Raw genomic sequence first — 144,179 nt, 5'->3', positions numbered from 1 at the left:
CATGAAAGTAGCTATGGCTTAGACTTCTGTCTCTCCTAAATTTTATATGTATTTTTTAGATTTAGTTTGATAGAAGTCATAGTAGTAATAATAATAGAAGTATGTAAATGGATAACTTCTATGTACAAAAGGAAATGCACAAGACAACTTTCTGAAAGAAACATTCTGTACTTCTCAATCTTATTTTTAAAAAGGCCATTTTCTATGTATTCTTGGGTTTTTTGTATGTATCCTATAATTACTTAAAAGTATTTTTAATGAAGCTAATACAGAAAAGGCAAAGCTGGCAACTTTATATATGAAGAAATGTTATGGACTAGGATTTATGTACTAGAATCTTAGTTTAGTGTGATATTTAGTAAAAAGTCCCTGTTTTGGGACTTTTTAGAATAACACTATATGGTGTTGTTTTAGAGCTTCTAAAGATAGATTTTTTTAAATTTTATTTTTCATTTTAAGACAAGCAGTAGCCCCACTCCATTATAAATGAGATATTTAGCCTCATTTAATATGAAAAATTAGATTAATTTTACACAGGTTGCACTTTACATTTCTAACCAAACCAAAATACTGCCAGTTCCCTGGCTTCTAAAATACAGTTAAGCATACAGACTCAAGCCCTCCATTTGTAAGAACAAGCAGGCATAAGGTCAGTAATCAAGCATAAATACTGAGATTCCAAAAAAAAACTCTGACAAGATACCTCTAAATGCCTGTGCTGGAGGAGTGGGGGTGCAGGAAGTGGGGAAATCAAGGCATGGATGTGAGGGAAAGGTGCATTTTAGTGTTCAAATAACTTTGAATGTTCTGTTGAGTAATGCAGAGAAGTTTCTTTATACATTTTTCTTTAGAAAGCAAGTGTTATTAATACTACAATTAACAGTGAACGATCTTGAGGCAAATGTGTTTTCTCAAACATTAACTCTTCAGTACAGAAGTTAAGATAAAAAGCGTAAAACCCCCAAACCTCTTCAAACAGGGCCTTTATGCCCATTATGTATTCTACCATTGATTTCCATGTGTAGAGTCATCTGCCAATTTCCATCCTGGCAGTTTATTGTTGCTGCTTCAGTCCAGCTGCTTGTGACTTATACAGCACTTGCATTAGGAATGTGCTACACAGAAGAATTGAGGCAGCAAAAGATAATAGTAACGTCAGTAAAACTGTCATTGTGAATGATCAAGACAAGAACAGCTAACTGCTGGAAAAAATGAGGATGCTGCATGTTACTACAGGGTAAAGTGCACTTGGGAAAAGAAATCCAGTATGACCATTTAGGAAGGATAGGAAAGACTAGAAAACAAATTCAACTGTATCTCTCACACACTAGAAAAAGTTAAAAAAAAAAAGAGAGGGAAACTTTGATAAAAAAACTTCTATATGAGGAACGCAAGCAGAAGCAGCTTAGCTAACTCTTATCCTGCCTTCTGAGCTTCGAAGACAATTATCAGTAACACAGAGCGAATTCCAAGTGAATTTTACATCTCTTGCAGTCAATAAGAGTAAAAAATAACTTTCTAGTAAAAGCTCATTTGTACAAAAGTAGTAGCAAAACACTCCAGATAATCTCACAGAATCATACAGGTTGGAAAAGACCTCTAGGATCATCAAGTCCAAACATCAACCCAACACTACGATGACCACTAAACCATGTTCTGAAGTGTCATGTTGACACATTTTTTAAACACCTCCAGGGACAGTGACTCCTCCACCTTCCTGGATATTTTATTCCAATGCCTGACCACTCTTTTACTAATGAAATTTTTACTTACATCCAATCTAAACTTCCCCTGGTCAATTCCAAGTCATTTCCTCTCATACTGCCACTTGATACTAGGGAGAAGAGACTGACCCCTACCTCATTACAACTTCCTTTCAGGTAGTTGTAGAGAGCAATAAGGTCCCACTTTAGCCTCCCTGCTCCACACTAAACAATCACAGCTCTCTCACCTGCTCTTCTCCAGACCTCTCACCAGCTTTGTTGCCCATATCTGAACACAGTCCTGCACTTCAATGTTTCTCTTAGGCTGCAGCGCCCAGAACTGAACACAGTTACAAATCTATGGGACTAGATGGCATAGACCTAAGGGACTGAAGGAGCTGCTGGAAGTGCTCACCAAGCCACTTTACTTTCCATCATTTACCACCAGTCCTGGCTGAGTGGTAAGGTCCCAGCTGACTGCAGACTGGGAAATGTAACACCCATCTACAAGAACAGTTGGAAGGAGGGCCCTGGGAATTACAGACCTGTCAGTCTGACCTCAGTGTCAGGAAATTTCATAGAGCAGATAATCTTGAGTGCCATATTGCAACATGTGCAGGGCAATCAGATGATCAGGCTTAGTTAGCATTGGTTCATGAATAGCACATCCTGAATGACAAACCTGATGTCCTATGACAACATGAGTATTGATCTGCTCAGAGGTGAGAAGGCTCTGCACAGGGGTCTGGACATGCTGGATCACTGGGCTGAGGTCAATTGTATAAGATTTAACAAAGCCAAGTGCCAGGTCCTTCACTTGAGTCACACCAAGCCCATGCAGCCCTACTGGTTTGAGACAGAGTGGCTGGAAAGTTGCCCAGCAGCAAAAGACTTGGGGCTGCTGGTTGACAGCCATCTGAACATGAGACAGCAATGTGCTCAGGTGGCCAAGAAGACCAACAGCATCCTGGCCTGCATCAGGAATAGTGTAACCAGTAGGACCAGGCAAGTGTTCATCATAGAATGGCTTAGGTTGGAAGGGACCTCAGAGATCATCCACACCACCCCCTTTGCCATGGGCAGGGATGCCTCTCAACTAGATTTGGTTGCCCAAGGCCTCATCCAAGCTGGTCTTAAACACCTCCAGGGAGTGGGCATCCACAACCACTCTCTGAGCAACCTATTCCAGAGTCTCACCACCCTTGTACTGAAGAACTTCTTCCTAAGACCTAGTCTAAACTTACTCAGCCTCAGCTTAAAACCATTCCTCCCAGTTCTGTCCATAGACACCTTTATGAAATGTCCCTCTATAGTTTTCCTGTAGGCTTGCCTCACATGTTGGAAGGCAGCTATAAGGTCTTCCCAAGGTCTTTTCCAGGCTGAACAACTCCCTCAGCCTACCCTCATAGCAGAGGTTCTCCAGTCCTTCAGCCATCATTGTGGCCCTTCTCTGGACTCATTCCAACAGTTCTATGTCGTTCTTATAATAGGGACACCAGAACTGGATGCAGTATTTGAGGTGGGGTCTCACAAGATCAGAGTAAAGGAGGAGAATCACCTCTCGACATGCTGGTCACACTCCTCCTGAGGAAGCCTAGGGTATGGGTTTCCTTCTGGGCTGCATGAGTGCACTGCCAGCCCATGTTAAGCTTCTCATCAATCAACACTATTAAGTCATTTTCTTCAGGGCTACTCTCAATGAACTCTGCACTCAGCCTGTATTTGCGCCTGGGGCTGGCCCAACCCAGTTGGAGAACCTTGCACTTTGATGTGTTGTACTCAGCACTGGTGAGGCCACACCTCAAATACTGTGGTCAGGTTTGGGTCCTTCATTACAAGAAGGACACTGAGTTGCTGGAGTGCATCCAGAGAAGGGCAACAAAGCTGATGAAGGGTCTAGAGAACAAGTCTTATGATTAGCAGCTGAGGGAGCTGGGATTGTGTGGAGAACAGGAGGGTGAGGTAAGACCTCAGGATGAGGACATTTCTTGAAATTGGACTGGGAAGGTTTAAGTTGGATATTAGGAAAAATTTCTTTTCTGAAAGAGATATCAGGCTTCTCAAGGAGGTGGTGAAGTGCCTCTGGAGCTGTTCAAGAAACATGTGGACATGACACTTTGGGATATGGTTTAATGGCCATGGTGGTCTTAGGCTGACAGTTGGACTTGATGATCTTAGAGGTGTTTTCCAACCAAAACAATTCCATGATTCTATCAGCGTTTAGCCCAACATTTTATGTGGTTTGTCTAGGATAAAAAAAGGCAAAGACAGTCTATTCTTTGCAGTCTTCTAGGCTGTGGATTGTGTGTTAAAGAGTTCTTACAATGCTGTGCATTGCCTGGTGGGAAAGGATATGTGCGGTTTAGGTAATAATTTTGACTTCGTTGTGTGCAGGAAAAGAGCTTGACTCATCAATATAAGATGAACACAACATGCTTGTTTTACTAGATACTGTCCCTGCATTCACAAGAAATGATGAGTTTCTCATAGATTTCTATCCATTTTTTCTTCTCCATATAGGAATTGCTCAAGATAGATAACAGACCAAGATGGACAGCAGACTGAGATAGATAACAGACTTACTGACAATTTTTAATCTTTGTCTAGGAGGAACAAAGGCTAATTAAATGCTACTACAAGACAATGCCAGATTTCAGCTAACTATCCATTCAAAAAATTGGATAGAAGGCTGCCAAACAAACCACACAAATTTAGCACCCAAGAAATTAAGAGGTCCTCCAGATTAACAATGCAGCATACCCATTCTTTTGATAGTTTCTCAAAGGAGTAGGGTAGAGGAAGCAAGGATGATCCTGCTGGCGTTTTACCTGTAATAGGAAAAAGCAGGATCATAACCAAAACTCTAATCAGTTTTTAGTTTCTGTGATACACATTGAGGCTCCTGCAAGTCTTCAAGCTCATTTCATATCCCAGCAAAACAAAACCAGAGCCTGGAAACAGGAACTACAATCCAGGGCTTCTCACAATCAGTATTAGACAACAGTCGTGATCCTCCTTGTGCTTTCTTTCAGCAATAAAACAAATTTTCCCCTTTCTTGGTGGCAGCATGGGTGGAAGAAGAGCACTCTTCATTCAGCTCATCCTGTTTATTTCAATCTTCCGGGAGCTGCGGAAATGGATCTGGTTCCAAATGGCTTACTCCCTGATAATAGTTCTAACCAAGACCTGATTCTAGTAGGGATAAGCAGCATTAGCAACCCATAGCTGCTGCTTCTTGACTTGGTATAATTCTCTTCCCCACTAACAGCTACGGTGTACGCCCTGGTTTGGTGTATACTTCAGGGTGTGTTACTGTGCTGTGCTTCATGTATTTGCCCTGTGTGCTTAGTACAGCAAATACATAAGGCTGGGAAGATTATTTTTTACAGTTATAGATTTCTGTGGTGCAGAGTGGAGCTCACTATCAACAAGATAGAAGCCACTCCTGCTTTCAGCTGAAGTTTGCCATAAACCCTCAATGCTACACATTAAATAATCTTGAGGCGGGTGTATCACACCAGACTTTTCAGTTCACTTCAGTGTGCTACCTGAGCCATTGGGACTGGTATATTTCTTGAATGGATGTTCTGGTTTTAAAGTGTTCAACTGTGAAAGCATCCAAAAGAGGTCACCTTTTCACTTACACATAATTCAGCTGGAATTGGTTCTGGATTTCAGCGATAATTATGTTTAAGTCTTATTTTAAATGCAATACAACATGCAGCCATGGATTCATGGATTCAAAACTAAAACTGTTCATTTCTCTGGTTCAAGTAAGGTCAATGTTAAAAGAATAAAGACATTTCCATTTTGTGCCAGGTTTCTGTAAATTAGTCATGACCAGAAAACATTCTCCAGAATTGTGTGGGAACTTGCTCTTCCTCTAAGGGCTCTTCAGGAACAAGTGACTAAGGCAAGACAAAGCAGAATTGGCCTTGTGACGTGTGGAGAAGTGTCTAGAAGAAGAAGGAAAATAAAAATCTTAAGACTTCTAAAATTACGAGTGAACCCAGTAGGCAGAAAGACTGTTTTTATTTCATGTAATTACTCTTTTACTGCTCATTAAGAAATCTAATACATTTTTTCAAAAGCACCATTATACAACACTAAATACTGTAAATCATAGAATCATAGAACGGTCTGGATTGGAAGGCACCTCCAAAGGTCATCTAGACCAACCCCCTCTACAGCAAGCAGGAGCATTCTCAACTAGATCAGGTTGTCCAGAGCACTGTCAAGCCTCATCTTGAGTATCTCCAGGGATGCAGCCTCAACCACCTCCCTCGGCAACCTGCTCCAGTGTTCCACCACCCTCATAGTAAAGAACTTGTTCCTAATGTCTAATCCAAATATACTCTTCCCATAGTTTGAAGCCATTGACCCTCATCCTATCACTACAGGCCCTTGTACACAGTCTCTCTCCATCCTCCTTGTAGGCCCCCTTCAAGTACTGCAAGGTCTTATTAGGTCTCCCCAGAGCCTTCCCTTCTCCAGGCTGAACAACCCCAGCTCCCTCAGCCTGTCTTCGTAGCAGAGGTGTTCCTGCCCACTGACCATTTTCATGGCTCTCCTCTAGACCCTCTCCATCAGGTCCATGCCCTTCCTGTATTGAGGGCTCCAGACCTGGACGCAATACTTCAGGTGAGGTCTCACCAGCGCAGATTAAAGTGGCAGAATTGCCTCTCTAAAATCATGTGTGTTTCAGTGATAAAAAGAACAGAGAGGTTATACAGACAAATTAAGCTGGAATTGTTCGAAAGGAGGTTCACAGTGCTTTTTAAGTATCTTAGAGGCTCAAAAATAGTCCTTCCATTGGCTTCCAAGGAAAAAGACCACGACATCTGAGAAATTCATTAGCTCAACACAAAGTACCAAATACCTTCAATACTATGCGGTTGTTTAAGTACAGAACAAAACAATGACCTAGATTCTATTTCCACCAAAAAAACCCTGTGTAAGTTTAAGGTCACATAAGCCTGTATGTGGTGAAGCAAATGAAAGAGTACTAGGAATGTGACTGCTGGTAATGGCAGATAACACTACTTAGCTTAGCTGAAATTGTCCTGGGATGGAAATATTTTATAAACATTACCTAGAAATCCTGCTGTTAATCTTTGAAAAACTGTAAAAAGATACTTGTATTTTAGATAAACAACACTACAATTTTCTTTTTGCATGCTATTGAACACTAAGAAAGTTTGCAGAAAAGATACCATCTGTGAGGATTTTTCTTCTTACACTTAATATAGCAGGATTATTTCAATGTATTTAAACATGCATGAGGTAAAGAGAGGATAATGATCTTTCCTCTGCTAGCTCTTCTGTGCAGAAATTTAAAGTGTGCTGTCAGTGTTAAATATCTTTGCTGCTTCTTTAGCAAGTGAGTTCCTTAAAGTCATATGATGTATCTCCCTAGAGAAGTAAAATAATCTGCACTTCTCTGAGAGGGAAATGAGACTGAGACACTTGCAAGTATGCAGCTGAGAAGCAATATAGTTGCAGTTTGGCATTTTTACTTCCTCAAGAAGTCTTGGTTTTATTTTCTTAATATTAGTTACTGTTTGAATATACTCTTGAAGATGACTACTCCCTGAAGAAAGCTGGGGTAAGAATTTTTAACTGCTGTTATTAGGAGGTGCCTAACATGCTGTTTCACTTTGTGTAACTACATGTGCTAAGACAGAAACATGAAGTCAATGTTACGACATGTTCCTAGAAATTTCTTCAGCATAACAAAAACAGGGATATTAGAAAGAATCAAAAACCCTTCAAAACTGTCCTCACTGGGGCTAGGTCACTGGATGACAGCTCTTGATTAGCATTCACAAGCTCAAAATAGCCTCTACTATTTTCCCACCCCAAATCTCAAAGATTATTCCTTAGAATGAGGTGGAGCTTCTGACTAGTTACAGATCTCTTTTTAAAAAAATCCATGGGTGTCTGTGTCTGAGCTTGTGATTTCCATTCTAAGCCTTGCAGAAAAGGACTTTGGGGTACATGTGGATGAGCAGCTGGACATGAGCAAACGATGTGTTTGAAGACAAGAAAGCCAATTGTATCCTAGGCTGCATCCAAAGAAGTGTGGCCAGCAGATCAAGAGAGGTGATTCTGACACTTTGCTCTGGTGAGATGTCACCTGGAGTACTTCATCCAGGTCTGAAGCCCTCAACATAGGAAGGACATGGACATGATGGAGTGAGTCCAGAGGAGGCCCACAAAAATGATCAGTGGGCTGGAACACCTTTCAAATGAGGATAAGCTGAGAGAGCTGTGGATGTTCAGCTTGGAGAAAAGAAGATTCCAGGGAGTCCTAACAGCAGCCTTCTTGAGAGGGACTGTTTATAAAGGCGTGTAGTGATAGGATGAGGGTCAATGGCTTCAAACTACAGAAGAGTAGATTTAGATTGGATATTAGGAACCAGTTCTTTGCCATGAGGGTGGTGCAATACTGGAACAGGTTGCCCAGGGAGACAGTTCAGGCTGAACAAGGGTCTGAGAAACCTGATCTAGTTGAGGATGTCCCTGCTCACAGCAGGGCATTGGATGCAATGACTTTTGGAGGTGCCTTCCAGCCCATGCCATTCTATGCTTCTTGGGACAAAACCTGCACAGACAGAAGCGGCAAATGGAATAGAAGAAAGGGCAGCAAGGATAACAGCTTGCTTCAAAATTTACTGCATATGCTGTTTCACTTTCCATGAACCACTGTATCTTAATTCTTAGCATCACTCTATGAAACAACCTCCCTATTATGGCTATTAATATTTAATAACTGGTGGAATTATTAATAAAAATTCCAATAAATTTATTAATCAAAAATCCCACAGAAAATATTCATAAAACCTATTTACTGATTCAAAATATTTGGTTGTGGAAAGGTATCTCACAAGCAGCAATATGCAACAATTTAAATATTAGCAAAAACCAAAAACAGCAAACAGTAATTTAAATTGTAAAGACAAAAAAGCTTTGGCAACATGCCGGCTTTGCCCACAAAGGGGAACTCTAGAACTCGCCCAACAGAGCAGCTACAGCAACAGAACCTTTGAACAGATGTCTATAAACATCAGATTTGCTGGGTTACTCACTGCAAATCACTTCAGTCCAGTATACTCAGTTACTGTGCTTATCATCCCAATAACATGAGGTGCATTTGAATTCACATCAACCAGTGGTGGCATCTGCACGTGAATGCTGCTGTGCTGGGGAGAGGCTTCTCTGCAAAGGATGCTTCCCTGGCACGGTGTAGGCAGGCAGATGATGTGGCTGTCTGGGTGGGCTGTGATTTCGGGTGTCTTCAGAGGTTGGGCTTTGAGCAGCTCTCATCCCTGCAGCTCTGGGCTCAGCAGCTTTCGTAGCTTTGCCTGCTATGGAGAGGTTCTTTAGCTGCAACCTCCACAGAGGCCCTTGTTGCTTCTTCCAGTAAAACAAGGCAAATTGCTCACCCTTTGGGCTAGTATTTATAGATTTCCCACAACAATGATGGCCAGTGGCAACAAAAATTAGGAGATAGAAACCTGGTACTTTAACCTATATAAACAGTTTTCTCCAAACGTGGACAAAGGCACACATACCTGGCCCACTTGAACACCAGGACATGTTCAGACAAGCCTGGGCAACATGGGCAATGTCCCAGAAAACCAGACCTCCTGGCTCCTGCTCCCTTGTCTAGTTCCTGGCATATTTGAGGTTTTGCCCCTTTAGGACACTCTTTTCATCCAAATTGTAATTTTTTTAAAATTTTGATTGTAACTATTTAAATAATTTAGGATGACATTGGTATGTCAAATGGTAGAAGATGTATTCCAACTTCTCTCAGTCTTTAAAAAACTGCTGTATTATGTCACCAGAAGTAAAACATAAGGCTTAGCATATTGGTGTTTGCAAAGTCGCAAACACTGGAAAACTCAGCTGGATAGTGTAAGAAAAGAGGAAGTTGTGTTTTGCTTCCTTTTTCTGTTGTAATACAAGAAATCAGAATTTCCTGCTGTGCTGATGGCTGCAAATAGAATTACAATTACAAAACCTCTAAGAGAAGGACAAAACCTCTGTCCTTCTTGGTCTCAGTTTCTGGTGATTAATGTTGAAAGTGAGGAAGAAATGGTAGTATATCAATATGATGCCTACTCAGCACTGTAGACTTGACTGTATTGGTGCACAAACAAAAAGGAATTTTTTAAAGAACCATTTTGACTTACACCAAGCATGCTGTCTACTATTTGTAGAAAGTATTTCAGGGCAACAGTTTTCTGATGGATTGGCTGTGCTTAGGACCAGCCTGATCATCTTTGGCACAACGTTAATGGAAAGTACTGGTCCCTTCTGTTATAGTTGTAGTAAGGACTGTACGCATGGTGAGTAACTCAAGTGATAATGCCTCAACCACACTATCTACTTCCAGCTGAGAGTCCTAATATGGTTAAGTTATACATAATGGGCATAAATTTTGCTGAAGTTTGTTTACTTCCTTCCTTAATGCTTACAATGATATAGTTGCCTCACAAAAACAAGAACCGCAACCACTGGATCTACTGCATGAATTCTGCCAGCAACTGTTGAGAATAGCAGTCCTCCCTTCAGTGAAGCCTAGCTGACATCAGCAAGGGTTATTGTTATGAGAGGCCACAGTTGGTTATAGAATAATCAGATCCCAGACACAGATGGAGAAGTTGCCAGATAAGGAGTGTGAGATAAGCTAGCCTATTTAAAGCTCTCCAGTTGTTTTACAAAGGATATCTAGGGATGCAGTCCATAGGGAATGACAAAGTGGACAGATTGCTTGATGGGTTAGGAAAAAAGCAATTGAAATACCACCTCATTGCACCTCATCTGACAAGAATGAGCTGTAGCTGATGAGCCTTTCTTGCTGCCCTTTTGAAGTGCTAAAAAGAACTGGATCTCACCAGTCTGCTCTGTTACTCACAGGAACAGAGTAACAGAGTGACATAGTAACAGGAAAGCATACAAACCATGATATTTAAACAGTATTGATCTAATGGCTATTTATTGTAGAGCAGCCAACAAACTGTACCTTCCTAGGCAATAGAGAGGTATACTCAGTCTTCTTTTTCTCCAGTAGCAAGTGGATATTCCAAAAGCAAGAATAGTGACAGTATAGTTGGAAATATGGATAGGGTGCAGCAGCACATCAGAGTAATGCATCCAGTTCTGGAGTCCTCAGCACAAGACAGGCATGAACCTGTTGGGAACGGGTCCAGAGGAGGGTCGGAAAAATGATCAGAGGCATGGAGCATCTCTCTTATGAAGAAAGGCTGAGAGGCCTGGGATTGTTCAGCCTGGAAGAGGCTCTGGAAAGACATTATTTCTGCCTTCCAATTTATAAGGGGAGCATATGGGGACAGTCTTTTTATCAGGGGCTGTTGCAACAGAACAAGACTTGATGATTTTAAACTAAAAGAGGGTTGATTTAGGATAGATACAAGGAGAAAATAGCTTACAATAAGGTGGTGAACAGTGGAACAGGTTTTCCAGAGCAGTGGTACATGCCCCATCCCAGGAAACATTCAAGGTCAGGTTGAATAGGGCTCTGGACAATCTGATTTACTTAATAATGTTGCTGCTCACTGCAGGGGGTTTGGAACAGATGACTTTTAAAGGTCCCCTCAAGACCCAGCATTCCATGAGTCTATGGTTTTATCACCACCCCAGAGGCATTTAGAAGATGTGTAGATGTGGTGGTTAGGGACACAGTTTAGTGATGACATAGCAGTGCTAGGCTAATAGTTGGACTTGATCTTAGGTCTTCTTCAACATAAATAATTCTGTGATTCTATGAATATCTGGGTAAACATGAGCTTTTATGGTTGAAGTTTTCTGAGAACATGCATTTGAATGGTTTTTCTAAGTCATATTTTACACAAATTCATGGAATGTCCACGCAGTGACACAGGAGTGCAACATTTCACAGGAATTAGACATAAATTAATATAAGCTGATCAGTTTCTATCAGTTCATGCAACATTTACCAGAGCAATCTACTTAAAACTATGTTATGTTCTTCCCTGAATTTCAGGTTGACATGAAGAAACTTGTAGAGTTTCACTGAAGCCCTTAAACAGGAATTTTAACCATTGTAGTTTCTGAAAGAAGCAATTTCTAATAATCAGGGAAGAGTCTAAACTTCATTTGAGAAGAAGACAGTCATACATTCATATTCCTATAACCAGGTAGTTGCATTAGAACTGGTATCTCTGGTGAGAATGCGCTACACTTTATAGTGAAAATCTGCTCTCTAGTGGCAAAGAGTTGCCACACCAATTTTTCAGAAAAAATGATGTAATGAAGTCAAAATGTTGTTGTTTTGAAAGAGAGGGTAATAAACAAAAGAATGATTAAAGAAGTAAAAAATTGAGTGACTTAACTAAGACTATATAACTCTTTTTAGACCCAATTGTCTAGTTCATTTATCTGGCAGTACCAGACCAATCTTTGGCAATATAGACTTAAAATATATTTAAGGTAGGGTGGAAAATTGAAGATTTGTTAAATAAATAAATAAACAAACAAATAAATATATACATATACGTATATAAAAGAGAAAGAAACAAAGAAAGAAAGTTAATTTACTGCTGGTGTGAACTATGTAGTGTTTTATCAGGTTTGAACCAGCAAGCGTGAAAGCTTGTAAGACTGGAAAGTCAACTCTCAACGCACAGGCACATTACTACTTGTCAGCAGTATTTATTTCCCTTTAAGCTAGGAAGTAACCACAGAAATGGGGGATAGCAGTGTCATTATATAATTTTAATAATTTCTTAGTTATTTTTCCATGCATAAATTTTCAAGAGAGTCTTCAAAAAAGACTAGGAAGAAATATTGCACAGTTTGATTTAGAGTCTACTTATTTAATTTTGGAGACTTGTAAACCTTATTATTAGCTCCTGAAATCATGACTGTTTTTAGATTAGGCTGAAGTAACACAACCCTTTATAGCTTTCCAGAGTTCTTAATATTTGTAATTCACATGCAAATGGGTGTTCACTTATGAACACTAACACATGGAACCACAGTAGACAGCTGAATTTGCCACAGTTCTCACATGTCAGTACTTGGATGAAATACATACCTGGGTTGGGGAATGAAGTGCTAGTTTGCAACTGAGGAGGTAAAAGCTACACAGAACTGACCATTTTAACACAGAGAAGTTCAGCAGCAGCTAGGTGCACGTTTTCAACTGAGGGCACACAGATGAAGGTGATGATCAGTTCTGCTATAGTCTATTAACATACCTGATAACTGAAAGCAAGTTGGCAGAATAAAATTTAGTTCTGTAGAGAATTAAAAGGATTTAAGTGACTTCAGAAATATTGAGAGTTCCCTTTATACCAATGTATCATATGTAGTGGATTTCTCAAATGTTCAGTAAAAGAAAGATTAAGAAGTTAACAAGTAGAAAAAGAGTAGGTTAACAAATAAAATGTAGCTGCACTTCATGTCAAAAAGAGCCTTCTTAGAGTACACTGATTTTCTTAATTGATAGCCATTAAACCTAGGAAGATAGGGCAGACCAACAGCTTTCAAAAACGTCCTTTTTAGTCACTGCAGTGAAAGGTTTATACCAATTGAAGTATCAACTGGATTTTTAAGACAGAAACTCATTCAGATGTGCAAATGCACGCAGCTGCATAACCTCTGCACCTGCTGGTGGAGGACACCTATAAATAGCTAATCCCTTAGAACTTTCCCCTGCTATGTCTTGCACTGCAATAGCTCCTCGTTGTGCATTGGCTCTTCTTATACTGTACCTAGGCAACAACCTTATCTAAAAGACAGCTGATCCTTGACCCAAACAGCTAGCAATCAAAGAGACCAATGTGACAACAGCTGAGTATAATTAAGAGTGTGGGAGACTGACAGACTGTTCTGCATAATAAAACACATCACAGGGTAGCAGCTGCCTAACTAGTGAAAATGCTCTTTGCTGGTGGAGAAGAATGTGCTGGAGGATATACAGGCAACAAGGTTGGTTTATGTTAGTGGGAAGCAAATCGTTGTCTGCCCCTTGCAGATTTCTGTAATGACCAGCCTGCTGTACAAAGTCAGTTGAGGTTCTGTGTGAGGTAGATAAAAATATTTTGGTTTGTGTACAGATTAAAAAACAAACACCCCCCCCCCCCACCCAAAAAAAAAAAAAAAAAAAGTAGTTACGGGAAAATAGTGCCTGGGGAAGGAAGATGTTCAATTCTATAAGTACAGGACACCTTGTTCTGTCCTAGACAAATTTCTGTTGATATTTCTTCCCACAGCATTATTCTAGAGCATGAAAAAAAATATCTGCAGTATAAATTCAAACCTAGCCTGCCTCAAAGTTATTCTATAATGTTCAGGAACACCCACTCAATTTAATTCAACTTAAATCCTGAAATATTGACATCAGGACTGATGTTAAATTCAAAGGCACAAGTTTTTAAGAACATTTGAGACATGATTTTTTTTAAGAAACACTGAAGATTATTTGCTATGGAGTAAATTGAGATAATTTACCTGAATTTGCCAGTTGGGCTACCCAGGACAGTTAAGATGGTAAGGAAACAGACGCATTTGCTGTTCCCTGGCTGATCTGTGTACGTGCACATAAGTGTACAAGGAGATCTCATACTTTGCCCTCACAGAGTCACAGTCTAGCTCAATTCCAAATTACATTCATTTTTCAAATTAAGATTACCACTTCTGCTCACCTGCTGTGATTATGGAATATTACCACTTTACATTGTTCCTTTTGCATGATGTTTAAATCACTGGCATATAAACATAAAAGACTCTCCCTAGCTAAGAGAGTCCAAAGTGAATACATTTTTAAGTCACTGCTTCACATCTGTACTTTCCAGTCATTTTGATATCAGTATTGGTATAATCTGATGCTTTTAGGAAGCACTGGGTCACACATACTTGCACCACTTCTAAAAGACTTGAGAAAACAGAAGCAAAGCAGTGTTGCTCACAGCATGACAGACTGCAGAAATTGCTTAAAACATCCATGGATAACATTTTGCAGGAGGTCAAAGAGGAAAGTAATTAGTGTGCTGGAAGATATATATTTGCAACCTAAGCTTTTATCCAGGGAGCCTGCTGCCATAAGATATTTGTATTACAACTGGGAGGGTGAGAGGTGATCATCAAAAAACAGAAAGACCAAATAGTGGAAAAGGGAGGGAAGGCCTCATGGTTAAAATAACATGCCTCACAGCAGGACAGTCAGGAATTAATTACTAATCACAAGAAGAATGTAGGGCAGTATGTCAGACACAGGAATGTGAAATGGCTTGATCTTCCTTCTTCAATTGCTCTTGACAATATAATGTAATACAGTTTGATGAAGGATAAAAGATGATGGTTTGGGGGCATTCATTGCTTTAGGACATTTACGTTTACTGACTTATAAGAAATTATAAAGCACATTTCATAAGAATGGAAAACTGTGTTGACACTGTAAGGCCAAAACCCGGGCTTGGAATTAGATAATAACTTGGTTTTCAGTCTGTTCCTTGTTCATTACCAAAACTGAAATTTAGTCAACTGCTGTGACTTGAATAACAAAAATTATGCAGATGATATAAAAAATTAGTGGAGATGTTGAAACTCTACAAGGGAGAGCCATCCTGTCTGAATGAGAGAGCTAGCAAGAACCTTATAAAGTTCACTGGGGACAAATGTAGAGTCTTGCACCTGGAAATACATAACCCAGGAGGGCAGCTCAGACTGTGATCCACCCAGCTGAAGAGCAGCCCTGTGGACAGGGACCTGGGGATCTTGGTGGATAACAAGCTCAAAATGAATAAACAGTGTGCTGCAGTGGCAAAGTGGCTTGCATCAACAAGGATTTTCCAGGCCACACTCAGAGTGCTGTGTGTAGTTTTGGTCCCTGCTGTGAAAAAAAAGATGTGAACAGGATGGAAAGCATCCAGAGAAGGGCCACAAGAATGTTCAGGGGACTGGAAGCCCTGCCATGTGAAGAAAGGCTGAGAAAACTGGGTTTGTTCAGGTTTGAGAAGGCTTAGGGAAGACCTTATCACCACACACCAACCGCCTGCCGTAAGTTGTGTATACTCTCATCCTTCCCCCAGGAAGAAAATGTGCCACAAAGAGTTCTATTTTCTAGAGGATTTGCTTTTATTGTTGAGTTTTTTGTAGTACATGTGGAAAATGTGCTACGTTTTCTGTAGCACTTCCTCCCCAAAAATGGAAATTCATTCAGATTCAGCCCGTGTCAGCAAGGTTCCCTTTATGAGTGGCAGAGCACACCTCAAGGGCCTCCTGAAGGCAACTCCAGTATTACAGTTCTTGGGTAGGAGTCTTATCCCTACCCACAAGAGTGGCAGAGATCAGTCTCCAGTTCCCTGAGTTTCATGTGCAAATTAGGAGACTCACAACTACCTCAGTATTACAGATAGTTGGTACAAGGCACCATGCAGTGACATGTTCAATTTCCAAGAAGTAGTAGGATTAAAATCTGTGTATACTGTTTATGGTAGTGTGATATTGTGGTGTATGAAACTTCTTTCTGTCATTAATGATGCTTCCTACTTTAAACAGGAAATACATTTAATGACATCTGCCATCTAACAAGATGAACTCCTAGCAAATAGGGGATGGGGTGGTGCTTTTGTGTTTTTTTGGGATCTTTTTGTTGGTTTTATTTATTTATTTAGTTTGGTTGGTTGGTTGGCTTGGCTTGGCTTGGCTTGGTTTTTCTGTTGTTTGTGGTGTTGGTTGGTGCTGCTTTTTGGTGGCTTTTTTGTTTGGCTGGTTTTGCGTTTGCTTTAAAACAACAACAAAACAGATCCAGACAATATAGTTCAGATCATTTGTATAATTTTCACTTCCACATTTTTTCTTATCCCAGTGATTATTTTGTTTAGCCTTCTCTGACATTGCTTTTTCTAGCTAAGCTCAAACTATCACAATCTTTTCTTCAGTAAGGCACATGAAATGCTATTACAATTGTGACAGTGAATAACACTGGCAATGTGTTACACTGAGAAGTCAAAAGATATCTGAAAACCCTCTAAGGCAGACATGAGCAACAAGATTCTTGTTAATGTCTTCAGTTTTGTCTTTACTGTAACTTGTTTGTCCCTTGACTGTAAGGTTAAATGCTCTTATTAACAGGAATGCACTTACTGATAGGGGATGCACTTTCTTAGCATCCTCAGAGAATAAATATTATGAAACAGAGAATGAACATCATAAAACAGAGAACTGCATGTCTGAAGGAACTTTCAGCAGCTGTCTAAAGATAGACACCATGGTACAAATTTTCCAAATGGAAAACAAGTAGAACTGTGCCACTGGAAACTTTCATAACCACAAACAGAAGAGGTGCCAGGAATAAATGGTACAATTTTTTTCCAGTGAAATGTCAGTGCGCCTTGATCTCAATTCCTCTCTGACAATTACTCTGACAATGCCTTTTCCACACTGAATAAAGACGAGTTTGTCAGTATTACTGCTGCCTTTTACATACTGACATCTCTCACTTACAGGGACTGACTCAAAACCGCTAACCAATCCTGTGCAAGTCACATACACTTTAAAAATAATTTATTTGTGACAGGACCACTGTCAGGTCAGCCTCAAAATGATAAATCCCAGTCCTGTTGCTCACTTACAGCACACAACTATTCCACGTAGATGCCTTCTATGGTTAGGCTAGCACCTTGCTTGGCTGAATTAGAGCTTCGGGATTTTTACAGACTTCAATAAGAACATAACCATCACTTCAAACAGTTGCTGAAGCATCTGGGTGAGCAAACCTTTCTTACAGCTCTGAGGTACATTAACCAAGAAATGAGACCTGGTTTTCCAGCTACCCCATCTTGCTTTCTTGCTGCTTTGCTGCAACACACACCAACACCTACAGATCTTTCCTGGAGTCTGGTATAAATGTGTAAAACAGAGCATAATGACCTCTTCTGTGTTTGTTTTCCTAAAATGCTCTTGCATGAACTCTAGCATCGAGTGGCTTCAGTGCATTGCCTTTCTCTGGCAGCAGATGTCCCCTTGTCCCCATCATTTTGCATTTGTACAAAAGGCTAGAAGTTGCAAAATTACATTAACAGTTTTCATCTGCTGAACAGAATAACTTCGTAACTTCACTTATTTCCACAAAGGCCTGGCAATGTGCAAAACAATGTTGCTTCCAAGTTTTTGTACATGCAAGATTGAAGAATCAAGAGAAAATGTCAACATTCTGTGAATCTCAATTCAGTTTCTACTTTATGCTTTCCAGTACAGAAAATTGGATTGATTATTCTTAGTTAACACTATCAATTTCCCATACAAATCATGGATGAACACATAAAAGACGCTCAACTGGGATTTCTTGGCTGGGATTTAAATATGTTTCTTCTTCTTTTTTTTTTTTTTTTTTTTTTAATTCATTATCCATTCTCAGATCCTGGGTTTGTCAGAATAGATATCTAGATTGGAAAGCAAGTAAAGTAATTGGAAAATTTTGGATTTGATGTCTTATACTTGATCCTGAGGGCATTTCTGAGGGTACCAGAATTAATTTCTGAGTGAATACTAAACAAGCATAAGTTCACAGCTTTGGATGCAGCTCTTCCAAGTTAGTGGAGCGGGCATAATCCTCTTGAGTCAGTTACAGTAGACAGCCACTGTTAGCTCTCTGAGCTACTTCAGTGGAGTCAAAGAAAATTACACCACTCTCCAAGAGTTGCTTTGGTGTCAGTCTCAGGATCGAGTCAATAATGACGTCCACTGGAAATCTGCAATGTACTTTTGCAGTCTTACAGACTGGTGCAAAAGTTTTGCACAAGTTTCCCTATAAGGCAATAGAAGTCTGGTTATGAGGGAAAGAAAGGCCTTGCTTCTGTAGCCAGCCACACATGTCCAATTTTGGTTAAAATATTTAAAAGAAAAATCACTTGGAAAATGTACTGTAATTTTGCAAATGTTTTTTACACATTTGTTTCTCCATATGGAATAAAGAAATGTGTCTGGGAATGCTGGTACCACAACTCCAAATTCTTATTGTCTCGCTCACTTCCTGATGAGATCCATACACAAAAAGCCTTGAAATATGAATTGACTGTAAAAACCTCCTGTTTCATGACAATTTAACAATGTATGATTCTTGTTTCACCATCTGTACTTGGAGCAGAAGGAAATATAGGTAATATTACAGCATCACAAAACTGAATATAGAAATCCAAAGTACACCTGAAGGAAAAAAATGCCACAAAATCTATCTAATGGCATTCTTTTCTTTCTACATAAATACAGATACAGTTCAAAGAAGTAGTCATATGACTTTTTACCTCCCATGTATTCCATAAGGAATTAAGATTTGCTCAAAAGTACCTCTAAATGTTCTTAATGTTCTCTGGCTTTGACGCAAAATAGATAATTAAAACAAAACAAGACAAAACCCAAACCAAAACAACACAACAACAAAACACCACACACACAAAAAAAACCAAACACAAAAAACCCACAAAACCCCAAAAAATCACAAACCTACAAGGATATAAAGTGGTTGGATTAGTTTACTTTCTGGTTTTGACTGCAACTATTAGAGTTGAAAATGCTGATCAGCTTCTTTGCATAGAAATTTGGCAAAATACATTTTTTCAAGTTGAAGAATTCATCAGACATTTCTCCAGATTTTTTTACCCTCCCCTAAAGGGTCAAGTATTTGCGTCAGTCAGTGGTCTCTGTTATTGATACTGTCATCTCACATTTTTCTCTGATAGCTGCCCCGAAAACGAAATTGACCTTTCCTGTCCCCTGGAAAAACAAATCAGAGTCTTTGGAGTTGTTCCACTTCATTATTGTCTTTAACACGAACCAAATTATTTTAAGCTGCTTTATCATGTTACATGTTAATTAACACTAGCATAATCTTTTAAAATAATCACTCAGAATATAATCCAGAAGTACAGAAATAAAAGTTGTAAAGGAGAAATAGCAGCTGAAAATTGTCTTGCTTGTTTTCCAAACCAAAATGGCACAAGCCAGATAAGCTTCAGTACACTGCATTTCTCAGGTGACTGTTCTAAGGTATCAGTTGTACTATTTTTAATACAAATTCTAAAGTGAAACAATGGTATAAATGGGAATTCGTATTTAAAATATCCTACTATTCTAAAGCAAAAATTGCAAATATTTCCTTTAAGAGAAGGGAGAAAAAATATCAGGACAACCAGAAATAATAAGGATAATATTGAGACGGAGCAAAACCTACATTGTGCTATGTTTTTCACTTGAAACTACACCCTAGCTTCAGCAGCTAACATAAATATGTGCAGCACACTTGCCTTCCATTGCAGGCATCTTAGAGAACCAAAAAGGAATGGACTGGGAAATTCTGAAAAACAATTCCAGGAGACTTTTATTTAGATTTTCGGAAGTGTCAGAAACATCAGTATCTGTCTTATAAAGCCACCAACATCAATCCATTAAAAATTACTGCATTGTCTCAGTTCTCTATTCAACCCAACTGTTCAGGTCCTCCTGAAAGATGCATTTAAACAATTACTTTGAGTGAGAAAGTGTGTGGAGGGGTTCTCAGTTACTTTGTTTCCTGACATCACCATTTTATCCAATTTACTTTATCTTTCAGATTTCAGCTTCTTGCTGTTACTTAGTTTGTGAAACATCTAGGGAGATAATGGATGCTTAATAATGGAGAACACAGTTTATATTCCATTAATTGTCTATGATACAACAGTTGAATGGGGAACTATGTACTTACTTAGGTAAAATCACACGGTTTAAAAGCCAGGTAAGAATTTCAGATCTTGAAAGAGCATTGCTCTGTCAATTAAAAAATGTTTTCAGCCACATCTGTTCTGAATTCACAGCAGTTATGTTGCAGCTCTCTGGGTAGCAAACATATGCAAGGTGTTGCCTGTCAGACTTGACTAGCTCTGCCAACACATGAACACACATTTTACCTATAACCACAAAGAATTTTGGCTTGAGTTCTGGTAAGCGTCACGACAGGGCCTTTCTCTGTGTTATAAGACTGGCAAAAACAATGAGTTGGAAAAGGATTACTTTATGTTCTTGGCTGAAGTTTAATTGCTTCTTTTACATGCAATATATCTTCAAGGGAGCAAGCTGCATGGTGAAAACCATGTATTAAAATGCTGAAGTTACCACAACTTTTCAAATTTCTCTCTACTCTGACAACACAATCTGAAGTCTCTTTTTGCTTCTAAACCCAAATATGCTAGTAAAAGTTTTAAAATCACAAGATACAGAATACACTGTTAGCATTAAAATGCAGAACCACCAAAACAGCAAGGCAGTTGAACTAAAGGAAAAAACAAAACAAACATAAAAGACCCACCAGCATGTGTAGAAGGTGTCACAAAGCCAGGTAATGCATAGAAAAGCACAGTGGAATTGCTGAAAGCATTGACTATTCTGCAGACCTAGTTAAAGAAACTCAGCCATTAAGGAGAATAAACAAAGATTATGTTCTCACAGACAGCTCAGTCTGCTCTGAAAACTCCTGGAAATGGTTTGTGGAGATTTACAGCTTGCTTAAAACTGGAAATAAACATTCAGCCTGAGGGTGTTAGGACAGCATGGGATATTAAAATACTTTAATGACCTTTGGCATTACATGAATGTAAGAAACTACCATAAATTGAGGCACATGCACCATAATAAAGGTACTATCAAGAGATGCTTTTATTTTCACCAAAATGTGCAACTATTTGCCATCACTCCATTCCTCCTAAGGCCAATAAGAATAGTAACTGCAGAAAGCACAATTTTATCTCTGTTTTGATCTGAGTTCTGCAGTATTGCAGGCCTGAAAATGCTCAGTAGTTCTTTTCTGCTTTTCCATCAGAAATATTGGTTGGCAATTAATTGCAGAAGAATGAGGAGTATAAATCTGTTGTTAATCTTTAAATATAACCTGCTGCCTACCTGGATTTAACACGCATTCGAATTGAAGACTAGGAACTGGATTTGTGGTACTTAATCCAAAGCCAATTCATTAAGGCTGGTGCTGGAAGATAGGTATCTATGGCATTTCTTTGTATCAGGAAGACAAAATTGCCATTTTAATCTTAAAATTGGAGCTTTAAATCCAGAACATTCTGTTCCTATAAGGTTCACTGAATGCAGACCACACTCTAAACCTGAAATTTTGGGAACACAGTCACAGTCTGATGCATGAAAGAGCTTCTCTCTGATATGGACGCAACCTTTCACAGGCTCTGCACAAGATGTCACCTTCCTAAAACATCATGACTCTCTGATGGCCTATTCATCTAACTATTCATTGCAGGCAAATGAAATCCACAGCTCCATTTTCAAAAAATAGACTGAATATCGTACTTCAAAATGTTCCATACTTCAAAATATTCCAATATCTACCTAGAAAAAACAAATTCTCACCTCTATCTAGGACTCAAAGCATACCAGTTCCCTCAGAACTTTAAATGGGCAGTTTCATGTTCATTTACTTTTTTAATGGATCCATTTTTGAGGTTTCTAGGTTCAACTACATGAAGTGAAGGCTGGATATGCCAAACTTTTGTGCTTTTCAGTACTGCTGTGGTTAAAGCTCTGTGCACCAGAATAGCTGCAAATGATGGTTGTTATGTAAGACAACCAGTGGATAACAGTACTGTAAAAGTAGAGGGGTTTGTACCATCAGGGGGATCTTTATATAACCCCAGAGAGGTTAAAAGGCCACTCATGCAGGCTGCACTGGGAGACAGCCTTTTACCTAGTTAGAACATCAGAAGAAGAAGTCCTCCTATAGAACTTCTGCAGCAAAATAGCAATGTAAAACACTTCTAAGAAGTTTCTTAGACTTATTGTTTTAGGCTGGAGTCCAGATCTTCAGGTAGATCAGGTGAACTGACTCAAGGGTAATATTCCGTTCCTTCTCTTCTGTTTTCATTCTCAAGAGAGGAGACCTGCATGACTGTAGTTAAAGAACATGTGGAATGTGAACCTTCAGAACCAAACCTCATGAGCTTCTAGTGGCCATTTTACCAATGGATGGAATTCATGCCAACTGTGTTGATCTTTCTCATCTTGCAGGTCACAAGTTCTGCCTTTCATATGGTGTATGCTATGTGTGCTAACTAAAATTCGTGTCAGATTAGCCCATTAGAAAATAGCATATGAAACTTACTTTTCAGCCTTGAAAAAGTCTGTCTGATGCAGAAACATACCTCTATGGCATATCACTGTGGTGAAGGCACCATATGCCCCCAAATACTGGAAAACTTGTCCCAACATGTTTGGGCAAGTTCCCCTCTTCCACCTTCCTTTCCTGGAGTGGGGAATAAAGGCTCAGGCACCAACATGTCTTCTAAGAGGGTAAACAACTACATGCACCCATTGCATGGCATGCTCATGCTCCTTCCATTTAAGGGCATAATTCTAGCTTCAGGCTTGCTATAAGCTAAAGCTAAATGTTGATAAGCGTGCCCATTGGCCAGATCCAGTCTCGAGAAACTTATAAGTATTACCTCACTTTTTTACAGTTTGATCTCTCCTTTTACTCTTTCCTTGTGCACGAGCTTGTAAGCTCATTGCCCAAGAGCTAAGCCTTTGCTATTACACTCATTGCCTGTAAGTCTTCTCACTCCGACATGCATGCATACTAGTGGCCTCTGAACACGGAGAAGAAGCCAGCACCCCGGAAAGGCCGCTGTGCCTCAGTTTGCCCAAGGAACCAGCAAAGAAGATCCCTTCGCTGAAGCTACGAAAGCCAGCGTCGTAAGCCAAGTTGCATCTTAAGGAGGACTGGACTCCTCAGGGTAAGCTTTAGCCCAGAGGTGGAGGGACTAGCCCAAGACTGGAAATTCAACATCTGCTACAGCTATAAGCAGCAGACTGAACAGCCACAAGTTCATGTGTACTGGTTCGGAGAGCAGGACAGCATTCAGACGCAGCTTGCATGACCCCACTGTTCACGGGAGACAAACGGAGTCCCACCATCACCACTCCGCATTACCCTGTGTCACTAGGGTAATATAACTTCCTGAGAGATGCACCCTCTCCTTTGGAGTTCAAGCAAAGGACTGCATCATAACCTTAAACAGGGAAGCAGTCACTGATTTGAGTCAAGTAAGGGGAAACTGCTGCTCCACATAGCCACATCCCTTCCCCAAAGCCTGTCTTGGGGCCTGGAGACGGCCATTCCCACCTCACAGGACCACTCCCGTAGGATCGGCCCTGCCAGACCCCAGCTGCTGCAGTTGCACCGTGGGACCACCCTGCCAAGGGAAGCCACCCATCGGTGGAAAGTTTCACCCCTCCCGCACAGGTGGGAGGAGAAAGAAAGTCACCATCCGGAGGAAAGCCCACCCACAGCCCTCCAGCAACTCAGCTGCAGCCTCAGTCCTGGGAGCCTTCCCTACCTGCCCAGATCGGGCCAGCCCCGCAGACAGACAGCTAGCAGCCAGCTTTAACCCAGCAACTTGTTTCGCTACAAACAAAGACACAGTGTATCTTTTCACATGTGCAACACTCACTAACATTCAGTTCAAAGCACCGGCGCCTAGCCATGTGATATTCTATCTTGAATTGCCTCTTGATAGCATTGTAAATCTTTCTCTGTACATGGTTAAAGTTGCCAAGCGTCTTATCGAGTCACCATCTTTTAGACAAGAAGCAGAACTGCACCCTTTGTTCCCTTAATTAGAAGTTAATTCTGTAAATATTCTAATTGGGTCAAATTGTACATACTAACCCAGTTATGGGATATGTTTTCACAACTGTGTATTAGAATCTATATATAAAATAGTGATTACTTGGTTATTAATAATTTTAATAATTAACAAAACTATTTTTCATAATTAATATTTCATAATCCATAAATTAATAACCTCTTCATCACAATCATTCTGCACACCCCCTTGAATCTAGTCAGTTTGGACAATTTTCATGTGAAGAAGAACTGACAGTATGTCACAATATACTGCATTATTTATTTTGACTGAATTACTCTTGTGTTGGGTTTGGCTGAGCTGGAGTTAATTCTCCTCAAATATCTGCTAGTGCTTTGCGGTTTTGCAGTACTGTAGCAGTGTTTTGGCTGCTGCTGAACAACCATCCAGGCTGTGGTTTTCCAAAATTTCCCCACACCAAGGGTGCGCTGAGGGGTGGGCAAGATCTTGGGAGGGGACACAGCCAAGCCAGCTGACCCAAATTGGCCAAAGGGGTATTCCATGCCATATGATATCAGCTCAGACATAAGAATGAAGTGAAAGAAGACAGTGGGGGGATGTTCATCCATGGCATCTGTTCTCCAGAGGAACCACTACGCATAAAGAACCCTGCTTCCTGAGACCACACCACCATCTGCTGATGGGAAGTAGAGAATAACTTTGCTTTTGCTTCCACATGCAGTCTATTGCTTGTGCCTATTATTAATATTAAATTGCATCTGTCTTATAATAGCCTTTTGTTATACATTCATCTAAAAAGGGGAGTGATAGAGCATCTTTGGTGGGCGTTTGGCCCCCAGTCAGGGACAAACAACCACAAGTCTCTTTCTGAAGAGATCTTGACTTCATCATGTTTAACCTGCTTTAATGCCATCAGAATGACTTTGGGTACAGGCCTGCCCATTGTGTTTCTAATCCAAATATGCTGGGGAAAGATCAATTAGTTAATTCTTTGTGAGCAAAAAATTTGACAGGAAGTGAAGAACACCTGTTCCAAGCTGTCCAGTTTAATACACTGCTTGTATTTCTCAAAGAAATTGAACAGAGTAATTTAAAGTAAACCACATGCCGTTTGGATTAAGGTTTTGAAGTAAAAGGTGGACATCAATTGAGCAGCATACTGAGGACAGGGAAAGAAACAGGTGAGCCAGTCATGTACTTCCTTCTCCAATATGGGCAACCAGCCCACCAGAAAATTCTAGACTGCAAATTGCCAATCTAAAAATATCTGAAGTCTTGAATCAGAAACATACAGTATTTAATCACATAGGACACAAAATTCAGCTCTGCAACTGCAATATTGCAACACCACATATGAGTAACTGGCTCTCTGCAAAGCAAACATTCCCATTTAAACAGGTCTGCTCTTTTACCAGTCTCAGCAGCCTGGAAGAGCAGCTTTTACAAGTTTCTAATACAAGGTTTGTTTAATCATCACAGAACTGGACCCATCTGTTGTCAATCCCATTTTAAGACAATTGGTTCTGCCACATATTGGAAACGTAGGGGCTTAGCCCAGTGCTACTAACCCCACCTGGGGAACAGACACTGAAAAGAAGCATAAGCAGGAGACAGAGTGCTGTGCCTACACCTACCTCTGTGATTAAGTTAGGTTTTTATTCCAAAGGTCCACCTTTGTCTGAATATGCTTTAGAAAGAGGACTTTAGCCACTCTTATACAGTTACAATAGTCATCATCTCCAAACAGTTAAGGTAAGATTTTGTACCCATTTTATGACAGGAAAATATCATGGCATTTCCACATCATGCTGCTTTGCTACTAACAGGTGTTCAGCCTTCCATGGTACAGTTTGAGACAGACAGAATACACCAGTGCTCTGACCAGTAAGTATCCTTCCTCCTACACCAAGTTTGTGTGTCAAAGACTGTGATCTCCAGATGTTTCCCAAGCACATTTAAGACCTGTTTCTGCTGGTGATGTTAGTCCAGAACTAAGTCAATACAGAACTCAAGTCCCGCACATTTTCAAGAGGCAATGGTGCATGGTTTGACATAACAAGAACTTTATCCTGTTCTCTCCTTGCCTTGTGAACAATTATTCCTCTGCATATCAGGTAAATTACAGAACTTGATATTCATGTTCTTCTTGGTACTTGCACAGTATCCTCTTAATATCTTCCTACTTCCCACTAGGAACTGAAACATGATTTTGGGGCTTAATACTGAGTTTACAACTGACTTTGGACAATTTCTGTGCTTGCTGCCAGCAGCATCTTGGTTGAGCATCAGGTTTCAAGACAATAAAACATGAAATAGGACTAACTAGTGCTATCCTGCTATTATCCTTGCCAGAACAGGATTGCTTTCCCAATGTTTTATTTATTTATTTGATTTTTTTTTGAGGGTAGTGTCGTGGAGAGGGAGAATAGGGATGGAGCATGGTGATTATTAATTATGAATTATGAAAATATGAATTATGAAAATTATTAATTTTTATTATTAGGAATATTTGATTAATAACTTTTATATATTGATTCGGATGCCCAGTTGTAATAATATAGACCATAACTGATTTAGTATTTACAATTATACCCAATTATAATATTTACAGTCAATTTCTAATTAAGGGAACGAAAGGATGCAGTTCTGCTGCTTGCCCACTAGATGGAGACTCAACAAGGCACTTGCGGCTGCTAGCTAGGTATAGAGATATTTATAATGCTATCACGAGGCAGGTTAAGCTGGAAATATCATGCAGCTACGCAGGGCTGCTTTGAATAGAACGTTACTAAATGTTATACATATGAAAGATACATTCTGTCTTTCTGTGCAGCGAGGCAAGTTGCTTGGTTACACTGGCTCAATATTGCTTAACTGTTTTCTGCCCGAGGCTGGCCCCGTTTGGGCAGCGACTTTCTTTCTCCCTCCCAGCTCGGGGGGGGGGGGGGCAGGGAAGGGGGCAAGGTTTGCTTTCTTCTCCTGAGGTCTACGGGAAGGGGCAGTTTGGCTTCTTTGTCCTCCCGTGGTCTGTGGGGAGGGGCTGGCTCCCTGACCGGAGGATCAGCTCAGCAGGGCCGGATCCTTTCGGTGGTTGGCCCTTGCAGCCGCGGGCGGTTCCCATAGGCGGGTTTCGGTGGGGGTGCGGTGACGCGATGCTTCCCCCCTTGGCTCGGCTTGAGGTGAGCTGACTGCTGATTCTCTCGGTGACTGCTTTCCATTTAAATTATAATGGTACAGTCATTGCCTTGACTTCAATGGAGAGGCTATCTTTGCTCTCTCTTTCCCTCGGGGAAATCCTGGGTGCTTCGCCCCAGTATGGACTGCAGAGCGGCTACAGTGGGCAGCTCCCTTTCTCTCACATGGGTGGCGGGGGCTATGCAAGGTGCGTTTCTGCTTACTTGGCTGCTTATTGCTGCAGCCAAGATTTTTGGACCGCCTGGTTCAGGCTAGGTCCTTCCCCCTATGGGTTTTAGCTTACCCACTCTCTCTTGGAGCTTCCCTCAGTCCTTTTTGACCAGGTCTGATTTCACCCTCTCTCAATTCTTTTTGACCAGGTCTGATTTCACCCTCTCTCGAGTGTACGACGCTGATGTCCTGTCAGCGAAGGGATCATCCTATTTGCTGATTCCCCGAAGCAAGGTTGGTGGGCTGGCTCCCATGTTCGCAGAGGCTTCCAGTATGCTTGCGTGAGGAGACTTACAGCGGACGCATCACGAGTTGCATAACGAGTGAGAGCAAAAGGAGAGAGCAACGAAGTAACAAATGGAGCAATACTTACAGATACTCGAGGCTGGAGCTAGCCAATGAGCACACTTGCCAACAACCTGCTTCCACCTATAGAAAAGGTGAAGCTAGAATTATGCCCTTAGATAGACAGAGCATAGGTATCCCATTGAGATGAGTGCCTGCAATTGTTTATTTCCTTAGGAGACAGGCTGGCGCCTGAGCCTTTTGTCCTCCTCTCCTGAAAGGAGGGTGGAAGGGGGGACTTCCCAGAACATGTTGGGACAAGTTAGCTGGTATCTGGGGGCATAATTCTGGGCATGTGATGCCTTCACTACAGGTAGCCACAGAACCAACAATTTACAACTAGGAACACTAAAAACAATAATGTAAGATAATCTTTGACCACTCAGAGTATGTCAGAATGGTTGCAAAGACACCCTTATATCCCCAATCTCTTCAGCCATCATACCCCTTCTGTGTGTGTGCCTGGAGGAGGCAGGGAGAAAGCAAATGACTCTGAGTACCTCTTCCCACCAGTTCCCACTTTTCCCTTTCTAACATCCCCTCCATGCAAATATCTCCAACAAAGCAGTAGAATTAGGATAGCAGCAACTACACCCATCCTCTCAAGCATCATTTCCCACTGCTGTTCTTCTCCCCTCGTAGCTCATAAAGCATCAAGTTGAAAGGAGCTGGGAGAGAGTCCCAAGAGTCCAGAAAGAGGGTGAACATCATTCCTATGTTTCCATTTCCAGCTCCTATTGCCTGTCTCATATGCTGCAGAGTAGGAACAAAGAAGACAAAATTAAGATCTAATAGAGCAAAAAGGATCAAAGACAATTGGCACTGGTTACCTCTGTGATATTTAGAAAAAAATAAGGTTTCTGGTAACCATACCAAGTTCTATTTTTCTGCTCTGAAGTGACCAGAGAACAACTGCAGATGACTGACATGCCAGCACTGACCTAAGGAAAGTCCAGAATAAGAACAGTTTAGGAATACTCTGGAACTGGAAGATATGGAAGGGAAGAGGGGAAAACAAAATCTGACACTTCCAGAGCAAGAATTTCCATAGCATACTATCTCAGGAGCTTTTGTCAGGACTTTAAGATCAGAAGTAGACTCTTTTTCCTTCTCCTCTTTTTTTTTACCAGTCACAAAGTGCCATTGCAAAGGACTTCTTCCTTCACTTCCCCCTCCTTTTGGTGTCAGCAATACAGCAGCCTTAAGCAATTACCAGCAGTTGTCTTGTGTTGGAACAATGAAACCAATGAACAATAAGGATAGACTCATTATGTGAGAGACCTAGCCCTATGATAATCCAGAACAGGAACTTCAAATTCACTGCCAGAAGAATCAATGGTTTGTATATTATTAACTTCACTGCATTTCAAGCTGGAAACAATTCACTCAATGTTCTACAAAATCAATTTTTTAGTCTCCCAGTAACACACACACATATGTCAAACGCTGAAGGGCAGAATCCAATGCTAAGAGCAGGGGTGTATCTTACTCTCCAGCCCACCAAGACAACTGATGTGGCCCACTCTTCTGGGGGCAGTCTGATACTGGGATGAATACCAGACATAGTCTTTGAGGCTGGTAATACCAGCTGTCTCCTAAGAGCCCAAGACTCCTCTCCAGCCAGATGCAATGGCCACAAAAATATTTAACAGTAAATAGAAAAATCTTCCTGCAGCTAAAAAACAAAAGGGACATTTATTCTCTCTGTCTTGACTTTTCAGATAGCCTGAAACCACATTTTTTTCTCTTTATTGTTTAGAGTCTGGGATCTCACAAGTGTATCATTAAGTGCAGGGAAAAGTTTAACTATTATTCATTTCAGTCGTTGTGAAAGTGAATTTAGCCATCCACTGCTGCAATCACTGTAGCTTACAGTTTGCTTGTAGTTAGCCACAGCACTCAAGGTTTTCACAATCATTTCTTTAATCAGCTGCTGCCTCAGCTTCTTCTCCTTTTCTAACCATGGTGAAGAATGAGTGCAGCCCCACAGACTGCAGTTCCACAGTGCTGTCCCAAAAGGCCATCAGAAGTCCTCTACAGCTGTTCAGCTTCAGCTAGCAACTTCCAAACATCTCCTTTAGAAGTAATGTCCTTTGTTTCCTTTCTATCAAATGCTATCTCACTTCTTTTCAGCTCTTCTTCCTCTCCAGTGCTGGTTTAGGCAGTCACTTAAGTCCTGCACAGCAGTGCACAGAGACTGTCAACCATGTTAACTCTTCACCATTCATCTTCCCCCATCCCTCCACCCCCCCATGGGGTTTATCTCTTCCCAGAAATGTTCAGCTTTTATGGCTGCTCACTATGGAAATACTCATAAACCTTTAATTTCTTGGTTTGTTTGAATTTACTCATTATTTCCACTATACCAATCAGCAAGATCTGGATAGACTGGAGAGCTAGCAAAGCACACCTAATGATACTCAACAAGGGTAGAGTCCTGCACGTGGGGAGGAACAACACGTGGGGAGGAACAACACTGTGCAGCAGTACAGGTTAGGGGTTGACCTGCTGGAAAGCAGCTCCCTGGGGAAGGACCTTGAAGTCCTGATGGACAATAAATTATCCATGGGAGAGCAATATATCCATGTGGCCAAGAAGACCAATGGTATTCTGAGGTGCATTAAGAAAATTGTGTCCAGCAGGTCAAGAGAGGTTCTCCTTCCCTCCCATCTACTCTGCCCTAGTGAGACCGTATCTGGAATACTGTGCCCAGTTCTGGCCTCCCCAATACCAGAGAGGCAGGGAAATACTTGAGTGTTCAATGGAGGACTATAAGGATGCTTAAGGGATTGGCACATCTGTATTATGAGGAAAGGCTGGGGCTGTTTAGCCCAGAAAAGAGAAGTCTTAGAGATCTTTTCAACGTTCAAGAAGATGTCAGTCTCTTTTCAGTGGTGTCCTGTGACAGGACAAGGGGCAATGGGTACAAACCGTAACACCAAACCATAACACCAAAAATTCCACTTCAACACGAGGAAAAATTTATTTACTGTAAGGATGATGGAGCATTGGAACAGGCTGTCCAAAGAGGTTGCAAAGTCTCCTTCTCCAGAGACTTCCAAGACCCATATGGATACATTTCTGTATGATCTGCCCTAGGTGATCCTCCTTTCACTGCAGGGTTGGACTCTGTCTCTGGACATCTCTTCCAATCCCTACCATTCTTCACTCTATACTCTGTTTTTGCTTTTGTTGTTCAGTTTAAGTATCTGAACAATTATTTGTTACAGCAGCGAAGGCAGAGCTTACAGGTACAGAGGCAGCATGTATAACTTGTGTACCAAAGACCCTTGACTGGTCCAGAGCGGGACAGCGTGGTGCCGAAGAATCTTATAGGTGCGGAGAAAACAACACCGAGATTACACCAACATGTTCAGCAGCCAGGACCGGGTTTGAAACGTGGCGAGGAAGCGCACACCAGCGCATCCACGTTTGTCTTGCTTGGCAGGTTCCACTTACAGAAGATGTCAGGCACTCGAGCGAGCACAGAAGAGCGCACCTTCCGGGCCCGGCCTCGCTCCAGGGCCGGGGGGACAAGGAACAGCGAGACTGTAACGAGCTGCCAGAAAAGACCTTTCTCGGTAACCCACCACTGCCGAAAGCGTCCCCAGGCCGGCGACTTCTCCCGCGCTCTCCCGAACGCCGCCCGCCCACCCCCAACGCCCCGGACCGCACCACGACCTGCTCCCGCCGGGCCGGAGAGGGCGCTCTCTGCCGCTGCCGTGGGCGGGCCCCTCCGCCTCTGACGCCGGCGTAGGGCTGCAGCGGTGCCCATCTGGGCCTCAAAAGCGGAAGCGGGCGGGCGCGTCGGTGATGGCGGCGGCAGGCGTGGGGCAGCAGTGGGTGCTGGTGGAGATGGTGCAGGCCTTCTATGAGGTGCGGTCTGGGGCGCGGGTGCTGGGTGCTGTCCGACCGCCGGAGCGGGTTCGGTGGCACCTGCTGCCGGTATGGGGCGGGGGGTGGTTGTGCCGAAGTGATCCCACCACTGACCCACTTCAGAGCAGGCGGGACCTTGTCTGCTTTCTGAGCGTGGGTGATGCGTATGCGGGCGGCCTGTCTCTTGACCGCTGGTTTCGGGTGGCGGGAGCGGGAAGGCCTGTCCGGAGTTGGTAACCGGTGAGCCTGGCTCAGTGACTGCGTGGGGGCGGTGTCTCGGGCGGGTGCTGTGTCTTGCCTGCTTGGGAGCTGGGATGGGTCAGTGTGAGACAGCACTCGCGGAATTGCAGATATATGTATGTGCACGGTATTTGTGTATTGAAACATGGGAGCACACACTTAACATTTTTGTCTGTTTAAATTTATAAAGCCACTTCTAATATGTATACAGGGACATTAATCCGTAATAAGATACAGTGTTCTTTGACAATAAAATCAGGGTTTGTAGAAGCAGCAACTTTTAAATGCATATGCTTGAGCTCTCTCCATGGAGGGTACCAGTATAGCGTGTTTGCATCCAGCCTTTGTTTCACAATGTTAAAAAGGATGTCTAATGTTAGGTGGTGGTCTTCTATCAAAGCCTGTTTCCCTCCCTTCCTTTGGCAAAGGCTGTTAACTTTTTAAGCATTTGTACTAGGATTTGCAGTACTTGCTTAGATACTGAAGCTGGTAGCACAGCCTAGTACACTGAATTGAGGATAATTGTAGCCTCTGAAAAACATGGGGATATAGTTTGTGTAGACCTCTGTTTCTACTAGACTTTGTGTTCTTCAGATGTCATGATGTATATTTCCATTAATGTGTTTGGTGACAAGGGTAAATTATTTGCAGTTTGATACGCCATAGAACTCCTTACTGGTTTTAAAAACTTGTGCTCAGTTTCCTTTGCTTTCTCAATGTGGTGCATTCTGCTTCCATTGTTGGCAGACCAGGGTGTGGGAGCTCTTCCTCTCAGTTGAAAAGGGAATACACTAGTGCGTGTGCACGCTGAGGCTTTTAAAAATAGCAGACATCCACAGTGTACACAAAAGCCTTCCTGAAATATAGTAACTAAACCCAGTATTAAAACTAGGTGTTAGGTGCTGGTGTCATAATTCCGCATGTGTTTTGAACCAGATGTGCTGCCAGAAGAAACTTGCATTCCTCCTTCCAAGCACCCAGAGAGGCTAACTTTAACTTGAATCAGCTCTCTGCCCTGCTTTCTTGTATATGTTCTTAAATATTATGACCATACTAGGACAAAACTGCTTTTGGTGACTATGTTTGGTAAAACCTACTCAAAGTGTCTGAGGGTAAGAAAAATGGGCTATAAGGACAGGATTAAGTTCCTTTGTGAATAATACTTGCTGTCACCACTGATTAGAGGAACGTAGGGTTGAAGCGGATGCATATAGATCATGCAGATCTTCAAGCTCACAGACTTCTGCTTGTGAAAGCTTACTACTTTCACGGATATATGTGAAAACTGTGGGTTGTTTTCTCTCAATATTCAATTTATGTGTGGAACTGAAACTGCTTACCAATTTAGAGTGTGCCTGATATGTTAACAAAAGAATAAAGCCATTCAAAATGAAGTTAACAGCAACAAGTAGTAGTTGCAAAGCAATTCACTTTCGTATGACTTTTACTGATTTTAAAACAAATATCAGATGATGATCAGCTTTGGTTTTTCCCCCTCCCCCCAACGTCTAGTGGTAAAGAGACAGAAGTGTTGCACAGTGTCACACTGATTCAAACAGAATTCTGGGTAGACTTATTTTTCTGCTTTTATTTTCAGGCTCCTACTTACCATCTCATTTTAGAAGGAATTCTAATTCTATGGATAATCAGACTTCTTTTCTCCAAGACATACAAGCTTCAAGAGCGATCCGATCTAACACCTAAGGTATGGTGGAAAAATAGTCTTCTTTAGAGAAACAGTTTGTATCTATTGATAAGTTTAGCTGTCAAACCACAGCTTGTACTGTTTTTTCTTGCAGTTTCAAAATGTAAGCTTACTTTGGGCTAATAAACTGCTTTTTGCTTAAACACTTCAATTCTTATTTTTAAAGTAGCAGAGTGTTAGAGTCTGAGAAATATAAAAGAATTGATGTGACTGTAACTACTAAACTGTGCAAAGCTGGTGTTAGCTCCAGTCAGTAGGTGGCTTTGTTTTAAAAATGGAAGCTATGCTGGAAAAAAAAACCACCAAACAAAATTAATTATAAGAGTGTAGGAAAATGATTGGTCGGTACATGTAGTATTTATGAGTAATAATGGAGTGTCTACAGTCTTAAGTGGCAATTTTCTTCTTGTGCAATGTAGTTATCTCAAGAAAAAAAAAAAAGGAAAAAAGAAGCTGTAGTTGTTTGTGAACACTTGAATTTCTCCCTGATTTCTGGAATGAGTAGAGTTTGTTTTGGAGATGACCCTGATGTAGTTTGTCTGAGACATGGTCTCACTGTGCTTGCTGTATAATGCCATTGAATATATTCAAATGAGAATTGGATACACACTCTCAAAATGGTGAGGTGAACAGGGATGAATTATAGGAATGTATTGCAGTGTGACTACCAGTTTGTGTATGTGGGAGTTTGCTTTGAATGAGTTTCCATATAGCAAACAAGCCTAGATTGCTAGAGCTTCAGAGGAACAGTATGCTTTATGTAAACCACTGGAATTACTTCAGGGTACTGAGGAAGATTTGTGAAATGCATTTGTGAGTATTTTACCTTGTTACTCCCTTGTATATGATGTACATCAGCTTGCATGCTTTTTGACCTTATTTTTGCTAAGAATATGTTATGGGTGGGCTTGGTGTAGTGTGTTGGTGAGCAGGATGCAGACACTATAGGCACAAGACTGTAAACGTAAGTAAATCTGCAAGAAGGGTTCGCTTCTGGGAAGTGCCTCCTAATGAGCTTAAAGTGTTCTAGGAAACACTTTAGCCTGTGTTCATTGGAGGCAGGAAGTGAGCTGAGTAGGAATCAAGAAGGGCCAGTTCAGTTTTGTGCTTGAAAGGGTTTGAATTGATCCTAGGATTCTTGATGTTTTCTATCTTTGATAACAATACAAAGGAGGAGTGAACACAAAGGAAGTCCAATGTGGTGAAGTGCTAGGAAAACATGCAGCAGTTTTAAAGTAGCCCCTGATTGTCCATTCAGAAACCGTGGTAGTTCACTTAGTAGAGTTTTCTTTCATCAGATGGATTGAATCTCCTGTCTTTTGGAGAATAACTTTCTCCGTTTGAAAGACAGATTCTCTTTGCAGGAGATGGTGGGAAAAGGCTTTTTGCTACTCTTGCATACCTGGTGACCTGAGAAACCTGGAATCTGTCTCACTCCAATATTTCTGTGTGTATCTTGAATTTTACTGTCCAGTTGTAAGTCATCTCTTTCATTCACTGATAGACCATTTTGATGAAGCTTAGGTATTTAAGGAAGTGCTCAGACAAATCTGGAACAGCAGTATGCAGGGGAGAAAATCACTCTGTCTTATCTGGGGCAGTGAATAAATGGGAGCTGGTCTGCTGCAGCTCAGGGGAAAACAAAGATTAGAAGGGAGTCAGAAGTGGGGAAAACAAAGATTAGAAGGGAGTCAGGAGTGGGGAAAACACATGAAAATGGTTCATGCTTAATAACAGGCTTACTTCTGCAGGATAATAGTAGTAAAGTTCCCTGTGAGGACAGCAGTAACTAAAAAGATCTCCACAGACAGTTGACACACGTCTGTGTTGTGGGTTAACTCCAGTAGGCAGCTAAGCATCGTGCAGCTTCTTGCTCACTTTCTTCCTCACCCGTGATGGGACAGGAGTAGAGGAAAGGAAAGGTGAAAGTAAGAGAATTTGTGAGTGAAGGTAAAATTGCTTAATAAGTCAAGAAGTGGAAGAGGAGACTAACAGCACAAAGTCAGCAAGGCAGTTGCTTACCACCTTCAGTGGATGATGGACCAATACCCAGGCAGTTCCCAGGCAAAATATGGCTAACTTCCCTGAACGACACAGTCTCTGTTATACTGCCAAGCATGATGTTATCTGACATGGAATATCTGTTTGGTTAGTTCAGGTCATCTGCCTGGTTGTGTTCCCTTCCAACCTCTTGTGCACCCCCTAATCTGTTCACTGTGTGGCAGTGAGAAACAGAAGATCTTGATGCTGTGCAAACATTGTTCATTGAGAGCTGCAACATTAGCATGCCATCAGCCTTGTTTTGGTCACAGATCTAAAACACAGTGCTATACAAGCTGCTGTGAAGAAAATTAACACCGTCCACAGTCTGTTTCATACAATAAAGGATCTCACAAACTTCTGCATGTGGTAACATGCCAGCTGTTCAGCAAGGTGACTGCTGATTTGCCTTTTGAGTTTTTTTTTTTTTCTAGTTTGATTCATGCTGTGGTGTCCAGTCTTCACCACACCAGAAAGAAATAATGGGTTGCTCAGGTACAGGTGCTGGAGATAGACCAGCTCAGACAGTGGAGGTCAGGCCATTTTTGTGTCAGCCACTCAGGTAATGATACTTGGAGTTTCTCTGTGAATTACTGTTGGGCATGTTGCCAGAGCAGAGCTGGCTGTGCAATAATGTACATTACTGAGGAATACCACTATTGCACAGGCATCTTGATGTGATCTGTCAGGACCAGTCTGTCCTGGGAAACCAGAGGTAGATGGTGCATTGTGCAACCTATTACACTTAGGGAGTCACACTTCTAAAAGCAGTGAAGAAATCTACCCTGAAGGTGGCTTCTGGGTTTAGTCAAATGTGTTGCAAGAATACTAAGAAATCGAGTGCAGGAATCAGCTTTCAGTTGCCTGTCATGCTTTAATAATAGTGTTTGTAGGTTATCCTGTTGTTCTATTCCAAAATAATGAAACTTCCCAAATCATTAACCAGAAAGGTGGAGTACTTCTGTGACTAGAATTTCCTGATGGTTTGGTTGGTTGTTTTTTTTTTTTTTTTTTTCACTGCTTGTAGCTAAATGATGCCATACAATCTTACCCAGCCCACTCCAGTCTTAAGTGGCACTTTTCCTCTTTTCAATAAATTTTATGTGAAACGCTCACAAGAATATCTATGTCTTACATACATGTCTTATACATACAAGACATACATGTCTTGCTCTGTCTGGCCACAGACTTAATTTGTATTTCCCAGCCAAAAGCCATTTGTGTGGAAGGAAGGTGCCCTCCAGATGTATGCAGTTTCACTCTGCATTAAATGGTAATGAGCTTTTCTCTAAAAATCTCTGAAGCAATGCCAGGAGCCATGTCTTACCATTTGAGAATGGAAGAAATATTTATTTTCCTTGGTTCTAGAATTTTCACTGCAGTAGTAGCATGGGAATAGTTTTATTACAGTGATATTAGTCAGGAGGCTGGAAAGTTTGTGTCAGAGACAGGAGAGTGATCAGATGATCTACAGGGAAGAGCAAATCTAAGTCTGTTCTTGTAAAGACCATCATGTAGGTAAAGTTTCTCCTAAATATTAGCATAGTTTGAAAGAGAAATTTGTAACTGTCATGCCTGGTTGTGCCAATTTATACCGTGTTGATATATGATTCTATAAATACTGTGAAATTAAAGATCTGTTATTTGAGGACTATCGACATTGCTCAACTTTGGACATTGATGCAAATGCATGTATGACACTGTTTCAGAGCACTAGTGCTAGGTACGGACATCTTCATGAACATAATTGCTACACTTTCTTAAAAAACAGGGTCAAGGAGGCAACTTACTTAAATAATTTTGGTTGGATGTGTTTAGACCCAGGTATTTTCCTTACCCAAATTTTCTGGTGTTTAAAAAGTGAAAACCACAATCCACAAAATGCAGCCACCCCAAAGCATTACATATGTGTGTGTATATGTGTGTATATTTAGGTAAGTATGCAAAATATTTCTGTATGTGCACAACTGTGTAATTGTGTATATTGTAATTTATAAAATATAAGTACTTTTTTCGTGTGTATTGTATATTAGTAATAACAATGAAATACACATTTTCCTATTGATGTTTCTAGTTATTTAACATTTTTATAAATTAAAAACAAAAGGGGGAGAGGGAGAACTGGGAGGGGAGTTTACTTACCTTGCAGTCCGGGAAATGGGAAAGTTTTGAGTTTGTTCTTTTCATCAAGTGGGTACTTTCAGTACAGTGAACTAAGGAGAAATAAGTTAATCAACTATATATTGAGAATGTTACATTGTGAATTAAACTCCGATTTATATGTTTGAAAACTAACATTTTTATTCTTGATACTGGTCTGAAATTTGCTTCCTGCTGAGGAGGTAGAAGGTAAAATGTGCAGTTCTGGATGTGGGGTAATTGTATGAATGCTTGCTTCTGTCTTCTTGGTCAGAAGGTCATATTTACTCTGAAAAGTCAGCAAGACAGAACAGTGTACTGAGATACTTGGTGAATGGAAGCAGGAAAGGGTATGGACTGTGCCATCTGCAGTGTGGATGGACATTTTGGATTCACATGAGTATTCATTTTAACAGTATCTCCAGTCCCCAGCCATAACAAAGGAACTTCTGTCATAGAAGCTTTTGGTAAATGGTTGCCTGTGCAAAGTACAAGTGCAGACATAAAACTTGAAGATGCAGCTGTTTGTCATTTATGTTCCTACATCGCATCAAAAAGCAAAATGCATGTAACAGATGAGGAGGGTGAATGTGACCTGAAATTGGTGAAATGGTGTTGTCTGAAATGAGGCAATGCTTCAGTAACTGACAGGCTGCACCACTCTTCTCTGACTTACTCTGCTTCCTAATTAAGACAAAACTCAACAATCACCAAAAACAAACAAAAAACCCCCCAGCTTTGACCCTGTGCTCTAAAACAAGCACAAAACTGCACATGCAGGCTACACAGTACAGCTACAGCATTGGAGCCTTTTGACAGCAACTGTTGTAGGAGCAGAGTGAAGGCTGCACGAACATACATCCTACTTTCTGATTTTTCAGAAAAGGTGCAAATTCTTCTGGGCAACTGTAACTCTGGGTATGGTTTCTCTGTAGTATCATCCAATCTGTTGAGGCTATTTTGTTAGAGGTAGTTCACCTATATATTATCATAGAATTGTTTTGATTGTAAAAGACTTTCAAGATCATGCAGTTCAACTGTTACCTAACTGTCCCATGTCTTTTAGTGCCACATATATGTGTCTTTTAAACTACCTCCCTGGGAAGCCTGTTCCAGTGTTTGATAACCTTTCAGTAAAGAATTTTCTTCTAATATCCAATCTAAACCTCTACTGGTACAACTTGAGGCCATTTCCTCTCATCCCACTGCTTCTTACTAGGAAGAGAGACCAACCTCCACCTTACTACAACCTCCTTTCAGGTAGTTAGAGTGATAAGGACTCCCTTCACCCTCCGTTTTCTCCAGAGTAAACAACTCCAGTTCCCTCAGCCAGTCCTCAGAAGACTTGTTCTCCAGACTCTTCACCAGCTTTGTTGCCTTTCTCTGGATGCACTCCAGGTCCTCAGTGTCTTTCTTGCAGTGAGTGCCCCAAAACTGAACCCAGTACTCAAAGGTGTGGCCTTACCAGTACTGAGCACAGGGGCACGATCACTTCCCTACTCCTGCTGGCCGCACTGTTCCTGATGCAGGCCAGGACGCTTTTGGCCTTCTTGGCCACCTGAGCACGCTGCTGGTTCATGCTCCGATGGCTGTCAGCCAGGACCCTGAGGTCTCTTTGTGCCAGGCATCTCTACAGCTGCTCTGCCCCAAGCCTGAAGAGATGCATGAGGTTGTTGGGATCAAAGTGCAGAACCCAGCACTTGACCATGTTGAATCTCATAAGGTTGGCCTCAACCATTCAACCCAGCCTGTCCAGGTCCCTCTGTAGGGCCTTCCTACCTCAAACAGATCATCGCTCCCTCCCATCTTAGTGTCTGCAATCTTACTGAGGGAGCACACAATCCCTTTATCCAGATAAAAATACTAAAGAGAACAGGTGCCAAGGCTAAGTCCTGGGGAACGCCACTAGTGACCAGTAGCCAGCTGGATTTGACTCCATTCACCACCACTCTTTGGGCCCAGCCACCCAGACAGTTTTTTACCCATCAAAATGTCCACTCATCCAAGCCATGTGCAGCCAGTTTCTCCAGGAGGATGCTGTGGGAGGCAGTGTCCAAGGTTTTGATGAAGTCTAGGTAAACAACATCCACAGTCTTTCCCTCATCCACTGGGCAGGTCATCTTGTTGTAGGAGATCAGGTTTGTCAAGCAGGACCTGCCCTTCATGAACCCATACTAACTGAGCCTGATCATCTGGTTGCTCTGCACATGCTGCATAATGGCACTCAAGATGATCTGCTCCCTGACCTTCCCTGGCACTGAGGTCAGACTGACAGGTCATAGTTTCCTGGGTCCTTCTTCCAACCATTCTTGTAGATGGGCATCACATTTACCAATGTTTAGTTCTGGTTAGTCAGGACTGCTGCTAAATGATGGAAAGCAGCTTGGTGAGCACTTGTGCTTGCTCCCTGGGTTTCATACCCATCTTGCTTTTGCTGAATTAGTTTTCATCAGGGTCCTATTTCTGAACAAGGTTGTCTGATTTACTAACTGTCCATGCCAAGACAAGGAACAGGTGCATGTTGGGCCCAGGAGGGGACTGTACTGTAGCAGCTATTGGCTTGCAGTCCTATGGGGTCAGCACACTTAGTGATAAATTAAGTCACTGATATTTTTTTTTCAAATAGCCGTGTGGCATAGGGATGCACACTAGCACCTGCTCTGCCACGAGGCTGAAAATTCCACTCTGTGTCTTGGATCAATGCGTTAGTGTACAGGTTTGTATGGTTGTGGTTCACGCTGAGATTAACCTGAATTTGGGTACTACTTTTTCACCATTTTGGCACTCAGTTGCATGTTAATCTTTATAGGGTGTGTCATCTGGTGACTTTCTATAGGATTCTTGGGGTATTTGCTGAGTCATATCAAACATGAAGTTTGATAATAGAAAGCAGTAATGAAGAGTATTCAGTAGTGTTTACACAAAGGTTAATTTATTATTTTTCTGTTAGCTGTTTGGATGCTTTGGATTGAAGCATTGCAGTTGTTATTTGATATGCTATGAATGGCACCTAGTACAGGGTAAATTGATAAAGCCCCTACTTTAATCCTTTCCTTGCTGTGTGTAACAGCATTTCAGTACATGCCAACTCCAGCTGGAGTCTGTCCTATGAGGGCTAAAGACACAAAGCACTTTTTTAAACATAAGTATAGCCACCTTGAAATATTGAATACATTTACTTTAGTTGCATATATTAATGGATTTTATTTCCTTTAAATTATATGTCATATGGATTAAATTTCTTTAAGAAATCTAGCAAGACAAAGTTAAATGAAATTAGAGTACATCTGCCAATACTGTAGAAACACAACTGACTATGCTCACGTAGAGAGGGTCTTTTCTGAAATAAGGGAATATTAAAATTTCCATTTGTGCTTTGAAACAGACCATTGTGGAGCTTCTGGAATAATAATTAATACTCTGGAAATAACAAGGAATAAAGTTATTCATTAGCTTATTAAAAGGAAAGTGATGAAAATGCAGGAGACTAATTGTATTGTTGCATGTAATTTCCATTAAGTCATTTCATATCTTAATTCGGTTTTGTAATTTGAAGGCTTTGAAAAGTGTATTTTATTTGGAGAAAATTAAAATGGGAAAAGATATTACTGTAGCATTTTCAAAAATTGCTTGCAAAATTTATATATTGGTATTGGAATAAGTAGCTTCAGATATTCTAGTACTTTTTGAAATAATAGATAAATATAAATCTGCTATAGTCATAACATTCAAAGCTAATAAGCTAACAAATAGATCAGATCAGATGTGTTTTACTGTACTAGTAAATAGTTTCTCTGAGAAAGTTCTGCTTTTGTGGTACAAAGGATAATTTTGGTGATTTGCCGGGTTGGTAATTTAAGTCTAATGCACCTGTTCATTGTCCTTAGGAAAATCATCTCTCTGAGGTTTTCTAATTTAAAGTACTTTGAAAATAAATGTGCATTCAGTATTCCTACATGGGTAGGTGGATAGTACATGTTTAATAGTTGCTTTTAGGGTTTCTTGAGCAGTTTATGGTGTTTTTCCATTGTGTCCTTCTCATGCATGTATTACTTTGCTAAAGATTTTAATGCCACAGTTGTTCAAACAGAACTGTTGAGGACTTGAGAATGCAAAGTGAGGCAATTTATTTTCAGTTATGTAATTTTTGTTCATTTACATAAAATGTAGACAACAATTTTCATAATTAATAGATTGAGTGAAACAGTATTGATTAAAATTTGGCAGACCCACAAGTTAATATTCTTCTCTCAATTATCATAACATGAGATCTTTAATGCACAGGCACAACTGGGCAATCTTTTCTTTACATCTTCCATTTGAATAATTCAGAGCCCCTCAGTGGAAGACACTGAGTTTGTATTAATTCTAAGCTCTCAGAAAGGTGACATATGAGCATACATAATTTCACATACATCTGTTAGCAACTATTCATTAGCACATAATGTCTTTTCTAATGGAAATCTTTGAGCAGTATTTCTTTTCTCCCTGTCAGGAAAAAGAAGAGTTGATTGAAGAATGGCAGCCAGAGCCCCTTGTACCTCCTGTGCCAAAAGATCACCCTGCTCTCAACTACAACATTGTTTCAGGGTAATTGTAACCAAAACATTCTGGTTTTTATTGCAGCTGGGATACTTGATGTCTGTACTTTAAGCATGTTTCTTATTAAGCATTTTCATATCCTGAAAATCTTTCATAAAGGAATTACACTTTTAGATAACAGGGCTGAATTTGCCACTGAAGACAGTCGTGATTTTGCAACATTATCAAGGCTTTCTAATCTTTCTAATTTTAAATGCTGTAATTATTTTTTTGTTTTAATTTCAAGGGTGAGGCAAAGGACCCTTTACAGGTCTGTATTATTTGGTAACAATTAGTTTCATTTTTTTCTGAATATGTAGGTTTAGATTCCCAAAAGTGGTTACTACCTTATGTGTAGAGTTTTAGAGGAAACTGTCATCACAAATCACTTCAGAAGAAACTGATTTTATGGCTAGCCACTCAGCAGCACTTCATGAAAAGCTGTTCCTTTTTTGGATGATAAGAACTGGAGATGCTTGATGGCAAGCTTGTTTTGTGAGGAAAATACAGCTCACCATTGCTTTCTAGCTTGTTACAAGGCTTTTAAAATGCATGCTGACTTAGGCAAGAATTACAGTATTTCAGAAATGGCTTTAAAATTCCTTTCACAAGTTACTGATGTAACTTTTACAATATAAGCATTCTTAATATCCTTCTAGCGACACTAATTTACAATAATTCAGTGACAGTGCACTGTTATTTGCTGTCATAGGGGAGCTCCATTTTGATGTTTCTGCCACTATGGAGCAATCTGCCATAGAAAAGCGATACCTGTTTTAATCAGCTATGATTTGAACAAACCTGTTCAAAATTTTGAAGCAAGCAGTCATGTGGAGTAAAGGAAGTGTTAGATGTCTAGAAAAAGTCTGAACAAATAACATCTTTTAGATTGATTTTAAATATTTAAATTATTTAGAACTTTCCAGTGCTTACAACTAGGAAATGTATGGTGACAGAATCTTAATGTGTTGTGACTGTTAAACTTGATAGTGGCTATTTGGAGAACCTGGTGTTTGCCTTGTAAGATTTTTAAACTGCCAACTTTAGCATAAGTTGCTGAACAGCTGGGAGATTGTAACATGGGCTATAAATTTTACCAACGTTTCAGAATACAGAAATGAAAGTGTCTGTGTCCTAATTCCATCTTAACATTTCTATTCCCTTTCAATAAGTATTCCAGGGACACCCTATTGTTGCTAATGAGGTAGACTTCTTTCAGTGATTCTCATGTGTGCTGTGAATGGTGATTTATGTAAACCTTGATTATCTTAGTATGTGGTGGTTTAATACTGCATATTTGCAGCAATGTGTGGATAGGGCTTATATAGGCTCATAACCACTGTAAGTATTAACAGTAAAAATTTTGGCCTACAGTGTGGAGGAGGCAGACTTCCTCCTTAGTCCATGTGCAAGGCATTTTGTGCTGTATGTTAACTATGCTTCTTCCCACCGAACACTTGTGTAATCCCAATAAAGCTGCCAAATGAGCAAAACCAACAATGCAATCTGAACTAAAAAGTGACCAATCTTGAATCAGTGATGAAGAAGTTACCCATGACAGCTTGGTCACAGCCCAGAAATTATTTACTTCCTGTGGTAACCTCTCTGTGAACTGATCTGTGCAAGATACCTTAGTTGTACAAGATCTCATTCAGAAAGTGTAAACCTACTTCCTAAAATTGTATGTCTGCAAAATTCTCATGATGTTTTGCTTTAAAGTATAAAAAGGCACTAATGGATGGCTTTCAACTTTATCATCTTCAGCAGCTGATTTTGCAAAACATGTAACACTTAAGAAATAATTAGGAGGGCTAAATAAAAATGGGAGTGCTTTCAGTCCATAAAAGAGAATTTCTAGAGGATTTGTTTGCAATTTTTTTCAACATAGCTTGAAATTATATTTATTTACAGTTTCAACTGGATCATTCAGTATCACTGAGTTAGAGGCTGTTGCCTTTAGTCGTGATACCTAATGAACTGTGTTACACTAAGGGAAGGGAGATAAGTGAAACTATAAAGCAATTCAATGTTCACTTCATTTTGAAAAGTCTTGTTGGGTTTGGTATTGGAAGGAAGATTTTATGATACTCTTAGCATCCATGTTTTGGATATGATTGTTCATGGAAGTGGTATGTTGTGGGTTTTTTTTTCCTTCTGTTATTGTTTTCTGCCTAACCATGGGTATTCCTTTAGAAGGTTGGGTAAAATTCTGATAGCAAAGTGGCTGTATTGCAAGAGGCCTGCATCTTTGTCAGGCGCAAGTTGTTGGTGAATGTTATTTTATTTTCTAGGATTGAGTGATGGAGCTGTGTGGGTAAATTGTTGTAATATTACTAAGTTTAATAACATCCTGGGAATATACTGAACCTCATGTTAGTGCCAAAATGCAGAGGTGTAGGTATGTTTTTGTGAACAGCTGCAAAAAGTATTCAACTGCACAGGACTCCCAACATTTCGTACAGCTTGTTGATGAACAAAAGAGAGAGGAACAGAGCGAGGCACATATTTAGGGCAGTCAGTTTGCTCCACATCTGTATAATGATACTAGTGTACAGAAGATGCACAGCAATAATGCAAAACTGTTCTTCTGTGGGGTCAGGTTCAGCTTATGTCAGTGTAGTGTCATGGAATGACAGTAATGAAGATGCATGGCATATGCACTTTGTTAGTAGAAACTTTCTGTTTTGTAAGCTTTGCAGTTGCATGGTTGAAGCAACATGTGCTTAAGTTTTGAAGTGAACAGATTAAAAAAGTCCATGAATTTGTTTTTTTAAAGTGATGTTCAGCCAGTTCAGTGTTTTTCTTAACTTGTGAAGTTTGTTTGCTTTGCACACCAAATGTACCTGTTGATATACTGCCAGCAACCTGATTTGGAGCAGCAGTGCACAGGCATTTGACATTTGAGCAGCACCATTTAATTTTGATCGTGAAAGTTGCTTAATGCTAGTTTCCATGTGGGAAAAGCTTGTTGAAACTATTGTGTTTGAGGAATAGTGTAGGGTCTCAACTGTAATATTTGATGATGCATACAAAATGAGCAGACATAAGGTTTTGTATTTGGCTTTGCTTTGAGACTTCTCAACACTTTAAGTGAGTAATTGAGACTTTTGATTTTGTGGTACTGATGTGTGCAATTGCCATAAAAGGGGTGCCTTTAGAATACAGCACACAGCTGTGATGCTTGTATTTAAATGGGTAATAGCTTTTTTTACTTTGGTTTTCTGGTAGCTGTTTAAATCAACTTCTAAGGTAGAAAATTTCTCTGCCCTTTGTGTCATATGTCATGCTCTTGTTCATTTGTTGATATTGGGTGTTTTCATACTTTGTGTTTCCTGATTACATGAATTACACAAACCTTTAGGGGTTAACAGAGTTGGAAACTTTAGGTTACAGATAATATAATACTATTGTCTGTAGCTAGTACCTATATTTCAGGATCCCTCTTCAGTACCTGATTGGTATTGTGAGTTTGCTTTATGTCAAAAACATTGGTTTTGAATTAATTTTTACCATGGAAGTAAGTAGCAATGAAATTACTTTATTTGTAGCATTCACAGAATGTTAGAGGCTGGAAGGGACCTCAAAAGATACCTAATCCTACCCTGCTGCCAGAGCAGGATCACCTACAGCAGATGACACAGGAACACATCCAGACAGGTTTTGTTTGTCTCCAGAGAGGGAAACTCCATAAATCCCTTGGACAGCCTGTTCCAGTGTTCCGTCACCCTCACACCAAAAACATTTTTCCTCATGTTTAGGTGGAACTTCCTATGCCTGGACTTTCACCCATTGCTTCTTGTCCTGTCATTGGGCATTGCCAAAAAGAGCCTGACTCCATCCTCTTGGCACTCACCCTTTACATATTTATAAACATGAATGAGGTCACCTCTTAGTCTCCTCTTCTCCAAGCTAAAGAGCCCCAGCTCTCTCCGTCTCGCCTCATAAGGGAGATGTTCCACTCCCTGAATTACTCCTGTGAAATAGATACCACTTTTCTTTTAAAGGAAAAGCTTTATTTATCTCTTTAGGACTTATCTTTGTCTGAATTAAATTTTCAATAAGGAATCATTAAATATCCCACGAAGGTATTTATGGTTTTACAGTTTTAGCTGGGTGTGGTAGTGTATTTGTGACATGAAACTGAACATAAATACTGATTGGCAGGTGTAAAGGAAGGAATGGAAAGAGAGAATCTTTAAAAAGCTGTGTGCCTTTTACTGTTGGAAAACAAAACTCCTGTACTGCTTGACTTTTTATGAAAACTGCAACCATTTTGTTAATAACAATAACTCTGTAATTTTTTTCAGTCCTCCCACCCATATAATCACTGTTAATGGCAAGGAATGTATAAACTTTTCATCTTTTAACTTTCTTGGACTTTTGGATAATGAAAAGGTTAAGGTGAGTTCTTACAGTTATTGTATATGTGTGGTTATTCCTCTTTTACTTTAGATGTTATCTTGACATTAATAATGACATAAGAAAGCGCAAACTTTGTCAAGGAAGTGTACTGTTAAAGCAGCAAGGAAGATTTATAAACCCTGTAATTTTGTCCTATTTGTCTTTTTACTGAAGTTTAAATTGCATTCTAGCAGATTGTCAAGTTAAATTAGTATCTGATGTCCTTAATCATTAGAATACAATTATGCTTAAACACTTGTCTAAAGTAGCTTTTCTGTGAAATTAATTCATAGAATTCAGGATGCTATTATACCTTCTGTAAAGCAGGACATGTTACATGATGCAAGAACCGGTGTGTTCATATGTAACTGGCCTTGTATAAAATTGTCAATGTGATGTATATAGAGGAGTTAGAACTAGTGTAGGAAGAAGTATTTCATGTAATTCTATTTTTTTTAAGAGTGCAGCCCAGGCATCTCTGAAGAAATACGGTGTTGGCACTTGTGGACCTCGAGGATTCTATGGTACTTTTGGTGAGTAACTTAGATCTGCCTTTAAAGGTATTCAGAGTACTTTGGTAAATCAGCCAGAACAGTCTTACATATGAGCAGCAATTTACTTCTATCACTGTGAAGAACAGTTTTACTGTAATTGTTAGTCATAGCATTTATTGTTTCTTACTCATTTTACGCATTTTCTTACTCTTTCTAATGCTGATCTTGCTGAAGAGTTGTGAAGATAATCTGGTTTAGTTCTGGCCAACATGGTAGGAAGAGAAAATAAATATATTATAATTTAATCATGCATAGTGAATGTAAATTAACAGTAAACTTCTAAGTAGACCACAAGAGGGCAGTCTGATTTCTAGGATAAAGACAGTGTTAGTTAAATATGTCTAATGCAGAATGAAGTTTTCCCTTACTGATTACTTTAATGTTGTAATTAAGAAATTTTGTGATGCAAGCAGGTGTTATTAAGGATTTTTTCATTCTTTTTAAGAAACAAATCTCAGGTGTTGGTATTTTGAAATACTGACTGCCTGGAAACCAGAACATAATACATAAATTGATGCACAGTTCCAGGCTAAACCCATCTACTCCCAGAGTTGTGAACTTTCCTGCCTCTCTTTAGATGTGATGGAATACACATTGTGTACTCAAATTTTCATAGTTAACTTCCTGGAGGCTTGACCTGAGTTCAAGACTAACATGAACTTTTCTTGGTTAATCAAGGTAGTCCTTTGTGTGATCAACCAGGTGCTGCACCTATTTTGCTTTGTTAGCGGTGTGTATATTGGGATGAAGTTGAGTCTTTGATATCAGTCTTGTAGATTGTTCATTAACCTAGAATTATCTCAAGAACTTGATAGTAATCAATTGATTAATAGAGAGTTTTTAGGAAGTTAGATTCCCACACTGGTCATAGTTCAACAGTGATTTGTTGGAATTCATACAGGTGTGTGACATCACTGATGAAGAACTTGTTGTAGTCACCTGAGACACCATCTCTTATACATAAAATAATGGAAATTGGTTTAAAATTTGAGATAAACACCTGCTGTTCTTGTTGGATCCAGAACTGGCTTCCCCTGACATAAAACATTTGAGTATTGCAGGATTATGAATCTCTGATAAGAAACACTTCTTACGTCAATGATGTTGTGTGCCTCAAACTTCACAGTACTTTTTGTGCTGTGAGTCCAGAACTACGTAGTTTCCTCTTAATGGACGATAGAGGATTTGTCATACAGAATTATCCCCTCTTAAGGAATGATTCTCATATGAGTATTAGGGATATCTTTGTTTATAAATGTAGATATAATGTTATAATTTTGAGTTCTTCATGCCTATTTGAAGGGATTTCCTAGATTTAGTGAATACTTACTAAGACATTTTTGCTTTGTACTGCATTGCTGAAAACTGCATCCATGCCTTTAACCTCTCATAGGCTTGAAATACACACATAACAGAATCTTTATGGTTATTTGCTCCATAATGACAGCTGAGGCATTTGGTGCTAGGTATTTTACAGGCTATTGTTGATTGCCAGGCAGCTACAATATCTCTACTGCTGTGAAGATTAGTATAAGCTACCTGATTAAGATATATAAAAGGGATTTTGTCTCCGTTCTTCTGCTTTTGACATGCATGCAAGCACATGCTAGGCACTGAACAGGCTCTTCATAACAGTTGTTGACAATACTAGCTTTATTAATGTTTCAATGTTTCATAATTATGTTGAAAGCTGTTCTGACATACATTTCTCTGTGCAAAAGTACTGCAGGTAGTGTTTCAAACTTAAGATAGTCCAAGTGATGTAACCAGGCTAAATCAAGTTTCAAAGTTCCACCTCTCCCTAGCTTTCACAGTGGTTTTTAACAAACCGTTGTAGCATTCAGTTTGTCCTGCAGCTGGTGCATAGTAGGGAATGTGGAATATCCACTCGATGCCACGCTCTCTGGCCCAGTTTTTTACAAGATTGTTCTTGAAATGAGTTCCATTGTCTTGATTCAGTTCTCTCCGGAGTTCTGTGTCTCTACAGGATTTGTCTTTCCAGACCAAGAATGATGTTATGTGCAGGTGCATGAGGAACCGGATAAGTTTCCAACCATCCAGTGCTTGCCTCTACCATAGTCAGCATGTGTTTACCAGATCAAGAACGAGGCAGAGTGATGTAATCAGTCTGCCACACTTCACCATACTTGTACTTAGACCGTAAGCCCCACAAGCGCTTAGCCTGCTTACTAGCAGCACAAATGTCACAGTCATTTATGACTTGTGTGATAACACCTATGGAAATGTCAGTTCATCTGTCATGAGCCCATTGGTAGGTTGCATCTCTGCCTTGATGTCCTGATGCATTGTGAGCCCACCAGGGTAAAAACAGCTCACCTCAGTGTTTCTTGTCAAGGTCAAAATCCCAGTTCGTATCTTCTTGAGAAACCTTTGCAGCTAAATCTCCCTGATGGTTGTGTTGATGCTCCTCAGTAGCGTTACTCCTAGGTATGTGAGCAGCAATGTGTCTCACTTTCACTGGAATTTTCTCAGTACAAGTAGCAGTCTTGCAACAGATCAGCAGCCCAAATAGGCTTTTCTTCCCTCTGCCATCCATTCTTTGTCCAGTCCTTTAGCCAACCCCACAAAGCGTTAGCTACCATTGAGTCAGGATAGAGATAAAGCATTGGCCATCTCTCACGTTCAGCTACATTGAGAGCTAGCTGGACAGCTTTTACCTCTGCAAATCGGCTGGATTCACCTTCTTCATCTCTTGCCTCTGCAACCCTGCATGTTGGACTCCACATTGCAGACTTCCATCTCCACTTATTTCCAACAAGATGACAGGAACCATCTGTGAACAAAGTATATCTCTTTTCATCATCAGAAAGATCACTTAGAGAGGAGCTTCCTTAGTACAAGTTCCTTTCTCCTCTGGGGATTTTGTACAGTCAGTGCCTTCTGGCCAATTTGTGATCACTTCCACAAGACCCCAGGTCTTTCAAGATTTCCCATTTGAGCTCTCTGTGTTATCAGAGCCATCCACTTGGACCATGTGGCATTTGTCACATGATGTGGTGAAGAACCTTTACCTTTGACCATCCAATTCAAAACTTGCAATCTGGGAGCTAAAAGAAGTTGTGAATCCATTCCAATCACTTCAGAAGCAGCTTTTACTCCTTCAGGCTCTCTTTCTCTGTTGGAGTATAATTTGCCTCTGAGCCTTTGTAGCCGTGATTCCAGAAACCAAATGGACATCCGTGTGTCTCACCTGGAGCTCTCTGCCATAAGCACCAGGTTGGACCATTGTGACTTGCAGCCATATACAGAATGCTCTTAATGTCTAGACCAGTTCAGACAGGTCCCAAACCCATGGCATGGACTGTTTCTTGCTTTATCTGGTCAAAGGCTGCTTGTTGCTCAGGACCCCACTGGAAACTGTTTCTCTTTTAAGTCACATCATATAGAGGTTTCACAATCTGACTGTATGCAGGAATGTGCAGTCTCCAAAATTCCACCATACCTAAGAAAGGTAGAGTTTCCTTCTTATTTATGGGATTTGCCGTGGTAGAGACTTTGCTGATCACATCCATTGGAATGTGATAGCGACCATCCTGCCACTGCACTCCCAGAAACTGGATTTCTCTGGCAGGTCCTTTCACCTTGTCTTGCTTAATAGTGAAACCGACTTGCAAGGGCATGTCAAAGATTTTGTTACCTTTCTTGAAGACTTCTTCAGCAGTTTTACAAACCCAGATGGTGATGTCATCGATGAACTGAATGTGTTCTGGAGCTCCACCTTTCTCCAAAGCATCATGGATCACTGCATGACAAATGGTTGATCTGTGTTTCCACCCCTGGGGCAAACGATTGAATATGTACTGGATGCCCCTGCAGGTGAAAGTAAACTGAGGCCTGCATTCCTCTGCTATGGGAGTAGAGAAGAAAGCATTGGCAATGTCCATGGTAGCATACCATTTGGCCTGCTTGGATTCCAGTTCATATTGGAGTTCCATCATGTCTGGTACAGCTGCACTCATGGGTGGAGTTACTTCATTCAAGGCACGGAAGTCAACTGTCAGACGCCATTCTCCATTTGGCTTTCACACGTGCCAAATCAGACTGTTGAAAGGTGAATGAGTTTTGCTGTGGCTGGAGAGCAGCCAGGCAGAAAGGGACCTGGGGGTACTGGTTGACAGCCGCCTGAACATGAGCCAGCAGTGTGCCCAGGTGGCCAAGAGAGCCAATGGCATCCTGGCCTGCATCAGGAATAGTGTGGCCAGCAGGAGCAGGGAGGTCATTGTACCGCTGTACACAGCACTGGTTAGGCCACACCTTGAGTACTGTGTCCAGTTCTGGGCCCCTCAGTTTAGGAAAGATGTTGAATTGCTGGAGCATGTCCAGAGAAGGGCAACGAGGCTGGTGAGAGGCCTTGAGCACAAGCCCTATGAGGAGAGGCTGAGGGAGCTGGGACTGTTTAGCCTGGAGAAGAGAAGGCTCAGGGGAGACCTCATTGCTGTCTACAACTACCTGAAGGGAGGTTGTAGCCAGGAGGGGGTTGGTCTCTTCTCCCAAGCAACCAGCACCAGAACAAGAGGACACAGTCTCAAGCTGCGCCAGGGGAGGTTTAGGCTGGAGGTGAGGAGAAAGTTCTTCACAGAGAGAGTGGTTGGCCATTGGAATGGGCTGCCCAGGGAGGTGGAGGAGTCACCATCCCTGGAGGTGTTCAAGAGGGGATTGGACGTGGCACTTGGTGCCATGGTTTAGATAGTCATGAGGTTTAGGGTGACAGGTTGGACTCGATGATCTTTGAGGTCTCTTCCAGCCTTCTTGATTCTATGAGTCTATGATTCTGACCTTCCAATTGACAAATCAAGTTATGAATGGGCACCAAAGAATACGGTTGTTTCTGTATTGCCTGTGATACACAGTTTGAGAAGCAGTTGGCAGCTCATGTTGTCCCACAACTGCAAATTTATCTGAAAGTTCAGGTCTAATAGACAACCTCAGTTTTCTTCCATCAATTTCTACAGCTGCTATTCCAAAAGCTCATTTGTAAGCCTTAGGGTCTTTGAAATGCCCTTCTCTCAGAAAGTCAATTCCCAAAATACAAGGTGCATCAGGTCCTGTTACAATAGTGTGTTTCTTACAGTCTTTTCTAGTTAAACTTATGTCAACCGGCGTCTTAGTCAACTTTTGAGATCCACCAGTGATTCCCAAAATAGTTATAGACTCTGTCCTTTGATAATTTGATGGTGTTATGGTGCACTGAGCTCCTGTGTCAACCAAGTCCCTGTACTTCTGGAATTCTGAAGTCCCAGACTACTGAATGAATACATCCCAGTACATTCTGTTATCTCCATTATCCCTTTCCTCCCCCTGAGAGGAGGCAGGGCACCTCTAGTTACAGGGATTACATCTACATGTACAGTTGACACAGCGCCTAGTGCTAGTGTCAGAATCACTGCTGGAGCAATTAGAGTTGTTCAGGGAAACTGAGGCAGTGAGAGCTACCCTTCTGGTATTGTTACTTCTCGCTCTGCCACTCTGCAGCTCCTGTAATCTCCTGAAAAAGGGCAGAAGTGGGTTGAACCATCCCACCTATTCATGTTTTCACCAAACTGATTGCACAGGGTTATCTAAAGACTCCCGCATGATTGTTGTCTAATTTGGATTGGCCAAGTTTGAACTGGCCTTCTAGGAGGATGTCTGTTTCTAACAGCTGAAACCTGTATCCGTTTGGAAGAGGAAAAAGTGAGTTCATCCCCCTTCGCCAATTTGGATATGGAGGTCTTAAATTCCTCCTTGAGCTCTTTCATGCAATTCTTCATCTCTCCAGTCAGAGTTTCAATGGCTGAGACCAAAGAAACACGTGAGACTACCCTCCAGTTGCCTCATTTGGTCAGTAAAATAACTAACAGTAGGAGGCACTCCACCATAGTTTCTTGCCACAATTCTGCTTGCCAAAATAGTAGCATAATTGGAGGATCAAGTTTAATGAGTTTCTTGGCAAGACGTGTTCCCACAGAAATTTCATCAGGGTTCAGCGCATCATGATTTCCATAAATTGAGAGCAAACTCTCAAACACTTGATTCCCTCATCTATTGTAGTCCACTTCTGTGTGTTCCATGGTAAATCATCTGTGAATGGATACCTCCTCAGGACAGCCAATAGAAGGTGTGCCCACAGAGAAACTTTACCAAGGCAACTGCCTATATGGTTGTCGATCCTAGAGTCTTTTGCCAGGGCTCCAAGCTGTTTTGCTGACTACTACCTACTACTAAAGCAGGAGCACTGGTGTCATAGCATCTTCCCAGCCAGCTCATTAGTGGTTCAGTGTCTCCTCTGAGATATTTTCTTACATGCCTAATTTCCTGTCTGGTTGCATTACCTGACTGTATATCATCCTTATGTCTATTATCATTCTCACCCTCATCTTCCTCATCCTGCTGTTCCCCAGGATTACCTGTTAAAAGCCTCTGTTGGATCACCTTAAGTTCAGAAGCACCTCCCTTAGTTCCTGATCTCCTGGAATCCTTACCCTGTTTTGCATCTCCATGATCTATTTGTGGCTTCACTAATTCAGCTAGATCTCTGTGACAAACTTTCTTTTCTTCCTCATCGTTATCACTATCACCTTTCTTGGCTTGACTACGTGTCTGCATTTGAGGAGGAATATCAAAGGGGTCATCTAAGACTGGTTTGTTTGTCTTTGCCTTTGCTTTACATGGAGGAGAAGTTGGACCTTGATCAGCAGGATCCTTTTCCACAATAGCAGCCAGCTTTACTTATGCACTGGTGCTGCGTGGAGATTCACAGTGGGACTGGCAGAAGCAGAAGGGGCTGGCACAGAAACAGCATTACTGGGTGCTCTTTGGGTCCCTGCTGCCATGGCTGCTGGTCTCGCTTCCATTTCAGCCACTGCAGGCAGAAGTCTCTCTGCCTTCTTAGCCCTGGTAATGGCTGCTGCCTGTGGAGTTGCCGCTGCTGCCGCCATTACTGCCACTGGTGCAGGGTCTGACGGCACCCTTAGACAGTATACCTTGTCCAAATCGCATTTAACACAGTGCAGTTCTTCCGCTACCTTGCTACAAGTGATTTTACTGTATGGATCATTACTCATGGCAGCGCTCACCACTGCCGTTTGTTGCTGGGTAGGGGCTGCTGGCGAAACTCCCAGGACTGCCCTCTTTACAGGTGCAGCCAGGCTTGCCTCTCTTTGCACAGGGGTTCCAGGCACAGCCGGGCTTTCCACTGCTGCCGTGTGAGCTAATAACTCTCCCCCCTTTGCTGTTTTTTTCACTGGCACTGCTGCAGTTTGTCCCTGCCTGCGCCGCTGGTAGTTTATCTTGCTGCCTTGTGTCACGTGCCAGAGGTACCCATATTACCTCTTTATTCCATATTTCTGGATCAGTGGGAAATGGGGGATCTGGGCATTTTCTTTCCCTTTCTAAAGGCATAGCTGCCACGCTTTTTTCGCACACCACTTCTGTCTTCTTCCCCTTCTCCTACTGTGATCTGAACCAGCTTCTTTGTTAACTCTCAGCTCTCTACCACTGTCTGCAGAAAAGGTAAACACTTGCCTAGTTTGACGTTTTTCTCTCCACAAAGCTATCGTCAACCCTAAAGTAGTAATAAAAACCAGCAAATTGAGGCACAGAAGACAACCCACAGTAGAATTCAAATCACTTAAATAACTCACAGTTACGGGGACTGTAAATTCCAAAACCTCAGGTGGAATATGTACTGAAAAGTTACCATATTTCACATGACCTACAAGACTAAGGCAATCACCAGCACCCCCAAATATTGCCTTCACCGAGTTCCACAGCTTCATTTTGGCTTCCTTAATCTGAGCACTAATCAATCAATCGAGCAATGCCCCATGTTTGGATAAGCACCAATTAATTGTAATTCCCCAACATTAAATTGCCAGAGTAGCTCAGTTGGAAGCAAATGAAGCTGTATTTACAAGCAAAATTACAATCTACAATGAAATGCAATGAATATATATGAAGTATACAATATTTACATGTATTTACAGGTATTTACAGTTGATAAACAGCACAAGAACTCTCCTGGACAAAACCAGGGGCTAATAGTATCTTCCCCACTGCCTGCCTCCTTCTCCCTACCTCCCCTGTACACAAGGGACAAGAGAAAGAGCAGAGAGTTGTTTGTTAGTGCTTAGCCACAACAAAGAAGACAGCCAAAGTCAGCAAGGCCAGGAGAAGCACCAACCAGAGTGGAGGAAGTGAAAAGAGAGAAAGATAGTTTACTGATCTAACTTTTTATGTCTGTTTTCTGTCCAATGGGATTATTTTCAACTTAACATTATTTTCCCTTTTACACCCAATGGCAATTTATTTACGTTCTGACACTTTCTGTTCAAGATCTGTGGAAAATTTTTAAGGCACAGCCTGAAACTACCACAGCATGTCATTGCAGTAAAGAACAGAAGAGTCAGATAGTATTAAGATGTTTCAAGATTTTCAGTCTCACCATATTACAAAACATTAATTTTCTTATGAAAAATTTTTGTACGCCATATGCCATCCCAAACTTAATTCTTCTTACCATTGGCAAAATTAGCTAGGCTTGTAAAATTATTTTCGTTAACACAGATCAGATTATATTCATTAGCTCAATATTGCTGACAGTATTTCTTCCACAGAGTTTTCTCCCAGCCCTTCCTTGTAGTGGTGATTGTTGCTGAATAAAGCTCTGTGAGAAGCATGCGAGTTACCATTTTTAACTACTGACAAGTCACATGGAGAAGGCTGAGTTTCTCAAAAACTTATTTACCTCAAGTCTTCACTGCAAAGGCCTCCAGCCGCACTCCTGGAGTCATGGAAGGTAATGGCAGGAACCAGAAGGAAGAACTGCCCATCGTAAGTGAAGACCAGGTTCATGATCACCTGAAGAACCTGAAAGTGTTCAAGTCCATGGGACCCGACGGGATACACCCCCGGGTACTGAGAGAACTGGCAGAAGAGGTTGCTAAACCCCTCTCTATTATATTCCAAAAGTCCTGGCAGTCTGGGGAAGTCCCCACTGACTGGAAAAGGGGAAACATAAAACCCATTTGCAGAAAGGGTAAGAAGGAAGAACCAGGGAACTGCAGGCCAGTCAGTCTCACCTCTGTGCCTGGGAAGATCATGGAGCAGATCCTCCTGGAGGCTCTTCCTAATGGCTTGATGGCCACACAAAAAGAGTGGTTGTCAATGGGTCCATGTCCCAGTGGAGGCCAGTGACAAGTGGAGTCCCTCAGGGATCAGTCGTGGGACCAATCTTGTTTAACATCTTTGTTGGTGACATGGACAGTGGCATTGAGTGCACCCTCAGCAAGTTTGCTGATGGCACCAGCTGATGCGCTGGAGGGAAGAGACAGCCTCCAGAGGGACCTTGACAGGCTGGAGAGGTGGGCACAAGCCATCCTCATGAGGTTCAACAAGACAAAGTGCAAGGTCCTGCATCTGGGTCGAGGCAATCCCAAGCACAATCACAGGCTGGGCAGTGAGTGGATGGAAAGCAGCCCTGAGGAGAGGGACTTGGGGGTAGTGTTGGACGAGAAGCTCAACATGAGCCAGCAGTTGTTCACTTGCAGCCCAGAAAGCCAACCAGATGCTGGGCTGCATCAGAAGTGTGGCCAGCAGGTTGAGGGAAGTGATTGTCCCCCTCTATTCTTCTCTGGTGAGACCCCACCTGGAGTACCGTGTCTTGTTCTGGAGCCCTTATTACAAGAGGGACATGGACATGCCAACAGGAATGCTGGGTAGGGACTTTTTAGGATATCAGCTAGTGACAGGACTAAGGGGAATGGAACAAAGCTGGAAGTGGATGGATTCAGACTGGACGTGAGGAAGAAGTTCTTCACCATGACAGTGGTGAGACCCTAGAATGGGTTGTCCAGGGAGGTGGTTGAGGCTCCGTCCAGGGAGGTGGTTGAGGCTCCATCCCTGGAGGTGTTTAAGGCCAGGCTGGATGAGGCTCTGGCCAGCCTGATGTAGTGTGAGGTGTCCCTGCCCATGGCAGGGGGGTTGGAAGTAGATGATCCTTGTGGTCCCTTCCAACCCTGACTGATTCTATGATTCTATGATAACTATCATGTTCTCATCACCTTTTCCATTTCCTTATTTAAAAGATGTAGATGGTCTTTTACTCAAAATATTTTTGGCTGAATGTTGTGTATAGTGCATGTTTTAAGTGCCGCATGGGCAGCCTTTTCTTTGTTTCGTTTGGGGTTTTTTTGTTTGTTGGTTTGGTTTGTGGGGTTCGTTTGTTTGTTGGTTGGTTTGGTTTTCTGGTGGGTTTGGTTTTGTTTTTTTATGCTTGCTGCCAAAAAATATGTATGAGCTGGTCTGGCAAAGTTAATGCTGGGCGAGAATTTTCAACCCACCACGGATATATCTTGGGGTTTTTGATCAATAATTAATCTGTCTTGTTTTGAAGACTGACTGGAGATTGTTTCATTGGTCCTGAAGTCCCTGTAACAATAATAATAGTAATAAACCCAAATACTTTGAAAAAGGGCTACTTAAAATCTATATCAGAAAGTAGATTGGATAAATGCAATCAGTATCCTTCCTTGCAGAGACTTAGAAGAAAAGCTGTTCTAGGTTTCTCTGAATATTTGTTATATCTAATACAGATGGATCAGTGTCATAGGTAGCAAAAGAAAACTTAAAAATAATAAGTCATTTTTCCCCCCCATCTAAAAGCAGTGGAAAACAAAAGAATTTCTATACATTGATTTTTCTTTTTGATGCTCAAGGGAACATTAGGAAAAGATTGTTGAAGATCTATAGTTTGTAGTCCAGGGATATAATTGCTGTTGACTGTGATGAGAAGGCTGTTTTTTGAAGACATACCTTTTGCTTTTATTGTATAAATACATGAATCAGGTGGATGTGCCCCTCTCAGAAGAGGTTATGCTAAGGTGTTTGTTCAGTATGGCAAAGTTAAGATTTTTACAGACATGTTTTTCCCTACACTGTTTTGCTGGTGGTGACACAGGCTGTTAAAGAATCTGTTTTTAACTGATGTTGCCTCATTTGATTTTCATTTCAATGAGCTTTCTACTATAACTGCAAAAAGATAGCGTTTGGTCAATGGTATCTTTTAAGTCACACAGTAAGGACCTCTGTTGGCGTGGAGATTCAGTTGACTGAAGTGTATTCAGGAGATTGTATGTGATTGCAGCTTTGCAAGCAGTTTTCTGTTACAGTGATAGCTGTGGTATATGCAGTGGACATCAGCTTGGAAGAACTGGCAGTCTGCCAACAGGGCCTCACAATTGCTATAATTAAATAGCTATTTGTTTTCTTGCTGTAGTAGCTCTGCTCCCAAGTCACAGTCCAGGAACACAGCATCATTCACTTGCAGTCTAATCACAAGTCAATTTTAATTCCTTTTGCATAAAAACATGAGAGCTGCATTATATAAATATTTCCAGATCTGTCAATGCTTCTGTTAATATCTGGTTACTTGTCAGTTTGCATGTGGATTGGTTGCAACTAGGTTTTGTTGGAACTGATTTATTGTAACGTTTTTCCTACAAATAGACATTCTATTTGCTTCAATTAGAAGACAAAAGCAACAATAGACTGCTTACTTGTTTTCATGTCATAAGAATTAAATATCTTCAATTTTTCTTTAAAATAGATGTGCATTTGGAATTAGAAGAACGACTAGCAAAATTCATGAGGACAGAGGAAGCTATTATATACTCATATGGATTTGCAACAATTGCTAGTGCTATCCCTGCATATTCGAAAAGAGGGGACATAGTGTTTGTGTGAGTATTGTTTCTTACTTTGGAGATAACAGAGTTTTTCTTGTGAAATTTTTTTTTGTGATTGGTAATGATACTAAGTTAACCATTTAGAAAACAATGCTGGTTTTGATCAAGTGTTTTGCTGTACAGAGCTCAAATGTCTTGTCTTTGCCAGGTACTCCAGAGCAAATCAGTTACTTTTAGCACTCGTGTGAAAAAAAACAAGCAAATAATGCCAAACAACCAACCAAAGTCATTCATGCAAGAACGTAACAGTTGTCAAATACATTGATTTCTTAAGATCACATACAGTCCTATTTGCTTTTTTTCCTGTTTAATGCTGGCTTTTCACCTTTCTTGCAGGACAGTTGTTCTTATGCATATTTGCAATAGATTAGATGAATAAATACTATTACATATTAAAGTAACACAAGAGGACATAGGTAGGGTCAAATTACAGATTCAGCAAGCCCAGCAAGTCCGAGAGTATCCAGTCATAATCTGTCTGAGCCAAAGAGAAGGGTTTGAATTTAGTAGTTTGATGCATTTTTCTCAAGCTTTCCTATTCTTTCGGTACCATTGTAAATCTTTAATATCCTCAATGCTTCTATGGCATGTAATTTCTCAGTTTAACTTGGAACACTGTATGCAAAAATAGGAAGAAATGCCTGTTTTGAAAATAACACCTACTAATTATGATCGATGGATTAGATTTTTTTTTCGTAGACTGAACTGATGCATCTTCTCTACGAGGGAAGTGCATGTGTAGCCATGTGGGGCTTATTGGCCTGCTGAGGTTGAGTTACAACACACTGATAGCTTTGTATGTGCCTGTTAAAATCTTTCTTTGGTAATCTCTTTTCTAAGTGTAGGGCTTGTATTTGACTTCTTTTACAGAAGTGTCCTCATAAATTTGAACATTTTTTTTGGTCATATTTGAATATTTTGCAGATCAGCTTTTTTGTGACAATGACCAGGACTTTGCACACTCTTCAAGATGCCAGAGTGTCCTGGATTTAGCCATCTTGTACAGTTTCTACTCCTCACTGACAAAAGATTTCACCATTTAAAAGCAGCTTGATTGAAATTACCACACTTAGCATGTGCAAAAAGATTCATTTAACTGCCATTCTTAAAAGTATTGTATGACTTAAACAGCTGTAAGGTTGGCTTTTCCAACGGTGGATAGTTCTTTTAACACTGAGAGAATAATTCCCAAAGGATATTGAAGCTGGTTTTGAGTACTTGGAGGACCACTATAAATGTTACGTCCACATCTTGCCACAGTTTTTCTAAGACACAGAGGAAATGGTGTGAGAGATTTCTGGGATGATTACCATGGGATTGTACCTGGTCCATGGAGTCCTGTACTCAGATAAACTGTCACATAATAAAAAAGGTGATGGTGTACGTTTGAAAAACTGTTGTGTTGCTTTCAGTGGCTATAGCAGATAGGAGAGTTGCGAAGCTTTGAAAACAAATTTTCAGAATGTAAATAAAATAATATGGTGCTTTAATAAATCTGGTCTTAACTACAGCTAAATGCAGATATCTTCTCAAAAGAACAGTCCTAATAGTCAGCTTTCTTTGAATATTGTTAAACCAAGTGCAAACCTAGCAGGCCTTGCTGTATTTACAGAGATGAAGCTGCCTGCTTTGCTATTCAGAAGGGATTACAAGCATCTCGTAGCAACATAAAGTTATTTAAGCATAATGATATGGCTGACCTTGAACGACTATTGAAAGAACAAGAAACTGAAGATCAAAAGGTACCATACCTTTGAAGTAATATTTGTACTCTTTTGTTCCACCTCCCCCACATTTTTATACAGGGTTGTGTAATTGAATGTAATGCTTTTAGGCAGTTATTTGCTTTTCATAAATCTCTGGGCAGTTAATATTGCTTATGTCAGTAAGATGATTTTATTTTTAAAGGAATATTTGTTTGCTTTCATTTGTCTACCTAACCACTATAATCAAGCTCACAGGCATTAATACTTGGGCAGAAGACATAAGTGTGAGATTATATTATTTTAAAAAAATATTATTGCAGGGCTTTTTTAAGGCTTCTAGAAATTTGTATAATTGTGTTTGCCTAATAAATTATACCATTTAATTATCCATTCAATTGCCACACCATAAAATCAACATAAGTCCTAAGTATTTAATTTTTGGAATCGACATGATTCTCTTCCCCCCCCCCCTCAGATTCTTTCTCCATTTTGCAGTAAACTCTAAAAATGTTCTCTCTTGAAAAATTTGGGTTAGTGTGATGGCATGTTTATCATACTGCTAGTGTGGTGGTTTGAGCTCTGACTGGAGTTCAGGAGCTCGAATGATAATAGATTGAGATTCCTCCCCCCGCCCCTCTCCCTTTCTCTCGGCAAGGTGGAGAGAGAGAAGAAAGGGAAAAAAAAGGGTAGGGGAGAGGGGAAGTAAATTCGTGAAAGAAATAGTCTGAAGTCGATTCGGAAGTAGGAGAAGTAACTTTTTTTTTTTACAAAAGGGAAAAAGAATAAATTTTTGTGTGTAGATATATATATATATAAATATAGCAGTAACAGGGGGGTTCACAGAGGTGAGGGATTGAGGGTAAGTGGGAAAAGTATACAAAACCAAGCCTGGATGGCCTTGTGTTCCCTTGGATATCAGTGGATTCAGTTAGGAGAAAGGAGGTACCAGTGACGTGGTCAGTGCAGGAGGCAGCAGCAGCAGCAGTGATCTTTTTGAGTGGACGAGGCAGGAAAGAGAGTGAGCAGCGAGATGCCTGCCCTTTTTATAGGCTTGCTGGACAGGAAGGGGGAGTGGAATAGACAACCTTTGAGTCAGGGGACCCCTTCTCCCGGCAGGGGAGGGGCCAAGTCCCCCCCTGGATTAAGTTTCTTTTGACCACCTGGCACAGATAGCAATACAAAAGAGCATCCAAAAGCATCTTCTAAAATCAGTATCAGCAAATACAAATAACTTGGTTAAATTAATTGGCTGAAGAGCTATCACCGTTATGTGGCTCTTTCACAGAATGCTGGATAATTACAGACGATTGGAAAAAAGCTGATTTTTATGATTACACATAGGAAAAGTAAGACAGATAAACTGCTTAATTTTAAGCCAGTCATCTTAACATCAGTCTAAATCAGTAATAGATCTGATTAACAGCAAATTTATAGCAAATAGATTAGTTAATATACCTTCATGGAAAATACATTTTGTCAGATAATCTTCACATGAGTTTTTCGATGCAGTTGAAGGCTAGTGATGCAGTTTGTTTAACATTATGTTGCAGAGTGCTCTCGTTTAGCTACAGGGTTAAAGTTTCTTAATGTAATTAACTGTATGTGACCAAAGTTTCTGGCCAACAGCTTTATATAGACCATGTGTGCATAACTATGGCTACTGACTAGCAAGGGGTAGATCTTAGCACTAGAGTTGGTCCACCTTGTTGAGGGGCTATGCCTAGTTTTGGTGCCTACCACTCAGAAAAGTTAAATTTCTCTAAATTTTTTACAAGAAATAGAAAAGTTAAGAAGCATGACTTAGAATTCTCGATCAAAATATACCGATAAGGTTTAAAGTAAATATTATAGGGATAGCATTTTAAAACAACAAAACTCAAATTATACTGTTGAAGTTTAAACAGAAACCAGTGCAGGATATTCTTATGGTCTGTATTGTCTAAATATCGGACAAGGAGATTGTAACTGGAATGCTACAAATACCTTGGGACTGTATTATATAAGTACAGTACTTGTGAGAAATCTGTGCTGCACTGAGAATCCTAGTCCATAAACCACTTGCTGAAAAGCTGAGATTAATGATGAATATAATAGAGTCCAAGATTCCTAATACTCTTCCTGTAGTTGTGTTGTTTGCATTTTATTCCTGAAGTTCAGATGGATTGGTTATGATTTTTTTGCAAAACAAGGCATCTTAAATCTTCCATAAGAGTTAAAAGCTTTAAAAGCATGACAAAATAAAAGGTAATCCAATGAGACATTTCAGCTTTGTTACAAATGGTAAATACTGTACAAACTCAAGTAAAAGCCTACTTGAAAGAGAGACATTCTCTTCGTCCCCATTAATGTCCTTTCTATAAAAAAAAATCCTTCAGATCTTTGCTTGCTAATAACAATTGATATGAACTGAAACCATATCTTTCTCTGAAGAATCCTCGCAAGGCTCGTGTAACTCGAAGGTTTATTGTAGTGGAAGGATTGTATATGAACACAGGAGATGTTTGCCCTCTTCCAGAACTGGTGAGTGGTTTTTTGTTGTTGTTACATAAATATATATGAAATTTACTCTTACATGATGGAATATTTTTTAGGTTTTTACAATATCTTTCATGACAGAACACAACTCTAGAGCTGACACTGTTGCAGTATTCAGGACACTCTGCTTGTCTGTCCTTACCTTATCAACCCCACTCATTTTGTTACTAAGTTCTGATGGGCTGTTTTTATATAATTTGCTCCATTTTTCTAGATAAAATTGAAGTATAAATACAAAGTTAGAATATTTTTGGAGGAGAGCCTTTCCTTTGGAGTTCTTGGAGCACATGGAAGGGGAATTACTGAACACTTTGGAATAAATGTAAGTGCTTTTTTGGTGAGTTTTGTTGCGAACAAGAGACTTGTGCAGAAAGAAGTCATGCAACTGATTTCTTATACCAGTGGCACTAACAATGTTTATTAGTGTGCAATTGAAGTCTAAACATACTTTTGTTTATCAGTCTTAAAAATGCAGCTTGGGCAACAAACAGGATGAATTAAGGGCCACTGTGCTGCTGGGATGTCATGACATAGTGGCTATTACTGAAACTTGGTGGGATGATTCCCATGACTGGAATGTAGGGATAGAGGGGAACAAGGTCTTTAAGGAAGGATAGGCAGGGAAGGAGAGGAGGAGGTGTTGCCCTCTATGTCAGTGAGCAGCTGGAATCAGTGGAGCTCCACCTAGGGAAGGATGAAGAGCTGTTTGAGAGTGTATGGTTTAAAATTAAAGGCAAGACAGGGGAAGGAGATGTTACTGTAGGGGTCTGCTACAGGCCACCTAACCAGCAGAACCAAGCAGATGAGGCTCTCCACAGGCAAATAGAAGCAGCTTCCAGGTCACAAGCCCTGGTCCTCATGGGAAGGGACAACACAGCAAGGCACCAGCAATCCAGGATGTTCCTGGATTGCATAGATGACAATTTCCTCCTCCAAATGGTAGAGGAACCAACAAGAAAAGGTGCTATGCTGGACCTTGTTCCCACCAAGTGGGGAGATTCAGGCTGGACATGAGGAAGAAGTTCTTCACCATGACAGTGGTGAGACCCTGGAATGGGTTGCCCAGGGAGGTGGTTGAGGCCCCATCCCTGGAGGTGTTTAAGGCCAGGCTGGATGAGGCTCTGGCCAGCCTGATGTAGTGTGAGGTGTCACTGCCCATGGCAGGAGGGTTGGAAGTAGATGATCCTTGTGGTCCCTTCCAATCCTGACTGGTTCTATGATTCTAAATCATTCAGGTCTTGGAGTTTTTCTTTCATGTGCTTAACTTGAAATAATTTTATTTATCTGTAGTGAGGAAGATAACAAAACTTCTACAATGCATAATTTTACCAGTTTTTTTTTTTTTACACTCAAAGCGGTATTTTCCAGCCACATATATTTAAATGTCATGCTTACATGGAAGTATTTTTGAGATATGGCTAAGTTAGAAAAATCTTCATTGCCAGCCTACTTTGCTATAATGTCTTTGACCCCAGTGGGGAAAAATAGTGTAAAACTTTTGATGTGGTGTTTATTCAGCTGAGGAGTATTTTGGAAATGGAAAAATATTATCCTTTGTAACCATGGCCACCTGAGCTGGGAAGGAAGAAGTGCTCTTTTGGTTGCCAATGTCTTAGTGTGGAATGTCTCTAGCTACATCCTGACAGTGTCTGAGTTCAGATTGGAAGTGAATTTCTGAGAATTCATTCTGTCTTCTCCTATCTCCTATTATTTTTTACTTTGTCTTAATAGGAAATGTGCAAAATAGAAGATGAATATTAAGCAACTTTAGAAAAGGAAACAAAGTGCTGCTGTGATGCTTCCCAAGTACACTGTGGTTAATTGGCTTCTATGTTAAATTCAGTTACAAATTTAATCTTTCAGTTTGTCTGCTCAGAATAGAATTAGTGGCAGTAGACAATATGCACTACAGGAGCCTGGCAAAAAGTATTTTTAACTAACAAGTGAAAGAGGACAATTGTCTAAGGTTCAAGCTCTGATTTAAATAGGCTTGTTCTCAGTTTTAATCCCATTCTAACTCCTACTTCAGCGGGACTTCTTACATTCTTAAAGAACACTGTCATATTGTGGTTTGAGGAATTGTCACCAGCATCTATATAATGGTTTTTCTGTTTGTGTTCTTCATGTCACAATGTCTGGAAAAGAATGATCTTATGTAAATTATCTACAGATCTATAAATGACAATTTCAAAGGTCTGGCTTTAAATTGTTATAAAAATGAAGTTACAATTGGAAATATGTGATAAATTCAGTGGGCACTTTCTGATATTCATAATATGAAACAAGATATATTTTTCATAGTTTTATTTTATAAATAGTCTTCAAAAACATCTCTTAACAACTTTTTAATTTAACTGGCAGATTGATGATATAGATCTTATTAGTGCAAACATGGAAAATTCACTGGCTTCTATTGGAGGATTTTGCTGTGGAAGATCTTTTATTATTGACCATCAGGTAAGCCAGGAATCATTTTTATGTGGCATGGTAGAATTTGTTATTTAGAAATTAGAGTTAGTTATTAGTACTAGTTTGCAAGGAATGTTAGGATATAAATAATTATTCTACAGTTGATTCCAAGCGCAAACTGTCTGATTCTGTGAAATATTGTAGATGAATTGGAGACTTTGAAGTCCTTCCATAAACCAGTAAGCGTGGAGAAAAGATTGTTTAAATGTGTGTGAATTAACTTTTAATATTGTCTCTATGTCTATAAACAAATGATGTTTTAATTTTTTTTTAAATTAACCTTTTCTTTTTTCCCTACAGCGATTGTCTGGTCAAGGCTACTGTTTTTCAGCATCCCTACCTCCTTTGTTAGCTGCTGCTGCTATTGAGGCTCTGAATATTATGGAAGATAATCCAGGTACTTAATTCAGGAAAATAATTTTTTCCAGTCTTCCTTCACCCGAAACTAATAACTCACATTTATCCCTCGTTTAATTCCCCACCCCTTTATTCTTTGAGTCCTCTTTCTTTTTCAGCTAGTTTCACGTGGTTTTCACACGTTTTTCTCTTCATATAATTTCCCATCCTGCTTTATTTGTTCAATGTTTCCTCCACTTCCTCCAGCTGAAATGAGTAAATTAGCTGAGGCTAGGAGAGAGTTTTCACTAAGTAAATATTGTGCTTTACAGAATATCGATATGGTTCTTTGAAAGCAAAATCCTTTAGGACAAATGGAGGAAGGAAAAATGAACAAGAAACAAACGGGAATAAATTCCTCAGGAATGCACAACCTATTCCTTTCCACTTGCACTACTGAATTATTTTTTTCTTCTGCAAGTAAGAATCCAGGCAAGAATCTCAGGAATGATCATGATGCAAATACCTGCAATTTTGACAGGATCAAGTACATGGCCTTTAGATAAAGTTGGCAGGCGGGAGTTTCTGCTCTAGGAGTCAGAGAATTGTTCATTTGTCTAGAATCTTAAGATTTTTTTTTTAATGTGGTGGAGGAGGTGTGAGTCGTATGAGAAGAACAAAATTGTCCAAATCTGTGTATATTTGTTTTCAACCTTGATTAGCATCAGCAGATTGGAGGACATCTGCAGAGAGATACCGTATTTATTTTCTCACAAATAAATGTATCCTATAAGGTAGCCCACACCTGGTCCTCTGAAGTTAAACAAATGCAAGAAAAGTTAGGGGACTGTTAGCTGTAGTGGAGGGTCAGCGTTTACTGAGGGTTAAAAAACAAGGTTTGCTGATACAGAGGTCAGAGTTTTAAGATTCTGCAGTGAGTTGGTGAAAGGATTAAGGAGTAGAGTCTGCCTGGCAGTAGGTATTTAACAGACGAGAATTGGACCTGCCGTTTCAATCCTGTTATCAATTGTTTGTGTCATCCTTTCCATATGATCATCAGTCAGTGCAGCTGGAGTAATCAGATAAAGGGAAGTTATGCATTTGTCAGCTCTTAAAAGTGTCATTTCCTGTCAGAAATAGGAATCAGGAACATTATGAAGAGACTTAGTACTTCGGTAGATGGATATATCTTAATTTTCCTTCCAAATGCTTTTTTTTAAGTCTTAAACTTAAAGAAATGTAAAGTAGAAACAGGATATCTAAGCCTTTTCCTTTTTTTCTTGTGTGTGTGTGTGATGTTTGTTGTTTGTTTGTGTTTGGGGGGCTTTTTTTGTTTGTTTTTTTGTTGTTGTGTATGTAGATATTTTTCAGGTTCTCCGGGCTAAATGTGAACGAATTCACAAAGCTTTACAGGGGTGAGTGTTTTTTTTTAAACTGCTGTTGATTTGACCATGCCTTTATAATGACAATTTTAAAGAAAGATCCATGCTGAAATCTGTTTCTGGTTCTACAGTTGCTTAAACTGAGACATGTACACTGTGTTATGTATTGAAAGAAACTCATCCTTTTGTAACTTATGTTATGCTACTAAAAAGAATCCCAAGTTTTAAAAATCCCTTTACAAGTACTGAAATGAGATTATCCCTTAATGCTAGTAAGCATGTTTGCAAGCCCTTACCCATTGAAGTCTCTCTGAGAGTGTGAAGGCTTTCAGTGGGACAAAGCCTTGATAAGCATTTTGGAAAAAACGTCTGCATGAAAGAATTTGGGGCATAGCTTGGCAGATACTTTCAGACAACTCCATGCACCTTCCATCCAAAGCACTTGTAATACAATATTGTTTTTACATATGAGACTTGAATATTTGTGATAGAAGTATTCATTAATCTGGAGGCACACAGAAATTTGCTAGAATTTATCTGAAAAACCAGGATTCTGCTTAAAATTTCCTAGCACTGTCTTGTTCTAAAAGATTACTATACTGAGTAATTGCTGGTTTTCCTGACAGGTTTTAATACTAAAATATAATAGAAATTACTGTGACTAATCAATGACTACTTAATGTGCAGAATACATATGTTAGGTGGTATTTTACAATTCATTTCCTTCAACAAGTTTCTGTTAGCATTTTGCAGAAATAAATAACATCTAAGCGCACACATTCTATAATACATAATTAATTACACTAGCTGATTTTTTTTGGTGGTATCAGTCACTTAATTATTCAATGTTATCTGCTTGTTACTTCAAATAAGGTGTTTCCTGCTCAGCTCATGTTTTATGTTAGAACTTTGGCTACATTCACCTTCTTTGGAATAATCTTACCACAGAATAATCCTTGTCTTCTTCGTCTGTGCTGTATTTTGGCACAGGTTTAAAATGCATAGGCTTCCAGCTTAGAGACACTCAGATGCTTCTACACCTGAAATTAAAATTTGAGAGTAACTTGAAAACTGTTGGCATCAATTCTTTGCTAGTAAAGTGTTACGATTGAGCTAAAAAGTTGTTGAATCTTAATTTGGCAGAGGCTTCAGAAAAAACATAGTTAATACTTCACATGAAAGTTAATTGCTATCAGAAGACCATAAGTTCTTCAAATAGATGGGTAAGATAATTCTGTAGTTCTGTTTACTACCCTGTAAGTAGTTAAGAATATAAACAATTTTAAAACTAAGGAGCAGTCTCCTAGAGTACGTGTATAGCAAATACAAAGCATGTTGTTCAGGCTAAGACTTGGTTTGAATGGAAGTGATACAAAGCTCACTTCCTAGTTAATTACTCTATGGAGGGGAGCAGTTTATGATTATCTGTTTCAATTAAAGAATTATGTCTGTTTTATAACTAGAAGTTAGTAATGTGTCTCTGTAAACAAAATCTAGGTGTTTTAGTAGCTTATCTTAGACTGCTCTCCAGCAGATAAATTTAAATTACAGAGGAACTTTATCTGCCATCTTCTCTCATCTCCTTATCTTTAGGACACCTTTTAGAAGGTCACTCCTAGGGGACATCTACATTATACAGCTGTACTGTGTATTGTCTTTCTACTTTGTAGCTGGACATTGAACTGCTTTTCCTTGTCCTTTGTGACCAGACATCATATTCCTAATACTTACATGTGAATGCAGTATAAGACAAACATAGTGTGTGTGCTTGCTTATTAAAGGAACCATGTTTGGTTAGTTTGCAAGTTTAGGTGGACAACACCTGGATGTTGGCAGTTTTGTGGCTGAAGAATATCAGTGTGATTTGTCTTTCTAGAATGGACTGAGAATCAAAATAGCATTGTAGAAATAATGCAAGATGATTTCCATGATAGAGTATATTTTTGTTTTTACAAGGTTATGATTGATTCAGTGTTTTTGGAGAGCAAATTCTCCGACAGGCTTCAGTTCTGGTGTTTATGAATTTAGCATCTCTTCTGCCCTGACTGTGTCTTGAACTTGGGAAAAATATCAAACTTACTTGAAAATGAGGGTAAAAACCTATAGTATGTGAGGCAAGCTCAATCATCCAATCAAATTCTAGGTGCCTACTAACAACTGTTCCCAAGTACAGACATGGAAGCAATTCTAGTCATATAACTAGCTTGAGAGGGGCTTCCGACTAAGTTACAGATGATGATGTAAAGATTTTCTCTTGACAAAAAAAAAAAACCACTTTGTTTCTTTTTATCACATAAGCAGTTAAAAAGACTGATTTATTTCCTTGATACAGACTCCAAAGTCTTGATTTTAGATAGCTGTGTTTATCAGTAACATACTGGACAAACATTAACATTTCTCCAAAGTCTTACTAAGGATCCTTTCAAAATTTCTGAATCCTTTTGTAGAAAGGATTATTGTTACACAAACTTGCTGAAACTACAGTTTCTAAACTCCTTGGGAAAGATACTCGCTTGATAAGTTTGTTCATGTTTACCCACTGTGAGCTGCAATGTACATGTATTTTGTCTGCGTTAGTATTAGTGAAGTGAAATACCCCTCTATTCTCACTTGCCACCTAGAAAGGGGAAATGCTATTTGGAACTTCTAACGTGTGAAGTAGGATGTGTGTTAAAGGCTTTTTATTCGTTTTAGGATTTCAGGCTTGAAAGTAGTGGGAGAATCTTTTTCTCCAGCATTGCACCTACAGCTGAAAGAGAGCTGTGGATCTCGAGAAGATGATGTGAAGTTACTCAAAAGAGTTGTAGATCATGTAAGTGTGCCCATAACAGTTAAAATACAATGTCTCCTTTGAATGTGAATAGTAGATACTCATATGGGCATACATGTATATATATGGGAACAGAGGGTTGTTGAGAAACTTGTTGGAATAACTTGCAAGAATGATGCAAGAAACTCAGTTTCTTTGACTGTAGGGCTATATTAAAGAATATTTTTTAACAGTTTCTTGCTGCAGTATGTTTAGGTCTGTAGCACTGGGTAAAAGCATAGATCTTTTACTTCAGGAAACAACTACTTTCTGTTATGTATTTCATAACTCAAATTTGCATACAAAATAGTTGGTTAGAAAACTTTTCTATGATGTTCATGAGAATAAAGGCTACCACCATTTGAACAATTCTGGTGGTGTATTTTAAGCATTTGAGGTTTAACTTTCTGTAATTTTGCTTGTTTGAGTCCATGAACTTTTTTATGTGTTCTCATTTTTGTATGTAGTATTTCTTTCTATCTTCAATACACATTGGTCGCTTTCTTCCTCACGAAGGTTGAAGAAGTTTAATATTTCAGGCAGAGGTAAAAAAAGACTACACAATAAGTAGAAACTCTAAAGGTCAATTTCCTTGAAAATATGTTTAAATATGAATTAATATCCTACTTAATACTGAATTTTTTTCTGATTACTTGGAGATGAAAGCCAAAAAAGCTACTCCCTAACCTGTTCTCTGTGTATGCTATATTAACATGACAGATGATTTTGCACCACTTCCATTTGGCAAAGAACAGTTATCCTAACACCAGACTCATAAAGTTATATATATATATATATGATGATCAAAAAGATAGGCCATCAGAAGTTCCCAGATTGACAGCTGCTGTATTTTCTTCATTTGTAGTGCATGAACAGTGGCATTGCATTAACTCAGGCTCGCTATCTGGAGAAAGAAGAAAAATGTCTTCCTCCACCCAGGTTAGTAGAAAGTTAATATGCTACTTGGTTTTTATTGGCTATGGTTCTCTAACCCTTTTCATAGTTCAGTTAATACTGAGTTAATAGGAGTTAATACTTTGTCCTGTAAAAATAGGAAAGACTGAGGGTTTAGGTGTATTTTCAGTGCCTGTTACAGGGTGCTGATTGCTGGAAATAACTGTATCAAAACTACCTAAGTCTCGGTCATCAGCATGTTGCCTGGTACCATGCTCTTTTCCATAAGCTGCAGAGCTGCAGGTCAAAAAGATTATAAATGAATTTCTGTGGTGTGTGTAGTGGGGAGGAAAAAGGTATTCTGAATTTTTTTTTTTTAGTCATATCTTGCTTCTGGTTGAATGGAATTCATAATAATTTCCCTAAGAATAGTGATTTTAAATTATTACAAGAATAGTCTAAAGCTGGAGGCAAGGTGTAAAGTTTACCATGTATGTTCTTGTTTTCTTTTTCTAGTATTCGAGTAGTGATAACAGTGGAACAAACAGAAGAAGAACTGGACAAAGCTGCATCCCTTCTGAAGGAAGCTGCACAGTCTGTATTGAATTAGACTGCTATTTTATGTTTATCTTTCTCCAAATTATCAGGATAAGTGTTTCACACTGTATAGTGACCTCGCTTCAGATATTCAAATTCTTCCAATGATGGCATTTAAACCGAGTGACAAGTTTATTCCAGAATGGTGGAAATGCAGTGAGGGGAAGAATGGTGAATTCTGGAACAGCTTTTAATGACAAGGTGTACTTGCAACTCAGACTCTGCCATTTACTAGAATTCCTTTAAATTGCATACAGAACTCTTTCATAGGTTGCACCTTAAAGTTTTAAATTTATTTCTTCAAATGCTTAAACGTTTTCCAAAACTTACAGGAACATTCTGTTTTCCCTAAAAACATCTAAATGTATAATTTTCTCTGCATATTCTCAGAATATAAGAACTTAAAATTAATTTCAAGGAATTACCCCTCAAATGAAGATAGTGCCAAAAGGGAGAGAGTTACACATTAAGGAAGAATTTTTTGTTATGTTACATTTATTATTGACTTGAAGAAGGAATTTAAATTCTATTTTGTTGTAACTATCTCTAACCATTTTTGGAAGCCAGTTTTTAAGACTGCCTGGCCAGAGAATTCAGTATCTAAGAGGTAAATTCATATTAAATACTATTTGCTTCCTTATGCATGTTTCATATTATGGGTAAGGTTTCTCATATTATTAACTTTAAAACATCTAAATGGAAACCTGAATTGTGAAACTGCTGTGATTACATTACAGTATGTTCAGTCAGGGAGACTTAGCACCAGTCTTGAAGAGGAGTCATAAGCAATGTGAAGAGTGAACCAAAGTTTTTAAACAGCAACTAACTTGACTCAGACTACTCTGAAGCACTGAGATTGTGTGTGCTAAGTTTTCTCTCTAACCTGTGATACATTAGAGTGGCAGATTCAGAGATAGCTCGTAAGAGTTTAGATTATATAAATAATACTGAAATAGTAATCAATATGTGCATATAAAATCCCTATGTAATTGGATATTTGGAGGTTATGCTGCCAGGATTTTCAGTAAGCACAGATGGACATTGCACAGATGAACACATTACACAAATCAGAGGAAACTGGTAAGGAAGGACAAGAGTAAGCTGTACCTTTTTATAAAATAAAAAAAATGTATCTATGTGTTTCAGAATTTTGCTTCAAGAATGTCTTTTTAAAAATGTTATATTCTTCGTGGTATATGTTCTGGGTTGTTTGTACTTATGTGTCATTCGTTTTCAATCCATACATGGACTACAGGACTATTTTTGAGAAACATCATTGTTTAAATAAAAAGATTAATCAGGTTTGATTCAGATTTTTATTTATAATTAGATTTTTTTATAGCATGATCAGTGATGTTCTGTTGAATATTCTGCATCATAGAATCATAGAATTGTTTTAATTGGAAAAGACCATTAGAGTCCAAGTATTATCTGTCTCTACCAGGTCTGGTGCTAAACCATGTACCTTAGCACGATAAGTATTCACCAGATGAGCACAGTCTATATTGCTTCCTTCAGTTCATAGTCACTATCTGCTCTGGCATTCAAAACTCCTCACCTGCATACATTCTGATAAAGTTGTATTGGAGCACTTTTGTAATTGTTGCTTGACTGTTGGAAATAGTCAAATCATTCTGTGCAATATAGAGAAATATTCACCCAAGTGTGAAAAAGTATTCCTGTTTCACTAACATTTATGTTTTTCTCTGTGAGTAAAAAGCTTGTGAGAAGCCAAAAATTGAACAAAAATGGAGGAAGTACACTGATTCCCATTTCAGAGGCTGCAACCAAAGTACAGAACAATCAACCTTCTAAAAACCCGCAGAAATTGGGGGGGGAAAAAAACAACCCAACAACAACAACAAAAAAACAGAAATTAAAACTTATCACTATACTTTGGTCTTGAGAGCTGTTTTAGCTTGTCAATCGAAATATGAATAATCAAGTAAACTCAAACCTGTGAAGAGAAGCTGGGAACAAATGAGGTATTTGAAATCCAATGCAGCACAATTAATAGTTTTTGAGTTCAGGGTAAACTTGTGAAGATAAGCAGATCACCAATTAGTGTTGAAATACTATAGGTTATGTAGAATCTTTGTTTAATTCCTGCATCTTGGTTTAGGTTGTCTGCAAATGGGGGGGAACTTTTTGTTGCACTGAGAGAACTAGCAACAATTTTTAGATATATAGATTATTGTGTTGGGTTTTGGGTTTTAAGAAAAAAGTGGTAACACCTAAGTTAGTAGTAAGCAGATTGGAACCTCTGGCAGTTTCAAGGCTGTGACTAAGTGGTTCTGATGAAGAGAAGTTTAATATATTGCTAAGAGATGCTGTCACTTGATTCGTTTGAGATACGCATACCCAGAATTAAAACTGATAAAACTGCCTTTGTTTTTTTTTTGTTTTTTACAAGTGTATGGAGAAGAAGCATTTAGATCATACCGAAGTGAACATCCTATGGCTGATAGCTGCTGAAGTTGTTAAGTGTTTTACTGACAGGTTATGTACATAGGCTCTGTGAAATGCAGTTGGTGGAGAGAGATATCCCTGGTTGGTTTAAGCATGTCTGGCCCTCTTCAGCTTTTTTGGTAATTGTCTCTGACATGGCAAGCAAATGAAGGGAAGGATAACTCAGGGGAAGAATGTTAGTTGGGGTAGAGGGACAGCAGGTGATTCTAGTTAAACTTTTGACATTAAAAAATCAGAAGCCTGTTAAAATGCTTGAGTTCTCAGTAGTCTAGGCTGATACATATATCAGCCTGTTATATATATTTTTATATATATATATATATATAAAGCAACCCTAGTTTAGTTGCTTTATGGTTGCTTTTGCTTGAGGTGGTACTCTTTCATCCATTCCTTCAGATGTGGAAATATGGCTGGAGTCTTAGCAAATAAATGGAATACTGGGAGGATATATCCTTAGTAGGATAGTGGGAAGTGAATCAAGCATACAAGAGCTTTATCCCAAAGTTCAAAATGTCTATTAAAAATAGATGTTTGGGTTCTTAATTCATCTAACTTATGTATTTTGTCCTGCCAGGTATTTGGAACAGTTTCAGCTAAGTGGAAGCATCAGGATAATAAACTCATCAAAAATCAATGTAAATTTGTTTTTTTTCTACTGAAGACCAATAGCTGGGAGTTGAGAAGGAATGCATTATAATTGTAATAAGGTGGCCATTTATCAAAATTGTCCTGACAAAAGCAATTGCTTGTAGTATGTGGGAACTGGGGTGGGCTGGAAAGAATTTATAGTTGGAAGGTATTTTGGCTTGAAGAAAACATGTCAACATGACATGTATTCTTTTTAAACATATGTATTTTCACTAAATATTCTTTAAAAAATGGTTTTGTTATTTCTGTATGTTCATTGTTTTTGTAGAAAAACCTACAGATGCCTTTTCTGTTTATTACAGTAATAATTATTTTTGGATAGGAGGTGAAATGCATAAGGAGAGTATTAAGAAAGAGAGAGGTATGGCTGAATAACTTTGATTTTTGAAGAAATTTTATTCACTTTTGAAATATGATCCCATTCACTGCACAGAATGGTGTACTGTCTCCTTTCTGTCACTCCATCTGGACTTTATTATTTTAAACAGGGCTGTGGAGTGTTGGCAGACACTGATTCTATGAAGTTGCTACCACAAGTGTCTCTTGTCTTAAGATGACTCAAGAAATGTACATGAGCTGTAAATACTCCTTAAAAGAAATATTTGCAACTGACACAAAGCACTTGTATGTTAAACTGTTTCAGTGTCCTAATAAAAGGAAATGTCTGGATAACATTTCTTCTTGTGTTTTTATGGTGTTTTGGCAGTTTTCCTGCTAATAAGATAACAAATTTACTCTGTCCTGCTGTTAATGGATTTTTCAGATTGTAGTTTCCTACCTAGAGTGTGCTAGGTCACTGCAAAATATAAGTAAAAAAAGTCGCTGTAAGAATCTGTCAGGGAAGGACAATTCTCTGTGTGACCAGTTTCTAATAATTAGGTAGTAGATACTTAAGGAAAACTGCTGTTGGAAACTAAACACTGGGCCAGATACAGTTTTGCTGTGACTCAGTATAGACTATTTCCAATGTATCAGCAAACTTTTGAGTCCAAATGAAACATGCCCAACTTTAAAAGACATTTGCAGAGGAAATACAGTGTAGTGTATGGGTAAGAGTTATCTATATACCCCTGCTATATTTCTCTATTTGCCCCTGTTACCATCTGAGTTTGCATGCCGTTTGGATAACAGCTACATTTTCCACCAGGGGATCCAGTGTTGGCAAAAAACACTAAGTATTGGGGTCAGAAGAAAGACTTTTAAGTAGAACTGGAAATGGTTAATTTACATTTGATGCAGGCCAAAAATTACTAATCGAGATGTGATCATCCACTCCAGTTGACAATTGTCAGACTGTGCTTATAGTACTGTATCCAGTTCTGATCCTCACAATCCCAGAAAGACAAAGACAGACTGGAAGGAGACCAAAAGAGGGCCAAAAAGATGAGCAAAGACCTGAAGAACATGGCCTGTGAGGAAAGACTGAAGCATTCTTGTCTTTTCCCTATGGAATACAAAGTTCAGGGGGACCATATCACAGTTTTCTAGTACTCAAAGGGCATTCTCAAAGAGGACAGAGCTCTCCACAAGGAGCCACTTGGAGAAGGGAAGGGGCAATAGGTACAAGTTGTACTGGGAAACATTTCGTCCTGACATAAAGTAATTTTTTTGTAGTGAGAAGAACAGTGACTGCACAACAACCTCCCCAGGGGTGTAGAGACCTCATCACAGGAGGTTTTCAAGACATCACTGGGACAGGTCAGTGGGTAAATCTCATCTAAGATCACTCTCCCTTGGAAGGTTGGACCAGATGATCTTTCAAGCCCCTTCCAAAGCAGCCTGTTCTAGGATTCTGTAATTCTTTGATTATAACTTAGGAAGTGGCAATAATTTTTGACACTTGCACTTGGTTTCTTTTGGAGAAAGCCATTTGTTGATTACCAAAGAATGTCATAGTAGGTGTTGGGGGGCATCCAAGAGAAAATATATACTTGGTGCATTACAGTAAATATATGTTAGACTGATGCTAGAGAGGATAAAAAGATGATGTAATATGATCACAAGAGGTGGGTTTGACTTCATGCTTTTTCAGTGATTTGGACTTTTTCTGTTCTTTCATGTAAGATGGCTGTAATTGCTGAAAGATCAATTTTTTTGTTTGTTTAAGTTTGTCCAGGATGACTTTTTTTTTTAAATAAGCTAGCCTCAGTTGTGTTTATCATGTTTGTAATTAATAAAGTTTTGCCCTTGGTGTCAGTGGTGAATCTGAAATTCTGTTACAGAATCTAATCAGACTGTGATACCCCATACCTTTGTATGTAGCCTTTAGGTTTAAAATCTTTGAGTGTTTAAGTGGCCTTTAAAGTAGCTAATATTATGGAATACTGGATGGTAACAACTTTCCTTTTTATGATTGGTTAGAATGTTTTATTGATGAAAGACTGTCAATATAATTTTGATCCATTCTTAGATTTTTCTTGGTCTAGCTACACACAAAGGTGTGCTAACAAACAGTGTTTGGTATTTGCAATAATAAATTTCCTGACTTTTTCATGGGTAAAGAAGTAAAGAACTCGTATGGATGAAGTTAAGCCATACACATGACTGGGTGCAGACCGTTTTACTGAAATGTGCTGGTTTTCAAAATCTGTTAATAAGCAAATTTTAAATACTTTGCTTCAAAAGTACATTGCTATCTTGAGAATAAGAATTTTTACATTTTTAAGGATTTAAAAAGACCTGAACTTATAAATAATTTATTTTCCTATTTCTTTAAGTTTTGCTACTTTTTGCACCTTTGTTTTCCAGTCATCTTACTGGTTTGGTGGGATTTCTTTGTTGTTGTTTGTTTTGTGGGTTTGTTTTGTGTTTTGTTGTTGTTGGGTTTTTTTGTTTTTGTTTTGTTTTAATTTTCCAGGGTAGCCACCAAAAACAAATGTATTGTTAATGGCTTAAAAACTAAGTAGTCAAAGTGTTTATAGACCCTGGTTTAGTGATTATGTCCACATCTGCTAAATGTGGAGGCATATTGCCATTGTCTGACTGATGGGAGGCAAGGAGTGTGCTGAAAATTTAATTAAATCGAGGGGTTTGTATGATGGCACAGATGAACTGAATTTACAGGAGATGATGCCAGTGAAAATGTAATGGCTCAATTTCAGTCTAGTTCCAGTGCTCATCTGTTCCTTGGTGCATAGTGAATGCTCTTCATTCCATAATGCATGCATATTTGAGGTTTGAAGCATAAATTGGAAGCATGAATTGTAGAAATGCATGATGCAAGTGTCAATGATCACTTCTAAGTACAGAAGGCTACTTAAGTAACATTTTACTATTTGAAACCATAGAGCTAAGTGGGTAAGATGTCATATCTGCAGTATCAGACATGCTGGAGCTGCAGGTCAAAAATGGAAACCTTTTTTTAATCCTATGGTAGTCAAGATGGTGATGCTTTTACAAAAGTGGAACTTGGAGTATTTGAGGCATCCTCACTTTGAACGTGAAACAAATTGCTTATTAAGTGCTGGTTAGGAGTATCAAGATAAAAGTATGCAAATGCTACAATGGGAAAAATGGACTTGCAAGATACTAGCTGTTGTTAGTAATGTTACAGAATCATTACTAGTACTGTGACTTGCCTCTTGGTCCACCCAAGTCTACAGACTAAGAGTGCACATTGAAGAAGGGTGAGCTTGGTTCTGTGTGGCAATTGATTACAGAATTCAATTTTGCGCAGATCACAGACCTTTATTATTACATTCTTTGTGCTTGTATGCTATTTCTGCTAAGCTACACACTATCAGCACATATCTGATAGGGTAAAGCCTTCAGTTCACATGCTCTACTGCTATCAGTGATTGGTCTGCTGCTACTGCGCACAGTTCTCTTTTAGCTGCTGGAGGTTGACCAACATTCTGTTTCCCACTGGAAATCCCCTCATACAGCATTTGTGCTTATCTCAAAGACATAACTTTGTTTCATCAAGGCTTATCTCCTCTGGGCTGAGGAACCCATTAACCCCCGCTATTTCCCCTTTTTATTTTTGTAACATAGAATGAAAACGTCTTTTGCGCTATAATCCATTTTGACCTTCCCTTTAACCATTTGAGATTATTACTTAACTGTGACAATTTGACGAGTTAACATATGAATCTGTGTGAACAGATTCCCTAATTGCACGACAATCAAGCAATTGTGATAACCAGTCCTAATTCAGCTGTTTTCTGGTGACATCCTTGTGCAATCAGCCTCAGATTGATGCTTTTGATCTCAGTTTATCATGGCAGTCATTGTGATCAGTCTTAGGTCTGCTAATTTTCAGCTTTATGGGCACTGCTGTTTGCCCCATCCTTTGATTCTTGTGCTGTCTTCTGCTGAGATGTTTGCAGCACTGAGTTGCAGAATTGATCTTTCCAGCTCATGACATGGGTTAACTTTTCCTTGCTGTTATCACTAAATCCTGTAGGTGATAAAATATGCATCCCTTTCCTAGACTGCCTTTTCATAGGCTAAACCTCTGTGTGATGTATCAAAACTTCTTTGTTTGTTTTTTATATTTTTATAATCCTTGTCTTAAAGCTATTTTGAATACAAAGAAAAGACAAAAAAAAATTATAATATCCATATATCAAACTCCTAACTTAAGCTAATACCAAAAATCCCTAAAAAACTTTCAAAAACTTTAGGAATGGTGTTAAAATTAAACCATCAAATCAATGTCTTAAAAAAAATTACATTACATAAAGCATGCTTTTAAAATGAAAACTTATTTGCTATAATCCTTACTTATATTAGATAGAGCTCTTTCGAAATGCTATGGTACACAAAAAAGAAGATTCGAACCAGAAGAGACTTAACCTATAAACTTGTAAATGCCTATAAACCTGTAAAACAACTTATTCTATTACTCATTATTACTTACATGTTATTATGCTTATTATTTAACATATCACAATTACTAAATACTTATAAGTGCTCATTATTCATTATGCTTACCATAAAATTTAACTACTACAAACATTAAAATAACAAATCTCCAAGATCCTTTATAATCAGAAATAATGCTAAAATCATTATCCATATCAGGTTTGCACCTACAAAATGTTGAAATATCTTTCTTAATAAAATGTAGCACTGCTACTTTAAATCTTATACACAGCTTCTGCAAAACTGCAAAAGACTGCAAGCAAAGGCGAGAGAGCAGAAAAGGAGGGGAGGTGAAGGAGGGGGGAAAGCTGCAAACAGCAGTAGAAAAAGGACTCTTCTTCCATTGTTTGCAAGCTGTTGTCTTCAGAAATGTGCAGATTTTCAAGCTTTAGAACGGAAGTTCCAAATGCATGAGTACTGCTTTCTGCTCCAAAGTTGCTTTTTCACTAGTTTCTGGGTGATGAAAAAATAGCGTGGTGTCTTTAAAGAATCAAGGGCTGGTAACTACCGCTGCTTGATGTACTAGAACGATGGGAGCCGTCGCGGTGGGATCCACCAAAGCCGCCACGGAAGACGCCTCTGGGGTTACGGGAGGGGTTTGGCAGCCAAAGCCACTGCACCACTGTGCTAAGGCTCGAAATGACCAGAGCAGGAGCCATTGCCTCCCTCTGCTCCATGCTGCTTGCTGTGCTGTTCGAAACACCAAAGGCTGGGGGAGAAGCTGCAAAAGCCTCTGCTGCCAAAGTCTCTGGATGTTGATGCCTGCAGGCAGTCAGCATATCACTCACGGCAGGATTTCTTAAGGCACATAAAACTCTTTGCAATCTGGATCATACATTTTCCTTCTAGTGATAGAGGAGTGATGCTTAGTAGCTGAAAAGAGCATCTGCTGAAAAGCAAAGGTGCTGATAGACTTATCTACTGAGGACATGTTAGACCCCATTGTCCCCATTCCCAGCCGCTCACCTTGCTCCAGGTGATTATTCGTCCAGACGTTGCAGCTCTCGCACACTGCTGCTTTCTTAGTTCAGCTCTCACACACCACTGTTTCCTTAGTTCAGCTGGGCCTCACCACCAGTCGCTCTCCTTCCGTGATTCTGTCCCTGTTTGGGTGCCATTATGCGGCGATTGATCACGCACTCTGACTTTGTGCAGGTCAGAGACCTTTATTGTTACATTCTTTGTGCTTGTATACTATTTCTGCTAAGCTACACACTATCAGCACATATCTGATAGGGTAAAGCCTTCAGTTCACATGCTCTACTGCTATCAGTGATTGGTCTGCTGCTACTGCGCACAGTTCTCTTTTCTTTTAGCTGCTGGAGGTTGACCAACATTCTGTTTCCCATTGGAAATCCCCTCATACAGCATTTGTGCTTATCTCAAAGACATAACTTTGTTTCATCAAGGATTATCTCCTCTGGGCCGAGGAACCCATTTACTCCCACAGTTCTGAGTACTGGAATTTGCTTTATATTAGAAACTGTTTGCAAAAAAACCCAGCAACTTATGTCACAGCAAAATTAATTGCCACCACAAAACCATACAGAAGCATAGCAAATGAATGATGTTATATATACCCTTTGCAACCTGAGGGAATAATTTGATGTGTGATAACAAAAGGAATTTATTATATATACACACATCTTTATATAAATGCATTTGATATTGCAGGGCTAAAGAGAGAGTTGAAACAGCTAGGTGACAAAAAACCACACAAACAAACGATAAACCCCCGAACTTCTTAACTGAAGCAGAGGTAAGAGATGGTATCAAATGGCAAGGCTCTAGTAAGTTTTGACTACTTCAGCCCTTATAAAACCAAGTTCAACATGTGTGGAGTGCTTTGGTCACATAATCTTTGTGCAGCCAGCAGGGCAGAAGAAAGGTTTAGTAAGCTAAGTCATGGGTGAAGGAGTTCCTGTTGTAGGTGGAAAAATGGCAGCATCTGTTTAGCATTTGAAGCCCCTGACACCACAAGTCCCTCCACACTGGAAGTCCCCCCCCTCCCCACCCCAATCTGTTTAGCATTTGAGTATCTTACTAGGTGACTAAAGGAACTGACAGATCCCTTTACTTCCAGAAATCAAGTGTAGCCTCAAAAGAGACTTAAGATGCTAGTGCACATGTTTGTGTTTGTTTATCATCTGTTAAGGTAGTATTGATTGATTTGAGGAGACAAATATAGGAGGAGTCTCATGTTCATCTCAGTATAGCTTTTGCTAGGCAGTAGTGATAAAGAGAGAAGTTTGAAACATCTGTGTTGTAGATGACAACTGCAGCAGCAACCTCTAGACTAACGGATAACTCCAAGTGCTGTGTTTCACAGTAGTACAATCTCAGGATGTATGATGCCCTTATTATTTGTGGTTCTCTATTTATTTTTGTAAAATGTTTTCAATATGGATTTTTTTTTTCCCCAAGAACTCTGTGAAGCTATGGGATGCTCCTGAGCAGGGATATAATATGCACGTGAAGACAGGTTACGTGAATTTACATAGAAATACTTTAATGAACTTGTTTTCTTGCCTGCTGTTGATGATATTTCCCACTTACAGGCACTCAAAATGCCTAAGCAATGTGCTTGGCAGCTAGTATAAATATTTTGGTGTGGTCTAAAATTACTCATTTTCATAAATCCACTTGAAACATCTCAGCTATTCAGAGATGACTGGAATGGGAATATATCTTATTGCATTGATGTGGTGTTTGTTATACTTCACATAGTACAGGCAATTAGGAAAAGTGCTCTGCATCAGAAGGAATGTTTCCTTAATTAAAAGAAATACTTTCACTGCTTCTAGTAAAAAATAAATAGAAATGCACTCTTGTGTGTGTGCATATGAGGGAGAAAGTGCACCTTTTTTTACTTACTTGTATCTCAAGTTTTTCCTACAATACAAATGATCCTCTGTGCAAAAACATGTTTGGCATTGAAGAAAGTGCAGTTTAAACTTCACCTGCCATGAATAAGCAACTGCTTTCTGAAGACATGTATATCTTGTACAGAGATCTGCAAAAATAAGCACAGGATCTTGCATGTTAGCAACAGCTTCGATTTCTAGTTTTGAAGCTTGGCGTCAGGTATGTAGACTTGCCAGAGAAATAGAATCATAGAATCAGTCAGGGTTGGAAGGGACCACAAGGATCATCTAGTTCCAACCCCCCTGCCATGGGCAGGGAAAATCTTTGGTGAAGTTCATTGCAGAGATCTATCAGGCTATCAGTTAAGTCATACAGGAAAAGACAAACTTTTAAAGTGTCCTAGTTTTGAGCCACGAGCTGCCCTGGACAAAAGGACAGAAAAGTTCTGCCGCTTCCAAGGAGTAAAACAAAAATACTCCACACTGCATTGGAAGTTTAAACGGAAATTCTATTTACAAATACATACAAAAGGCATTCTGGTAAAAGTAATATATTTGGGCCTACCAGCCCAAAACCTTCCAGAGCCTTTCAGAAGTCTCTATCCCACTCAGCCTCAGCAGGCGCAGGAGCAGGCCAAACTGCCCCCACCCCAGGCTCGGGCCCTCCACAGGCTTTGACAGCCCCGGTTGCATAGCTGGAAATCCGCAGCCAGCCAAGGCCAAGAGAAAAGCTCTCCTCCACAAAACATAAGAGCACACGCATCCCGACTGGAGAGAAGAGAGAAAGACTTGGCTGTATACTCCCTTAAATAGAGAAATACAGGAAAATGGATTCGAATAACAGACTACAATATCCTGGGACTAACTGCCCACCCCCCTGGGACACTCTAGCCTTTGCAGGACTTTTCTTGTGGTTATACCCAACTAACTCTTGATTTCCTTTAAGCTACACCATAAAGCTAGTAACAACAGGTTGTTTTCTTCATAGTTCTGTTCACTTAAAATTACAGGGTTTGTGTTTAAATTTTGAAAACAAACCAATCTAATACCAGTTTTTAATTTGTGTTAAAGCTTGAAGTACCAATAAATACTGAGTTCTTCATTAGCATGGAAGAATCCTTATAACACAATATAGGGGTACGTTTTTTGAAAGAGTTTGACCTAAATGGATTTATGTATGAGCACCTGAAATGCGATAATGGAAGGCATTTGACTCATACCTGTGTCGTTATCCTTAAAATTCGGATCCTAGACTACTGTTCCTGTCTAGCATAGGGGTCTGCTATCCAGTGCTTGCAAAGAGTAGCAGGGTGCCTTAATTGTGTGAAACTGTGGTAATTTGCATAGGTATTTTTATCATACAGAAACGTTTTACTTGTTTCCAGTGTTAGCCAAGTAAGCTTTCTGGTATCAATACTATAGAGAGCACCTAAATCATAACATATCCTAGGCAAGTTCATTGCATCACATAATGAGAATACTGAGAGTGCATAAAATCTCTGCATTCTGGGAGTTCTGGTTTCCACTGAAGTCATGGTTTCACTGACTTGAGGCATTAATTACTGCTAGTACACTATAAGGGAAATAAAGTGGTGGCCTCATGTGCATAAATTAGTCGTCGTGATCTGTCTGGGTACCCTCTCATAGCCAGGTAAACCATAGGTGGTTACCACTGATATACTGTGATACTGTGATATGTAGCCCAAATACTGTAGGATTAGAGCATTTTTGTTGATATTCTGATTCTAATCCAGAAACTAGCTAAGACCATCTGTGTTGAGTATTAATGTTGCTTTTTACCATCCAAACGCAAATGTCTGTAATTCTGATTGGAAGATGTGAACCATCGTGGACAATGACCAAAGCTGAATCTCTAAATACCTGCCCAGCATACTTGTTTCCTTTTCATTTGGATTTTGGCCTCATGTAAGTATTTATCAGTCTGAATTAGAATAGTTTTTCACTCAAGTAAGCAAAACTAAACTTATTTTTATGACATTCATCAGGTTACTGGGAGTCTTGAAAGGTATGAGCAGATTTGTGTTGAATATTTTGTTGACTGCCATTGGTGTTAAATACTGCATTAGTTGGCTTGAGAACTGTAAGATGGGAGGCAACTGTAGTGTAACAGCTAGATCAAGAAAGCAGTACATTTACCCTCAAGCAGGTGGTTGTGGTTTTGACCCAATATAACTTCTTTAATCATTTAGCTACACAGCAGATCTGAGAAGGTTCCAGATGGAGGCTGAACCTATGACCCCTTGACATAAAAACATCTATGATACCAATTACACCATCTGTTGGTCATAAACCCACATTTTCTATCTTTTCTTGGCTCTTGTTTTATACAAAAGCTGAGGAGTGATATTTGGAACTGTTGTAGTTTATCCATGCAATTTAATGCAGAACACATTTCCACAGAGAAGAACAAAGCACAATAGCACTAAAGTTCTCCTTACATTCTCAGTCAGTGAAAACAAAAATGAAAATAAAAAACAGTTGTCTGAGTCATTATTTATACCCAAAGTATGGCTTCAATTGTAGCTTTTTCCTGGTGTTTGTGATATGAAAGAAAAAAAAGAGGGGGGGGAAAAAATTACCAAAACCCCCTGAAAACTGAAGAACAGCTTTTTCCATCACTACCTTCTGAGGGCCATGAACTGAAAAAGGAACTGTAATGGAAAAAACAAAGTTATAGCAGCATTGAGATACACACAGATCACATTAGTAGATAGCATATGCCAAATACTAACTTGTATATTTATTTAAGGATTTGTCTGATGGTAGATTTTGGGAATGTCAAATACCTGTCTGAGTGTAGAGTATTGTTAAACTGAAGATTCAACCAGTAGACATGTAGCCTCATAATCCCATTGCATATAGGTCTCCCCTGTCTAAACTCTCTGCTCAGACTCATCAAAGCAGTATTCTGAAATACTTTACAGACTTTGAAGTTGTATCTCAAATTTTGTCGTCCTATGGGTGCAATAGTTATCTTTAAGTGATTTAATGAGGCCATCAGAAATGACAATGGAATGCTGAGAGCTGGGATATAAGGAATGATGTACTGAAATATAAAGTGTCATGTACTAGGGATAAAAATGATGACATGGGTCTACCAAAGGAAGGAAGTGAGATAAAGTGCATTGCTGGTGAAGAATGGATGACAGATGAAGTGAGTTTTATATATTCTTATGAATATTCTGTTCATATAATACAAACTGCAGTGCTTGACTGGCTTTCAGTTCTAAATAGTAATGACTGCTTATGAAGGCTGTATCATTAAATTCAGTGACTACTTTTGCAGTCTTCCAGCAAGAACAGTTGACACACATTTCTTGCCACACAGTGTTGTGTTGATCACTAGTCAAAAAACCTAGAAAGCTACTGTCAGAAATGCGTGATCTATGCATTATACTACTGTCTGATGGTCAGTTCTGTGATTTGTAATCAGTGAAGTCCCAACAAAATTGTTGTTTTCTTTTTAAGAAACCTTGTGCTCTGATGCCACCATTTATCTAACACAAGAATAAATATCTGCCATGTTCCCATAACATAGTCATAGAAAAGCTCAGGAGATGTGGCATAGATGGTTGGTCAGTGAGGTGGATTGAAAACTGGCTCCACAACAGAGTTCAGAGGGTTGTCATCAATGGCACAGAGTCAGCTTGGAGGCCTGTGGCAAGTGGTGTCCCCCAGGGATAGGTACTGGGTCCAGTTTTTTTCAATATCTTTATCAGCGACCTGGATGAGGACAAGTTTGCTGATGATACAAAACTGGGGGGGTTGGCTGACACCTGTCAGGCTGTGCAGCCGTCCAGCATGACCTGGACAGGCTGGAGAGCTGGGTGCAGGAAAACCTCATGAAGTTCAACAAGGACAAGTGCAAGGTCCTACGTCTGGGGAGGAATAACAATAGGCACCAGTACAGGTCAGGGGCCCCTGCTGGAAAGCAGTTCCACAGAGAAAGACCTTGGGAGTGCTGGTGGACAGCAAGTTCTCCATGGAACAACAATGTGCTTTTGTAACCAAGAGAGCCAATGGGATCCTAGGATGTATCAAGAAGGGTGTGTCCAGCAGGTCAAGGGAAGTTCTTCTACCTCTCTACTCTGCCCTGGTGAGACCACACCTGAAATACTGTGTCCAGTTTTGGGCTCCTCAGTTCAAGAGAGACAGAGACCTGCTGGAGAGAATCCAATGGAGAGCCATGAGGATGATTAGGGGACTTGAGCATCTCCCCTGTGAAGAGAGACTGAGATCCCTGGGGCTGTTTAGTCTGGAGAAGAGAAGACTGAGAGGGGATCTCATCAATGTCTATAAATATGTGAGGGGTGGGTGTAAGGAGGAGGGGGCCAGGCTCTTTTTGGTGGTACACAGTGATACAACAAGGAACAATGGGTTCAAACTAGAACATAGAAGATTTCACCTCAACATGAGAAATTTCTTTACAGTGAAGGTAACAGAGCACTGGAACAGACTCCCTGGGGATTGTGGAGTCTCCTTCTCTGAAGACTTTCAAAACCCACCCGGATGCATTCCTGTGCAGACTACCCTAAGTGATCCTGCTTTGGCAGGGGGGTTGGACCCAATGATCTCTTGAGGTTCCTTCCAACCTCTGGTATACTGTGATACTGTGATGTTATGTAAGTGTTCTCCTTATGTTAGGTGAGTGAGCTCCACAGTATCTGGAGGGAGGATTTCTTTAGCAGAAGCCTTGAATCCCTACATCTTGCTGGTCCTCTTGTGGTTTGGAAGCTGGCTTCCTAGGTTGAGAATGAAGCATCAAATAAAGCACAGTTGATTTTACTGTTTATACATTGTTTTCTTATTGTTGCTTCATTATTACTTTTTTACAGACCATCTTTTCCTTTTTAAATAAATGAGTGAAAGACTTGAGGTCTGAAGTTGAAAAGTTTCTGTAGGATCTTTGTCATTGCTTAAAATGAGGAAAATATTTGAGTTTTATAGTTCACCATATTCCTTTTGTATACATCTCCATAGAGTCATATCATGTCAGTGAAAAGCATTTGTCTATTGTGGTAGAATGTAACACTTCATTGTGATCACAGTCTTTTTGTTTGGTTTTGTTGGTTGGTTGGGTTTTTTTAATGGTTTGTTTTGACAATAAACTATCTGTTTCTCAAGGACCCCAAAAGGCTCTGCAATCTGTTCTGAAGCAGAATATGTATCAACAGTTGGTGATAGAGTGTAGTCTTGCTGACACTAGAAAACTTCTGCTGAACGCAGTTAATAAAAGACTAACTTTACAGGATCACGGTCTGCCCAGGAAATTGTTATCCAGTTGCTGTCTACTAGACTACTAGACTACAGAACACTTGAAAGATGTTCAAAGAAAGATGGCTCTACCTCAGTTAAGAGTACCCTTTAAGATCTTGATGATCTTTAAATGTGCAAAAGGAGTCAACACCAGACAACTTCAATAATTAAATGTTATATTGCTGGCTTAATTTCCTTTACTTAATGTCACTACAAATAATGCCAAATACATGTTACTATTTGAAATGGTCTTGTTGTAGTTCTTTCCCTGTTTGGAAACATTATGTCTTGTATGTTAGGGTGTGCCTTTAGGCTTCCACATCGCTTTTTAGCTCTTCAGATCTTACAAGTAATGCAAGTAAAGTTTTGCAGAGAAAGCTTCACTGCTTGAGTAGAAAAGGAAGGATTTTTTCTTGTAGATGAAGGCCAGTCTTCTGAAGCACACACTGAAAATCAAAGTGGTGTGAATTGTCAATTGTTCCTCATGCAATTCCTGTAAAATTAGGGTTAATCTCCACACACCCCCTTCTTTTTTTGTGTGTGTTACTTTGCCTCTAAAAGTTGTTAGCACAGCTTCTTTAACTTTAGGTTGCATATATTCGTGTTGCCACAAGAATTTGAAAACCTCAGAACCGGTAACCTATGTAGTACAAAGTATTTATTATAAGGTAAATCTCAAGTCTTGCATCTTCCACCTCTGTGCTATGTAATTTACAGGAAAGCTTTAGATCTCCTTGGGAAAGAACTGGTCCATCTGAACTCCTTCATAACATCTGACAGATCTGTCTAAATACTGAATTATAGCAACACTGATAGTAAATCTTTAAGTAAGTTTAAATATTCTAGGTTGTGAAGGTTATGGTGTATGTGTTTTGGATAGAAAAATCTCTCCTAGAACGTTTCTGTGACCAAATAAAGCTACATGGAAGAATTACATTGTTGAGATTTAATGTAAATATAGTTTTCACAGTGGAAAATAGTGAAAGATGACCCAATAAACAGATACATATTGGAAATTATTTTGCTAATTGGCTTTATATCTTTTTCTCTAAGTTCAGTGCCATCTGATTGCAGCAAGTATCCCCATATATGATAGCCCTAAAAAATTAACAGTAGTGTTTAATCCCTTTGGAAAGTATGCATGTTTTTGTTTATGTAGAAGTTAGTTATATTACTTTTGTTAGGCATGTCTGATTAAAGTTTGCCAAGAAGGCTGTAGAATAGTTCCCATGTGGATACTCAGTTTCTTTTTAAAACACTTTAGATTTTATTGTTTCCATAAGTTTTTTCCTTAATTCAATCCTTTGTTTCAAGCCTTTCAAACTTTTTTTTGTTGTGATTGTTCAAATTTTCTTTGTAATATATTGCATCAGATTTTAAAGCAAATGCTGATAACAGCAGTATTATATCCTGTATACTAAATGGATAGCAAGCACATGGTTTGAATAACAGGCACTCCTGCTGAGTGCAGATCAAATCAAAATCTTTACAGAGTCATGTGAAATGCACTGATAGAAAGGTGCTTTTAAATCTGATTTTTAATTTTAAAATGGATTCTTTTAGCCCTTATCTTGCCACTGATGCATGTATTTGAATTCCCACTATTGTTTATGAAAGTTGAGAAAGCTAGAGCTTCAGGAACTAGAAGTCACCTTAAATTTAGGTAACACTAAATAAATGAATGAACCTCATGGAGTTCATTGTAGGTAATAAGAAGGTCTTAAATATCACAGTCATTTGGTGGTTTTATCAGTGGTAAAGACAGGGGTGTTTTGATTTGGCTTTAGCCTGGAATTCTTGGGAGCTTCTTTTCTACTATTTAAAATGTTGAAGGTGTAAACTAAAAGCTGACAGTAAAACTTATATTTACAAAAGTAATACTACTGTAAACTCATCTTGTGTATGAGGAATATATTTGTGTTTTGGCTAAATTTTTGTTGGAATTTTATTGCCTGTGAATGTAATAACAACAGATAATTTAAAGAAATTTCAAATGTAAACAGAAACTGGAATTAGGATTATATGCATTGTTTTAAGTTATCTTCTCCTTACTGCTCTGTTAATTCTGTCTTCTTCATTTTGTTTTAATGGCATTGCTTTCTAGGAATTTAAACAGAAAGGAAGCGTGGGTTTGGGATACTGGTAGTTAGTTGCGTTAGAAGATCTCGTGAGGTTCTCTCACACAACAGTATAAAACCATGTCTTGTGGTACAGGGTTGGATTAGACGACCTCTGGAGGTCCCTTTCAACCCAAACCATTCTATGATTCTATATACCAAATATTGAATCTCCATGTTTTAGGAACTCCAGTCCTTGTTCACAGACAATTTCCTCAGTGTGGTTAGCATCCAAGGCAAGGTATAGTTTTCATATTCAACTCAACTGGCAACAGTTCTGCTAAAATGTAGCCAAGTTTTCCCTTCCATTTTAGAATGGAAAAAAAAAATTATAATAGTTCCTTCCACATAGATATATTTATTTAGCTGGTTTTATGTCTAGTGTCACATGTGGCTCAGAAGCAGTCTGTTCCCTTCAGTGCTAGCAGCCCTGTACACTCTAAGTCACTACATAAGTTTCCTGATTCCTTTCCTGCACTTTCAAAAGTAAAGTTATCTGTGCTTTTTCTTTCCTATTGAAGTAAAAGCCATGCAAAAGTGTAGAACGGCAAGGTTTAATTAGACCACCTTTGTGTGTTTTATGTTACAGACAAACCAGCAACTTTTCTACCAAATCAGTCTCTGCCTTTTTGTCTGAGTTTACTATTAAATATTGAGTACTCCAGAACCAATCTATTATCCACAACTATAAGCAAGACCTAAAGTACTGTTCAGCATTTCCTCATTTATCCTTGATGTTCCCAGAGGGCTTCAGTTCTGAGATGGAAGCGAGCTGTTCTGTTTCTCCACTTCTTATTTTTCTTAGCTGGGTTGATCCCCATACTACTTGTTAGTTGCTGAGAACCTGACAGAGGACAGTTGTGCTCAGATAGTTGTGTCTAAGCAACCATCACATAGTGTTAGCTGTTGCACAAGGCAGCAACTGCAACATCCTGGGGCCTTTTAGATGAACTCTTCTCCACAAAAAATGGCATCGGTGTCTCAGAGATATCATCAAGTTTATGCATCTGAATCTAATTTAACTGTGCTATTTTATTTGACTTCATATTTGTTGTCAGAAGTTTGATGCTGCTGCTATGGTTGGTTGAAAAGAAAAAATATACAAGTGTTCATTTAAGAGGTTTTCATGTAAGGCAGGTAGACACTTGTGTAGTGCAGCAGCTGATGTTATGCAAGTGAGATAAACCTTTATCAACACCTGTAGCTCAGCAATTTCTGAACAACAGGAGGATCAAAGTAAGTTTTCTGCCTGTTTGGTCTTGGTGAGATTACAGCTGTTAGGGGACAACAGTAGCAACTGATCTAATAATCCATTCTTGCCTGTTTGCTCAAAGTAGGGAATGCTGACTGATGCTACACAAGGAGTATTGATCTGTCTAGGCAAAGCCTCAGGTCAGACAGAAAGTCAGTTCTATAAATAGGACTCAAACCAGGAAGTATATTCTTGCGATTCCTGAAGAGAAACAGGGCATGGTGTCACCAAAGTAGCTGACTTTGACATTGACAAAGACACTGATTACCTAATAAAAGGTGAAAGAACTTCCTTGCCTTCAATCTATGTTCTTCTCCCTGTGTTGTATATGATGATGAAACCTTTTCATTCAGGAGAGTCACCTAATCTGCCCCTAAACTGAGGCAATTACCTGTCTCCTTTGGCAAATCAGACTGAGCTTGCATTTTGAACCTAAAACAAAACATGAATTACTTTGCTAGTCTCCAGTCTTACTGTCTCTTTAGTAAAAGACATCGAATGTAAAAGGGATGATACTATGATCTTGAAATGAAAAATATATTTCAACAAACTTTTTCAATTTGTAGAATTTAACATAATGTCACAGAAGAGATGGGATAATTAGATGTCTTAAAATCCACTTTAATGAAACCAAAGTTCTAGAAGAGGAGCAAAACTGGTGCAGATTGCTGTTTGTAGTTGTGTAGTGAATAACTGTCCACATTGTTAGAATTCCTGTAAAGGGAATAAGAAGAGGTAGAGAGCATCTTTAAGTGATTAGGACTATCTCACTTCTCTGTTTTTTATAAAGTATGGGAGCAGTACACAGAAAAAGAAGGTGAAATGAAGAAGGAAAAAGTACTATGCAAGTATTATACTGCAAGTTCAAAACCATCTGATAGCTGACTCACACAAAATGCAACCTTGAAACTGTGTTCTTGAAAAATGCTATTTTAATGTATTTTTACTAGTTAGCACTATGCTGCTTTTAATAAAAAATAACCTCAATGACCTGTTGAGGAGATGGGGGGACAGTTTTTTTTTCTGTTTCCAGATGATCAGTTTTGCAAATCTGTCTGGAGAAGAAAGGGTCTTATGCAGTTTTAAAAATGCTGCAAAAGTAGAATCCAAAGTAATCACATCTTTAGTGTACTTCAACATAAAGTCAGTTATCTAGACTGCTGACTCTGTGTGTGTGTGTGTGAAACAGTTTTTTTCATGCTTGTAAATTCTTTTGGTCCATGTGACTCAGTTCACATTCTTTAGGCACCATGGTCTGTTAATTCAATATACACATTATTAGCTTATCATATCACAAATATTTTAATATTCATCAATATGCTGAATTTTCATGGGACTTGAAGTTCAGACTGTGGGTGAAAGAAGTGAAAAATGTGTCTGACTGGCTTTCTCAGTGTTGTAGACCACAGGGAAAGCACTGGCGAATATATACTGAGAGCCAGCAGCACTTAGTTGCTGCTCCTTGCCACAGAAGATGGCAGCACCAAGTGGATTTCAGTTGTATTCATGTTATCGTTACAGTTTGTGTGTTGTCCTTAAAGTTCTTCTTTGCTCTTCTTCCCTTGTGTGTATGTCATGTTTGGAGGGAGAAGAGGGAAGGAGAAGAATTTCATTTTACCACCACTGATCTCTAATGCAGGACTACAATGTGTTAAGCCTGCTTCAGCAGACTGAGCTTGTCCATTTAGGGACTGCTTTGTGACTGCAAAGGCAGAGAAATTGCAAGAAATCTTCATGTCTGTGGTATAAGAGATGATAGCTTGTGCTGATTGCTTCTAGTTTTCTCCCAGATTTTATCTCTTTCTCAAGTATATCCACTTCCCCCCCTCCCTCCCTTCAAGGCATTCTTTGATGCGCTTTTGACAAGCTTGTAATGAGATGTCTGCCATCTGGAGTACTATTAAGTGTTCTTGGGAACAGGGTATACATCTTCTGAGTCCTGTTTGTGGCCACAAACCCCTGTGTACCAGTGTTGAAGACTGCGTGTTCTCTAACCTAAGGATAGGTTTAAAAGAAAAAAAGAAAAAAGAAAAAAAAACCCAACCACCCCAACCAAACAACAAAAAACCCCACCAAAAAACCCCAAAACCAACCAACCACCCAAAAAACACCCCCCTCCCCAAAAAATGCACCACCAAAATCCCAGAACACTAAAACCCCAGTCTAAACCAAACCAAACCCACAGAACAAAAACTATCCAAAAGCCCCCGACCCAAAAATCTACACCACCTCTTCTTTCCCTTCTCCCAGATTCCTTCAAAACTGTTGTTCAGATGCTGATATACACATTGAAGCTCTCAAAAGAGCATTGCTTTGTAGTCAATACCCATCAGGTGCTGACTTAAGCTTTTAGGTTCAGTTCATTGTTGTCTGACACCTTCATGTCCAGATGATGACCTTTCAAAACAAAACACATAAGTTTGTGGTTATTTGTGAAGGTCTCTTTGAAATTGAATGGCATTTTTATCCTTCGTAAACTATAATTTTCTGGTGCCTACATCCTCTGACAGTGTTGTGTCTGCCTCACTGAGAGACTGTTGTACTTTTGGTGTTGCCCTCTAAACTGAAATCTGTCAGATGTCTGACGGTTGGTGCTGCAGCCTGACAGCGAGTATTTGTTTTGGAGCTAACAAATTCAATAGTTACAATTTTAATTGTTCACACGCTATTTACAAAACCATAGCATTCTAGTGCCATGACAATGGCTAACATAAGTAAAATAAATAAATGTAAGTATTTCAGTACAAGTAACAACAAATTATAATGGAAATTACATAGAAAAAAAATCTCTTTTTTTTTTTTTGAGTAGGAGAGACTACATGCTAAGATCACTCTACAGTATAATCATATCACTTTCAAGGATTAGTTGAGCTTTTAGTTAATTCAGGTATTTTAAGTTTCTGTTTAATTTGTGTAATGGAAACCTAAATCCCACTCTTTATTCAAGTTCTATTCTTCAGCAAGTCATTCTCTTAATTGTTTTATTGGTAGGAGAAGAGAGAAGCAGCTTTCTCCTCAAGAGAGGACTGAGAAGCTGTCAGTCTGAAGACAATGACTGTAGTTCCGACCATCAAGTGAATAAGCATGTAGGTAATGTTTGCAATAATGCTTCCTGCACCACTTTCATGATCGGAATGGAAAGATCGTGTGTGGAATGTTTTGGTTGTTTTTTCTTTTTTTTTTTTTTTTGGTAAAGATAGTGCACTAATTAAAACTTATCAATGTTGCTAGAATGATTAGAGGAACACAAAGACCTTGAGGTTTGTACCATGTCTGTTCTTTAAAGTTACTCTTGTTGTATTTATTAAGAAAGTAGACAGACATGGCAAAAGGAATCCATCCAAATTCTGTCAGAGATTTCCTAGCAAGTTCAGGCTGAAATCCAGCTTTGCTGGTTGCTCTCAACTGCTTCTGTCAGGCAAGTACCATATGGTCATGCAAACAAATACACACACAGCTTTTTCTTTGTCAAACAGTGACAAAACCATTTGGGACCATATGCTGCAGAACACACGGGAGCACACTAATGGCTTAAATGAGTAGAGTGAACCAACGCAGAAGATGTGTACAGTTGTCCATGCTCCTTTGCCTGCTGCACACATTTTTCTACAATGCAGAGCAAGAAATTGTACTGTGCTTTTTGCACTGTAGTGACTTCACCTCAATCCTGCCAAGCGACTCTCCCTGCAAATGTGAAATATGAAATGACAGTGTTTGTGGTCAGTGATAAAATAATTTGTGGCTATGAAGGAGACTTAAATGCTCAATAGCCAACTTCGTCTAGTCATTTGACCTTCATGACGTAACTGGTTTCTCCTGTTAAGTTGGAAAAATAATTCACAACTGAAATTTCTATCTTGAATCCACAGCCTAATTATTTTATGAGATGTTTCAAGAGTATCAGAGAAAAAAGTGCAAACTAGTGCTTCTCAGGAGGATTATGCAAAATGTTGACTAATGTATGTGAGCAGTTTTATCTATTACTGTGTTTGGAAGGTAAGAAACTCATCTGAACAACCATAAGCTCCAAAGGAAAATTGACTCAGAGCTTGTAAAGTTTTAGGCAGTAACTGCTACAGGTTTTAACTAATTAAACTTTCTTGTAAAAGTCACAGCACTGTCTCTGCTTTAGTTTCTTGGGCACAGTTCTTGGCATCGAGTTAATCTCTTGCACTGCATTGGAAAACTAATTCCATCCCCTAACAGGAATTGTGTTTATAATCACAAACAAACAGCAGATACTGGCAGAATTGAGTCAAAATATAAATGGGGAAAATAAGGTAGACATTCAACTGCAGGCCTAGTTACACGTTTTTTTCTTTCCTTTTATGAATTCTCCCATCTAATATACTGAAGGAGGTGCACTATCATGTAGCTGGGAAGTAACAAACACACTGGCTTCTTACAGTCAGTGGCAAGTAACAGGAGAGGAGCAGAGACTTACACAGACTTTTGTTATCCTCAGTTCACATGCTGCTATATGCTTCCTGTATCACATTATATGGCCATGTGATATTGTCCATTCCCCCAGAGATCAATGGTCTGTTCAGCTCTGCAGATGATATTTATGAAGAGTGATAAAAAGTCATCCAGATACCTACAGGCCTGTTAGTTTGGCCTCAGAAATTGACAAATCTCTGGAACAGAGTTTAGAAGGAAAAAATATAATATCTTAGACCTTACTGACTAAAGAGATACCATCAGGTGACCTTAATAGCTTGCTTTCAGTGATCTTCAAAGCAAAGGACGTATTAGGTCTCATTCATCTGGATTTGAGCGAATGTTTGATAGAGCTCCATATGGGAAGTTATGGGTAGGACAGAGCTTATGGAGATGGTGGGTGAGTCTCCAGTAGACTGTAAGGTGGGTGAGCAGCTGGCAGAAAAGAGGAAATTGAGAAATTCTGAACAGCAAACTATTAGGTGGAGGGCTGCTCCTCACTATTGATCTCTGATACTTAATACAGAGTTAATAATGTATTCACAAAAGCCTTTGGACACATCAATGTACAGCCAACATTTTTTGGCAATGCATAGCCAAGAGGTGCTTTTGATAAAAGATGGAGCAGATTATCTTGCAGAAAGAACTGGTCTGGATGACTTGAAATACAAAAAGAGGAGGGGAGATTTATGAGGCCAGACATGTAGAATTTTGATGCAGTTCTCTGCTGTTACGTATACATTGGAAATTATAAAGAAAGAGAGGATGCAGATTTTCTAACACATCATAGAATATCTGTTACTGTAATCATCAGGATGTATCAGTTAGTCTTTTCAGTATAGAAAGGAAATTACAAGAGCTCTGATAGAGAAAGCATCTCCAATACTAGCCAAGCTTGAGCTACCCATTCTCTAAAAGATTAAATCAGACTGCCAAAAATACTGGGGGGATGGAGACTAAGGCAGCATGGCGGGAAAAGAGATTAGGATAATTTGGGAATACAGAACTGATCATTTCAGAGGAAGTTTAAAAATGTAAGCTTTTAAAATCCTAAAATAATCTTAAAGACTGAGGTGTGATTGTGATCATTTTGTATCACAGAGGCAGGGAGTGGGAAGCTATTGGAAAGCATAATAGTAGCCCAAGAGATAATGAGTATGAACGGGCCATGAATATAGATCAACTGGAAATGAAGGGTAGATTTGTAGATATCAAAGATGTGAAGTTCAGAGCAGCCTTTAATCTAAAAGTGGAGCTTACAAAAAAAAAAAATCCTCACTACTTTTACGCTAGGTTTCATGTTTATGAAAGGGATTATGAAATGTGTTGTTGTGATGGCAAGGGACTGAATCCAGTTAGTCCTGCATTCCTGCCAAGGAGGGAGCAGGACCTCACTTTGTCATCCTTAGGTGCCTGAAGAATTTTCAAGATGGAACTGGAGACCTGAAAGGAAAGAAACAGGGTGCAAAAAGAGAAAGAAGAGAATATGTTGTATAATTTGCCTTTGCAGTAGGAGGTAAATTTAATGGAAAACTAATTTCACTGAAGCAGTTGTGAATTTAGTTTGAAGGAAGGACTTAGATTTGCATGTATTCAGCACTACTAAGCATCAAAACTTTAGAAATGAAGTCTAAACCAATAAATGTATTTATGCAAAAGACATCTAATTAAATTTGCTATTTAACTAGGGCCTTTAAAAAAATGGCAAATACTCGTGTGTTACAGTGTTCTTGGAGTTTTTATGACCTACTTAATAGATGCCTGTTCACAGTTCTGCATCATCTTACTTGAACTCCTTAATTAAATTAAACAATTAATTTCCTTGAACTGAGAAAACAAACAAACAAAGCAAGCAAAAAACAACCAACCAAACCAAAATAAAACAATAAACTAAAGTGGATTTTAAAAAGCTTATTTAAATCATGTTCAGAATACTTGTATTTCTGGTAGTAAATAACAGGAGAATTTTCTGCCTGATAAAAGAGAAAGTAAAATTTACTTTTCACACCCTAAGCCGAGAGAGCAGAACGTGTAGAGGAAGATCCCAGTCCTGGTGGTCCTTGCCTCTTGGAGTATGTGCTGCGGGGCTGACACCTCTGTAAGCTTTAGGGGCAGGAGTATCTCTCCATCACTATGTGGATGCAAAAAGGCATCAGTTGTGCAGCGAGGAGGAAGGAGGCAAAGCAGAGAGGCAGTGGTGGTTTTGGCCAATGTACCACCCGCCCTCTTATTTTTGTTTTGTTGGGGGTTTCTGAGCAGGCTCCCGGCAACAGACGGGGCCCAAGTCCTCCTGGTTCCTGGGGGTACTCGAGACCCCTCTGCCGCTCTGTGGGAGGAAAGGCGGATGTGAGCTCCCCCGAGGAGAGGACTGCCCCCGGCAGAGGGGGCCGCAGCGCAAGGACAGTCCTTGTCCTGTCCGCCCCTCGGTGCCTCTCCCCTTCCCTGTGTCGGATTTGTCCCGTGTGACGTTGGGATGCTGGGGAAGGAGCGGGAGGAGGAGGCAGAGGAGGGGACAGAAGCGCGGCTTCCTGCGCCCCCAGTCGGGGCCGGTCAGCTAGCGGGAGCGCAGGGCCGGGGCGGCGGTGTCTCGAAGTTTGCGGTAGCGCCCAGTCCCCGGGCAGCGGATCCCGCTCCGACCGCAGGCGCTGCTACCCCACGGGTCGGCTGGCCGGGCAGCATGGTCCCCGCGGCGGCGGGCCGGCTTCTGGCCCTGCTGGCGGCCGCTTCACTCCTTCGTGTGCGCGCAGCAGGTAAGGAGCGGTACCCTCGGCTGGGGAAGAGGAGGCTGCCCCTCTTCTGGAGTGGGTGTCCGAGGATTGGGCGGAGGGGACGGGGTGGCGCGGACGCGGGGCAGGGAAAGCTGCGTCTCTTGCTAGGAGAGTTGCGCGAGTCCATTCAGGGCCGGCGGAGCCTCCCGCATCTCCTGTGGGTGGCTGATGTTCATTACTTTTCTTTCTTTCATCCGTATTTCTTAATTCTCCGCCTTCCCCCCCCCCCCCCCCCCGCTTTGTTGTTGTTGTTTTTTTTTTTTTTTTTGTTTGTTTTGTTTGTTTGTTTTGGCTTCTCCGTGGCAAAATAGAAACCTGATGTTGCGCCGTTCTTTACCATGGGGCGGGGGTTGGCAGGAGCCGAGGGCAGCCGTGGCTGCCGAGGAGGGCTCGCTAACCCTTCTCTGTGGGGCGCATCCCGGCCCCTCGGTCCCGCACAGGCTCTGCGTGTCTCTCTTCGACCATTTCAGCGCACCGGGGCGGGTTGATAGTGATTGGGGGAGGGGGGAAGAATGAGAAAACAAAGGAAAAGTTCGGGGTTTTGTTGTTGCCGAGAGTGGATAGCAGGGAGCCTCCTCCTTCGCCCGCCTTCCTTGCTCTCCCCTCGGAGTGGCTATAATAATGCGTTATTATTTGGGCCATTGAGTGTTGCCAGAGTCTCAGCGGGAACCAGGAGGAAGGTGTGGGGAATTAAAATTGAGTATGCGAGGGGGCAGCCCCGTGCTTGTAGCTGATGAAGGCTCGGCGGGGTCTCCTTTTGTGTGTTTTTGAGCTTTAGAAGGTCCCGTTTCCTCTGTGTACCTGGCCAGCCCTCGGGGACTGAGGTCAGCCTTTGGGCTCAGGAAACACTAGGACTCGGTTCAGCGAGCTCCACGATTGTTTTTAGGGCTGAATAAACTTATTAACATCTGACCCTGCACCGTGGCAGCGGCAGCGCGACTGCTGAGCAGTTGCCAGTTTGTCTGGCATCTCCGAGGCGAGCACTGTGATTTATAGACCGTAGGGAGCCTGAGTTTGGAAAGCTGCGATGGTCTAAGAGTTACAGTTCCCGCTCAAGAAGTGGCATGAACGCCTTTTTTTTTTTTTTTTAAAAAACTTTTTTCCCCCTCCCTTTTCTCTCCCCACACGCCTTAAGACGTATGTTGCTTTCAGACCAGGGGGAAAAATAGGGAGATGTAGCGTTTTCGTTTTCCTTGGGATGTGAAATGCTTTGAGGAGGTAGGAGCTGCCGGATTCAGCTCTTTGATCTTTCGTGAAACCATTCTCCGGAAAATTGCCTTCTCCCCCTTTGCAGCAGATAAACCTTACTCACAGACTCCTTCCTGGGGCGCTTTGCCCAGGGACTAGGGCAGGAGATGACAGACGGCACCGTTTCCATGCCAGGTTTGTAGCCCTTCCCGTGCTGTGCCCACCGGGCAGTGCAGGATCTCGGTGGGTAAGCAGCGCCTTCTGCTCCCGCCCTTACTGGCTTTAACTTAATTGCACTGAAGTGCAGGAGGAGACCGATGATGTCTTCAAGAAAAAACAGTAATGCTGAAGATTAGAGGGGTCTTGTTAATCAATTGCACGTTTGAAAGGGCTTTTCTTCCCTTTGTTGCTTTCCCTAATCCATTTACCTCTCCCCGGGAGGTGACAGATGCCGATATTTCCTGTTATTCAGCTCCGAGGTCCTAGGTCTTGCCATTTGTTGCATTGCCGTGAAGGCAGAGGGTCAGCGGAAAGCGAGAGGTCTGGGGCTTTTCCGGGGTGGGAGCAGGAGGCGACTGTGTTACAGCTCGCGGATTTGGGGTCAGTCCCAGTCGCGTTTATTTTTCCTAGGGCCTTTATTGCTCCCTTTGAAGGGGGGGCCCACTGACAAATTGCGCGGCCTGCCCCGTCGGCAAAACCCTCCCTCTTGCAGGGTGCCGGGTTCCGGGGGTCTCCCGGCAGGGCGGGGGCGGATGATTCGAAGAGTCTGTGCTCGAAGGCATCTACTTCTCTCGGGGCTGCAGGGAAGGTGTCACACCCCCCCCCCCACTCCCCCGCTCTATTCCTCTTGCTTCTCCCTCCCCCCCACCCCACCCGCCCCGGGCACTGGATGTGAACGGAGATGCCGAACTTTCCGTTCCCATTTTCTTTTGCCTGAGCAGATGGATCTGTTTTTCGGGCGCAGCGGGAGGGAGGCGGGCAGTGTGTCCCGGGAGCTTCTTTTTTTCCTTCCTTTCCTTGGCCCCCTGCAGCCCCTGAACACCGCCACTTCTAAATCTGCAGCTGGCAGAACCCTTTCTGCCCTCCCAGAGCCACACTGGACTCCCCGGGGGGGAGGCGGGGAGGGGTCGGGTCCCGGGCCCCGCCCGGCCCAGCGCGGAGCTGCCGCGGAGGGAGGCTCCTAGCGCCGGGGAAGCGGCCGAAACGGGAATCGGGCAGCTCAGGCTGTGAGCGCGGCGGCGCATCTGCCTCGTCCTGTGGGCAGTGGTACTGCTCGCTAGTAGTCTTGCATGTGTCGTAGGACGTAGGTCCAGTTTGAAATACGAGAGCGTCGCAGCCTTCTCAGAGGCAATATAAAATCACAAAGTACCAATAGCAGCGGATTTGGAGGAATTTATTTATTTATTTATTTATTTATTTATTTATTTATTTTACTGTGTAAACGGCCTTGTGGTAATCGTCACAACAACCTGTGGGAGTGTGGATTCGCTGTATATCGATGGGCATGAAGTCTGAAGCTCCATTTTCTTCACTGAATACGTAGTACACTGGTCGAGAGTCTATAATTATGGCAATAAATAGTTTTGTATTTCTATTAAGTTGCATTCTTATGATTATTTACATTTGCTTAATGTTAAACAGAATCTTTGTTAAGCTACATTTAATTTAAACATTTATTGTTGAAAATGTTATTTAAGCTTTTTCAGTTTTCAACTTACCATGTGACCGAGTGAGAAGCAATAAACTAGGATGGCCGTTTGTTGAAATTGGTGATGCATAGTCTACTCGACTTTTTCCCCCCTGTTCTTAAGCATGGAAGGGTCATTTAATCAGCCTGAAGTTAATATTCATGTCACTTGCAAAATATGCAGCGTATTGTGCTTAAAAATACCCCCACACCATAATTCTGTCAACAGAATGTCTGGGAATGAAAACATAATTGTAACTTTGTGCTATGATTTTGCAAGTCCTGAACTTTGTAAACTTCTACCTAATTTTATAAAGAACACCCTTTCCCCCTTCCATTTCTTAAAGTACAGTGTTAGTGGAGAAATGAATGCAAGTATGAATTAATTCTCAATGTCTTTAAATGCTTACCTACAAAAAATTGTAAAATGCTTGGATATATAAAGTTGCTTGAGATTTAGCTATAGCTCCTTCATGACTGTGGTAAATGAGATTTTGCTCTGGAAATTGAACATAAGTCACCTGGTAAAAGTTGGTACAACTTCGAATACGAGAAGTCTTCACGTAGCTCTCAAAAATGACATTGAATATATTAATTATTTTTAGGTCTAAGCTTAATCAAACATTTTTAGTGTTAATTTAATTGTTAAATTGTTCAGTAGTAAGATTTATTCTTGGATGAAGGTTTGCCACTAAGTGTTTTTTTCCTCTTGTGTCTTAATTATATCAAGCATTTGTAATGGAATTGCAGTTTTGTCCTTGATCTCTTTTCTGTTGTAAACAGCACAGAAATGCAACATTCAGGAAGAAGAGGATCAGTTGACAGACAAAGCAAATTAATCCTGTTTAGTGAGCTTCCTGGTTGCTTTCTGGAAAGCAGGTATTTTTTCTAAACTCTCTGCACTTTGTGTAAGGTGTGAACAGCTTTCAGAACTGTCACTGGTGTGGAAATACAAATGTATTGTTTGTGTGACCACAAATTAGTGAACTGACGAATGTTAGAATGAGAATGAAATGTAGAGAAAACAACAGTAATAACTAGGGAGTTTTGTTTGATAACCACCAGAACCAGAATCTTCTATATAGAATTAGACTCCTATTCATGGCTTAACTTCAGAGTCTTAAATTCACATTTTATATTCCATAAAAACACTATCTAGAAGCAGCCAGAATCTGAAGTTTTTAGTCATACTTTTGATTGAGTTAATTTATTTTAAACAGCCTCTTTGTATTCTGAACCATTCAGGTGGAGAAAAAAATATTAAGTAAACTTCCTTTGCTTTTTTATACGTAAATCTTTCTGTAGATGTTTTGTGTTACGTTGCTCAGAGGGAAGAAATGCTACTTAAGAGTATTCCATCTAATTTATAGCATCTGTCACTATGTTCTTGGTGCAAAGGATGGCTTCTTATTTAAGTTTGTTTACTCAGTGTGAGACTGTTGCTTTGTAATGGAGTTGTCATTAGCCTCAGCTCCTCTGGAAAGTATGCAAGTCCTTAAGTTTTCTAATCCAGTGACTACAAAGTAGTTAAAGCTTCAAAGAAAAGGAATGACAGGATTTTGCTGCACTGAAAGAAGATGCATTGTTTGTTAATCCTGCTTCTGGTTGTTACACATGCTGCAAACTACTGCAGCATTGCTTGTGAACATTCAGGACAAACAACAGTTTAACTTAAATCATCGTTTTTCCTCTGGATTTTGTCTAAACATGTAGGTAGTTTGAAGTTAAATGCCCCTTCCCAGCTTTTTGCATTTACTTTTTCCAAGCCTTTGCCATTCACCAGTGTTCGTTTGCAAACATGCTGCTAGAAGGGTTTTCTCATGTTCTCCACAAACTTCACTCACAACCAGTCTTCTTCCTCTTTACATATGTTTGTCCTTCTCATCTTCCTTTCCAAATGATGCCAGATGGTGACCTCTCTTGAAAGTAAAAATGGCTGTATGTCACTTTGCTGGTGGCAGTAAAAGGTGGCATGCCTTTCTCTGTGATGGTGAAGTGTGATTATATAACAGCTGATGGAAGAGGAAGGATTTCACAATACTCAGTGGAAGGTATCTGAAGAATGAGCATGGTCTCATGTACCTGCTTCCTCTGAGCCCAGCGCTGAGCCAGCTGATTACCCCTAACGGTTCTGTGGTTTTGGGGAAGCAGTTTCAGGGGCACTTGGAGCTCTTTATTCGTTAAATCAGCAAGCTGACTCTCCTGGAAAGTAATCATAGGAGAAAAGGATTTTGCAGAGTGAAAGACAATGTGGGCAGAAGTGGAGAATTAGCAGAATGGAAAGACGTATGACGTTTTCCACTATACTGATTTTAATGGAGCAACAAGAAGTTTTATGAGGGTGCTGCTTGCCTGAACAGCAAAGTAAAATTAATGGGGTAACTGTTTTGGACCCTAGTTTGGCCAGTGCCTAGTTTTCAAATGTGAATAGGCCAATCAGCAGGTAAGATTTGTCCCCATAGGTATTTTGTCACTGAGCTCTCAATCTGAGCTGTTACATTTGATACTTCCACTTTGTGTGAGGTGAACTTAGAAAAAACAAACACATGTTCAATATCTTTTATTTTCAATAACAAATCTCTATGTGTATATTGTCATACCTATGAAACCTCTATTGAAATTACATTTGTCTTCTAGTTGCTCCGTTTGGGCAGGTTTTTTTTATATAAACAGCATAAACGTTTAGTAAGTGTTATTTTGAGACTAAGAAGCTTCTATAAATTATTTGCCTTGCTTTTGGTAGTTTAATGCCTTAACATTTTTCCAACGACACTGCCTAGGTAAGTAAAATTACTTGTCTGGTTGTATAATAAGAGGATAAATTCCATTAAGAGTTCTCCTAAAATTGTGAAGTCCAATTTTTCAAAACAACATACACAACTATCTGGTTGAATGACAAATCAAACTATCTATCACCTAATTCCTTAACAAAGTAGTAATGCAGTCACACATTCAATTATAGAGTAGGTAGAAGACAGATAACATACATCAAAAGACAGGAAGAATTTTACCCATGTATATTTAGAAAATAAAAGTACAGAATCTCAGATGATAAAAAATAAGTTTTATTTCTACTAGTCAGACCCACTGTCTTCTTCTATATCATATGAACTATAAACAAAAATAAGTTCATCAGATGTGAGTCTAAAAGAGGATTCACAGAACTGTACCCAGTGCAAACTAATGAAACTTTTATGCTTTCTTTACTTACTACCTACAACAGGATTAATAGATGTTATTCCTCTAACTTGCATGTAAAAGGGACACAAAACATTTTTTTCTATACAAAGTTCAGGGGCAGAAGTAACTAGCACAGAAAAATCATAGCATTAGGCTAACCCAGAGAGCAGCTCAGGCATTTGAGCTCTGTTTCACAGGAAGATCTTAAAATGACTCCTTACATACATTTCTATTTGTAAGACACTGATCTTTCACTTCTAAGGGCATCAACGAACTGTAACTGTTTTAATTTTTTTCTTGCATGTGATCAGGCATCATCCATATTGAAAAGTACTATTAAAGAAAGATACAAGTATATAAAGAAATAGTAATCTGTTACTGGTACAGCTAAATCCATGTGAGAGTGCTAAGATAAAACTAGTAAGTTATTCTGCCACTGTTGGTAGAAGGGGATGCACACTGGTGACAGAAGGTCTGAGTCACAGTAGTGCCATGTTAGATCAGATGAAGATGTGGGACCTCACTTGTCTGTTCTTTTGGATGTAGAACAAACAAAGGTCTGATGCTAGAAGAGTAAAAGAATCTCTGAAAGGAAAAAAAGTAAGAACAGTTCTGGAAACATTCATAAGATTTGTCTGGATTTGTGCAAGTAAATGCACTTAGGAGTGTATCAAAAGTCTAGTTGAATAGAACAAGATCAGAAATTCAGAAAAGTATTACTTGACAGCCAAGGTCTGTAAAAGTTGAGTTACTTTATAATACGTTTTCTGAATCTCTTGTATGAACTAATAATAAACAAAACTTCTTAAAAGCTTAAGAGGCCCCAACAACGTATAAAATTTTCTGCATGCTTGATCACAGTAAAGTTTTAGCAACAAGTTATACAATGTAAAGAGAATGTTGTGATTTCATAACATTTAAAATGAGAGAGTGCGTAGTTTGGAAGGTAAGTTAAATGTTTTTAGTGTGGTTGTTTCTAATTGAGAAATGTGGCATGGCAGAAATGTGTTATATAAAAAACCCAACAATCCTTGAGCTAACAATGTGGCAGCAGTGTTTCTGTATATAGTATATTTTATTTCTTCTTAAAAACCAAAAAATACAAAAGAAGTGAAGGCTAAGCCAACAAATTTTAGGTAGATAACCCAAGTACAATAGTGTATACTCTTAGTTAAGGCAATAACAATTCTGTTCTGATTCTATATATGTCTTGGTTTCCACATTTTGCTAATATATTAGAGAAGCATTTTTATTCATTAAAAATTTCCTTGAGGTGCACCTATCTTGAGATGTAATTGTCTAAGTAGGGCAAAACTACCCATACTGTGTACTAGAGAATTGACTGGGCAAAAACTAATCCTGAAAAAAATCATCTCTGTGCTGTCTAGGCTGCCTGAATTGTCTTATCTCCTGTCCCCAGGAGCACCAACACTGGCACGGTTATGAGGCCACACTGGCTGGGGGGCTGGGAGGGAGAGCACATGACAGCCCTAGCACAGAGTAGCTTAAATTACTGTGGGACTGTATGTACTCTCTGAGATAGAAAATGTGATATGCACAAGTATTAACATAATTGTGTGGGCTAGACATTTTAGGGAAAATTTCACAATATTGTTATAACTGATGGCTGTCTAAGATTTGGGTTCTACAGAGCTGAGCCAGATCTGTGCAGTCTGAATAAGAAAAATCTCACCTGGATTAAAAGTCTAGTCTGCAAACAAGTGTTTACTTGGTTATTCTCATCACAGAAGTCTTTGTCATTTGTCTTTGTGTTTGAGCAGTTCATTCTCCAACAGTTGTTGCTTAAACTGAATTTTAGGATTCCAGTGAGTTTCATATTTCATTGTACTGGGTAAGAAAGAATGATCTTTTGAAATTAAATGTATTAATAAAACAAGGGAGATATTTTTTTCTACAAAAAACAATGAAATGGATGAAAGGAGAGTTTTGTGAAGGCTTTGAAGATCTAGTAAAGCTTTCATCATGCTATTTAAATATTTTAATATTCTAAGTAAAAAATAATGAGGAACAACCTCTAGCCACAATTACTTTTTTAAAAATCTTGCACCTTGCTAGTGAAAAGTACAAATCATGCTTCTTTAGAACAGACATGAACCTCTTTTTTTTTTTTTTTTTTGTTTCCATAAAGATGAACAGAATAAAAGGGGGAGATTCTACAACATGTGAGAGATTACTGGGGAATGGGAAGTAAAAGTAGTTTTTGATACCCTAGGAATTCAATAGTTAAAGAGTAACTTTAACCATCAGAAAATATTTCGAAATTGTAGTTATATTGGTGGTTAATGATGACTCCTTTCATGATAGACCAGAATTTCCTACAAAGGAGAAAGTGCTATTATGTAGATAAAATTACAAGCTTGAACAGGATCTGAACCAAACCAACATGAGGAAAATATATCTGCTGTTGCTTTAAAAATAGCTGTGCTTCCTAAGTCTGCCTGGAAGCAATTTAATGTAACATTTTTTTTTTTAAGTATTTTCAGCCAGACCAGAAGCAGTAGTTAATAAATATCTTGAGAGGGTGAGTCTGGTTGTTATGCTTGGTTTTGCAAACTCAGTTAATTTGGGTATTGATGTCTGAAATTGTAGACAGGAATTCAACTTGGTTTTCTAAAACTTATCTCGCATCTACATAGACTCCATCTATGTAGAAACAGAATTTAGAAATCTGTTCTTTAACAGAGGTAACAGAAAATCTGTTGCAAAATTCATGATACTGTGGTTTTCAAAGCAACATGAAACTCCCTACTGCTGCTGCCCCAAATTTCTTTCAATTCTTATGTCTAGAGAGCTTTTTTTGGATAATACTGATCTTGGGAGGGAGGGGAAAGGTACAATTTTGTCAATGTGTTATTTAAGAACATATCAAGTGTAGAAAATGCTTTGAAGAGGATCATGCCAGTCAGAGAGAAGAGCATACAGAGTTAAGAAAGATTTCTGAAGTTATCCTGTTTTATAACTGAAAGGCCAAATTTAAAGCTAGGAGCAGATTTTGTTCTGGGTCCTCACAAGGATGCCAGGAAAGGATTGCAAAAAATAGAGACATTGATTTACAGCACATTTTCAAAATTACAAAAGGTGGAAAATGTTACCTCACATTTACTGAACGCTTATTGTGCCCACAGATGTAAGTTATGAGAAAGTACAAGTTTATTTTGAAACCACGAAGTAAACTAGATGTAGTAAATTCTTCAGACAAGTCTTCAGTGATAAGTGGAAAACCTGAAATGTCATCTTTGTGCTGGCCGTTGGCAACTGATTTATCATTTCTAGAAGTAAATGGAGAAAACTCAAACCTCAGTAACTGTACTGTTAGGCTATGTAGGTCTGCTTGAAGTGTCTTTGCATCTGTTTTCAAGGAAGATTGAGAACTTCTCTAATGACAGTATGATTGGGGGGAAAAGGGTTGTGAAGGACTTTGAGAGAAGTCATATTATCTGTTCTTCAAGGCAGAATCGCGTGTAGCTGGCATAATTGGTTGTCAAGAGGTAATAGCAACAGATATTCAGTGATTTCCACAGGCAAGCATGTAGGCTTAGGTTTGCTTGTAATTTAAGTACATTACTTCCCGTTACAGTTCTTTCCTCTACTCCTTGTAGTTGTTTGGGTTTGTGTTTTGTGTTTTGGTTTGTTTGGGTGGGTTTTTTTGTTTTCTTCTGAAACAGCTTCTTCAAGCTTTGAAACAAACACTTGTCAAAAATTATGTTGTTTCCTTTTAGACATCTCTCCCTGAAGACCTCCTTCCCCCTGCTGTTTTCCCAGCCTTTCCTCTTACATCATGTTTTCTGAATCTTATGGCTGTGCTCATTTCTCAAGGCTGGACTTGATCCAAACCATCTTTCCTGGAGTGTGCTAACCAAAACTGGCATATTCCAGTTCAGGCTGCACCAGCATTGGTTAAATGAAAAGGATTATTTCCTGTGTTTACAAGATGACGTTGGTTTAATTTCCCAAAGTGATGTCTGACTGTTCCATAGCAGGATGACATTGCTCAAGTACTGATCTACTCCAGATCTTCCACACAGAATTGTTGCCAAGTCTCTATTTGGTACCAGCACAAAACCTTCTGCCTGTATTCACTCAGCTGTGTGTCTTTATTCCCACTTGTTCTGTGCCATAGTTTCCTGACATTTTATTTAATTGGACAAGATCCGAATATTGCCAGTACCGAACACCTTGATATTACCTGTTGAGTTCAGTAAGAGAGGTATCCATGGAACTGAAACCTGTGAAGCTGTCATATCAGCTAACCACTGAGAGTTAACTCTAGTTATGGCTTTCCAATGAGTTGACATTCCCTAGTATATTTTTTTTCTTTTCATATTTCATCTAGGAGAATGTCGTGTGGGACAGTTGCTCCTCAAACTAATTATCACCTTAATTTCCCATAGGTGCCTCAGCTTTATGCTAACATTCAGTGCAGGATAGGAGCTGTCATATTACGCTCCTTGGGAGCTAAACTTCCCTCAGCAGAAACTCTTCAGTCTCTGCTTGTATTGTTTGTTCTTAAATAACTTGCATTTCTGCAACTCAGCTTCCTGTAACTGGTAAAATACCTTGTTATACTGTGCCAGAGAATGAGATTCATCAGAGTTTAGACCTGAATGTTTTCAAAGATTTGGGGTTGTTTGGTGTTTTTTTTTTTTTTTTTTTGAGTTCGATAGAGTTCATAGAAAACTTTGCAAATGACAATTTATCTTGTAATATAATATCAATTTAATGGATTAAAATTCCACCCTTTAATCTTGTGCTGGTTAATGTATTTCTGATTCTTTTGCTCTTTAAAGTCCCGCATTGTATGCGTAGTTGTATATTGCATTCATTTTTAAGCATTAATATTAATCTGAAACAAGTTGTATAGATACGTATACATGCCATTGTCTCTAAAGGGTTTTCTCTGTTCTGGTAGCTGCCTTCATCCTGTCCTTATCTTTCACTTTGCTTTATGGTTCCTGTGATTTCATTTATTTCCCTACAGCTTTTTTCAGGTTTATTTTCCCTTTTGTTTTTTCTTTTAACTTTTTTTTTTTTTTATTACCTGGCATTTTAGGTCTTAGAAACTCACAGTTATGCTGTGGCTGCCTACTGATGGTAGGAAGTACTTCAAAGTGATCCACAGTTGCTGCCTGGGAAAAAAAAAGCCTGAGCAACAGGCAGGAAAAATATATCCAAACAGATGTTTCTGTTTAACTGAACCACTAGTATGCTTCTTCATAACTTACGTTGCCTGAAAAACTGCTGGTATCAGCACCTGTACTTTTTTTTTTTTTTTATGGAATGTTAGAGTAAAGGGTGAAATTTGAAGCATAGTTCTGATGAGGTAGGAGCACGCTGAGCAGAGGAACTGACTCTGATCCAGGTTATGCAGAAAATAAATGCCCATGGGGTGTGGATATGGGATTAGGGTTCTGAGAATGCCTCTTAGCAAGCACAGAGGAGGTTAACATGAGTGTGGACTAGCAGGGAACCATCTACTGCTGCCCTACCAACATGGATGATGGTAAGGAGGCAACACGGCACCAACACTGCACTTGGGAACACTGTGGTTACTTGTTTTCTTTTTCAGGACTTGCACTGTAAGTTTTTCACCATGGGTTGCACAGCAAATGTTACTTAAGGAAAAGGAGGGAGGTTCAAGTTGTCTGCTGCGATGGTTGGATATTTCAAATACCTTGCCCAGTTTGAAATGCTCATAGTGGATAATGACAAGATGGAAGTAATTGGTAGTTTTACCCTCTCAGAGACGCAACAGTGTAGAAACAATAGTGAACTTTTAGAAAAGACAGAGATTTCTTTTTCTCAGGTCAAAACCATAGTTAGGAAACCATAGTTAGGAAAATTATGACCTGCTTGATCTTTTCACAAGCCTGATATATGGAGGCCTTTTGTGGGGGTTTGCCCTTTTCTCCCTCCTCCACCTTTTCCTAGTGTGGTTGGTTGGTGGGTTTTGTTTGTTTGTTTTCTCTCTCTCTCTCTCTTTTTTCCCTCCCCTTTTAAAATTCCTTTGAACTAATAAAACCACTCTCTTTTGCAATTCTGAGTCAGTAAGGTCAGTCCTGGGCAGCAACTGCCACATTTTTCTGAAATACATGGTAGTTTAGGGATTTAGATGAATGTCCAAAAGGGACCAAGACTTGAGATCTCCAAATGGCTTTAATTTAAAATCATGATTTGGAAAGGAGCCGTCCAGAGTCCCAAGAGAAAAAAACTCAGTGCTATAATTTATACTAGTAGTTATCATTCCCTCCAACATTAGGGTTCTCCTCCCTTCTGAAAAAGCTGGTTTGTTTTGCTACTTTGACAAAATGAGTTTAGTTGATTTAATGTTCTGTTTTGTGACAAAGTGTCTTACCTAGGTAATAGTTTAGCTGTTAACAAGATATTTATGAAGTGGTAAGAATTCACTGCTCTGTGGTGAATTTATTCTCTGGAGTAGAGCAAAATGCTATTTAACTAGCAAATAAAGTAGTTCAGATTCAAATTATATGTGAAGTTAAATGCAACAATTTTAATCTTTTAGTAGCCCCCTAAATAAGTAGAGTATCTGGAACTGCTCAAAACTTGTGTAATTTGACCTCTGCTCTACGAGAAGCATTTCAGATAGATTAATATTGCAAGAGGAAGATTTTGGATTTAGGAACCATATTAAATTCATTTCAGTTCTGTTCTATGTGCAAACTATAAAATATAGCTGAAGACTAGGAACCTATTCCTGAGCTCATTTATTCAGTACTCAAGACTCATTTCACTGACTTCTCAAATACTTTGCTAAATTCTTTAAAGTATTTGAAACTGGCATGTGTGATACTCGCTTGGGAGTGTGTCGTCTGTCATGTACCAAGAGTGTTATCAGCAGACTTTTCTCTCATTTTTCCATAGTTTTTCTTGATGTTTAACATGGGTTAAAACTGAAGTAGTTAAGACTCAATCAGTACAAGCCTTCATGTTCTAGGTGTTCTGCAGATACGTAGTGCAATGCAAATACAGTTATTTTTAAATTAATTCTGTATGTATTCTGTTCTGTAATTCTGTAACCACAGAGTTAACCATCAAAAGTTTTGAAAAAACATCATTTGGGATTTTAGTTATATCTGTGAACCAGTAGTGGCTTATCTCTGGCCCTTACATGTACTAAAAAATATGTAAAGTTTGTATGTGAGCCCTTTCTCTGCTCAGCTGTGTATCAGCAGATTTTATATACCATTTCCTGCAGCAGCCATCTACTGAGATGAACTTTGAAAGATCCATTTTCATTAACACATTTTGCATTTTATTTCTCTTGTAAACCAGTTATCTTAACTGATTAAACTCTCCTAAATGTATCTCTCATAATTAGAGAAACAAATAAAACAGTTTTGCCAGTAGCTTGCACCGTTCATGCACACATACAGATTAGAGGCCTCTCTCTGTATAAGAGTCGAGCAGTTAATGCTGTGTCAGAGTGGAGTAAGTGGGGAGGGATTTTCACCTGTCTCTCGTGTAGTGGGATTAGAATCATAGAATAGAATCACAGAATCAACCAGGTTGGAAGAGACCTCCAAGATCATCCAGTCCAACCTATCACCCAGCCCTAAACAATCAACCAGACCATGGCACCAAGTACCTCACCCAGTCTCCTCTTGAATGTCTCCAGCGATGGCAACTCCACCACCTCCCTTGGGCAGGTGATTCCAATGCGCAATCACTCTCTCTGTGAAGAACTTCTTCCTAATATCCAGCCTATACCTCCCCTGGCACAACTTGAGACTATGTCCTCTTGTTCTGCTGCTGGTTGCCTGGGAGAAGAGACCAACCCCCACCTGGCTACAACCTCCCCTCAGGTAGTTGTAGACAGCAATGAGGTCACCCCTGAGCCTCCTCTTCTCCAGGCTAAACAACCCCAGCTACCTCAGCCTCTCCTCATAGGGTTTGTGTTCCAGGCCCCTCACCAGCTTCGTTACCTTTCTCTGGACACGTTCCAGTACCTCAACATCTCTCTTGAATTGAGGAGCCCAGAACTGGACACAGTACTCAAGGTGTGGCCTGACCAGGGCTGAGTACAGGGGAAGAATAACCTCCCTTGTCCTGCTGGCTACACTATTCCTGATACAGGCCAGGATGCCATTGGCTTTCCTGGCCACCTGGGCACACTGCTGCCTCATGTTCAGCCTACTATCAACCAGCACTGCCAGGTCCCTTTCTGCCTGGCTGCTCTCCAGCCACTCTGTCCCCAGCCTGTATCTCTGCTTGGGGTAGTTGTGTCCAAAGTATATAACCCTGCACTTAGCCTTGCTAAATCTCATCCCATTGACCTGTGCCCACCCATTGAGCCTGTCCAGGTCCCTCTGCAGGGCCCTTCTACCCTCCAACAGATCTGAATTGCATGGGAAGCAGTGCTGTTCTGGAGGCAGTCTCTACCTGTTGTATAAGACAGATAGTGAAAGTTTATTAATTCATTTAGTATTTATATCTCTGATGAAGGCAATAATGAGTTTTCAACTGTGTAAGAAAGTAGATTCTCTCAGTGAACATAGGAGAATTTGTCTACCTGAATAGAGATATATTAGAAAAAAAAGGTCATGCTTAAACGATTATAGTATAATTTTATAAAATTGGAACTAAAAAGCATTTAACTTGCTAAACGTGAACTTCGGTGTTGCTTCTGCAACCATTAGTGTTTAACAACTAAAACAGAGCAGGGAGTTGCAATTTGCTGATGCATTTGCAGGTGTTAGCCCTATAATGTTTTGTGGAGTCAGTAACACCTCCTGAAAATCATGTCGCAAAGTGAAAGATCTTTACAAATGCTAATTAATTTTCAAATTGCGCAAGCGAGTGAGATGGTCATGTTTTATAAAAGGGCAGACTGAGGAACAAGGAAATTATGTGAAGTGTGCTGAAAACAGAAACGTTTTCACATGATTGAGAGTTTCTCTATAGTGAGACCATGTGGCACCAGGCATCTATATAACAAGATGTTTAATGGAGAACTTGGTAGAATTCTAATAATAATAGTAATCAAAATAATCAAAATCCTAAAATAAAACTCCTATATCAGAAATTCCTATTGCTGATTTGGATTCAAGCAGAAGTAAAGCAATAATCTTGCCTACATTTTTATCAAATGAAGTATGAAATACAAGCTCTTTGTATTGCATTTAAATGTCTTTGTATATATGTACCCTACTGCATTTAAGTAGCTTTGGCCTACTGCTGTGGTTAATTCTTAATGATCGGTGGCTGAAAAAACAGGGGACAGACCCCACATCATAAATGACATTTCCAGAGCGATGTCATGAGCAAGTGCCAGAATTATAGAGACATGTAAAAAGTCTGTTTGCAGTAGATTTAGACTAGATATTAGGAAGAAATTGTTTACAGTGATGGTGGTGAGACACTGGAACAGGTTGCCTAGTGAGGCTATGAATGCCCCCTCCCTGGAGGTCTTCAGTGCCACATTGGATGAAGCCTTGAGTGACTTGGTGGGGGGTGAGGCTGGGGTTGGAACTACATGATCTTTAAGGTCCCTTCTAACCTAAACCATTCTATCAAGCTATGAAAGAATAAGCATGTCATAATTAAAGAAATTAACAATTGTTCTAAAACATTTGAGTCTTAGATATTTTGTTAAGCTGGCTTTATTAGGAAATAGGTGTACCGTTGGAGAACCATTGTTGTAGATGCTTGGAGAAAATAAGTATTTTTCAAATTGATAGATACAGTGATTAGACATTTCCTGGCACAGTTGCTTGAAATAATTCATTGAACATGACAAAGGAAATCTGGCAAGGCTTCCATCCTCACAAAGATGAAGTTAAAGTACTTGATCTACTTGATTCCCATTGGCCATTATTTTCATATGACATATCTCAGTACACAGAAAGCTTTCAAAGTCTTTCTGTGGGGGACAGACTTTAGGGCTTGGGAGGAAGCTGAAATTTTTGTCGGCATAGGAGTAGGGAAAGAAGAAACTGGTGGAGAGTTTTGCTGGGACCAGAAAGCTATGATGTCATCCAAGCCTTCATCCTGCTGCTATTTAAAGAAACCAGGACCTGCAGCAGAAATTTAGAGAAGTAGTTTCCATAGATGTGTAGGGTACCTTCACAGATGTGAAAGTATCAGCTTACATTGAAGAGTTTGCTCACAGTAAGTGCACACCTTTAAAGGAAGTGGCTGGATAGTTCCTTTTCTCCAAATGGGGTTTTGCATACTGCTGACTACAAAAGGAGTGCCGTATACTACCAGGTTGTCTTACCTGCAGCACTTTCCTATTATTATCCTTTATTTAACAAGGAGGTTGCCTGACCTTGGACCACCCACTCATTATTATCCACTGCTGCTGTTTCAAGTGGGCAGCAATGACACAGCAGTAGCAGCCTAAAGAGCATCAAGAGGGACTACAAGGCACTGGAAGAAGCAATGAAGGATTTGGGAGTACTGATAGTCTTCTCATCAATCCTCCTGGTTAGGGGGAAGAGTTTGAAAGGGCTGACAGAATAGGAAAAATCAATAAATGGTGGAGGGAGTGGTGTCATTGGCAGGGCTGTGGATATCTAAGCCATGAAGCTTACTTTCAGAAATCTGGTCTTCTTGGGGCTGATGGTGTCAGTCTTGGGAATAACATCTTTGGACATGAGCTTTCCAGTCTGAGGAGGGCTTTAAACTAGAGTTGCTGAGGGAAAGGCTGCTCAATCTATCCCACATCAAAGCCGATGACACTAATAAGCACTTTGTGCCAGAAGTAGGATAGCAGGCTGTGAAGAGAGCACTTGCAGAGCAGGATAAGGGAACCCAAATCAGTAAATCAGCTTTGATAGACCTTCAACTTAAATGCCTCCATGCTAATGCACAAGACATGGGGAACAAGCGAGAGGAACTACAAACATGCCCATGCCTGCAAGGGCTACAAGGTCATTGGTATTACTGAAACATGGTGGGATGGCTCCCACACTGGAATGTGCAATTAGATGGATATAGGCTCTTTAGGAAAGACAGGCAGGAGAGGGGATGTGGCATTCTGTGTCAAAGATAGATAAGTCCATGGAGTGCCACCTGGGGAAAGAAGAAGAGGTGACAGAGCTATGGCTGAGTATTAAAGGGAAGGCAAGGGAAAGGGACATCATAGTGGGGGTCTGCTACAAGCTGCCTGACCAAGAAGACTGTGTGGATGACGCCCTCTATAAACAGATAAGAACAGCTTTGCCTTCACAAGCCCTGGTCCTCATGGGTGATTTCTGTTTGAAGGACAAGACACTGGGGCACCAGCAATCTAAGAGGTTCCTGGAATGCAATGATCGAAATTTCCTCCTCCACAAGGAGGAGGTAAAGGAACCCACAAGAAAGGGTCCTATGCTGGATCTTGTCCTCACCAACAAGGAGGGACTGGTGAGCCGTGTGAAACTTAAGGTCAGCCTTGGCTGCTGTGAACATGAAATGACAGAGCTTAAGATCCTCAAAATGTCAAAGAGAGTGTGAAGCAAGGTCACTACTCCAGATGTCAAGAGAGCAGACTTCATCCTCTTCAGAGATCTGCTTGGCAGAGTGTCATGGGATAAAGCCCTGGAGGCAGGAGAGTTCCAAGAAAGCTGGTTAGTGTTTAAGGACCATCTCCTCCAAGCCCAGGGCCAACATATCACAAGAAAGAAGAAAACAGGCAAGAGTGCCAAGAGGCTAGCATAGATGAACAAAGTGCTCCTTGAGTTACTTGGGCTAAAGAGGAGAATCTATAAGCAATGGAAGGGAAAATGGATGACATGGGAGGACTATAAAGATGTTGTCCAAGCAGCCAGGGATCAGGTTAGGAAAGCAGAAGCTCAGATAGAATTAAACTTGGCCAGGGACATAAAGGAGAAGAAGAATAATTTCTTCAGGTACATCAGTGATAAAACAAAAAAGGCTAGGGAAGATGTGAGGCCTCTCCAAGAGGAAAGTGGAGATCTGGATATGGAGAAGGCCAAGGTGCTCAATTACTTTGCCTCAGTGTTCTCTGGCAAGGGCTCAAGCTGTACCCCCCAGGCCCTGTAAAACAAAGGATGAGGTTTGTAAAAAGGAAGACCTGCCCACTGTAAGTGAAGAGCACTTTTGAGACCATCTGAAAGACCTGAAGGTGCACAAGTCCATGGGACCCAACAAGATCCACCCATGGGTCATGAAGTTGCCAAACCATTGTCTATCTTTGGATGTTAGGAACAAGTTCTTTAGACCATGAGGGTAGTACAACACTGGAACAGGTTGCCCAGGGAGGTGGTTGGGGCCCCATCCCTGGAGATAGTCAAAGTGAGGCTCAACAGGGCTCTGGGCAACCTGATCTCGTTGAGGATGTCCCTACTTAACTGCAGAGGGGTTAGACTAGATGACCTTCAGCAGTCACTTCCAATGCAGACCATTTTATGATTCTGTGATATTTGAAAAGTCATGGCAATCTGTTGAAGTCTCTGCTGACTGGAAAAGGGGAAACATAACCCACATCTTCACAGGGAGAAAAAAGGAAGACCTTGGAAACTGTGGGCAAGATCGTGAAGCGGATACTCCTGAAGGCTTTGCTAAGGCATGGTGGTGACTTGTGTTAACATGGCTTCACTAAGGGCAAATCATGCCTGGTGAATTTGGTGCCTTTCTGTGATGGAGTTATAGCATAAATGGACAAGGGAAGAGCAACTGATGTCATCTGCCTGGACTTGTGTAAAGCTTTCAACACAGTCCTGTGCGAAATCCTGGTCACCAAATTGGCGAAGTATGGTCTTCACAGAGTTTCTCAATGTCCAAAAGGAGATCAGTGGCATCCTTCAGTGACCAGTGTTGTTCAGTATCTTTGTCAGTGATATGGACAGTGGAACTGAGTGCACCTTCAGCAAGTCTGTGGATGACACTAAGCTGTGTGGTCTGGTTGGCACTCTGGAGGGAAGGGATGCCATCCAGCGGGACTTGGAGACTTGAGAGATGGGCCCAAGCCAACCACATGAAGTTCAAACAAGGCCCAGTGCAAGGTCCTACACTTGGGTTGGGGCAATCCCAAGCACAAATATAGGCTGGGCAAGGATGGGCTCAAGAGCAGTCTTGAAGAGAAATACTTGGGGGTGTTGGTTGGAAAACTTGACATGAGCAGCAATGTGTGTTTGCAGTCCACAAGGCAAATCATGTCCTGGGCTGCACCAAAAGAAGCGTGACCAGCTGGGTGAGGAAGGTGATTCTCCCCCTCTACTCTGCTCTCATGAAACCCCACCTGGAGTACTGCATCCAGTTCTGGTGTCCCCAGCATAAAAATGACATTGAACGACTGGAGCAGGTCCAGAGAAGGGCCGTGAAGATGATCAGCAGCCTGGAACACCTTCTCTATAGGGTGCAAGAGTCGGGGCTGTTCAGAGAAAGCAGCTCTGGAGAAACTTTATAGTCGCCTTCCAGTACCCGAAGTGGGCCTACAGGAAAGTTGGGAGAGGGTGTGGTAGTTTCAGGCTATGCCTTTAAATTTTTTCACAGATCTTGAACAGAAAGTGGTAAAATGTAAATAAATCACTATTGGGTGTAAAAAGAAAAATAAAGATAGTTCTAAACAATCTAATTGGAGAGATATCTACCATAAGATTTGGTTCCCAAAACAATCTTTCTCTCTTCTCAATTCCTGGGGCTGGGAGATACTAACTTTGTGCTTCTGGTGGCTTCTGCTTGACCTTGGCTGCATTGTTTTGACTGGCATTAACTTCCCTGCTTCTGTCTCTTGTCCCTTGTGTACAGGAGGGTAATGGAGGAGGCAGGGAAGGGAGAAGCAGTTACAGCTTCCCCTGGTCTTTGGCCAGGGGGGGTCCTTGTGCTGTTCATTAATTGTAAATACCTGTAAATATTGTATATTTATACATATTCATTGCATGCCATTGTAGATTGTAGTTCTGCTTGTAAATACAGCTTTAATTTGCTACCAGCTGAGCTGGTCTGGCAAATTTAATGTTGGGGGGGAATTTTCAACCTACCACAAAGGCACTTTTTACATTTGCTTGTAGTGAAAGGATGAGAGGGAGTGGATTGAAGCTTGAGGAGGACGAATTCAGACCAGATATTAGGAAAAAATTCTTTTCAGTGAGGGTGGTGAGACACTGGAACAGGGTACCCAGGAAGGTTGTGAATGTTCTCTCCCTGGAGGTGTTCAGCACCAGGTTGGACATGGTCTTGAGTTACCTGGTCTAGTGGAAGGTGTCCCTGCCCATGGCAGAATGTAGAGCCTGATGCTGACTAAAAGGTAATACTACAAAAAAGTGTAATTATTGCAGTCGGTGAAGTCACACTGGGAATGTTAATAAACATTCAAACAAAATTAAATTCAGAGTCTATTAGGCTTGAAAGATGATGTTTCTAGTTCCTGAACATGTTTTAGATTAGAAAGCGTGTGCAAACTGGCCTCCCCTAGAAGCAGTCTAGATGTAAAGAAAAACTTTCCTCTGGCAACTGATCAAGATGCAGGAACTCATTTAATCTTGGACTTTTGTACGTATCTGCAGTTGCTTATTGGATTACAGAATACCTGTTTTTTGTCTTCCTGTTAGCATTTAGGTAAGAGATGCCTAAAAGCTGTTGTTTGGGTTACTTGATTGTAACTCATAACCATTCATTACTTGCTTTGGGTTTTTTTCTAAGAGTAAATCAGAATAGCGGGGTATTTTAGTTTTCTAACAGAATAGAGATTTTTGACAATAAAGGAAAACTGGTGAAAATGAAAGATAATTATAAAAATTGACTTTGTGCCTTTAATTTGAACTATCCTGGTAGATATGTTAATGAATGTGTAGATTATAATTTGCCTAAAGGCCATTTTTCTGGCACAGTTTAGTAGTGTACTGTCCTATACATCTTGCATCCAGGTTCACTTGTAAGTATGAGGCATGTGGAGACAAAATTTAAAACTAGATCTTGATTTCACTTTTTACTTTACTGGATCAAGTGTCACAGGAAATTTCTCTCGAGTCTGCTTTAATTTAGGTCACTTTGCTTATGTTCAGGTTTATCCATGCATTTTTACTGAAGAATAGTCTTTCTGAGAGTGCTGGAGTGCTCAAATGGTGAGCCTGGCCAATGGCCATGTGTGGAGTTATACTTGATGGGTTGGATTTGCGGCAGTGGTTTATCTGAAGAGGCAAATGTTCAACTGTGAGATGAATTGATGACCAAATCTAGTAGTGAAAAGAATGACAAAAAGCTAAAACAAGAGAGCATTATTTAAGCTATACACTGAACAGACAAATGAAGTGGAAATACATGCTGTTTAGGATAACCACAGTGGGAAAGGCCCATTGGGTCCAGGCCCTTGCTCAGAACAGAGCTAACCATATTAAATGTTATATATTTTGGCTGTATTTCAAAGGTACCTTTTCCCAGACACCTCTTCTTACCATCCACAGTTACAAGAGACAGCAGAAGTACTGATTTCTGCAGGTTTAACAAAAGCCTAAATTCTATGACAGTCTCTTAGCCTTGCCTTTTCCCACATCTTCTTGAAGAGAAGACAATAACTGTAATGCTGGAAAAACATACATTGTATCTCATTTATCTTTTTTTGGGGGGGATCTCAATATTACAGCTTTCCTCTCAACTGTGGACATCTTCCCATATGACCACACTGCCTTTTAAGTTAAGCACTGAAAGAAAGTACAGATTTCAATAAAACAGTGTCAATTTCAGCAATTCTGCTTTATAGTGTCGTTATGCATCTTCTGTTTTTCTGACCTTTCAAGAGTTGTGATTTTGAATTCAAAGAAGTTAAATTTCTGCCTGTAATGCCTGATTTCATATGCACTGAGGTTGCCATCAACATGGCAGTGGAGGCCAGTGACAAGTGCCTCCACAAGTGACAAGTGACAGGGATCAGTCCTGGGACCAGTCTTATTCAACATCTTTGTTGGCGACATGGACAGTGGCATTGAGTGCACCCTCAGCAAGTTTGCTGATGACACCAAGCTGTGTGGTGCAGCAGACACGCTGGAGGGAAAGGATGGCATCCAGAGGGACCTTGACAGGCTGGAGAGGTGGGAACAAGCCAACCTCATGAGGTTCAACAAGACCAAATGCAAGGTCCTGCATCTGGGTTGGGGCAATCCCAAGCAGCGATATAAGCTGGGCAGTGAGTGGCTTGAGAGCAGCTCTGAGTAAAAGGACCTGGGGGTGCTGGTGGATGAGAAAATCAACATGAGCCACCAGTGTGCACTTGCAGCCCAGAAAGCCAATCACATCCTGGGTTGCATCAAGAGAAGCATAGCCGGCAGGTCGAGGGAGGTGATTCTCCCCCTCCACTCTGCTCTGGTGAGACCCCACCTGGAGTACTGCGTCCAGTTCTAGAGCCCCTGTTACAAAATGGATCTGGACGTGCTGGGATGTGTCCAGAGAAGGGCCACAAGGATGATCAGAGGGCTGGAGAACCTCTCCTATGAGGACAGACTGAAAGAGTTGGGGCTGTTCAGTTTGGAGAAAAGAAGGCTCCGAGGAGACCTTGTTGTGGCCTTTCACTATCTTAAGGGGGCCTACAAGAAAGCTAGGGAGGGACTTTTTAGGGTGTCAGGTAATGATAGGACTAGGGGAAATAGAATAAAAATAGAAATGGGTGGATTCATATTGGATGTGAGGAAGAAGTTTTTCACCATGAGGGTGAAAACTGGACGGCAGTTCCAGTGGAGACACTGGAACAGGTTGCCCAGGGAGGTGGTGGAAGCCCCATTCCTGAAGGTTTTTAAGGCTGGGCTGGATGTGACTCTGGGCAACATGATCTAGTGTGAGGTATCCTTGCCTGTGTCAGAGGGGTTGGAACTAGATGATCCTTGAGGTCCCTCCCAACCCTAACAATTCTATGATTCTATTTTAATTTCTCTGTGCATAACTGGAATAGTGTTCATGAGTCAGTGGCAAACTGAGCATCCTCATTGTCTAATGCTTTGAAGATGAGATTATATAGCCGTAATTTTGGATTAATTTGTGACCTAATCCCTTTCCCTTTAACAGGCAAAGCATCCTTTTGTGATTTCTTCTATTTGCATTGTATGCTTTAACTACCTTTCAAAAAAGAGTTGTTAAAGGGTTGTCTAGCCTCAAGAAACCCTGACTGTTTAAGATATGCTTCCTAATTACCTTAAACCTGCAGGATCTAAGCCTCCATTATAATTGCCTAATATAATTTAGCCCATCTGTATTTCTTTGAAAGGTTGAGAAATTTGATAGTTATTTCAGGTATATCACTCTAGTCCTTGGTCTTTTGTAAGAGGTATTCTCCCCTTTTTCTGTTACCAGCAGACAATATTTAAAGTTGTGCAGTTCACACTGTTCTGTGCATTCTAGTAAATATGATATGTTGTAATTTAATAGAATCATAGAATCATTACACCCATATGCTGTGCAGTTTGGCCAGAATTTTCCAACTTAGATGTTTAAAGTTGCTTGTTATATTTAAGTGAACCAATTTTCAGAACTGTGGAGTATCTGCAGCTTTCACTGGAAAAAGCATATGTTTTGGAAAATTTTAAGTATACTCTATGGGTTTTTCTCTCATTGTTGCACATCATGTACAAGAAGAATATTTCTAGGAGAGACATTTAGTCTACACAGAAATCAGTATTCATACTCTCCCATCAGAAAGATGAGTCAATTCTAGTATACTGCTGCAACTGTGGCAAACTGTGGGGATTGGAGAAAATGAGTCAATGACTTTTGAGTCTGAAACACAGTGTTCTGGTAAAGAAACAGACATGCTCATTAAAACGAAACCTCAGGAGGCACTAAGGTAGAGACAAGATAAAGGACATCTGTTGTTGACCTCTGTAGTGCACATATTTGAAATGCTTAACCAATGACTGTTCCAATAAGTTCTGTTTGGCTAGGATGGAACAGTACTGCTAGAAACAGGCTTGCTTTTGACTGCTACTACTGGTATATGAGCTGTGTGTATTCTCACAATAAACGGATCCTGACCATTCTCTGAGCTATCCGTAAGTCTCCTCAACTCTTCTTCAGGTCCCCGTGGCCTTAATATGCCACAAAAAGGTGCCCGAACTGGGACTGAAAGACTAGCTGTCTCCGGCGGCATAACTCAGCCGAACTTCAGGGTAAGGGCTGAAAGCAAGCACATAGTGTGTGCACAATTACCTCTCACTGATGAAGGTAAGTGGCTGAGAATGATTGGAAGTAATCTAACTCAGGAACAGAAAACTGTCCTGGAAGCCTTTCAGAGAATCTTTAAGCAACAAGTAACTTGGCTCTTCAACAAATGCTTTTATGGGCTACTAAACACCACCCCTTAATATAACACAGCAAGCAAATAAACACTAAATAATTCCGCCCCCCCCCTTCCTTCTCTTCTCCATCCCAGTATATTTACTGTGTCACTGTTTAGATACTGATTTTGAAACTATTTTCAGACTCAAGATTTTAGCTTTGAATATTCAGACTCACTTGGAAACCTGTCTTGCTGATTCTTAGCCAGTTAATATTTCAAAGTGGATGCAATTTAGTAACCCTTGTGCTGTTTTGATTGCTTCCCACACCATCTGGTCTTTGTCTTTCTCCAGCTCTTTTTTATTTTTTAATAATAGTATTTTTTTAAATAAACTTTCAAGCATGTCGTCTGAAAATGTAGCTTGCTCTGAAATTTCCCTGTGCAATGTGCCTTTTGAGAAGAAAGGCTTTCTGTGTACAGAGGAAAAAGAACATGAACAGGAACCTGTGGACAGGTTGGAATGCCAGGAATGTACCGTACATTAAAGATGTTTGTTTCTTCATACTGAAACATTATTTAAGCATGTTTAAAAGGTAAAGTCATTTCATGGTTCTGAGGTCTTCTGGATGGCTTTCTGTGTTTCTCTATTGGCCTCTACAGCACATTCAGATATTGGAGAGCAGTGAGAGTTGTTTTAGATATCCAAAATTGTTCAGGCTTTGCTGAGATGGAACTTAAGTGCCGTGAGGAAACTTGTGGTCTGTTAATCAGCCTTATTTATGCTTGATTTATTAGTGATAACCTAGAGTGATGCTGCCTGAGTTTAGCTCTGTTTGTTATGCTTGGAAAATACTTGGTGAAAAGTCTGTTCATGTTGTGTGAAGGTGCAAAGTCTTGACAACTTTCTTTTAAATATTGGAGGATTGTTTGCCTGCATAACCTGAATGCTTGTCCTTTAGTCTTTCTATATATTCTATGTCTGGTTTATGCTGGATTGATATCTTTGTTATATTGAAGAGGTAGGTTGTGACATGATTCTTTTCTGGCCCATGCTATGTGTGTTGCCCTGGAGTAGCTGCTAGGGAAGCAGCAGGTGAAGTAGGGTGGTAGTAGGTGGTTGCCCTGCACCGACACCCACAAGCAGTCATGTGAGGAGAGAAGGGAGAGATGAATCTGTCCATCTGAATTTTGGCTGGATTTGGCACGCTATCTTCACAGCAGTTCTTGAGACCTTCAGTCCAAGTTGCACCCTCCCTTGAAAAGGTGGGTGATGTCTGGCTCCTATGTGGTGTGGGGTGTTGGTTGTAGGCACAGCCCTGTGGATAACTGTGCCTGCTTGATTTGTGCCTATGTGGAAGCTAATTCCTCTGGTCGGGAAATGAGCTGTGGTGGATCTAGGTAGCGTGTAAGGCACTGGATTCTGCTGCCTCAAGGATTTCACAAACTTGTTGCCCAGGTCATCTTAGTAGATGCCTTCTGGGCACCCCCTCTGCTCATATTCACATCTGTGTTTCAACACCATTACGCAAACACTTATTTTGTACTTGCAAGCCTTGCCTTTCTCTTCATCAGATATGCTGATGTTCATGAACTTCCCTGATAACACTTCTTGGTGCTCTACATGTTTCAGTTTTAGATGTATTTCTTTGCCCCACTGCTCTCACTGTAATGACCAATACATGGTCTTAAGGCAAAAAGTCAATATATACATATAACTTCCATTTTGCCTAGCTTATTTGGTCAATCTGGTGACATTTGGATGTGGTTCCACCTACTTTCTACCTCCTCTAGCAGCCTGGTTTGCCTCAGCAAAAGACAGCTTTTAAGTCTGCCAGACTAGTTCTCCTTGTCTCCATATTCAGCTTGTGTAAGATAAGGTTTGGCTTCCACTTCTGCTTCAGTCAAGTTAGTTTAATCCCAAAACACAGATCTTCAGATTCCAAAAACTACACCTGAGCACGTCATTCCTGTAAATTTCACAGGGACTAAACACAAATTATTTTGCTATCTGAATAAGTATTTTATTTCACTTGTTGCATAAGTCATGAGTTTGGGGCATGTTAGCAATATTAAAAAGAACAAAGCATGCATAGTTTCATATAAATCTATCTAGTAATTTTATGAATTGTTTCATGTGCTGTCTCTAGGAGCTACCATACTTTTATCCAAAAGAAAGAAAGAAAGAAAGAAAGAAAGAAAGAAAGAAAGAAAGAAAGAGAAACCCACTTCCAAATAAGCCCCACAAACCCCCAAAAACACCACACAAAACACCAAACAAACAATGCAACACAATTTCCTACCAGTTTTCTGCTGTAGCAACAGTGGTAATTTCAGCTTGGTTGGGAAAAAAATCCTAGTAAACCTTTCCAAAAAGGTTTTCAAGTTGACTCATCCTGATAGATTTCACCAACTAGTCCTTCTTTAAGAGTACATGTGGGATTTTTCGTTTTGTTTTGTTCCATTTTGAAAAGTGAGTTAGGATCTTGCTCTTTTCTCAGTGTTTTTCTTCTGGTGATTTTTAAACTTCTGCTTTTCAGAACGGTGGCTTGATTGACTTTTATTCCATATATGTGCCCTTTGTTGAGAATCTGAAAGATTCTTTTCTCATAGTTATATTAGTGTTTCGTTTCTCTCAGGTGTCTAGTAAATGTTTAACTTCAAGTATACTAGCACAATGTGCCTCTGTAAAATGGCATTTTAAGAGAATCTCTGTTCCAAAAGACTTTATAGCCTCACCTTAAATTAAATTTGGCATCCTGGTTTCCATAAGTAAAAGTGGACTATAGCCTAGTTAAGGTTATCTGAATTTTCTGCAGTGCCAGTTATTTTCATCCTTTTTTTTTTTTTTGCATTGATGTCTTCGATGATGACCTGTTGGGTATTGCAGACTTGTGTGCTTTGAATCCATGTCATTCCTACATACTTTGTTTCCTTCTGGAAAGATACTTAGGCTCTTGAGCAAGAAAGAAATGAAGATGTGTATCAGGTTCTGTGTTCTGGAGACAGGTTGCTCACAGCCACAAGGTATTCTGCAAAGCATTCATCCACAGAATTGTTGGAGTTGGAAGGGACCACGAGGATCACCTTGTTCCAACCTCCCTGCCATGGGAAGCGACACCTTCCACTAGATCAGGTTGCCCAGAGCCACATCCAGCCTGGCCTGGAAGGCCCAGGGACGGGACTTCCACCACCTCCCTGGGCAATCTGTTCCAGTCTCACCACCGTTATGGTGAATAACTTCTTCCTAATGTATAATCTAAATCTCCCCTCCTCTAGCTTGGATTCATTTCCCCTAGTCCTGTCATTACCCAACACCCTAAAAAGTCCTTCATCAGCTTTCTTGTAGGCCCCTTTCAGATACTAGAAGGCAATAATAAGGTCTCCTTGGAGGCCTCTCTTCTCCAAACTGAACAACCCTAACTCTTTTAGCGTGTTGTCACAGGAGAGGAGCTCCTACGCATAGGAGATGCATAGGAAAGATCACATCTCCTTCCTGTGAATCAGTCTCTTTACAGGGGATGATGGGGCATTTATGTTGCCAGTGAGAGCCACAAAAATTTTTAGAATCTTGATAAAATAAAATAGTAGTTAAAATAAAGATGTATAGGATGCCCATGCTTGACTGTGGCACTGTATCATGATATATGTTGATGGAGTTCTTGTAGCAGTGGACCATCTTCAAGGTTGGGAAGGAAAGGGAATTAAACAAAGGAATTCTTGGCACTGATCTGATTTAGAAACAGCAGTTTTTCTTGTTCCGTGAAAGTCTATTAGAAAAAGCTTTATTGACCATTTATTATCATTCCGTCGTCCACTACCTCCTCTCATTCCAATTATTGTGAAGGGATCAACACTTAAAATGTACTTAGCAACTGAATTACTGTGAGGTTTTTATCACCTTGATAATCAGGTTGCTCCACTCCTAATGAACTCCCAGTTTCAATTTAGCAATAGATGTTACCTAGCAACTTGTGGAGCATTTTGAAGAGAAGAATTTATTGAAATTCTGAAGAAACTGGTTTGCTGAGGAATGCAGTACTCTACACAAAATAAAGTATATCTCTGTCTTCTTTTCTGTGATGAAGCACTGGATCTGCTCTTCAGAGACTGTCAGGCCCTCCTGTTAGTGCAGGAGATGGAATAGTGCCCTTCTCTCTTTTTTGACAGGCTGTCATTTGAGGCTGGGAGTTTTGCCAGCTAGTGACCTGGTGTATTCAGTTTCTAATTTGGGGGAAATGTTATTGAGAAGGTGGTGGCCTGACAACTCTGGCATTTCCTGGGCTTCTCAAATTACTATGACACCATCTGGTTGGTTTTTCAGGCTGAGTTTTACTTGGATTGAACTACTGGTATTGCTTGCTGTGCTGAGAGATCATCTATGATTTGGAGACATTATATTATTTTTTTGTTTGTTTGGGTTTTTTGAAAGGGCTTGTTTTTCTGTTGTTGGTTTGGTTTGGTATTGACCAGTTACTAGTTACTAGTTGTGTTGCTGGAGTTTTGGGAGCATGGTAAAGTTTAGGTATAGATGTGACAGCTCAGTACCTTCTGAAGAAAGCTCAAGGGAAAACATGAAACATTGCTTGGTTACCAGAATTTTATCTGACTTCTCTTACTGTTGCCATAAATATTATTTTGGTTTGAGTAATACATATACTGAGCAAGATGCTTTCGAAACATGAGATTCCTCCATCATTTTTTGGTTAGCACATTGTTGATGAGGTACCACATGTGCTGAGATGGTCATGAGGGAGTGAAATGGGTTGGTGTTTCTTTAAGATCTAATATAAACAAAGCCTGTTTTTTCCAAAGGATCATTTGGAAAGAGAGAAAATAGGTGGTCAAGTAACCTTAATGCATTGATGTGTCATGGGGGAATCTTCTGAAGGTCTACCTAAATCTTCAGATGGATGAGCATTACCTTGTTTTCATGACCTTTACATCTGAAACTTACTTAGCACCTCATGGATTGCCCCTGCTGTTGTGTACTGTGATGCAGTGTACTGCATTATGTACTGCAGTGTCTGAGTATCCAGCTAGGAGGGAAATCTCATGCCCAAAGCATGTGTGGCAACAGCTACATGAGTGTTTCCCATGTTACCAGATAACACTGAAGCATAAAGCTTTAATATCACTAAAGTTTGATAACTGGTGGCCCATGGGAGCTGTTTGAAAAGCACATTCAGCCTTCACCATTCTACAATAGAAGTATAAATGGCCTTAAGGTCAAAACAGAGAAAAGCTGACAGGTTTGCTGTAACAAGCGTGTGTGTATTTGTGCAAGCCATGGACTACTGATAGTTTGTGAGCTTGCTAGCTATTTCACTTTGCAATATATTTTGCTGACATTTTAATGATATGTTTGACATATTGCTTTGAAAAAAACCCTATCCCCATGGAGTTACTTGTCTCTATTTGCAAATAATACTGCAATATGATGTATTTTCCCTCTTAAGAGGAAGGGAAGTCTTGAACAGGCCAAATTCTTTGTGGCAATCATTGCACCATTCCATAACCAGTATTGTCATTATCTTACCAGATGCATGCAGGTTTAAGGACAATATGAGCTTATTTCAGTCTTCTTTATATTTCAGTTGTGATGGCTAAAGGAAAAGCTTACTGTCAAAGTATGAAAGCAAACTTTGTCTTCAGGAGAGATGTTTGGAATCAGTGATGATTCACACTGACTGCTAGAGGCTAGGTGCTTAAACTGCTTATTGCATTACTGACCATAGTACAAAAGGTGTTTAACATAACAGTGAAACTACGGTAGGTAGTTCTTCTGTATTTTTGTCCATGAAAACAATTTACTATATTGGGAATTCAAGTTTCTTTTATTTGTTATGTGTTAAATGTTTTCTTGTTCTGCTTTGAGTGTGTTTTATCAGGATTTTTAGTGACTTTCATGTAGTTCAGAGCAAATACAGTGTATTTTGTATTGGCATTTGCTTTCACATAAAACCTGCACAAAACATTAACATAAATTGGCACAAGAATATTGCCTATCTAAGTCCTCTGGCTGGTCCTACTGATAAAGGTCAAACACTGGGCTTGGAATTTTGAAACTTTTATCTGAACAAGAGCTGTAAGGTTTATATTTGACCTGAGTGAAAAAAAAAACAGTGTTCTCTCTTGGCAACAAGGCAAACAAAGTATTGAAGATTTTCCTGAACAAAAGAGCTGAGGTGTGCCTTGGTGGGTTTATATAATTGAATGAAAAAAATTAAAATCCCGTTTTCCTTAGGTTTCTAAGCATTTACAGTTATTTAACAATATTGGTGATAAGATTTTTTTAATTGACTTCTCAAGGTGAAAAATATTTATTGTTCTTTCCATTATCTTAACAAGAACCCATAATATGTCAGTTACTGGTAGAAAGGCTGTGATCAAAAGAGATTTCCATTAGGCATCAGACTGAAGTTTGGCTTGTCAAATATCAAAATCGCTTTATTTTGGAAAGGGCTACAAATAATGTTGCCCTTGTAAAGAATGGGGAGCTTTCTCTTCTATTCCAGTGCAAATATTATTTGGTAAAAAAAACAAAATAAAACAAAACAGGTACAAGGCAATGATCTGACCAGGCCATGTGACATGCTGACTCCACACGGCTTTGCTTGTTCAGCTAGCTTCTGTGTCTAATGTGCAAATGCAGTACCAACCTAACAAGATGTGTGTGGCTGTGAGCTTGCTTCAAGGAGAATGAAATCCTACTGGAAAGATATGTGCAGCTCAAAAATAGTAGTTCCTTGTTGCAGTCCATGTTGCCTGGGGAAGGTTTCTGCCTCGTCTGTCAACATCTTGTGGTGTCAATTTTACCTGTCTGTTCATTGCATTATTCATAAAATGTGCATGCTTGCTCTTGTGGCCGATGCACATTCTTTTGCTTCAGTAACAACGTGAAGTCTTAAACATGTTAGCCACAGTGTTATGTAAGTGTTAGCAGGAGTAGACTCTTTGATCCCATTTTCTTGGTAAACACTTCATGAACATCGCTTCCTAGGCAGATGAATACCTTAAGAATATTTGAAATACTTTGTTTTTAGTTAATTGTTATGCAGAAATCTAATTAAATATGAAAATAATTATGAATTGTTTGTAAAAGTCAGAACTGCTCTGCAAACATAAAGACATTCTAGTTTAGAGAAAGAAGAGATTTTGTATTTGTGTCTGGGATAATCCATTGCATTTTACAATACTCTGTAAAAGTCTTCAGCCCTAAGCAGCCCACAACTGTTTCTTTTCACCTGGAGGTGCCAGCATGTAACCTGCTGAAGGTATGAGTTGCTTGTGTGCTCTAGAGTGCTTTGGTGGGATAATGCCCAAGATCACATTATATTCTGTTCCTATACAAGTTCATGAAGAAGTGATAAGATTAATTCCTTCATGGTTGTGAATTTTTTTGTATGCTTGGTCTGCCATTCTCCTTCTTGCCTCCTGCCATCCAGCTGCTGCTCTTGCCTTTAGCGCAGGTATCACAGGCTGTTCTGACTTGGATCAGATATTTTCAAAAATTTCTGCTGATTCTTCTGCCTGCTGTGATGTATGTTTACCAGCATGACTGTGTCTAAACTGAGTGTGAAATGGCACAATATGCTTAAATTACAACTTAGTGGATGCCGTCTCTCTGTCTTGTCCTACTTGGTGGGTGACAAAGGAGGTAAGTCTTTGTAATCCCCTGAACGGGCTATGCCTGCTTGACAAAGATGCAACAGTGGTAAGGGTCATGGCAATGACTCTGAGGAGCAATAAAAAAGTTCAAAGTCCAGTGTGGTCATCCTATTCAGTGGACAACGAGGATTGTCCCTGCTGAGCAGGAACCAAACCAGTAGTATAGTTCAGGTGGGCAACAGAGTAATTAAAACAGGTGGGCCCTTTTTGAAACTAGGTGAGAATGTTCAGGGGGGAAACTGTAGAATGAAGTTTCACCTGTCACCCACTGCATGCTCAACCTGATGTTTTCCAGTCCTGCAGGGGTTGGGGTTAAGCTTGCCATGCTGCCTCCACGGGGCTTGATCTGTCTCTGTCCCAATTCCTCTCTTAAAATACTTCCTGCTCTGGTTGTTTGAGACAAGGCAGACCTTCTTGGTCTTAGACATTCTCCTTCAGTGGAACAGCTTTCCAGAAAGAAAAGAGAAGTCTGAAGGAGACATTTCTGTTACTTATGAGAACTCTGTATACAAAACAAACGTATAGTCAATATTTTCCTCAAGAGAAGAGAACTGTAACATGAAGTTAAGGTTGCATCTTTAGGATTTCAACATGGAGGATGAAAAACAGAGCCCCAAAACTGCACATAATTCAATATGTTACAAAGGCTACCGGCACTTCATTTAATGTAAGAGGCAGAGTAACTCTTTTTAATGGATTTTGGATCAAATCCATTGGTCTAGGAAAGTTATATATAGTTGTAAGTATTCCTGTTCTCTAGTTCTTTAGGTGTTTGTTTTGTTTTGTTTTGTTTTTAATGGCAGAAGCCTCATACTCTGCAAGAATGTGCCTCTGCACGTTATTATAAGCATTATTAGAAAGCTGCATGTGAGTCTTCTGCTTTGCCAGTGGTGTGGTACTGGAAAATTGCTTTCTACCATCTTACTGATGCTGTTGAGCCAAATTCCCAAATGGTGATAGCTGAAGTACAAGTAATACTGGGACTTGTTTTGTTTTGTAATCATTTTTGTTAAATGCCATGTAAGAGTTGATGAATTTGAGAAATCATTGATCCTGGAACGTATTCTTTAAGCTTTGGTCTTTTATATAACAATGAAGATTTCAATAACAGGCTATGGCAATTGATTGAGAGACTCAAGCTTACTTTGGAAGCTGTTTTGGAAAAAAATCAGACTGAAGGAGAACAGTGTTTGTGAACTAAAGCAGAATTCTGCTTGTGCATCAATTATTCAGCCTCTAGTTTAACCCTTACAGAAGTGTGGAGTCTCTTGCTCTGTGGTGGAAGGTATGTTTTGAAATGAAGTATGTTACCTGAAGGAAAAGAGAGGTTGTGGAGAGAACTGATGTGTAGCAGAGCACGACTGTGTTTGCTGGGGCAGGGCCAAGTAAAAAGTAGACACGTGTCAGGGCTGATTAAAGAATTCTATGTTGTAAAAGTACATTTTTTTTAGGATGATAATGGAAGGATGGGAAAATACTGAAAAGAATTGAGGTTTGACTGGAACATTGTTTGTTTTAATCAATTCTAAGTCTAAAGAAAAATAGAATTGCAGAGGGATTAAAATAACTTTTTTTTTTTTTGTCAAAGGGATATGCTATCAAGCTAGTATAGTCTAAAATTAAACTATCTTATAATAAGATGGTGTAGTATTTCTTTGCTTCTTACATGAAAATAACATGGTGGTGGAAATGACAGGCATGAATGGAGGAAATTTGGTACTATATGAAAGTCTTAATTTCTTTGTTACGTTATGCTCTCATTAATAATCATAGACTTCAATATTTCTGTATGTAAAATGAAAGCAGCTGTTGGAAATATTCTCACTTTAGAAGAGTTGCATTATTCTAAACATACTTTTCATAGAAGAACTGGCACTGACCTGTGATTGTAATAGAGATGCTACCTCTGATTTGGCATCTGCATTTAGTTCCTTAACCATCCTGGAGATTTTCCAGAAACTTTGTCCTCCTTTTAAAGTGTGGTTCTTAAATACAGGTAATAGCTAACTTAAAAACAGATAAAAAGCACACACATCCCCCCCCCAAAAAAAAGCCAAAACCAACTAACCAACCAAAAACAAACAGCAAAACAAAAGAAACCCCTCCCAACAACCAAAAATGCACAACAAAACCAAATCCTGCCCCCCACAATCCAAACCCCACAAAAAGAAAATCAGGGAAAAAAAAAAAAAAGGCATTTCTATTCACTACAAAAACAAAGCCCATATTTGGTGTCAGTAGAAGGGCTGCAGGGGGGTTGGACTAGATGATCTTTCCAGGTCCCTTCTGACCTCTTACATTCTGTGATTCTGCATGATCAGACCTTGAAGATTCTGCACATCTTTTTTTCCTGTGCAGCAACATAGTTAAAAGTAGTAGGAAATGCATGTATTTCTGTGTAAATAAGATTACTATGGAAACCAACTGAAGGACAACTGCAACAACAACAAAAGATCAATACCTCAACTGCATTTCCAGTTTCCATTACCTTGATAGCTGAGATAGCCAGAGTGCTCATTTCTGTCAAGTTCGGTGCTTGCAGAAGTTAGTCATGCGTTCGTGTCAGCCCATGTAGTTTTTCCTTCTAAGTTTTCTGTGGTTTGAAGACTGCTTGCTCTGTGCCTGTGTAGCAGAACAGATTCTTGCATTCACTCATTTGCTGCATACTTGTTTTTCCTTGTAGAAGTTGCTCAGTCAATCCAAGGTCCAAAGGCAACTTTCTACTAGCAATCACTTGGAAAAAGAGTTTTCCAAATTCAACTTGTTTATGTGGCTTCTCCCTGCAAGTTTGTGGATTTCAGAAGGAAACCCTATGTAAAGCAAGGATGAGATAGGCTTTTTCTTTCCTATGTATATAAATGCACGTGTTCATTCATTTTATGAAGGAGGGAGTCTCTGGCACCTTGAGGTATCACAGTGTGGATCATTTTGAATTTTGCACCATGCCACATTGAGGGAAGATATTGTTAATTTCAGAAGGTATTGCTGAGAGCTGTACGCCAGGCACAGTTACTGCTTACTGTGTGGTGTGGCCAAAATCCTGTATTCTCTTTTCACGTATAGCAATTATGGCATATCCAAGAATAGCAACTGCTGCTTAAAGAGAACTGCTGACATTATCTCCCTGCAAATATCTTGTAGGTTCCTCACATATTTTTTTCAGATTTGTCAATCAGTACCACAGAAGCACAGAGCTTTCAGCTGTTCTCCAAGTCACTCTTTTAACTGACCAAACAAGGCAAACTGATTCACTGCTCTTGCTGTGGGCCATGAGCTGCATGAAGGGAGTTGGACCAATGACACAGTGAGGCTGCTTGCTGTATGTTGGGTGCTGGACCTGCGAAAGAAGAGCAATGGCAGAGCTCTCTGTGGGCTCCACTGAGGGTTGGGGAAGGCCCCTGTTTGTGGGGACCCAGAATTTCCTTCTCTCTAAAGCCTACAGCAATTGAGTGTTTAAAGGAGGTTTCTTCAAAACCTGTTTTACTCTGCTTCAGTTTTTTGTTTTGCTGACCTGATGCATGTGCTGTTTAAGCCTGCTGAATTTATACTATATGGGATCTGCTTTTACAACAGAGAATGAAACTGTGAGTATAATCATGTGTGAAGATGTGTACGTGCTGCTTTTCTTTTTAGAGAATTCATAAAGTTACACTCCAGTATGAATTAATGACTTCTCAAAAATAACAGTACTTGGCTTCTAGTTCTTAACACTGGAGTGTCTATTTCTTCCCCACTCCTCCACACCCCTCACCCCCCTTACACTACTTTCTTTTCTATATGAATCTTTCTTTCTGAACACCTATGAACTATAAATAAGAAAAATTTGTTTATCTGATTGCCACAGGCTAAATCATTCCTGCATCTGGTGAGAACCACGTAAAAATTTTTTTGTTCATGGTTTGTGGGTGTTGAGGTTTTTTTTCCACCTCCCTCAAAAGAAAACTCAGTCATGAAGGGCTGAGGGCTTCAAAGAGCTGGAACATACAACATACACTTCAAATGAATTTTCTTTATATGCAATTGGAGAGAAAGCTTGAAATACAGTTGTGAAAAGCTGAAAGGATTTGATTTTGATCAGGTTCAACCTTACATGGATCTGAAGGTATAGAAGACATTTTTGCAGGCTGGTTGTGACTTCCTCCTGCTCCTCCTCCTCTCTCCCATCAGCCTCATCACTTTTTATTCCATGATCATGTGCATTCCTGTTGGATGTTGGTTTCCTAATAAAATTGTGAATACTAATTCTGGGCTGCAGGTTTCTGGCAAGAAACTATATCCATCTAGGTGAGTGGGAGGTTGTATGGTTAGCTGGCTCATGTTGGGTATTGATGAGATCTCACAGAAAAAAACCCATACTGCTCCCACCTTCTATCTTTTGGGTGCTTATCCTTAAACAATAACTGGAGCTCCTGATATTATAGAATCATAGAATCATAGAATCAAGAAGGCTGGAAGAGATCTCAAAGATCATGGAGTCCAACCTGTCACCCTAAACCTTATGACTATCTAAACCATGGCACCAAGTGTCATGTCCAATCCCCTCTTGAACACCTCCAGGGATGGTGACTCCACCACCTCCCTGGGCAGCACATTCCAATGGCCAACCACTCTCTCTGTGAAGAACTTTCTCCTCACCTCCAGCCTAAACCTCCCCTGGCGCAGCTTGAGACTGTGTCCTCTTGTTCTGCTGCTGGTTGCCTGGGAGAAGAGACCAAACCCCTCCTGGCTACAACCTCCCTTCAGGTAGTTGTAGACAGCAATAAGGTCTCCCCTGAGCCTCCTCTTCTCCAGGCTAAACAGTCCCAGCTCCCTCAGCCTCTCCTCATAGGGCTTGTGCTCAAGGCCTCTCACCAGCCTCGTTGCCCTTCTCTGGACATGCTCCAGCAATTCAACATCTTTCCTAAACTGAGGGGCCCAGAACTGGACACAGTACTCAAGGTGTGGCCTAACCAGTGCTGTGTACAGGGGTACAATGACTTCCCTGCTCCTGCTGGCCACACTATTCCTGATGCAGGCCAGGATGCCATTGGCTCTCTTGGCCACCTGGGCACACTGCTGGCTCATGTTCAGGCGCCTGTCAACCAGTACCCCCAGGTCCCTTTCCACCTGGCTGCTCTCCAGCCACTCTGACCCCAGCCTGTAGCTCTGCATGGGGTTGTTGTGGCCAAAGTGCAGCACCCGGCACTTGGATTTGTTGAATGCCATCCTGTTGGACTCTGCCCATCTGTCCAGCCTGTCAAGGTCCCTCTGCAGAGCCCTTCTACCTTCTAACAGATCAACATCTGCTCCCAGCTTGGTGTCATCTGCAAATTTACTGATGATGGACTCAATCTCCTCATCCAGATCATCAATAAAGATATTGAACATATTTCTCTGCAGCTTTTACAAGCTTTGGGAAATTGACTTGGTTAATGGTAATTTTACTGCCTGTGAGATTGCAGCCAGCCAGTTGTAAACTTACTCACAGTGCTAATACTGTATTATCCCAATTGTGAATTTGGGATGAAAACATTTCTTTTGTTTTTTGAGTATTATCTTTGCAACAGTAAGGGTGTTTATTTTGCAAGGTGATGGGAGAAGGAAGAGGCAGTGCACTTCAAAATGAAGGCATACAACTAAGTTAAGAATAAACAACGTTTTTCAGGCTTTTTTTAAAAATTGGTATGAAGAATTTTTGGGACAGAAGATTATGCAATACATGCTTTTAAAAAAGTGAGGGCTGTTGTTCTTTATTGCTTTTTTGAGTGATGGGTTTGTGTTTTCCATCACTGTACTAGAATTAACTTCTTTGTTCCAACCACAGGCTTCTGAGTGTTTTCCTCACTGACAACAGTCAAAGCTTCTTTCTTCTGCCAAAAAAAACCCCAAACAAACAAAAAAACACCCCCAAAACAACAACAACAAAAACCAAAACAAACAAATCTTGCTTCTAATTAACAATTTGTCAACAAGCAAGGGTAGTACCAGATTTGTCATTGTAATCTCCATTACTTCTTCCTCAATTAAGTGAAGAAAAGGTGGCAGACAGGAATTTATATTAAGAAATAGTTAAACAATCTTTTAATATTGGACAATTCTTAGCTAATTTTCTAGAAACAGTTGTAGTAGTGTGTATGAAGAGTAGGTTGGGATGATTAAAAACAATAGGGATGTCCATGAGCATTTTCTTTTTGACTGTTTCTTGAGGATGGATGCTCAGCAAATACTGATTCAGACTTGACAGTTCTAGTCATTGGTCCCTTTTGTTGCAAACCAGTATTTTATCTGTCTGTTGTAAACAAAAGTTTGTTTGCATCTGGCTCTGCTGTATCGATGTTACAGGTAGAAACACTCAATATCTGCTAAATCAGAGGACTGGTACCTCTCAGAAAGTGGCTGAATAAACTAGTTAATTGTTATGCCAGTAAGTTTGCTGCTGATCTGTATCTAGCCTTTAAGTAAAATTGAGAGGTAAGTGCAATGGCAGGATGGTCTCCATCACATCCCAATGGATGTGATAAACAGAGTCTCCACCATAGCAAATCCCATCAAAAAGAAGGAAACTCTACGTTTCTTAGGTACAGTGGGATTATGGAGATTCCGCATTCCTGGATACGGTCAGATTGTGAAACCTCTTTATGATGTGACTCGAAAGAAAAACAGTTTCCAGAGGGGTCCTGAGCAACAAGCAGCCTTTGACCAGATAAAGCAAGAAGTAGTCCGAGCAGTGGGTCTGGGACCTGTCTGAAACGGTCCAGACAGTAACATTCTGTACACTGCTGCAAGTGACAATGGTGCTTATGGCAGAGAGCTCCAGGTGAGACACACGGACACCCGCTTGGTTTCTGGGGTCGTGGCTACAGAGACTCAGAGGCAAATTATACTCCAACAGAGAAAGAGATTTTAGCTGCTTATGAAGGAGTAAAAACTGCTTCTGAAGTAATTGGAACTGAGTCACAACTTCTAGCTCCTACATTGCCAGTTTTGAATTGGATGTTCAAAGGCAAAGGTTCTTCACCGTATCATGCAGCAGATGCTACCTGGTCTAAGTAGATGGCTCTGATAACACAGAAAACTCGAATGGGAAATCTTGAAAGACCTGGTCTTGTGGAAGTGATCATACATTGGCCAGAAGGCACTGACTGTACAAAACCTCTAGAGGAGAGAGTAACTTATGCTGAGGAAGCTCCTCCCTACAGTGATCTGTCTGAAGATGAAAAGGAATATGCTTTGTTCACAGACAGTTCCTGTCATCTTGTTGGAAACAAGCAAAGGTGGAAGTCTGCAGTGTTGAGTCCAACACATGGAGTTGCAGAAGCAAGAGATCGAGAAGGAGAATCCAGTCAATTTGCAGAGGTAAAAGCCGTCCACCTACCTCTTGATGTAGCTGAACGTGAGAGATGGCTAAAGTTTTATCTGTACACCAACTCATGGATGGTAGCCAATGCCTTGTGGGGTTGGCTGAAAGACTGGAAAAAGAATGGATAGCAGAGAAAAGGAAAGCCTATCTGGGCTGCAGATCTGTTGCAAGACATTGCTGCTCACATTGAGAGAATCCCAGTGAAAGTGAGACACATCGATGCTCACATTCCTAAGAGCAAAGCTACTGAGGAACAACAACACAACCATCAGGCAGATCTAGCTGCAAGAGTTTCCCAAGTGGGCACGAACTCTGATCTTGATCCTGATCTTGACTGGAAACACCGAGGTGAGCTGTTCTTAGCCCGGTGGGCCCATGACTCGTCAGGACATCAAGGCAGAGATGCAACCTACCGATGGGCTCGTGACAGATCCATTGACATTTCCATGGATGCTATCACACAAGTCATCCATGACTGTGACATTTGTGCTGCTATTAAGCAGGCAAAGCGGATCAAGCCCTTGTGGTACGGTGACCGATGGTCCAAGTACAAGTATGGTGAAGCCTGGCAGATTGACTACATCACTCTACCTCGTTCTCCATCTGGTAAGCAGTATGTGCTGACTGTGGTAGAGGCAAGCACTGGATGGTTGGAAACTTATCCAGTTCCTCAATGCACCTGCACGTAACACCATTCTTGGTCTGGAGAGACAAATCCTGTGGAGACACGGAACTCCAGAGAGGATTGAGTCAGACAATGGAACTCATTTCAAGAACAATCTTGTAAAGAACTGGGCCAAAGAGCACAGCATCGAGTGTATATTCCACATTCCCTACTATGCACCAGCTGCAGGGAAGATCGAACGCTACGATTTGTTGAAAACCACTCTCACAGCCATGGGGGGAGGATCCTTGAAAAACTGGGAGAAACATTTAGCATAAGCAACCTGGTTGGTGAATAGTAGAGTTCAGTAAATCAAGCTGGACCTGCTCAGTCAGATTTGATATGAAAGGAAGAAGGAGATAGAGTTCCTGTTATCAGAGAAAAGAAGTTGCCAGGCAAAACTGTTTGGGTATTTTCTCCTTCAGGAGAGGCCAAACCTGTCTGAGGGGTGGTTTCTGCTGAAGGTCCTGGTCACACCTATTGGGTGATGCAAGAGAATGGTGAAATTCAGTGTATTCCACAAAGAAATGTAACTTTGGCTGAAAGAATTCAGAGTGTAGAGATACAACACCGCGCCCAAAGGAAGAATCCATGAGGAATCTGCAGTACACGAATCCTAAGAACCCTGAGAGCCCTGAGTCACCTGAGTGTCCCTGTTCCTTTTCTTCACTCCATCTGTGAAGAGACAAACTGTTTTCTCCTGTTTTTTGAACTTTTGAATCATCAACATCTGAGATAGCTGGAGTGGACCATGAACTTTATTCACTCATTGTACATATTGTTTTAGATTAGATGGATAGTAGTAGCAACCAATGGAATTTTAGAAGGGGTGGATTATGGTGGTTTTAAGGCTATGCCTTTGATTTCTTTCCACTGAGTTCGAGCAGAAAAGTAAAAGAATATAAATAAATCACAATTGGATGCAAGAAAGAATTATTATTCTAAACACTCCCATTGGAGAGAGAGAGAAACCTTTAAGATTCAGTACTCAAAGTTCAGTCTGTCTGATGTTTTTCTGCTGGGCAGTCTAGCAGGGTGCTTCTGTGTTGCTCCTTTTGCTTTCTTTGCTGAAGAAGATAATGTACTGACATTGAAAGCTAAGTTCTAACATCCTCTCTGCTTCTTCTCTTTTCTTCCTTTTGCCAGGGGGGTCTGGAGAAGGCAGGGAAGGGGGAGGCAGAGGGACAGCTTTCCTGGCTCTGTTCAGGAGGGTTTTGTGCTGTTCCTGTTAATTGTACATATCTGTAAATATTGTAAATACTGTATATTTTGTATCTATTCATTGCATTCCATTGTAGACTAGTTTTTGCTCATAAATGCAGCCTCATTTGCTTCCAAACTGAGCTAGTCTGGTGTGGTTAATGTGGAAGGGAAATCTCAACCTGCCACATGCGGTAAAGAAGTGAAGATTTTGGTCACTCTCACTTTGCAGTTCTAATTCTCTCTGTAGTGTTTATGCTAAATGTTTTCTACAGCATTACCGTAAAAGGCATAATCATATCATACTGATGCAGTAGCCTCTGTTCCATGGGTGATAGGAAGAGAGGGTGGAGTACAAGTTTTCCATGTTTCTGCTGTATTAGACTGCTACTTTATTAACCTAATGATTTTTCAAACATTGTTCACTAACATCTACTCGCTTCTTCCAACTTTGCACTTTCAGACTGTGTAATACCACTTCTGTCTAAGTAGCCAGCATATTTTTTTTTTTCTCTACTGGCAGGCTGAAGTTAAAGAGACATTAAAGAGCAGGATTTCTCTCTAAAAGTTACTGCTTTCTATTTTGGATCAAGCATGGCTTAAATGCAGTTATGTTCTATCACACAATAAACAAGGAAAAAAAACCCAAGGAATTCTGCCCATCAGTAAAAGTAATTGTGTGATCTTCATTCCATTATTTGGAAGATCAGGTGTGGGGACAAAAATAATATGTCTTTTATCTCTTAGACTTTACTCAGTCTGCTACGCTTGTGATCCAATATTGCAAATTCATTAAATGAAGGTGAAAAACCAGTTTTATAAAAACCAATTTTATTTCCAACTGCAATGCCTAGATCTGCACCTCCCTTATCTTGCACAATATTAATTGGAGAAACGTTGTCAGACAAAGTCACCTCAAAAAAAGAAACCAAGATTTAGTGTTCACTTCGCTTAGTTTGGGCTTCTAAAATCAGCTGTGGTTATATATAAATGGATAAAATGCTTCAAGATTAATTGGTCTGAAACTATTTTTATAAATTAAATAGTGCTTAAAAATTTCTTGTAAATTTGAACTGAAAGTTGTAAGAAATGTGCTTACTTGGAATTTTATATTCTCATTATGCCACGCAATTTTTTGGACTAAAGATGTGTTTTAGTTAGCAGTGTATAAGGTTATAAAAAGATTTTAGGCAGCGAACTTAGGACATTTTTTCAATCCTAACATTATATGTTTTGGAAAATTATGTTTCCATTAAGATGATCTCAGAATAGACCTGTATCAAGTTTCCCCAGAAATAATTAGGATTTTTATTTTTTAAATCTGTCCCCTCTGACTGTAGTATGTTTTTCATGGAGCTCTGTAATGATTTTTGTGGAAGACTTTTTCTTAGCCTACCTTTCAAGGTGGCCATTGCAATTTGCCTCATCTTGGACAATCTATGCATGTAAAATAAATATCAAGTTAGAGTCAGGGAAGAATGGCATTGATCATGTAGTGTGGTCACTAGGGAAAAATAAATAATAGGTGTAATTTTATAAGACAAAATGGAAGTCTTTGTCAGAAGTAATTTATAGTCTGAGCTCTTTGAGAAGCATTTATTTCAAGGAATGTGTGGCTAAAGAGCAGGGCAGCGTTGATGATGCGCTAATGATGCTTTTTGACATGTCTTGGAGCAGCTGTGCTCCAATGTACAAGTTGTGATTCCACCAGCAATTCAACTTTTACTCTTGTTGAGAAGGAATACTTTTACTTGGCTAGGAGAAACACCCGTGTATGTCAGTGGAGACTTTGTAGATGCCATTCAGAATGCAGAAGGCATTTCTTCAGTAGAGCTTTTACAGACTTAGTACCTTACTACCTTAGCGGATTTTAATTATCTCAGGATTAGGAAGGTACCTAGATGCATTTCTGTAATAGAGACATTCTTTAGTAGAGTTCTTTTACAAAGAATGCCCTCTTAACATATTGGGGGAAGGGCCAGTATGAACTGTTATTTAGCTCTGAATGCATTTGAAGTGCTGCCATATTTTATTTTATTCCAGGAAAGAAAAAAAGAAAAAATATCTGTACCTTAAATGGCTGAGATTTCAGTTGCATTAACTAAAACTTCCCCAGTGTCTCAAATGATCTAGTAGTTAGATGCAGGAGCACACTAATAGGAACAGAGTGATGTTGGAACTGCATGTCAGCAGAGGGATGTATGTCTATATATTAACCTTTCTATATAAACACAAAAATGTTAGTACTTTAAAATGTCTGCTTTCCTGATAAGGAAGCATTTCTGGTTCCATTCTTGATTCTGTACAGCATCAAATAACCTCAAAGTCCAGCATTTGAATGTTGAGTTACTGCAGAGCTGTTAAGGGATATCATAAAGCTTGTTCTGGAGGAAAAAAAATGGTGTGCATTAACCCCTTAAATATATGTTTATATTTTAAAATTACTGAATACCAAATGGAGAAAAAACAAATAGAACATGATGCACGTAAATCTGAATTGTCATTGCAAAAATTGTGTTGAAAATATGTACTATGAGAGGAACTGTGTAGTAAATTTGACCATGTTGTGTAAATATCCTATCAATATAATTCTTCTGCTAAGTTTTGGTTATAAAATTTAAAAAGAAGCAGCTAGCTTAAACATCTTAAACATCTGCTGGTACTTTTGAAGATTCCACTGAACATGATACAAGTGAGTATTCACAACATGTTTGGTGGCCACAGATCTGGCTGTTGCTTGGATAAATATTTTCCCCAGGTGCACAAAATATTATGCAGGCCAACACCAGTTTTCATTTAAAGTCTACTCTGTAACTATAGCCAGAGGCAGTTCCACACTGCCTGAAATAATGCGCTCCAGACTGGCCCCTAAAAACCCCCAGTAACCCAAGGAATTTCTCTTCCTTTTGACATCTGTAGTTTGAACATTCAACATTTTATTCAGCTTCAGAGATGTCTTTAACTTAAGCAATGAAAGAAATATCTTTAACCAATTAACCAAGCCTGTCTTTTTCATATAGTGACACTGTGGTCTTTAAAAGCTTCCATCTTGGTCCTAGTTATATGCAAAAAAGGTATTAACTACAAACCAGACATGACTTCAGAGACCCAGTGGGGAAGCTCAGTGTGATGATTGATGGACCTTGTCATTGATAGTGGCAGTTACTGCTGCTTATGGGAGGAACAGAGCTTTTGTGTACTTTGCAGGGTCTGCACACTGTCCTTGTACATAAACCTCTGCAATTCCACCTGTTTTGTCCACCAAGGTCTTTGTGTCTGGTCCTTCCATTTCTCCATAATTAGGGGAATCCATATGACTTCCCTAGGTTACCTTTAATGGTGATTTTTTAACTCTATTGTCTTTCTCCAACATCTATCGTGTCTTCACTCCAGTATATCCATATAGGATATGTCGAGTATAGGATATGTCTTTACCATAAAGGAAAAAGTATCTAGGTTGAAGCTTAGATGTCAGCCTGCAGTGGACTGTGGTTTATTGAGGAGCATGCTTTGTGTAGGTCTAACTCTGGCAGTGCAGGAGTATAATGCGGGGGAAGAACATGTGGCAAAGTGCAGTCCCAGGGTTAGATTTGATATGGCCAGCCTATTTGAGACTTAGAAAAGAGATTGCACATATGTGGGCATGACCCATGCTGTTTTGCTTGACCTTAGGGCCAATGAACTGCCTCTGGCCTTTTCTGCTCAGTAAGATTCAACACTTGTTCAGTTTGACTAACTCCTATGCACCCTGTCCACATTTCCAGTGACTTTCACATTACTGCCTTCAAATTGCTTACCCTTACTCTGTCCCCTTTATGTCTAACAACATCTTATGCCTCCATCCCAAAGACATCTTAACTCCTTAGTCTGACATACTGAGATCTCTTCATGTCTTTCTCTTAACTCCTGCTTAGCTGTCCCTCCTGATTGCAGGCAGGTCTGTTGGTGAATGTTCTCACTTTGCTCCACTGAGTCCATTTAAACCTTCTTCCACTATTCCGGATTCCTAAGAGGTGAATTATTTGGGATACTTGCATATTCAGCTTCTTGAGATGGGTGGAGGTGATGTCCTACTTGAAGGTGTTTCATTGAAGTGGGTGAAATTACAGGCAGCCTAATCAAAGCCAAAGTAAGTGATGGTTGTTTCTGTGTGAATGGTCATGAGTTCTGCTGCAGTTTAACCGGTCAACATGAGTTTTATTTTCAACAACTTAAATCAAGTCAAAACTGGAATTTGCTGTGCAGCATTCAGTGA

General features: G+C 40.0%; 2 protein-coding genes across 2 annotated transcripts in view; both read left to right on the top strand.

Moving 5' to 3' along the window:
- The first annotated feature begins 31,918 nt into the window (after positions 1-31,918).
- SPTLC1 (serine palmitoyltransferase long chain base subunit 1) lies at positions 31,919-72,126 on the top strand. The gene is made up of 15 exons (XM_054397455.1): positions 31,919-31,981; positions 33,819-33,926; positions 42,601-42,695; positions 46,994-47,087; positions 47,548-47,620; positions 59,247-59,379; positions 60,998-61,127; positions 63,522-63,611; positions 63,841-63,948; positions 65,988-66,083; positions 66,396-66,492; positions 67,792-67,846; positions 70,508-70,625; positions 71,488-71,561; positions 72,033-72,126. Exons 1-15 carry the CDS (start codon positions 31,919-31,921, stop codon positions 72,124-72,126), a joined length of 1,428 nt encoding a protein of 475 aa, XP_054253430.1.
- A 43,783-nt stretch (positions 72,127-115,909) lies between these two features.
- The window catches only part of ROR2 (receptor tyrosine kinase like orphan receptor 2), a 147,824-nt gene continuing 119,554 nt past the window's right edge, over positions 115,910-144,179 (top strand). The window contains exons 1-3 of the mRNA XM_054397597.1: positions 115,910-116,275; positions 119,404-119,410; positions 122,852-122,998. Coding sequence (XP_054253572.1) covers positions 115,910-116,275; positions 119,404-119,410; positions 122,852-122,998 — 520 coding nt within the window. The remainder of the gene's footprint in view (positions 116,276-119,403; positions 119,411-122,851; positions 122,999-144,179) is intronic.

The sequence above is a fragment of the Indicator indicator genome, chromosome Z, assembly GCF_027791375.1.
Source record: "Indicator indicator isolate 239-I01 chromosome Z, UM_Iind_1.1, whole genome shotgun sequence".
Lineage (NCBI taxonomy): Eukaryota > Metazoa > Chordata > Aves > Piciformes > Indicatoridae > Indicator > Indicator indicator.
Note: the sequence above shows the minus strand (reverse complement) of the source record. Positions and strands in the feature narration are given on the sequence as shown.

Coding starts and splice junctions, on each gene's coding strand:
- SPTLC1 (XM_054397455.1), top strand. CDS start 31,919: ATGGCGGCGGCAGGCGTGGGGCAGCAGTGGGTGCTGGTGGAGATGGTG. Junction 70,626..71,487: donor TCAAAAGAGTTGTAGATCAT/GTAAGTGTGCCC, acceptor CTTCATTTGTAG/TGCATGAACAGTGGCATTGC. Junction 71,562..72,032: donor AAATGTCTTCCTCCACCCAG/GTTAGTAGAAAG, acceptor TTCTTTTTCTAG/TATTCGAGTAGTGATAACAG.